General features: G+C 49.0%; 2 protein-coding genes and 2 long non-coding RNA genes across 11 annotated transcripts; 2 read left to right on the forward strand and 2 right to left on the reverse strand.

Annotated features, from left to right (window-relative positions):
* Positions 1-15,542: 15,542 nt before the first annotated feature.
* Positions 15,543-43,633, reverse strand: LOC141277435 (uncharacterized). 2 transcript variants are annotated; one of them, XR_012328861.1, is made up of 3 exons: positions 40,197-43,633; positions 18,440-18,539; positions 15,543-17,180 (listed from the first exon to the last, which is right to left on the reverse strand). It is a non-coding gene; the product is annotated as an uncharacterized lncRNA (long non-coding RNA). The 2 variants fall into 2 exon arrangements; XR_012328860.1 differs by lacking the exon at positions 40,197-43,633 and adding an exon at positions 19,183-24,438.
* A 3,190-nt stretch (positions 43,634-46,823) lies between these two features.
* TAC4 (tachykinin precursor 4) lies at positions 46,824-52,781 on the forward strand. The gene is made up of 4 exons (XM_033847655.1): positions 46,824-46,940; positions 49,645-49,738; positions 51,800-51,829; positions 52,714-52,781. The coding sequence occupies exons 1-4, from the start codon at positions 46,824-46,826 to the stop codon at positions 52,779-52,781; spliced, it is 309 nt and encodes a 102-aa protein (XP_033703546.1).
* Positions 52,782-57,015: 4,234 nt separating this feature from the next.
* Positions 57,016-90,314, reverse strand: KAT7 (lysine acetyltransferase 7). 7 transcript variants are annotated; one of them, XR_012328407.1, is made up of 17 exons: positions 90,150-90,314; positions 87,319-87,466; positions 84,895-85,071; positions 83,435-83,674; positions 77,801-77,883; positions 74,520-74,609; positions 73,002-73,100; positions 70,229-70,339; positions 68,431-68,622; positions 65,914-66,003; positions 65,766-65,822; positions 65,542-65,682; positions 64,350-64,443; positions 62,425-62,571; positions 61,155-61,261; positions 60,327-60,526; positions 57,016-57,228 (listed from the first exon to the last, which is right to left on the reverse strand). XR_012328407.1 is itself a non-coding variant. In XM_073797207.1 (16 exons), exons 1-16 carry the CDS (start codon positions 90,162-90,164, stop codon positions 60,425-60,427), a joined length of 1,893 nt encoding a protein of 630 aa, XP_073653308.1. In that variant the 5' UTR covers positions 90,165-90,314; the 3' UTR covers positions 58,618-60,424. The 7 variants fall into 7 exon arrangements, 5 of the variants coding, with proteins under 5 accessions (XP_073653308.1, XP_073653309.1, XP_004320923.1 ...); XR_012328408.1 differs by having other exon boundaries at positions 57,016-57,239; XM_073797207.1 differs by lacking the exon at positions 57,016-57,228 and having other exon boundaries at positions 58,618-60,526.
* A 158-nt stretch (positions 90,315-90,472) lies between these two features.
* On the forward strand, positions 90,473-103,194 carry LOC117309636 (uncharacterized). Its single transcript, XR_004523948.2, has 3 exons — positions 90,473-91,516; positions 91,691-91,785; positions 101,377-103,194. It is a non-coding gene; the product is annotated as an uncharacterized lncRNA (long non-coding RNA).
* The last annotated feature ends 8,243 nt before the right edge of the window (positions 103,195-111,437 follow it).

Below are 111,437 nucleotides of genomic sequence, written 5' to 3' on the forward strand. Positions count from 1 at the left end.
TTGCCCTCCTCACCCCTGCCCACCAGATACCCCTGTGCACAAGAGAAAGCACAAGAGAAAGGGGGTGGGTGTCTGAGAAACACATAGGGTTGTGGGGAGGCATTCGGTCCAGCCACATGTGGAGTATAGAGAGGGAGTGCAGCCCCAGGACATGGGCCCTGAGCGATAAACACAAAGTCGAATGAGCAGCTCTCTATGGAGGGCTCAGGACACAGCCCCCAGACCCTGGAAGTGGGAGCCCAGACCTCAGGGCATCACAGAATACCCCACAGTGAGCCCTGGACACGGAGCAAATGCCTAGTTGGCAAGGCCCCCAATGAACAGAGATGCATCTGCATCACGCAGCAGATGCAGACAAAAGGAAGAGGAAGCTGTCAGAGCCACAAAGGATCTCACACCTTACCTAGATCTCAGAGCTTTCCAAACCGCATTCCCTGGAATCCTCCCTAGGTGTGCTCATGAGATGGATGGGAGGGAAAGGAGACCTCACCCCCTACTCCAACCAGAAACTCTCCACTTTGTTTGATTTATATACTAGGCATCTGCCTGAGACTCTGCTTGGGGGAGAAATGTAGATTGCTACTAAAACAGATACAAATAACCCCACATTTTGAATTACCGACCTTGTAATTCTGCACACTGGAGAAACTCAGAGCCCACTTTCCCTTAGTCTAACAGCTGAGCTGACCCTCTCAGCTCTTCCGATGTATGCACTGCATGAATATATGAATTCCTGGACTCTCGGTCCAGTGCTCAAGAGCTACAGCGACTTTCCAGAAGAGGGCACAGCAGCCTGGGAGGTTGGCCCGCCCCGCGTAGAGTTCTTGTGGGGGAAGGGGAAGAGGCATCATCTGTTATTGGGAGACCTGTCTCTTAGGTGTGTCAGCCCTAGAACCAGAGAGGCCTGAGGCCAGCGGGGTTGGCGGGGTTGGCGGGGTGGGGGAGGAGCGGGGGACCCCCCTCCAGCGTCCGGACGCCCACTCATTAGCCGGCGCGCCCAGCCTCCGCTCCAGCCTCCCGCCCCTCTGCCCCTCGTGGTTGGCGACCACCCGGCAGCTGGCGGCAGGGAGGGGGTGCGGCCAAGAAAGGGTTAATCTGCAGAGCCTTTCATCAGCAGCTTGGCGGGCTCCCAAGGCCCACAGGCTGGGTACCTGGGCGCCTACCTCCGTCGGTGGGGCGGAGACGTGACCACAGGGCAGCCCTGCCGTCTGCATTCCTCCCGCGTGAGTGCGTGAGTGACAGCCGCCGCCGCGCCTGAGCCCCTCGCCGGTCCGCCCCACCCGCCCGCTGCGCGGGGCAGAGGTGGGGGCCGGCCCCCGGGGAGGGGAGGGCCTTGCCCCCCTCACCCCCCACACCCCTCCACACACAGCCCCCCACACCCGCACCCGCGCCTCCTCTTTTCTCTCCTCTCCTCTTGCTGTGACCCGTGCTCTGGGGGGAGTCCCAGGCCGGGAGGGAGACCAGGAAAACCCTGCTGGGGACACAGGGGAGAAGCAGTTTAGCCTCTGCCATGAGGTCAGGATCCAGGGATGGGGAGATGACCTGGGCTTCCTGGAGGAGCGGTCAGGACAGGACAGGCACAGCCAGACCTAGGCTGGGGTCCCTTGGAATTCTGCCTCTGTTCCCTTTATCCTCCGCATGCCCCAGCTCTCCACGTAAATTTCAACCCTCCCGTTACACAGAGGCGGCACAGGCCACAGCCTCAGTTCCTCCTCCCTGAGCTCAGGGCTCTTGCCTTTGATCTCCCCTGAGGCCTGTTGGTGGAAACAGGAAGTTGCCTTTGGCTTGAAGCAAACTCAGAAAGGGTGTAAACAGGCAAGCACCCCATCTTTCAGGCTTCCCCCAGGTGGAGACCAAGTATCAGGGCCCTTAGGAGCATCTTCGCTCTGACCAAGTGGTGGAAATGCACTCCCTCCACCACTAGCCCTGGGGGTTCTCCACAAAGGCCAATGGAATTAGAGAGAGGCTTCAGAGAGGTGCCTCGTCTTAGGGAAGAGCCTGTCCCCAAAGTGGAGCTCAGCCCCAGGCCCAGCACCACTCCATTCCACCAGACTAGTGTACAAGGCACCGCTCCTGGGAGAGGAACTCCCCACAGGGGACAGCTTGTCCACCCAAGCCCTCTGGGAAAGAGGCACTTGGGGCTGCCCAGAAAAAGGAACTGGGTAGCCTAGCCCTAAACTACACAGCTCCCCAAATGCCTCAGTAGTCCCAGAGTCATCAGACCTAGGAAACCAGCAGAGATCCTGAGAATTTTCCACCTCCCCCTTCAAATTGGCACTCCAAGCACAATTTGAAGTGCAAGCTCAGCTCTTGCTTCCAGCCTCTCTCTGTTTGAGCTCCAAGGGCCCTGCGCTTGTGAGCAGAGGAGAGGGAGGGAGGGGTTCAGGGGGGAAGAGGCATGTGGAGGAGAGGTGGGTCAGGGCAGGAGCAGGTGGGGACCAGCCCCAGGGCAGCCCTACTTCAGGACCACAGAAGCACCGCTCTGCCCACTGGTCTCCCTCCCCTCTCCAGGCCGCTCGGCCATCTCCTCTACATCTTGGCTTCTTCCGGTTCTGTCTCTGGGATGCCAGTTGCTGGTGTGAGAGCAGGTAGTAGTTTGGTCCGATATCTAGATTTTCAGAAGTCTTCTCTGCCTTTGGAATTCTGCCAGGGTGACCTCCTCTCGCTCTCTGTCCTCAGTTAATTATGTCATTAATGTCTGGGGAGTGGGGTTGAGGCCACTTTCAGGGGAGGAGCAACTGACTCCCCGACCTGGGGCAGAGGGCTTATTCCTGACCTGAACAGGCGATGGGGTGAGGGGGCAGATATCCGGGAGACCTTGCTTCGCTCTCCCCAAACTCAGCCCTGGGGCCAATGACTCCATCTCAGTTCTCCCATCTCTGAAATGGGATCGTAACTCCAGAAACCACACACAGGGGGCGTTCTGAAGGTTCCTCTGTTAATTAGAGATGGGTGTTGGGTGGTCGGTACCCTGGGAGAGCAGGCCAGCTTGGCTGCTGTGATCACACCCCAAGCCTGTGGTCCTCAGCATGAACGAGATGAATGACTAAGCTATGCACCGCCTGCCCCAGTACCCCCACCCCCGCAAGTCAGGGTATCCTTCCAACACCCCAGGCACTACCTTGAAAAGAAGGCCGAGGAACCCACAGATAACAATAAGGCGTCAGGCAAAGTCAGGTAAGGACGAAATAAAATCAAATGAGAGATCAGGCAGCAGGTCTCAGAAGGACTGGTTTCTTCTCCATCTCTCTGCCTGGTCTCTGGGGCTTGTGCTAAGGTAGGGTGATCAGCTGGGGCCCAGTCTGCCCAGGACTATTCTGGCTTTAGCTCTGAAAGGCCACATCCCTGGAGACCTCTTAGTCTGGGGAAACTGGGACAGTTGGTCACCCTTTCTCAGGGGGATTTGGAGGCTGGAGACATCACGGATGTCTGATTCCCTTCACTCCTCCTGATTTTCTTTAGGTATCCATGTAGCAATGAAAAAATGCAGGAGGCCCGAGAAGCTTCCACTGCTAGCCTCCCAAACTATATGACATCACGATGGAAAGCAGTCCTCCCCCACGCTGCCGGCTAGGACCCATTTCCCCAGTCATCTTTCTTCCAGGAGAATTCTCATCCAAGGACTGAGGTCCTGGGCCCCTGCCCCCCTTCGCCCACTCCAGGCAACAACAGAGCTCTGGTGCTTCTCCGGGCAACCAGGGAGAACCTTTGAGGAGACAAGCCCCAGGTTGCCATCTGGTGGTAATTCCCCAGGGAAGAGATTTGCCCAGGTGACCTCTAGGTCAGCCTCCTTTAAATAGCCCCAAATTGCCTTTGACACAGGCAACCTGGGGTCACTGCTGGGGGAGGAAGACCCAAGACTTTGAAGGCCATACCCCCCAATGGTACTACCTCAAAGCCACTTCTACGGGCGAGCCTTCCAGCTGCACGACAGCCGTCCACAGGCATTCCTGAGGGGTAGCTGCAGCAGCCGTCTCTGCGACGACGGGCAGGGAAGGGGTGAAGGAAGTGGGGGCAGGCCCTCCCTTATACACGCCCAGCTGTTTTCTTTTAGGAAACACCAGACCCCTGCCTCCCGCACCACACACACACACACACACACACACACACACACACACACACACACAATCTCTGTTGATCTCAAAGCATAACCATCACTGCACAAGATGAGAAACCAAGGTCCAAGGGAGACCTGGTGGAAAGCTTAGAGAATGCTGCTCCCCAGGCCCCACCCAGCTGTTCATCTACACGCACACACACAGAGCAGAGATACAGGGCATACAGGTGCCTGGGCCCTGTTTGGAGCATGGCATCCCCCATGGAAGCAGGTTAAGGGGTGGTGGGCAAGCAGCCTAGCCTGGGCCTCTCACTCAGAGCCAGGCCCCCCAGGCTGGCCAGGGAGCTGTCAAATCCCCCACTACAGAGACAAATGGAGCCGTCAGAGAAAATAGCTTCTAATGGGGAGCAGGAGCCAGGCTGGGCTGGGGGCGGGGGGAGGACTCTGCTGGCCAGATGTGAATTCTTCACTAATCACACCAAATTGGCCCAATTTGTTCACTGACACGTGGGGGGACCGGCCTCATCTTTCTCCCACCGAGCGGGCTCCCTCCCTCCCGCAGGAAAGTGCTTTTGCTGTAGGGCTGGGGCTGGCCAGCTGACAGCAGGCTGCGGGGGAAGGGGATGAGTCCAGATTTACACACACCCCTCCCTGTGGGAGCCCAGAAGTTGGCTTGGGCCTGCATCCCCTCCATCTCTGCCAGCCCACTAGGCCCTAGGTGCTGAGGGCCACAGAGTTTAGGGACCCTGGGGAAGGGGGTGAGGAAGAGAAGGGGGCTGAGGCATCTGCTCCCTTGGAAATGGGTACCATAGGCAGGAGTTAGGGAGTTAGAGATACTCTTGGGAAGAGTGGGGAGGGGTCTTGGGAAAGGCTAGGGGGTCACTTCAGGCAAGATGAAGTCACTGTTTGGAGGCAGTGGAGTTTACCAGGTCCCATCAGGGCCACAGACTCTGAGGCTACGGTGGTGGGCGTGGTGGGGGCAAAGGAGGGTCCTTCCCCCTCTCTCCAACTCTGAGGAAAACTGACCCCTTAAATGCTTCTACAAAAATCATGTACTGAAGGTAGGAGTAGCAGGAAGGCTGCCAGTGAGACTCTGAGAAGAACTTTCTCACCTTCCGCTTCACGTGCGCCTCTCTTTCTCCAATGCAGATCAAAAGGCAATAATGAGATGGGCATCTACTGGGGTTTGGGGGTTCCAGGAGGTAGGATAGGGGTGATGATGGGGGCTCAGCCAGGGCAGGAGCATAAATGGAGGCCCCAGCCTCTGAAATCTCTCTCTTCTCTGCCCTGGACCAGGAAAAGGAGACACGCACGTGGGTCTGGGTGCCCTAGCGCACCATCTGAGGTCCACCCTCCCCCTGCCCCCTGACCACACCGCCCACCCAAACAGCCACCCTGGGGTCTCGGAGTTTCAGCGGGCCTGGCCTAGGGAAGATGGAGTGAAGGGGAAAGCCTGTGTAGACCCGGACAGCAGGCTCAGGGCTGCTCGGGCAGGGGGTTCTGAGGTTCTGTGGTCTAGAAGGAATTGTGCCAAGTCTCCCCCTTAATTTCATGGAGTCCTTACTCTTGGGGAGGGGGATCTGGCTGGAAGAGGGCCAGAACAGGGCTAGTAACCTTGGGGCCTAAGGCAGGGGCCCCCCCCATGCCCAGCCCAAGAGTAATACTGCTGCCAGCACTTACTTCCTGCCTGAGGGCTGGGGAGAAGGTAAAGGGCATCCAGGTGCCCCAGCCCAGCTAGCTCTGGGGAAGAGGACACCTCCCGTCCCCAGGCCCCCTTCCTTCCTCTTGCTCCAGCCCACCTCTGGGCTAAGCCATTGCTCTCTCTGGGGATGGCCCTTAAGAACTTTCCCGGGGGCTTCCCTGGTGGCGCAGTGGTTGAGAGTCCACCTGCCGATGCAGGGGACACGGGTTCGTGCCCCGGTCCGGGAAGATCCCACATACCGCGGAGCGGTGAGCCATGGGCCCGTGAGCCATGGCCGCCGAGCCTGCACGTCCGGAGCCTGTGCTCCGCAACGGGAGAGGCCACAACAGTGAGAGGCCCACGTACCGCAAAAAAAAAAAAAAGAACTTTCCCGGGTCACCTTTCACCCCAAATCCCAACCTTCCCAAGGCCCAATCCTGTTGCAATCCGTGCTACTCCCTTAGGGGGAATTCCACCCGGGAAACCAGGGAGGGTGAGGCCAGCCCTGAGGGGGAGAGGTCACCTGGTGTGATAACCTGTGGGACCAGGTGTGGCCTGTTCCAGGAGGGAGGAGCAGGACAGAGTTGGAGCCAGGGCCTCAGGAGATGGACAAAGATGACGGAGGCAGGCAAACCCTGTAGGCGAAGTCAGGGGGCATCCTGGGGAGAAAGGGCAGAGGGAAGAAGGAGCAAAGGGCTGAACAGAGTCCACCCTGCTCCAATAGCAACTTAATTTTGTTTTTCAATAATTCCTACTCCTCCCTACCTTACCTGCCTCCCTAGATGTCCCTGACTAAGCAGAGTGCCCCCTCCTGGCAGGGTTATGGACCTGCCTTCCAGAGAGCACAGCCCAAACAGGCAAGGAGGAATGCAGGAAAGTCCCTTTGTTTCTCTTAGAAACACCCTCTACCTTCTGTTTTCTCACACAGCTCCTAGTTGATTTGTGGGCTTATCTCCCCTAAGAATAAGACCTCTTCCTCCCACCCAAAGAGTCACACTGACCCAAGTGTGAATTCTAGTTCTGCTACTTACTTGTTCTGTGAACATGACCTATTATTACATAACTTTGAGCTGTTACGTAACCTCTCAGAGCCTCAGGTTTCTCATCTGTGAAGTGGGAAACCTACCACAGAGGACGCTGTGAGGACTCTCTGAGGTCATGGAAGCCTTTGGCCTAGCGGCACACAGCACACAGCCGCTGGGTCAGTATCCTTGAATGGATGGATGGATGGACGGACTTGAAGAGCTGTTTATGTCTTTTGCCTGATTTCCTTACAGATTCTTGGGCACCATCTGGATTTCCAACTTAACCCCTCCAGGTCTCAGTGTCCTCAGCAGTAAAAAGGGTGATAATGAGACTCCCTGCCTGGTGGGGTTATTGTGAGGCTTGGATGAACGCGTCCAGGTGAAGATCTTCCAGGAGCGCCTAGTACTTAGTAAGAGTCCAGTCAGTGTTGATGTTGGTCCACTAAAGGCCACCTTGTCTCTCCCCCAGCACAGAGCAGGGCCTTCCCTCCAGCCCACACCATGCTATCTTCAAACAGCTAAGATGCCCCAGGACACTTCCTCTTCCTTTTTTTTTTTTTTTTTTTGGTATGGGGGCCTCTCACTGTTGTGGCCTCTCCCATTGCAAAGCACAGGCTCTAGACGCGCAGGCCCAGCGGCCATGGCTCACGGGCCCAGCCGCTCTGCGGCATGTGGGATCCTCCCTTACCGGGGCACGAACCCGTGTCCCCCGCATCGGCAGGCGGACTCTCAACCACTGCGCCACCAGGGAAGCCCTCTCTTCCCTTTATCTTATTGCCCGCCCCTCCCCAGGCCCAGTCCTCCCCACTTGGAGATCAGAAAATCCTTTCCTCAGTACACTTCTTCTCTCAGAAATACTCTCCCCAAGACTGTAGAAACTCCAGACAAGTTCCACTTCCTCAGAGCCCTCCCGGGCCCACCCAGGACCCAGTTTGGGCCACCTGCCCTCCCCTCCTTCCCTGTCTCCAGGACTGATCCTTCCCGTGTCCCTGCCATGCTCTCAACCAGGGACCTCCCTCTCCACCCTCCTCCCTGTTGCCCCTCCACCTGGCGGCTGGGCCTCCCTCTCCTGGGTGGCGGGTGGCGGTTGTGGGCAGACTGAGTCTGCAGCAGGTCTTGGGAGGAGCATGGGGTGCCAAGACCAGCCCGGGCCGGCGGCTCAGGCCTCCTCTTGCTGAAACCTGCCACCTCCCAGCCCCTGTGGACACACGCTCATCCCCTTTCGCGGCCGCCAGGAAGCGAGCTCCAAACACCTTTACCTAGAAACCAACACTCCCTACCTACCAGATCCTGTCCTAGGACAGCTCTGCCAGCTTGTCGCCTCGGGTGGGGCCTGTGGTCTTTGCCTGGGCTCTGGCCCTCTCTGGACAGTCTTTCCCCACTGTGACTGACCTGCACCCCTTCTAAAGTGGGCCCTAGCCCAAATGGCAGAGAGGAAATATGGTGGTTATTGGCAAACAGTACTTCTCAAAGTTCCCCATGGGGGACCTGTAAGAGCAGGATCCACAGGTGGGCGGGAAGGCCATTCAGAGCAACTCACTCATAAATACGTTCATTTCAGGCCTCTGGTTTACTTTTAATAGACGTGTACATAGGTATTACACACTTTACTCCATGTTATGTCCAAGTTTGCTTTAATATAAAAAGCATGCTCTTGGGAATTCTCTGCTGGTCCAATGGTTAGGACTCCACACTCTCACTGCTGGATTCAACCCCTGGTTGGGGAACTCAGATCCCATAAGCCGCGCGGCCAAAAATAAAAAATAGATAAAAAATAAAAAGCGTGCTCTAAAATAGATAGTTGAATTATTTTCTCTCCAAAAATCTTTAGGTCAAATAGACATATCAGAAAGATGTGCAATGTCTGGGGTATCGCCTGGCACAGCCCGTGTGGCGTGGGGCACATCAGTTTCTCGATGTGAGAAGCTAGGGCTGAGGGAACAGGGAGAAGGTCATCTGGATGGAGCGCGTGAACAGGCGGTCAGGGAATTTTGTGGGAAATTCTGGTACCTGTTCCTTGGGGCTGGCCAGAACATCGTTTCTTCCCTTCCCTTGCTAATCTGACCTTATCTGAGGCCAAGTTCTCCAGCCCTAAGTCCCAAACATGCCCCATTTATCTCAGATCTTTCTGCAGTGGGGTTTCCCTCAAGGCTCACCATCCCCAATTCCAGCCGAGCCAAACCTTTGCTCTGATCCAGAGAAGAGCCCTTGGCAGTTCCAATTCTGGGAAGCAGCAAAACACAGCCTTCCACCCCAGAGCACACCCCGACACCATCCCACACAGCAGCGGTCTTCATCTTCCATCGCTCCACGCCTCAGTTTCCTCATCTCCTCATCTGCAAATCGGCAGGGTTGAATTTTAGTCTCTGAAGATCTTCCTACAGCAAGAATCTTAACCTCCTTATAGAAACTGTAGGCTTCACTAGAAAATCAGTCTCTTTACTTCAAAACTAATATTCTTCCATTTATTCCACAAACACTTATTGAGCAACTACTATATACCCAGCTCCATGCAATGTACCAGGGCTGCAGGTAAAGCATGGTTCCTGCCCACACAACACTCAAATGTGGGGATTAGCGTGATGTTGGAAGACTGCCTTTCTTCATCACTTAACAAATCTTAAAGTACCAGAGGCTCTGGAGGCCTGGGGAGGTGCCCAGCCCTGCTCCTGCCCCTGTACTGAGTGAAGACCCCACGCAGGACACAGGAGAGCACTGTGAGTCATCACTCAGGCTTCAGTGGTTCATATCCAGTCTCCACACTCACTACTGAACCTCTCAATCCTCCGTTTCCCCATGTAACATGGACTTAATAATAGTACTTCCCCATAGACTCCTCTCCTGCTGTGCCCCTCACATCATCCAACCTCCTGCCACCTGTGCTCCCCTGAGCACTCTCTGCTCCCACACACTGGCCTTCTTGCTGTGCCACGTGCAAGCAAACACCCACCTCAGGGCCCTTAAACTTGCTGTTCCTCTTGCCTCCACTGCTGGGCCCTCAATATTCAAATGGCTGGCTCCCTCTGGGAGGCCCAGCCCACCACTCTCTGTCCCCTCATGCTGCTCCAGGTTTCTTCAGAGCACTTACCCAACATTATATGTCTGTTTTCCCACTTGTTTATTTTCTCTCTCCCTCACTAGAATGTAAGCTCCAAGAGGGCAGAGGGTTTTTTTTAATAATAATTTTTAAAATTATTTATTTGGCTGCACCAGGTCTTAGTTGTGGCACTCGGGATCTTTAGTTGCGGCATGAGAACTCTTAGTTGTGGCATGCGGGATCTAGTTCCCTGACCAGGGATTGAACCGGGGCCCCCTGCATTGGGAGTGTGGAGTCTTAACCACTGGACCACAAAGGAAAGTCCTGAGGGCAGGGTTTTTAATCTGACCTTTTTTTAAATTCACTGTATCCTCAGCTCCAGTATCTGGAATAATGCCTGGCAGATAGTAGTTGCTCAATAAATGTTTCCTTGAATGAATCTTGACTAAATGAATAGGGGAGTAAACAAGGCAAAGCCTGTAAAGTGCTGCGCAGTCTCTGGCACAGGGTGAGCCACAATAAATGGAAACTGTTAATATTAAACACACGCCAACCAGCCTGTCTGAAAGAGACTGAAATTTCATGAGGAGAAAAACAAAAGTTAGCCAAAATTATGCATATTACTTCATGCAATAAACACTTCTGTTGCCATTTCTGTCATCCATCCTGATTAGAAGATGGTTCACTCCACGTGCTCCAAAATCAGCCTGCTCAGCAATCGCTAATTCTTCATTTTCTTTAAGCACCTGTCATCCAACCTCTGAGGGAGCAATTTGGAAGAAATCAGTGAGATGTCACTTCTATGGTCACCTGGGCCTGGGGCGGGGAGAGTGACTGCCCCCAGTGCTGCTAAGTGATCATAAGAACTGAGACAGCAATGACCACGACCAAATGCAGCCATTTCTCTTCCTGGCAGGGGCCCTGAATAAAGAGAGGGCCATGGACGAAGCACCATGAGGGGACTCCTGCCTCTCATTGGGAGTCCCCCGCCCCCAACCTGCAGTCCTGTCAACCTAGGGCCTGGAAAGAAGGATGCTACACCCTCTCCCTACCTTCCCAACTGCTGAGAAGCCCCCAACCCCACATGAGGCCTTTCCTTGTCTCAGCCAGTGAGGACAGGAGATACGCCTGCTTCCAACGTCTGGTATGACCTGTGAGGCAAACGGGTCCCCCGCGGTCCTCACCCCCTCTTCCAATGGGCCCGTTGTGGACTCAAGCTGGAAGGTGACAATCCCTGACCAGTTTGAAGAGACAGGTCCTTGCCCTTCGCTCCACCAAAAGATCATCAAACACTCACTGGGTCAGGCTCCTCTACCACCATAACGCGGCAGGCGGGGTTAATCGTCCTATTTACTGCTGGGCAAACGGCCTCAGGCAGGTCAAGCGGCTTGGTTTGTCCAAGGCAAGGACGAAACCCGGGTCTCTGTGACTCAGGCTGAGCGTGCCGCCCTTCCATCGCCGCCACGGTGGCTGAAGCCTGGGCGCCAGGATAGGAGGTGTGGCCCTCTGGGCAGGCTTCTCGGAGGAGGAGGAGAAGAGGCTCAGGGCCGGGAAGGGGGCGGCCAGGGGCAGAGAGGCAGGAGGCCGGGGTCCGATTCGGCCTGGGCTGCGGGATGCCGGGATTTGAGGGCGGGGCAGGGTGAACCCAGCCCAGGAGGGGCCCCGAGCCAGCCCCTCGACCCGCCCGGCCCACAGCGCGTCCCCAGCCACCCCCAAACTGGCGGGACTGGAGGAGGACGTGGCAGACCCCGGGGGCCTAGTCGTAGGGGTGAGCTCCCTCCTGCAGCGCTCCTCAGAGGCTCCCCGGGACGAGGTGGGAGGTGCGGTCCAGCCTCGGGCCGGGTCTAAGGCAGACGTGCGCCCGCAGTAGAAATCAGGCAATGGAGCCAAAACCAAGGGGTCCGCCTGCGCCCGGCGGCCCGGACTGCCGGGATGGGGCAGTGTCGACGAGAGGTGGGAGGTGGGGGGCGAGGCCGGGTTGGAGGCCCGCAGGGCTGGGGCCCGGCTGCCTAATGGTTTTCCGAGGAGGCTCCTGGAGGATTAGAGGTCTGCTCTGAGCAGGGCGGGGCGGCGGGGAAAGGACGCGCCGGAGCCGCTGGGCCGCGGCGGGGCAGGGAGCCGGGTTTCGGAGTGGGATAGGCCAGGGCCCTGCATGTGCAGAGTCGGGCCAGGAGTTGGGGTGGCTTTTCGTGCTAACCCAGTGCCCTGTGGCTGCTGGCTCTAGGCACTGAGAAGGGATGAAGACCCAAATGAAGGTGCTGGGGGGAGGGGGTATCATGGGACTTGCCTTAAAGTTGCGATTGCCCGATACTTTACATAAGACACAGATGCCAACTGCAGAGCAATGCATGGGGCAGAGGCTGGGGGACTAAAATACCCCAATGTCCTGCTGGAGAGGACTTTTCCATGGGTTGAGTGGGTGAGCGGTTGGGGCGTGGGGGGGGATGTCTCCTCCCCAAGCCCCCATCGCCGCTAGCAGAATCCCCTCCCCCTCACTGAGCTTTCCCCCACTTTAAGCCTTCTCCCTTCATTAGCCCCCCTCCCCCTTACCAGTCTCCTCCCTCAGCCTCAGCCTCCCCTCACACGGCCCCTCTGCCTCGGCCCCTGCCAGTCCCTGCAGAGACCCAAACAAGGAGGCTGACACCTCCTCCAGCCAGGCCCAGGCCTGCCGGTTTCCCCCTCCCTCTCTGGAGCTGGCCCCAGGCAAGAGGAGCTTTCTCCTGAGAGGACCCCAATTCTTTCCAGGGAGTTGACCCAGAAGAGGGGCTGGGCCTTGAGTGCAGGCTGGATGACTTCAAAGGGCGGTGGGTGGGGTTGGCGCCTGGTCACAGGTGCCACTCAGGGTGGGCCAACCTGCCCAACCAGGTCAGGGCTTGCACCGCACCCCGCCCTCTGCCCAGAACATCACGACACAGACCTGACAGCAGCTCCACCCATCAGAGACTTCCCCAGGGCCTCCGGAGAAAGACCTGAGACACAGGATCCAGGATTCAAGGCACAGAGGGCTTGGCAGGTCATCCCAGCCGTCCTCCTCCCACCCCAGTGCCCTGAGCCTCCACACACCCATTCACCCATGTGCACACCCACAGAGCTCTCTGGCCACATAGGGACACAGACTGGATCCAGGGCCTCAAGAGGCTACACCTAGCTTTGTCTAAAAGTTCTTCCTGCTGTCTACCCTTGGCCTGGAATTCTTAGGAAATGAGCAGAGGGTAAGCCAGTCCCCAGTCCGGCACCAGCTCCTTTGGACTGTGGAGCCCTTGGACCTGAGAGGGGAGGCCTAGTCCCCCTTCTCTGCATGGAGGTCTCTGCCCCCCTAACCAGACCATATGTCAGATGAACATCTGCACGTTCCTGCACGCAGCACCAGGTGCTCAGGACCATGCTAGGTGCGAGGGCTTAAAAGAAGACTAAGGTTTTTTTCCTTCCCGTAGGAAGCTGATAGCCTCAGTTTGCTGATGTGTAAAATGGGAATAATAATAGTACTTACCACATAAGATTGTTGTGAGAATTAAATGAAACACCATGTAAAGTTCTCGACACAGAGCCTGGCATATAGTAGGTGCTCAATAAATGGCAGGTGTCATTGATATGAGTATTAATAGTATTCAGGGAGCTCACACATGGCGAACCACATATGCCATGGACCAGACTGGACCTTTGCAAACTGAGTGGGTCCTGGTCTTGTGCGAATCAGTGTTTGCCCCTGCACCTGCCGCTCCACCTGCAGCTCGCCCCAGAGTAACCCCCAGGACTCAGACTGACCCAGCCATCTACTAGAAGGGACTCCAAGCCCCCAGGCAGAGGCAGGAATGGTCGGTGGGGGCACATGGCTACATATGGTGAAGACTCACAGGGGGAGAGAGGGGCACCGGAGAAAGAGTGTCAGCCAGTCGAGTTCCAGAAAGGCCTCACTCCCAGGAGCAATGGGAATAGCCGAGGGAAGTGGCTCTGTTTATCCTGGACCAGAGACAGGATGGGGACAAAGGGGGCTAGGAGAGGAGGATGCTGGGGGAATGCAATAGGGAGTCGGGATGGTGAGATGAGAGCCGCAAACAGGGCAGTGGGGAGGGCACCTCACTCGGGCTCTTTCCAGACCCTATGCTGGCCAGGATAGGCTGGGTACCAATGAGCCATATCAGCTCATGTCACGTGCGGGGAGCCTGGCTTCTCAGCCGGTCCATGCCTCTGCAAGATGTATTCATCTCCGCGTGCATTTAATTCAGCAGTTTGGCAGGCAGGTGGGCATTACTGGGCACTGACTGCCAGGCCCTGAGCATAGGCAGTGACCGAGATAGTCAGGGTCCCTGAGGCTGGGGCACCTATGATCTGGAAGGAGCAGTGACCCCTCAGTCTGAGAAGCCCTCCTAGAGACAGGGAGGGTAAGGAGGCAGGGGCACTGGCTGGAGAAGGTAGTGTGGGAGGGCAGAGCAGGCCAATCTGAGGACCTCCTCCAACCAGGGGGAAGGAGAGGAGGGGTGGCCTCCCCAAGTGCAACGGGATCCGAAAGGCCAGAGCCTTGGGTAGAGTAGGGGAGGGGACTGGTGGTGGGAGGGATGCTGCTGGCACCCATTCCTGGCCTGAGTGGGAGGCGATGTCTCTGGATCTGCCAGCCCTGGACTCGGGCTACATCCGACCTCGACCTCGCTCAGCTAGGCAGCAAGAGCCGGATGGGCCACATTCCACAGAGGCCCAGGTTGCCATCCTACTGGGCTTGGATGTGCCCCCAGGGGCAGGCTGGTCTCAGGGCTGGAAAAACTGGTCTTCCTGCCCCCCCAATACACACCAGCCTGGAGTTTGAGGATTCAGGAGAGGGTGTCACGGGAACTGGAGGTTCCCTGCATTCCACACTTATGGGCCTGGGAGGGGAGCCGGGGAGGAGAGAAGGCAGGGGAAGCACATAAGAGGAAGCAAGACAGGAGCTTCTCCGGCCAGTGCGGAGCGTGGCTTGACTGGATGGTGGGAGCATCTTTAATAGACTCCGAAGCCAGATGAGATTAGGGTCAGATCCCTTTCCCTCTCCCAGTCTGACAGGGGAGGTGTCCTACTTCTAGGCAGGAAAGCTTGAAGATAGACATCAAAAAGAACTTTCCCCCTGGATGAATTAGATGGCAGTGAGGGAGGAGTCAAGTATTCTCTAAGGAAAAAAGGAGAGAATGGCTTTCAGCCTGGGATGAACCCAGGAAGTGCAGCCTTAGTATGTGCTGACTGGCCCTTCACCAGCTCCTCCTTCCCTACCATGGGTGTGTGTGTGTGTGTGTGTGTGTGTGTGGAGGGGGTGCTCTCCTACTATCCTCTTGGACCCCTGCTGCTTCCCAGGACCCTAGGCCATGTTAGACCTAAGAAAACCTCCAGCCCCTAGTGCTACCTCTATAGGAATATCCTTTGCAGCAAGAGAGATTTAGTGTAGAAACAAAGAAGGAAACTGGTGATTGAAGCTAAGTCCCAAAATTGGCCCAGGGGACATGTCAAGCCCAGCTCTCTTCTCAGAACATTCTCACTCGGTTACCTGGGTCCTTCCCCCGTCTCTGGACTGCGAGGGCCCCCCGCCCCATTCCTTCCCCGGGCCTGCTGTGGTGCTGGTGCAGAGTCGTCCCAGTAAGTGTGAGGTGGGCTCTAGGGCAGCAGTCCCCAACTTTTTTGGCACCAGGGACCGGTTTCGTGGGAGACAATTCTTCCACAGACCGGGGTGGTGGGGTGGGAGGAGAATGGTTTCGGGATGATTCAAGCGCATTACATTTATCGTGCACTTTATTTTTATTATTATTACATTGTAAGATATAATGAAATAATTATACGACTCACCATAATGCTGACAGGAGGTGGAGCTCAGGTGGTGATGGGAGAGATGGGAAGCAGCTGCAAATACAGATGCAGCTTCACTCACTAGCCCGCCACTCACCTCCTGCTGTGCGGCCTGGTTACCAACAGGCTGAGGACCGCTGGTTGGGGACCCCTGCTCTAAAGGACCATGGCTAAGCCCCCGAAGTTTCCACAGATCCACAAAACTTCTTCCCTAGAAATAAAACCCAGCCCTTCTTGGAGCGAAAAAGACCAAATTTCTGCTCAAGGTCATTTCCCAGCATTCAGGGAGACAGGCACTGAGCTTTTGTTTCTCAAAACGTAGACCACAGATCACCCACCTGCCTCAGAATCAGGGGAGCACTTGTTCGAAATGTTCCCACAGTCTCCCCATTGAAATTCACTGAATCCAGCATTTTATACTGCTTTCCCTATCAAAGTCCCCACCCCAAGCCCATCAGTGATTCTGAGAAGTTTAAGAATTTCTGCAAAGGACCAGCCCAATGAGCAGGTGCTAGAGGGTGGGGCTTGGGGGTCTCAGACTTGCAGGGCAGAAGCCTTCAAGCCTTCTGTAGCCCCAGGGAGAACAGTGTGACCGGAGGGGAAACTTCCCCCTGACAAGTGACCTGAGTAACAAAGACCTTTCCCCAATGTCTCTATCCTTTCACTTGACATTCACTTAATACTCTTTGTTGCGAGCCCACTAAGTGCCACGTGCCGTGGCTGGTCATTTTATTATTTTTTAGAATTTTTTAAAAATTTATTTATTTTTGGCTGCGTCGGTCTTCGTTGCTGCCCGCGGGCTTTCTCTAGTTGCGGCAAGCGGGGGCTGCTCTTCGTTGCAGTGCGTGGGCTTCTCATTGTGGTGGCTTCTCTTGTTGTGGAGCACAGGCTCTAGGCACAAAGGCTTCAGTAGTTGTGGCACATGGGCTCAGTAGTTGTGGCACATGGGCTTAGTTGCTCCGCGGCATGTGGGATCTTCCTGGACCAGGGATCAAACCCGTGTCCCTTGCATTGGCAGGCAGATTCTTAACCACTGTGCGTGGCTGGTCATTTTAGAAGAGGTCCTGCTCACCTGCCCTAGGGGCAAAGGAGGGGTGAGGGCTGGAGGATGTACACGATGACCTCTTAATGTCCCCTGGAGACCCAGCGGCATCCCTACCTGGCCTTCCCTCCCCAGCTCTCAGGATGGGCCAGGTTTCTCTCTGCTTCCTCACAGCGCCGCCCAGTCCAGATGAGAGGGAAATTTCCTAAAGGTGCCAGACCTCATGGAGGGGAAGGAGCCTCTAGCCTTGTAGTCTGATATCCCGCTGAGAGGTTCCTGAGGAAGCACTACTAAAGTGGAACTCACCGATGGCTTCATCATTCATTCACGCATTCATTTATGCACCAGGCCCTCCTCTGTTCAAGACTGGGGCTCAAACATGGATAAGACGTGCTCTGTACCATCAAGAGATGCTTGCATGAAATAGACACTATGATCCAGGGTGTTCAGACATCCGACCATTCACGCACTCGTGCACCGCACGTGCGCCAAGGGTCCTTGTCCTGAACCTCTCCGATCACCAGCATTGTTGCCTGCAGTAGAAGGGTGAAAAGAGCAAGGGCTTTGCAGTCAGAAGGTCTGCAGTTCAAATCCAGCCTTCTAGCTCCTGGTGAAAACCACCCAGGGCTTTGTCCCTTGCACCTGGGACTTCCCCTGGCTTGTTAGCATGCCAGGAACAGTGTCAATTAGGGGTAAGTGAGCTAACAGCTCAACAGTGGGTGAGTTTCTAATCATTCATTTCTCCTGTTGCAGCTTCTCCAGTCAAAGCACTTATCACATTGTATGGGTTTGGTCTCCTGGACACACACGCAATACATACATGAGACTGTGGATCTCAGCACCTGGGTGTGCAGTAAGGGTTTGCTGTGTGAATAAGTGCTCAGCGCAAAGATTAAGAGTGAAATCCGTAACAGCCTCCGGAAGGGGTTGGGTGTTGCCCTGAAGGCTCTGCCTTTGATTAGGTCTATTGGCTGGTTTTTGGCTGAGAACCCACAGCCTTGTGGATCAGGTTAACACATGAAGGGTTAATGCTGACTCCTCTGGCCTGCTGAGTCCCAAGAACCCAGGTATTCTGAGTTGCCAGGTGAGTGTGGAGACAGACATGCACATACAGGACGACTCCAGTCTTCCAGCTGGACCAAAGGGGCGGGGCGGGGGCCAGTGCCGGAAGCAGCTAAGGAGAGGGGGACACCTGGGTCTGCTCCCCCCACCACCTCCCCACTATGGAAGCGACAGTCCCCACATCTCCCAGGAGAACCTTCTGTAGTATCTGGGAAGTGCTTTGACATTTGTAGCCTTGGAAGAACTTCTGTGCACTTCCCAGACATTAAGACCCAGGAGGCGGAAAGGTGCCTCCTGGGCCCACAACTCCCAGCCCTCAGTGAATATGCCACTGCTGACTGTCCAGACCTTCCTTGGTCTTTCTCCTCTTTTCTGCAAGAAGCTTCCAACAAGGAGAGGACAGGAATGCTCCCTTGCTTCCCAGTGCGCTCACACCACTGTGTAGGAAGAGCAGAGCCTTCCCTAGACCACCCAGCCAGCTTAATGAATGGTGCCCTGAAAAGGAAGACCCTGCCCAGGAGATGTGAGGAGGGAACGGCTCAATCCACCCCCTGGGATTTGGGTCAGACTTGAGGAAGGTCTTCCTGAATGGACAGACCCTGCCCCCAGGATCAGATCACCAAGGGGGAGACGGGATGCCTTCCTCTAGGGATGGTGACGCACGTGCAGTTGTTCTGCGGAAGCACGCTCTCACCACCACGAAGGGACAAGCCTCCTCGTTCCGCGTTACCTGTGATGAGACTGCCCGGATGCCTCCTGGTAAGCAAGGTTCACCAAGTTAGATTTCATCCACGCGGTGGGCGCTCTGCAGCCTTGAACATGAGATCGCTCTGTGAATGCGGATGGGAACAATGGAAACACAAATCAAGGAACTGTTTGTTTTATTACTATTTGTTAGCAAAGTCCTGTTTGTGTTGAAAAAAAGTTTTTTGAATGCTTACGAAGGTCTGGTAGGAAGCACACCAGCGTTAACCACAGTTACCTGACGGGCGGATGGGAGTATGGAGTGCTTTGTATTCTACAGACTTCCATACTGTTTACAGAAATTCCGTACTCCAAGCACGTAGAAGTAGGACCACAGCAAAGGCTGGACTGGAAACCCACCCAAGGGCTCCGTCCGCTAGGCACGCCCTCCCCTCTCTCTCCTCTCTGCGGCACTAAGAGACCAGAGCAAACCAGAGGACCTGCTTCTCACACACAGGCACTGGAGGCTACCCCAGTTCTGCAGGCTCATTTTTGACTTCCCAAGGCTTTGTCAGAATTCCTCACCCTTCCGTGGGACCCAGGGCGAGCCACATGGCCTCCCTGTGCCTCAGTTTTCCCGTGTGTAAAATGGGAGTCGGCAGTACTAATAACTAGGATCAAAGAGATGATGTTTATGAAAATATTAATGTCAGCAGCTGCTTCTCTTTTCCGAATGAAGGCGGCCCCTTTTGGGGGGGGCAGGAGGAGGGTTGGGGTGAAGGTGAGTACCTGCCAGGTCCTTCAGGGGAGGGCCAACCACAGCTGTTGGGCAGCACCCAGAGGTCTGCGTGGGAACTGCGTGCCTCCCGCCTGCTGGCTCACTCCACAGACAGGAGGCCGGGGGAGCTGATGCGAGTCCAGCGGTCCAGCCCCACCCGCAGTGGGCAGCTCTCAGGTCCTCTGCAGGCCTCTGAGGGTAGGGCGGGCAGAGGAGGTACAGAGTGAGAAGAACATGGGTCATCCTCCTGCAGAGGAAGCTCTGCTGCTCAGAGGGGCATCTGGATTTGGGCTGGCATAGCGGGGACCCCAGGGCAGGATGGGAAGGAGGTGCTGGGAGGGATCCAGGTGCACTTGAGAGGTGGAGAGGAGGAGGGCAGGTGCCAAGGGCAAGGGTGGACAGCAGTGTCCAGGGAGGAGGCAGGCTGAGGGCTGGAGACAGGGTGTCTGTTCAAGGGGAGAATGCGACCATTTTGGCCGGCCGCCCGCCTCAGAACCCCTCCTGAAAGGGATGAGTTGTTGCTGGCAGCGGCAGTGTCTCCTGCGAAAATCCACCTGAAGCTGAGTTCCCAGCTGCCACCCTCCCCCATTCGCCCCCCAAGGTCGGCTTCCCTGGGTCCTAGCCCTTCTTGGGAAGTTCCTTCTGGAGCGTGACCTCAGATGTCCCCCTCCCTCCTGCCTGGGCTGGGGGGAGGGAAACCACTGCTTTAGTCACGCCAGATAATCACCTCTGGTCACTCACTGTCTGGCCTCTTCCTCCAAGTAACTCCCAAGTATCTCTTAGACATTATCTCACCATGCAGGCCTGGAGTGGGGGGGGGGGGGCAGTGGGTAGGGAGGGGAAGAGGAGGGGAGGCAGCATTTAAGGAGAAACTGAGGGCAGAAAGGACCCCCACGCCCTCTTGCCTGCTTCCCCACGTAGCCTGGGAAGGTGACACCGTGTCGTACTCTGAGGAGGGGTGGTGGGCAGACAGCAGAAAGAACCTCCAGGAGGGCTGTGAAAATGAGCACTTGAAAGGGGCCTTTGGAGAGTCACTGGAGCCCAGTGGGTGTCAGACTCTGTGAAAAGAGCTTTACAGGAATGTCATCCCTTCTCCCACTCTCATCCTTATCCTCCTTTTACAGATGGGGAAACTGAGGCAACCACTTGTCCAAGACCACTCAGTAACCAAGGGGGGATGCGAGGATTCCAGCCCAGGGGCTCTGACTCCAGAGGCAGCCTCCGGTGAAACAGTCCGGAGACAGGAGCACGCGTGGGGCGACCTCCGGTGACTGCTCTCGAGGGACGAGTAGAATGACCTTTAGGTGTCCCTTAGGGTGAGAGTACACCTCTCGTAATCACTGCTGAAGCTGCCAGGCCTCAGCTCACCACACTGTTGGCCTTTCTCTCCCCAGTGTTTTCATAGAACCTGATTTTTATGCCTGGGAGAGGAAGATGAGCCAGGAGAGGACGAGGGGTATTTCTTTTCCTGTGTTCAAAGGCCTGACCCTCAGGTCTCTTTTGGTGCTAACCCTTGTGCCTCTTTCCCTCTGTTGTCCACTGGCTGCCTGCCTTCCTAAATTGCTCAGTGCCACGCCAGCAGGGCGGCCCTCCGAGACCTGGAGCGGGGGGTTAATTCCCTAATTCTGCCCCGTTGCAGACTTGGATCGGCCAGGTTTATTATCATGCACCCCCATGACCTGGGAGTTCTTCCCGGAGTCTGACCCAAAGCCTTTTCTAACAGCATGGCGGAGGACCTACACGGGGTGAGAAAGGCAACCACAGCTCCTGCCTTCGATTGGAGGCGGGAGGAACTGTCGTAGGCTTTCTCGGACACAGGACGTCGGGGGGGACCCCAGAGGTCATATAGCCACACGGGCCCAGCTCAGCCAAGATGAGAAGGCAGGTGCCACGTGCCCAGCTAGGCCTGGACCTGCCGCTAGGCCTGGACCTGCCGGCCCCTCAGCTGTGTCCCTCATTAGAATAGCAAAAGGAAGGTAGTGAAGGACTGACTTATCTGATGGGAGCCCACTCAGGCCCCCTCCCCCGGAAAAGCCTCATTACCAGGGCCCCACCTGGGCTCTGCCTGCCTGTTTACTCTGTCCTAAGAACAACACACTCCACAGCACTTCAAGGCTGCTGGGAGGGAGGGAGGGAAGGAGCAGGAGCGGGTGGGCAGGCAGAGAACAGAGAGGGCCAAGGCAAGGGCAGGGCTCAGGGCCTGAGTGGCAGGTGAGCACCCTCTGGAAGCAGGAATGGATCACTGAGGCAGCACTGCTTCTGCCCTCAGGGAGCCCTCAGTTTACGGGAGACATAGGCCCTGCCTTGGGAGCCCCTGGTCTGATGGAAGAGGCAGCTCCTCTCTCAGACACACATGCGCAAACACACACACACACACACACACACACACACACACCCCAGGACATGTAGACTTGAATGTGGAAACTGACTCTCCTGCACACCAGGGCTGCAGACCTCCGGCCGCAAATTCAGGAAAGCAGCCCAGCTGTCCCCTCGCCGACTCTGTCATCCCAGCTTGAACCCACAGTAGGATCAAAGAGATGTGACCTGGCTGCCTAGATTCTCACCCAGGTCTGACCAACACGGCTATTCCCATCCCCTCAGAATCCCCCCCTGAGCCCCTCTACCCACCCTGGTCTGGTGGGAAGTCTTCCTACTGCAACGCCAGCTTTCTATCCTGAAATCCTGCCTCTGGGCAGCGCTTCTGGAAGGTAGAGGGCCTTCTCCCCTCCACCACCCCACAACGATCAGGATGTGCTCCCATGGGTCACACCTGGGAGGATGAGATGGGTGCTGGCAGGCGCCATCTCCTGCTTCGCAGGAGGGCCTCCAAGAGAAGTCCTCGCACCCTGGCACCTTCAGGGGTTTCTCTTCCCACCTGCCTTCTCCGCTGCCCCCAGCTTCATTAAGGAAGGTAGTTAACCTCAAACAACAAGCAAATTAAGGTCCTCAAGCCAATCAAACAGCCCAGAGGGTAAATTGAAGGTAAGCTGCCCAGGCCTCGGAATTATCCTGTTCGCGTTCGCAGCTCCCGGGCTCCCTTTTCTCCCAGGTTCGTAAAAGGCAAAGTTTGAAATGAGGGGCTCAGTTAGGACAGAGCATGGAATCTCTGGGATCTGGAGTAGTTACTTCTGGGAAAGAAAGGTCCCTAGCACCGATGGCCCACCTGCTTCCGTGCCTCGTTGGGAACAGCGACTTCCCACGGATGAGCCGGGTCACAGCGAGCATGGGATCCAAACAGCGCTGACGTCTCATGGCAGAGGGGCGCTGACAAAGCCATGGTGACAAAGAGGCCAATAAAGATGCAATGATGGTGCCCCCAGGAAGAGAGTATGGGCTACAACTGGGACTGAATTGAACCACGTAAAATATACTTGCACCCAGACAGCATGGAAGGTTCATCTGGGACAATGTCCCATTGGCGGTATGGAAGATCATTTTATACTAATGGTTCATAGTTTTCTCTATTTCTTTTTTTTTTTTTTTTTGGCCGAGCTGGCAGCTTGCGGGATCTTAGTTCCCCAACCAGGGATTGAACCTGAGGCCACAGCAGTGAAAGCACTGAGTCCTAACCACTGGACCTGTAGTTCTCTATTTTAATGTGTGTGAGAAAATCTAACCGGTAGGCTTCCCTGGTGGCACAGTGGTTAAGAATCTGCCTGCCGATGCAGGGGACACAGGTTTGAGCCCTGGTCCAGGAAGATGCCACGTGCCACAGAGCCACTAAGCCCGTGCACCACAACTACTGAGGCTGCACTCTAGAGCCTGCGAGCCACAACTACTGAGCCCGTGTGCCACAACTACTGAAGCCTGGGTGCCTAGAGCTGGTGCTCCGCAGCAAGAGAAGCCACCGCAGTGAGAAGCCCATGCACTGCAACGAAGAATAGCCCCCGCTCACTGCAACTAGAGAAAGCCTGCACGCAGCAACGAAGACCCAATGCAGCCAAAAATAAATATATTTTTTAAAAGTGAATGTTTAAAAAAGGAAGAGAAAAGAAAATCTAACTGGTGCACCAAGCCACGACTTCACAGCTGTCGTTGCTCAGAAGTGTTTATTTACTCATTCTATCTAACAAACATTTACATAGACCTTTCCATGAGCCAGGCACTCCTCCAGCGGCTTTACAAACACTAACTCATTTAATCCTCATGATAACCCCATGAGATAAGTACTATTGTTATCCTCATTTCACAGGTAAGGAAACAAACGCACAGAGAGATCAAGGGACTTGCCCAAATCACACAGCTAGGAAGGAAGTGGTGGAGAAGCTAAGTTTAGAAAGTGGGTTGATATCACATCAGTCAACTTCAAAGTCCTCACTGCTGAAATCAGGCCAGTGGCATTCCCTCAGCCGAAGTGTGGGAAGCACTGAATTCAAGGGACATGATTGGAATTTTATGTCCAATTACTTATCTGTTTAATTGTTTGTGAAGGTTAATTTAAAAGTAAAAGAATTTTTATTCATATCTCCACCCACTTCCCCGTGCTTTCCTCTGCCCAGTCCCAGCTGATGAGAAAAGACTCTGGGCAAGTGATTCATTCTCGCTGGGTCTCAAGCCGGAGTTCACTCCTACATCTGCGCCCCCGCCCCATCACAAACTCCATCCCCATTCCTGCCCCGACTTCCTCACGGCCCAAGGAACTGGATCCTGGCATTAGGTCACCAGCAGAAGCCATAGAATTCACATCCTTAGCTCTACTTATGAATTCGAATAATTACTGAATGTCTACTACGGGTCCGGCACTATACTCAGAGCTAGAAAAAGAACACATGGGAAGGAGGGAGAGGGAGGGAGGGAAGAAGAGAAGGACCGAGCTGCTCTTCTACTGATTCCCACTGAGGACAACCCCCTTTTCCTGCAGCTGAGGTCCTGTCCAGCCCCCCTCACCCCACTGCCCCCTGACCACCATCAAGAATGGTCAGGTGCCCCTCAGGGACACCTCTGCAGCTGGGGTCACCCAGGAGACCAGCCCCTTGCCCACAGCCCCATTCCTGGCTCCAGCTGGGGGTGGGTGGGGCGTGCTCCAGAGTGATGAGAGGGTACCAGCCAGGGAGCCACGAAGCTCCGGGGAGAATGCCCCAGCCTCTGGAGGAGTGAGTAGGGATTAGGGGACACACCAGGGTGGTGCGGGAGCCTCTGTGGACACTTTCATCTCTACATCTGGGCGGTGGCAGTGTCTCCACCAATCTGTTCACCAAGCCTCCTCTGCCTGCAGGCCTGTCCTCAGCCTCCCACCCCAGGGTAGGTTTCAATCACGTCCCCCGCCCAACGTTCACTTGCCCCCATTCCCCCCCCCACCCCCCATCCCCGCCCCCCACCTCTCCCTCTCCTACCCTTCCCTCCTTCTCAGCCCAGCTACCCATGTCCTCCTGCTGGAAGCCAGCCCCAACTCCCCCTCACCCAACACCTGAAGACCCTCCACAGCCTGGACAAGGAGGCAGCCCCTTCGTACCTCTTCCGCACCCTGGCAGCCATGTCCATTCACTAGGAAGGCTATTTCAGACTTTTCCATTTTGCCCCCTTTTCCCCATCTGAGTCAAGTATACATACCTTCTGCCCACCAGGCACCTAGCGGCCATAGCAAAGGTGGGCAGAGCACATGGGGGCCTGTGCCCATGGCAGGTCACGGGCTCAGGTCCTTGCTCAGGGCAGCATTTCTCATTCCTCAGAGAGGATGGTGGGTGTGGGACAGGGCAAGGGGGTGAGAAAGGGAGAAGGAAGGGGTCCGGCTAGGAGCCACCAGCACTAGTGCAAACACATGGTGCGTAATGGGCAGCGTGCCCCGCTCTCTGCCCAAAGCACCTTAGGCTCATGGACTCCATCCTCCTAACAAGCCTATGAGGTTGACACTATTACCATTTCCTTTTTACTAATTAAAACCCAGGCACAGAGAGGTTCAATAACTTGCCCAAAGTCACACAGCTAGGTTTCAGGGCAGGATTTGGACCCAGGCAGTCTGGGTCTCTGCTTTTATGGTGTAACTTTCCTGTTTAAAAGCCCTTCACCTACAAAATCAAGCTGAGGCTTCTCATCGAAGTAGTCAAAGCCCCTCCCAAGCTCCAAGCTCCCTCTGCAGCATTTCTTCCACCTACACCCTCCGTGGAGCTTGACAGACCGAATCCCACCTCTGCTGGCAACCTAGCTGTGTGACCTTGGGTGAGTCACGCGACCTTCTTGGGCCTCAGGTCCTCATCCCTAAAATGGGAGCTAATGATACGTCTTCTCCGGCAGAGTTAATGAGATCACCTGGGTAAAGTACCTATTAGGTGTCAGGCACCGGTAGCAGCTCAGTACAGAGCAGGAAGGGAGAAGGAGGAAGGAGAGCTCTGAGGTGGTGAGTTGAGGTGGCTGGAGCGCTGGGTGGGCCTGAAGAGAAGGGGTCTCTTGCCAGGGTCGGGGGGAAGGAGGCTGTCACCCGGAGAAAAATGTGCTCTGCAGTGGCCTGGCCAGTCACCAGCAGGGGGCCACACTGGCACTCGGCCTCCAGAGTAAGATGGCGCCCGATCCCGTCTCCCACTCACCCGTGGAGAGGCAGCCCACCCAGTCTGGGGCCAGACCCGGACCTCGTGCCTCCCACCAGCCCCAGCAAGCCCCAGAGCCAGGATGCAGCCCACAAGATGCTGGCCGGGGCCACCAGGCCCTGTCCCTGGAGGAGAGAGGGCAGCGACCATGCAGAACTTCCTCAGAAGGGGTCCTGAGTCCGGAGACTGCCGTGGCCCCAGCCCTGAGGGGCTGACGGCTGTGCTGGAATGGGAAGGGGTCTGCGCTCGGCCGAGGTGAGCCCATCCACTCTTCCCTGGCCCTGTCCCCTTGGTCGAAACCAGACACACAGGCTACCCACGAGGGACCCAAGGCCTTCCTGGCTCCGAGGACCAAACCGAATTATTTCCCGAATGCGATAAATAATAAGAGAGTGGGGAAGAGGGGGCCTGAGATCCCAGAACCTGGCACGCTTCCTGAACGAGAAGGGCTCTCCTCCTCCACTTCCTCACCCGCAGGTGGGGGCACGGCCCCACTCCTGCCTGAGTCTCAGGATTGCCAGGGGCTCAAAATGAGGTCGGGTGTGTGAATGTGCAAACTGTGAAGTGATCCCAAACTGAAGTCGTTCCTACTTGAGATGTGTTGCGTCAATCAATTGCAAATATAGCTACTGGAGCTACTGCTGTACAAGCCGGTTTGGGTCAGGCGAGCTTTGAACACCTGGCAAAGGGGCAGCCCGCGCTCAGCCCTACAGAACCTTGCTCTTCTACTAAGAAGGGAACGGGCTGATCTACCATCAGGATTTAATTCTAGATCTGCCTATCCTTGGTCACACACGCCTCCTCTTCCTGGAACCAGTCAGAGGGGGGCACACATTCCCTGCTTCCAGAGCTTCTCAGCTGATTGGCGAAGACCAGCCTCAGGTCTCAGGACCCGCTCCCACCATCTGGAGACAAGGCCCAGGGCATAGAGCAGGGCACAGGGAGGCAAAGCAGGTCCACGTGGGGGTTGGGACGGTTCGGGGGGGCGGGGAGTGGCCTGGAGTCTGCTTTCCACCCTCCCACTCACCTCTGGAGTTCTCTGAGCAGGCTACCTGGGAATGGGGGGGTGCCAGACACCCCCAGGGGCTCCTGTCCTCCTGAGCGCCCCAACAGGACCCCCACAGGGATGACCCAGGGGCCCTTTCCACTGGCATTCAGCCCCTTGCCTCCCTGGCTGGAGCCTCTGGACAGTGTCAGGGACGACGTGCCTGCCCCAAGATTTCCTGGGTCTGGGAGGGAGGGAGAGAGTGGGGCCAGGGGAGTGAGTGGCTGTTGAGAAGGTAGGGAACCCAGGCTGGCCGCACCACCCCCTGCTGAGGACACTGCTTCCTCTCCCAGGAGGGGCATGAAGGGGACCCTTTACAGCCCTCTGGGCTTCCAGGAGGGGGTGTCCCCAAAATATTAGTGGGAGACTGAGGCAGAAAGAGAAACGAAATAAGCAGGGCTCCAGGGTCCTGGAGAGGCCTCGATGCTCAAAATAAATGCCAGAGGCCTTGACCGTCCAGAGTTTCAGGTGAAGACTCGGCCGCCCCTGCATCCCAGGTGCCTTCAGGAAGCTGCCCAGGGCCTCCCGGCTCAATTCTGCCTGTCCCCTCCGTCCCTTCCCGTTCTGAGGTCCTCCCTCTACCCACCCTTCCCTCCTCCCTCCCTCCCTTCCCTCCTCCCTCCCTCCCTCCCTCCCTTCCTTCCTTCCTCCCTTCCCTCCTCCCTCCCTCCCTCCCTCCCTCCCTCCCTCCCTTCCTCCCTTTCTCCCTCCCTCCCTTCCTTCCTTTCTCCCTCCCTCCCTTCCTTCCTTCCTTCCTCCCTTCCTTCCCTCCTTCCTCCCTCCCTCCCTTCCTTCCTTCCTTCCTTCCTTCCCTCCTCCCTTCCTTCCTTCCTCTCTCCCTTCCTTCCTTCCTTCCTTCCCTCCTCCCTCCCTCCCTCCCTCCCTTCCTTCCTTCCTCCCTCCCTCCCTCCCTCCTTTCTTTCCTTTCATTTATTCAAAGAATTGCGCAGCTGTCTTCAGCCCTCGGTAAGTACTGTGGATCTTGTGGTTCTGGCCGGCTGGGAATTGTGTCCTTATTTTACTGTGTGGACCCAGCTCTCTGGGTATCCAGTGTGTCGCATCACTCCCATCAAACTGAGGGGTTCCCCGGGCCACGGCTGCTCCTCCGCCTTCAGATTGGGGCTCCACAGAACCAGTGCTGCAACGTCTCCCTCATCCAGCCACCCTGGGGATCCATCCCCCCTGCAGCGGAGGTGTGCTAGGACAAGTCCATCTGGGGAGAGCACACCCACCCCAGCCCGAATCTCCGGTTTCTAAAGGCAAAGAAGACCGTCCCTCACTCCTCCACGCTTCTCCCCTGCCAAGGACCTCAGACCGGGGCCCTGCCAAGCTGGCAGCTGGGGGAGAGGCTGAGACCCAGGCAGCAGGAGAGGCTTCACAGGTGAGGGGCTGAGGCCCGGAGAGGCAGGGGCCGGTGAGGCTCAGGCGGAGGCTGCCAGGGCAGAGGCTGGAGCCAGCGCCCGGGCCTGGGAGCCGCCTCCCTGACCAATGGGACCCAGACACTGGCGCTGGACGAGCACTTGTCATCGCACCCCCACCCTGGGCCTCAGGACGGTGAGGGGAGAAAGAGGCCAGGACGCACTTCTCCAGTCCTCCTCTGACCCAGGCCTCAGAGACAGGGCCGCCACGTCCTGCGTCCCGACCCCGGCTCTGAGGACCCCTTCCTGCCGGCAAAGGGAGAAAAAAGTGTCCCCAGTGTGCCTCTGGAATTGGGGAGTGGTCCTGACACTTGATCCCCAAAGGGTGGCTGAGCAGGGAAGGGAGAAGGAAGCGGACAGGGAGGGAGGACGGAGGAGGGAGGGAGGAGGTGATGCCGCTGACGCTAAAGATGAGGAGAAAGCCTGGGCGTCACGCCGTTCACACAGCAGCACACGCGTGCACACTCACGTGCACGCGGACCCACACCTGTCTGTTCCCCCCGCTCTTGCTCACGTTTATATATAAACCTGTGTACATAGATCCTCCCGCATCAGAGACCCAAGTCAATTCACACACACACACACACACACACACACACACACACACACGTCTCGCATACTCAGGACTCACGCCCGACACAACCCTCTCACTCATTCACATTTGAAATGACCTCACAGGATTGCAGGCACTCACGAACCACAGCCTCTCACACCCTTATCTATGGAGTCACGAACCCTCGCTCCCAGGCACACAGCGTGTGCACGCACACGCACAGTCACTCGTGCTCGTGTACACACTCTCACACACGCACCCGGAATCACACACTCCCTCACAGCCGTGCACACACACACACACACAGTCACGCATGCTTGGGCTGCCGATTCAGAGGGGCCGTCCCCCCAGCCTCTCGAGACCCTGATCACCTGAGCACCCACAGGCATGGCCTCTCCTGGGTCCTGTCCAGAAACGCCCCAAATCGGGGTCCCTGCTGAAGCCCCTTGACTCATGGGCTCACAGCCACCTGGTGGGCACCCATCTTTGCCCAGAACCTAGAACTGGCCAGAACTACCCAGGCCTGAGGGACGTGAGGCCCCAACCAGGGCCACTGTCCGGAACCTGGACTCCCACAGGGCCCCGAGCCCCCAGTCCAGCCGGCTTGCCTCCCCCTGAGGAGGGGTCCTGGATCGGGCACGTGGCACCCCTGTGCCTCAGTGTCCTCTTCTGTAGAAAGATGGGGTCACCTCATTCCACGCCCCTGTCAGGGGTCACGAGGCTTCCACGTGACCAGGAAAGGGCACTGTCAGCTGGAAAACAGGGAGTCCAACCTAGGGGTTAGTCACGTCTTTCTTAGTACCACCCCTCCTCATGGCATCCTTGAGAAACAGGCCCAGGGAGGCCCCGGGGCTAGTCCAGAACTGCAGCGTCAAGGGAGGGCTCTGTCAGCCCTGGGGGGTCTATCCACACCAAGACCACCCACTGCCCAAGCCTTGCCCCTCAAGGCCCGTCTCTCCAAGAGGACCTGGGTCTGTGGCACCAGGTGCCCTGGGGGTAACAGTGAGAGGAGTGTGAGCCTCTTCTCTGATGGGGATGAAGCCCTTACACCTGATGGGCAGATGCTGCTAGAGGTACCTGGGCCCCGGCAGGGGTCGAGGTGCAGCCCGAGCCCCAGTGCCTTGGAGGGGAGGGGATCTGTAGGGTTCTTAATCCCCTCTTCCCCATATTAGGCCATGGAGAGGCTCCTAGCAAGCCCCGCCCTCTCCCGGGAAAGAGAATGGACAGGGCACTGCCCGCCATAGGGCGGCAAAGGGGGCCCGCTGGGCGGGAGGTCAGCCTGGCCAGGAAAACCAGATGCGGGAAGGGCCTGAAAGAAGTCCAGGGAGGGGCAGGAGCCACGGGGGCTGTGCTGGGAGCTGAGGGCACGAACCAGGGAGGAGGCGGGCAGCCTGGAGCCGGCCCAGCTCACAGCCCTGCGGGCTTGCACTGGGGCAGTCTCCACCAGGGAGGGGGTGGGGCCCGAGCCCCATGTTCTGGGTGGGAGGGGCACGGATAAGGACGACGTTCAGTGTGGCGAGGGGATGCAGATCCCATGAGAAATAAGGGAGAAAGAAAAGGAGAGGGACGGAGACAGAGCTTGGTAGAGATGGAGAGAAGGTATGGCGATAAAGACCGAGAAGTCAAGTCTCCAGTCAGAGTGAGAGCACACAGGAGGGGACAGAGAAGGGGAGGCTGCGGGGCAGAGAGCGTGCGTCCATGGGAACTGCAGCCTGGGGCCCAGACTAGAGCTGTCCCTGATCTAGACAGAGGATCAGAGACACAGAGAGCCAGAGAACCAGGAAGAGAGGGAAAGAGAGAGATGGAGAAAGAGAGAGAAAGTAGAGAGATAGAGGCAAGACAGAGAGCCTGAGCCAGATCAACAGCAGGGAAGGGAGCGAGGGTGAGAGGCAGCGTGAGTCAGGCTCTAATTACGGCGAGGGCAGCCTGTTTGAAGTCTGTGGTGAGAAGCATCAAAGGGAGAGAAGGGGGAGGCCAGCAGGCGAGGGGAGACACAGGAGGGGCCACCCTCTGCCACGGCCCACCTGGACCTCCCAGGCTCCACCCTTCCCTGCCCCAGCCGCCAGCTCCCCTCCACCCAGCTTCTCGGGACTGGCCAGAGGTCTGGCCACCTGGTCACCGGCCTGGAGCTCAGGCTGCCACGAATCCCTGCTGCCTTCTCAGCATCGCCAGGGGCAGGGCAGGCTTCTGGCCTCAGGGACTGCCTGGCTTGGGCAGGGGCAGGCTTCCCTTCTAGTTCCTGCAGCTACCCCCTTTCCTGTCTCCCCAGAAATATGTCCTGGCATCTCCCAGCCCCCACTTTTGGGATCCTGAGGTGGGCTCCGAACTGCTCCAGCTTCCGCATCCCAGCACCGGTCCCCATGATGGGTCTTTCCTTGGATCCGGAGAGTTCCAGCTCTCAAGACTCCCAACTCCCACCCAGGCCATTGTGGCCTCTTTTGGCTGCAAGAGGATGTCCCAAGACGAATTCTTCTGGCCACCCCTTGTCTCAGGTCAGCAAATCAGCTGCGCTGGGACCACCATAGGTCACCTTCTGCAATGAATGTATTTTTCTGCCCTTCCTCTTCTGCCCTTTTCAGAGTTCTACAGCCCTCTAGGCCAGAAAGTCCTGCTGGTAGTCTCACCCAAATCCTTCATGCTGCCTCTTATTTCGAATAGAGGCCAGCAGGTCTCTGTACAAGAGCCCTAGAAACACTTAAAGGTCCTTGGCTATAGCCCATCTCCTTGGTCTCGAGCCTTCTCATTCTCTGGGGGCCTCACCTACATCCCTCTGGTGTGTCCTTCCAACTGCTGCTCCTTGAACCCGTTCTAACCAGCTGGACCAGACTGCAGGGAGGGGGTGGGGGCTCAGACATGAGAAATGGCATGTGGCAGAGAAGTCAGGTCGACCTGAATAGGAATCCTGATTTGATGACCTCCTTGACGGGTAATACCAGGCACATTCTTTAATCATGCTGGGCCTCAGTTTTCTCATCTGTAAAATGGGAGAAATACCCCCTGCCTTGAAAGGATACTGTGAGAATTAAACATGATGACATATGTAAAGTGCCTGGCGTCCAGAAGGTTCTCAATGCGTGAGGCTCCTATAATTGTCATGGAAGCCAGGCCATCCAGAGTCCCCAAGGGAAGATTTTCCCCAAGAGGAGGGCAACAGAGAATCCTCCTGAATCCAAGAATAGGCCTGATACCTGGGAAGGGACAGAGAAATGCTTCCACAGCCCACCCCCCCATCCCCCGCCAAGCACACCCCCTCCTGGCATTTAACCTCCATGTGTCTTGTTACAGCTTCCGTTTGCCTCCTCTCATTCGGGAAAGCAGGTCAGTGTCCACCTTCTGTTGTCAGGGCAGCACTGCCGCTATCAAGTTCATGTTAGCATCCCACCACCTGGCAGATGCCAGGCTAATCTCTGTGGTCCTGGGCTCCTCCAGTGCTGACTAAGCTTCAGAGAAACCTGAAGGAAGAGCCCTAGACCCTCAGGAAGTCCAGCCACTGTCCCTGACCCTAGAGAAGGAGTGAGTCCACCAGAGAGCTACAGGAGAATCACAGCACACTGACTGCACTCTGTAAGTGTCTGAGAGGAGATGCCGTCCTGCCCAGCATGGGAGGGAGAAAGATGATGGCAGGCTGTGAGGAAAGCAGGAACTGGACTCCCAGGATGAGCCGTACCTATGCGTATGACTGACACGTTATATGCAAAGTTCAGACCCTCAGACTTCATAGGGGAGAGCCAAAATCCACCCCTGAGTGTGATATAAATCAGGTTGCAACCAACCAGCATCTTCTAGATTTTTCCATAACATGGTTTCTCTCCATCAGTTCAGATGAATTGAGGGCTGACCAAAACCAAGATACTTGTGAAAAATTCATTCCCTGTGTATAGCCTGTCTTTCAAAGGCTCCTCCAGGCTCCCAAATCTCTACCACAAATCCACTCACACACCTATCTACCCACTTTCCCATCTCTACCCTTCCATCCATCCATCTATCCATCTGTCCATCCATCCATCTGTTTATCCATCCTTCCATGCATCCATCCACCTACTCTTCCATCCATCTATCCGTCCAACATCCTCCACACACCTAATAATCCATCCGTTCAACCATTCACTCATCTATCCATTTATCTAAATACCCACCCACCCATCCATCCTAACACCACCCGCTCACCCATCCACACATTCCACCTGCTCACTTATCCGTCCATCCATTCACCCGCCAGCCGACACGGGCATCCCCCACCCAACTCACCTGTGCACTCACCCTCTTCTATATATTCATCCACCCACTCAGCACTATATTTCCATCTTCATATGTTTACCATCTCTTATACGGAAGGCACGGAGCCAGACCCCTAACCTCCACGCCCTTTCCCAGTCATTGGGAAAAGCCCAGCTTCCTTCTTGGCATGCTTGGCGGCTTCCCTTCAATGGAAGGAATGGGGTTGGTGCCTCGTTGCCTCCACTGAAGACCAAATAAAAGGAGACAGGAGGGGACTAAACCTCAGAATGATATTTTGGTAGAGCATCCATAAATACCTGCAAAAGCACAGGACGGGTGCAAGGACTGTCCATGCCATGGGGCCCTGATTGCTTCAGGATGGGGTGTGACTCGAGGCGGGGCCAGGTCCTCTCACCCAGCTCCCACTGGCTTATCTCCATTCCATAGTTTCCTGAAACAGCAGACTCTTCGAGGGTGGCAGGGACAGGGTACTGAGGAGGCAGAGGCCCAGCCGTGGGGATTAGGAGGGGTCCAAAGGGTCTCCCTTGACACTTACAGAGCAAGACCCTGGGCTCCGTCCTGGCTCTGTGGCTCACCAGTTGTGTGATTTTGAGTAAATCCTTTAACTTCTCAGAGCCTTGATCTAAACACCTCTGAAATAGGAAACATAGAAATACCTGCCCCACCTGTTGAGAAAATCCACGGGAGTAAACGTGAAAGAACTTTGAAAATCACTTCTGGTTTTGCACAATACAAGGAAAAGGCTAGACTTAAAGCCGCAACGTCAGGAGGCACGACTAAAGGACGAGTCACTCTCCCGACGGAGAAGCCACAGAAACACGAGACCAACGTCATTCCCAGGTCTCCTGCATGGAGCTCCTTTGACCCCACACCGAAACGGACAGCTTTGCCAGCTGGGGTGGGCCGAGCCCTCACCAGACGGGCGCCCACTGCCTTCTCTCTCTTGCTTTCAGTGCTCACTGGCCGGATCACGCCTTCCCCCAGGAATGCGAGGGGAAGGAATGGGAGGTCGGAGCTGCAGTCAACTGTGGGGGAGGGGTGCAAGGGCCAGGAATGAGAGGTTCAAAGACAGAGGGGTGCCGACACACATGTAGGCCTGCCGAGCGCGTGCTGAGTGACAGAGAAGGAGAAACCCAGGGGAGACACGGCCCCGCCAGCAGTGTGTGTACCTCAGGACCCATTTCTCACGGGGGCACCCAGGTGTGGGGGCAGGGGACACACACACACACACCCTCCGGGGCTGGAGAGGCTGCGGTGAGGGCACTGCCCCTGGGCTCAGAGGCGTCGGTGCCAGCCGGGTGGGCTGGCATGAGGTGGGGAGAGGGCGGCGCGGGCAGCTAATCCCCCCAGCGTCTCCCAGACGCCCACAGAGACCAGGGTGAGCTCTTTGTCTGAATGAAGAGACGACAGAGGGGCGGCGGGCAGGCGGGCAGGCTCCTCTCTCTCTCCCCTGCCTCACGCCCGGGGGCAGGTAGAAGCCTGCCGTCTGTGGGGATGGTCGGAGGGAGTGGGGGTGAGAGGATTAGGAGAGAGACAGGCGCTTACGACTTGTAGGGTTCCCTCCCTCCAGCCCAGAGGGCCTGTGGCTTTGGGGTAGGGGTCCCCAGAAGGGCAGAGGGGCATGACCCTCAGTGGGAGCAGGACTCATTTGCAGTGGGAAGCTGGTGGGTGACTGACTGGTAGCCCCGCTGCACATTCACATACCCAGTCACACCCAGAATAACAATACACACACACACACACACACACACACACACAGAGCCTGAGTCCTAAACCCTGCATCCACACATGCGTTTACTCCCAGACTCACACACGGAGACCCACATCCAGGGGGATAATTACACGGCCCCACAGGATCAGAGCTGGACAGTTTAAAACAGCCCTAGTCCCTCATCTACCACCGTACTCCTAGGCTGCCCCACAGAAACGTCATGACGGGGTCACATGCCGCCCTAGTCACCTACAGTGGAGCAATGCCATAGCCACCGGTGGGTCATCTCACACCTGTGTGCCACCAGAGCCCAGCCGTGCAGCCACCCACACCACACGGGTCCCAGCCCACCGGCCCCAGCACACAGTGAGAGCCCACCACCCCGAAACCCGCGGCAGTGGGGCAAACACCACCGCACGCCCAGCACCACTCGGCACCAGGAGGCTGCCTCTCTGTGCACCTCTCTTTCCCTCCTGCACAGTATCCCTGCCCCCTCCTCATCTTCTCTAAACACTGACGCCCAAACATGTCAGTCTCCTTAGAGAGAATGGAAAGGCCACCACCTTCCTGTCCCTGGAACTCTGCCCCCTGCCCACCTCCCTGATTAAGAACAGGCCCCCAGACTCCCAAGCCCAGCTAAGCCCCGTGCCACAGACACGCTAGGCCTCGGCTGGGCCTGGGCTCACCGGGGCAGGCAGCAGGTCTTCTCCCAGGCCTGCCCTCCAATGCCTGTAGGAGCCTTCAAACCTACAGACACATCCTGAGCGTGGCATTCAGAACTGAGTGGTCCTGACTGGCGTTGACACTCCCCCGACCCCAGCCCTAAAGATGGGCACGGCCACATTTGCCCTTTCTCCCCCCTGACCCCACTCCCTGCCCGAAGCCCGTCTGCCCTGCAGCCCAGGAGCCCAGCGTTGGCAAGCTGAGTCCGGCTGTGGCCAGTGCCTCCAACGATGAAAGACCTCTGGCTCCTCCAGAAACCAGGGCTAAATATACCCCTTGCCAGCTTTCTTGTGCCTAACTGGAACCAGCTGGGCAAGACCCACCCTTCCGCCTGCAGGACAGGCCATCGGCCATCAGACCAGGGACAGGCAGATCGAGAGGCTGCTGCCCGGAGCTGCGCCGGATAGAGTGTTGGGATCCAAGGAGTGGAGCCTGGAAGGAGATGAAGAAGAAAGCCCTGTCTCTCGGCACCCCGGCCCCAAACCACCATCGGAAAAGATCAGGATGCTCCCTGAGCCTGGCACACGAAAAATGGGTTCCTTCCAAGCCTTAGTTTTTCTATTTGTAAAATAGGGATAAAATAGCACGGACCTTGTAGTATCGTTGTACACAGTAAATGAATTAATACAGGTAAGGTGCTGGGTCGGTACCTGGCACAGTAAGCACTTAATAAATGGTTATAAACACTCTGGGCACCCCTCTGGGGCGACACTGTCCTGAAGGTGCTCTGGCCGCACCTTCTTGGACACACACAGATGCAGGCCCAGGGCTAACTGCCTCAAATCAGCAGCGCTACAGGGAGGGGGCAGAGGGGTGGGCCCAGGGGGGCAGATCAGTGAGGGGCCCAGGGAGGGGTCAGACGAGCCAAGGACACGCCCCCACCGGGCCCTGCCCCAGGCCTGGCCACGTCCCCGTTCCCCTCCCCCTGCCAGGACTCCGCCCCGGGCTGTGGTCTGTGCTGTGGCTGCAGCTCCCACGCTGAGGCCCAGTTTAGCGGCTCCAGCCCTCGGCCCCAGGACAGCCCACTCTCCGGCCCAGTCCAGAGGCCTGAAATAGGAAGGAAGAGGGGGCTAAAAATAGCCCTAATTACAGAGGGGCCCAAGGGGGTGGGGGGCGGCGGCTCCTCTCTGGCTCCTGGGCACTGCCACAGCCGGCCCAGGATCCTGCTCCGGCCCTGGGGAAGGGACCCCACCCTGGGCCTCCTGTCGCAGCCCACAGCAGGCCTCCCAGTGGGACGGGGGGTGAGGGGTGGGGCGGGGGGTATGGGCCAGTCGGGGAGTTTAGCCCCAGTTAGGGCCAACGTGGGCCCTTCCCCTGCCTCCAGGGCTGTGACAGACCACCCGCTCTGCTCCCCATACATGAGGATCACTCAGCAGCTGCCATTGCCCTCACTCAGCCTACCTTTCCCTAGTCCTGGCCCCTGCCTCTTCCAGGAAGTCCCCCTTGAATACCTTCACCTGGCTCTGGCTCTATACCGGTAGGGGCTCCCAGAAAGCTACACCTCTGTGTCCCCCTTTCAATAGGCTTCTGGGGCAGGGTTGTGTTTCCCACTATCCTGGGGGCTCCCCAGAAGGCAGAGAGGGGCTGCCTCTTCTACATTTCAGCCTTATTAGAAAAGACAGAGCATGAATATACGTAGAGAGACCAAAAGGAAAAGGAGAGCCTGGTTAGTGTGAAGAGGCCTCAACTCTGAGAAGACCCAGAGGCTAAGATAATAGCAGGCGCTTCCCTGGGTAAGGATCATTCTGTGTCAGGTTTGAAAGAAACAAACCAAGAGACACCAAAGGGACAGTCACGGGCCTTAGCACGGGAGAAAGTGCCCAAGGGCCTCACCTGCTCTGGGGACCCTCGCACCATCCATTTCCACCCACTCCTGCCAGCCCAAGAACCCCGTTTTGGGAACCTGCAAAGCTGGGGTTCAAGTTCCCTCCCCCTACACATTTGATGTCCCCACCCTGGGCGACTGACTTCATTCCTTTGGGTTTCACTCTCTTCGTGTGCACAGTGAACACTACGCAGGACCTCACGGGTTTGAGGTAGGAATGCTGTGATGTGTGCGAACACCCTTCGCGAGGTAGATGTTACCCTGAGGCATTAGAGCCTCTCCAGCTCCGGGCCCCCACCCTGGCCCTGCCCATATTTGGCTGCATCTGTTTTCCTCCATGTTTAAAGTCCCAGGAAGGTGCTGGGCAGGGTGTGGATGTTGTGAAGGGTTAAGGGTGTCTAATCGCCCTGGGCTGGGGGGAGGGGGGAGCGGTACGCTCATCTAGGATGGGACACATGGTGCACTGGTGCCATCTGGTGGCTACAAATAGCAATGCTAGTTACTGGGTTGAGAGAAGAGAGGGAGGAGGGACGGGAGGGCAGAAAAGTGGGTGTAAAAGGAAAGGAGGGAGACAGAGACAGGCAACAGGGAGAGAGAGTAGAGGAGGGACTGAGATGGAAGGAGAGAAGATGGGGCCAGGGGCCCACAGCAAGAGGGGGAATGCCAAGGACTGTGCCTCTCAGATGTTGCCGCGGGCTCCGGCAGCCCAGAATGGCAGCCCAAGAAGATTTGCAGTCTCTCAGAGGCTCCCAGGGGCCACAGGGCCCCAGCTCCACCCCCAGCACCTGAGTCTGATCCATGAGACCTGAAAGTCAGGAGGCTGAGAAACAGCAGGTCAAACGAGTTGTTACTCCACAGGGACCCCCAGTTCTAAGGCCCAGCCTCGTGAGCCTTCAGCTGTTGGCCCCCAGACACCAGGGATGGGGTGAAAGGTCCCTTGCTCCGTGGCCAACTTGGTCCCTGGAAAAGGTTGGGCACAGCTCCCCCAAGGACGCATGTGTAAGCAAACACGCTTCTGTACATGTGGCCCACATGCAAGAGCCCAGCACACATCCTCCAGGCCCCGTGGACACCCATGACACGCACCTGTGTTATGCAGATGGCTTGGCCCTGGTGGGGTGCTTGTGGGCCCCCACCTCACCCTCTTCCTTGCTTCCTCTCAGGGGTGGGAGGCAGAGGGCAAACTTGTTTACCACTTCTGCTCCGGGCAGTGGTGATGAGCTCAGACTGGCCCAATGCCCTCCAAGCGCAGGGCCAGGCCTGAGTCATGGGGGTCAGATGACTGCGGAGGCTAAACGGGTCCGATCCTGCAGCCCCCAGGAGCTGCTGGAAGCCCCACCCCCGACGGTGGGCTGCCCTTCCAAAGCAATCAGGCACTCCCAGGCAAACAGGATGGGTGGATACTGAGGTTCAGGCCCCAACCGGCCCCTCCGCTGACCAGAGGACAACAGGGCAGATGGCCCCTTCCATCTCTGCCCAGCCAGGCCCAATCCTCTGAGCACCCATCCAGGAACAGTGCCTGCCCTCTGGGGCATCCTGGTTCAGGCCAACGCCCTCCCAGAAGGCCAAGCACTCCCAAACACATCTCAGAAATAAATGGAATGTTGCAAAAATGGTCGTGTTGGAGAATATGTTACTTCTTCCTGGACCTCAGTCTGCTCCACTGTGAAATGAGAGGAGAGGGATCAATGTCGCCCAGGGGCATTTCCCAACGGACCTCAGCCTTGGCCTGCAGTACCTGTTCCTGGGCCTCCAGCTAATGACAGACCTCTGTCCCCCAACAGACCTGCAGGCCTTGGGATTATCTGCCAATAGGAGCGACCCACAGCCTGACCCCCCTGGACAGCAGAGTAACCAAGGTCAGCTCCAGGCACTCAGCACTCACCTTCATGATGTATTTTTGTCTTGTAAAATCCGTTCTAGTACTGTGGGATATTTGAGTTCCATTGAAAATAAATTCCTAATGGTTTTAAATACCTCCCTATTGTTTGGAGTTCCACCAAAACTACAATTTCCATGGAATCCCTCCTAAAGGTCCCAGCTCACAGGAGGTGCGCTCCACTATTGACCCAGAACATTTCCCCAGGGGCGCACGTGGCCTTGCTCTGCTGCCTGGGTTTGGATGTGTTTGGCCTCATCTCCCCAAGGACCACTGGTGTCCTTGGTCAAGACTGGAGCCCTTCACTCTCAGCACCCCTCACCTTCCAGCTCCCCACCCTACACCACACAGGTGTGGCACAGACTTGGACACACAGGCAGGTTCCATCCAGTTCATGTCTCTCGACTCACTGGGTAGCCCTAGAAAGGCCAGTGCCCCACTGTGGGCATCGCTGTCCCCATCTGTACAAAGAACGAATTGGAAAAGATGACCCCAGAGGCCTCTCTGAACCCTGAACTCTAGGGTTTATAACTCACCAATAAAGGCCTCTGTTTTTATTGCAAACTGAATGAGACCTGGGAAAAGAATAAGTTTGAGGGTTCCCTCCCCCTGCCCCCCAGCCCCAAGTTGGCACTGACTCTTTCCCATTGCTCCTTTGGCACTGCCCACTTCCTCCCGGTGACCCTCTGTCTTCACTGATCTCCACACTCCACCCACTGCCACCCTGCCCCTGGCGGCCTCCTGCTTCAAGCCCTGACAGTGCCCCGGCCCTCCCCCATCCGCTCCTCTGATCTCCAACCCTGACAGCCCCTAGCCCCAGCTTGGCATGGTATCTTTCAGTCTGCTGTCTGCCAAGCCTGGGCATCGCCCGCTCTCCATGCCTGGGCACCAGGACTTGGCTTTTGCCTCCCCAAACCTTCAGGCCTCAACACTATCCTCACCCCCCCACCCCCTGGGCACCAGAGACTTGCTGGCTCCTGCCAAAGTCAGCATGGTCATCCCCCTGCCTCGGGGCCAACCTACGCCTCCAGCAGTACTGCCTGGCCTGGCCACTGTCACCCCTTTGGATCCTCAGACAAATCTCTCCCAGAGTGATGACTCCACTTACTCTTGGGTAAGAGACGAGGACAGCTTCACTGTATCGTCAGCAGCAACATCAAAGGCTCCTCGCGTGTCCCGGAGGCGGCAGGGCTGAGACCACAGTGGGAAGTACCCAGGTGGCCCACTGGCTGTTGATGGGCTTCAGGGCCCTCTTGGCAGGGCTCTTAACAGAAAAACCAAAAGCAGACCCTGAGCCTATGGGCCCAAAACACTGGTGGGAGCTCGCCTACCTCAGGCCAGGCCAGGCTCTGCCCCCAGCTCTTTCACTGCAGGACTTGCTCTGTATTTCATACTGTTGACCCTTCCCTCTTTCTTATAACCCCTCTCCCCATATTTTTCTATTTCTCTTCTAATCTTCCTTTTTCAAAATGTGTTAATTATATCAGGAACATAAAAACATATACATAATACTACAGCAAACCTGAACGCTCATTACCTAGTTTTTTTGTTTGTTTGGCCGTGTGGCTTGTGGGATCTTAGTTCCCTGACCAGGGATTAAACCCGGCCCTCGGCAGTGAGAGCGCAGAGTCCTAACCACTGGACGGCCAGGGAATTCCCTCACTACCTAGTTTAAGAGAGGAATCATTACAGAGAAAATTGAAGCCACCTGTGTTCTCTCCCCAACCTCCTCCCCATGTATATTTTCACTACATGTGTATATATCCATTTATAATACGGATATATGTTTTTCATGTTTTTCAATTCTACATAGATGGACTCATACTCTAGGAATCCTGCTGCAACTTGCTTTTATTAGCTCAACATTCTATGACTTTTATCCACGTTGATAGACACACTCTAATTCATTCGTTTTCACTGCTGTGTAGTATTCCACTGCCACAATGGACTTATCCATTTTCCTGTTAACGGACATTTATATTATTTCTCATCTTGTTTTAGATTGTAAAGGTATATTCTTATCGTAAAATATTCAAATCATATAGGGTACTGAATAGATGACGGACACCTCCCTTTGCTTACTTGTCCATCTCAAAAGTTAGCACCACAACCACCTATGTGTATTCTGCCAGTCCTTCTTCTAGGCGTTAACATACACATGTTTGAGGTGAGGAGGATTTGGGAACCCATGAAGGGAAAAAAACAGAATCCCACATAACATCTTTGTTCTAAAACCTTCAGTGACTCACCAGTGTCTGCCGGATAAAAGCCACACTCCCTAGCCTGGCATTCAAGGCCTCATCTCTTTGTTCTCCAGTCCCCAGGCAGCCTGTACAGAGTCTCACTGAACTCAGCAATCCTCTGAGAGCCCAGGTGCTCCAGACCATGGTCAGGGAGAGCAGGACAGGAGTCAATGCTGAGTCTCGTGCCCCACCCCCACCAGCCAAGTTACCCCACCCGTGGGTACCACCTCCACCTCTGAGTGGCCGGCTCTGGCGTCCTCCCTGACTTGAGAAACAAACTATTCTTCAGACAGTGGGGTCTGGAGGCACAAAGGACAGTGCATTATAACTATATTTTCAATTAGTCGTGCACTTTTCTGCCACACTCGCTAACCAAGATCCAGGAAGAAAAGGCTGATTGGAATCATGAGCTTCACCTCTCCCACTAATGGGGTCAGACTCTGGCGGCCTTTATTGCACAGAAGCTCTGGGAGACACAGGCACACAGGCGAGACTTCACCGCCATGCATGAGGCAAGGGCCGGGCAGAACCCACATCCCCTTAACAAGGGGGGGGCTCCACAGGCCTCCCTCAGCACCCAGGCCTGAAGCTTCTGAACCCTAACTTTAAGGTTGGGTTCACTGAACCTTGTCTGAGAGACCTGGCTGCAGGGAGCTCCTAGTCTGATGGGAGAGACCCAGTTCCTGTCCTTAGGAAACTCTTCACCTGATAACAAAATATCAGGGAATGCCAAAAATGACTTTTCTTAATCTGGCTTTCCTGTAAAATAGGGATGAGTGTTATTGTTTAATTATATTATTAATAGCAATAATAATTGCTACCATTTACTAAGACCTACAATGTGCCTGATGCCGCATGAAGTTCTTTTATGCATTATCTCATTTAAACGTCTCAACAACCTTTTTAAGAAAATATATTATTATCCCTATCTCATGGTGAAAATCAGAAAGGTTAGGTGCCTGAGGTCACACACTGGTAAGTGGTGGGGTCAGAATTCGAACCCAGAGTCTTATCCTTAGACACTACACTTTGCTTCTACTCTTGACTTAAATCCTTCTTATGGACAAACAAGCCCCCACCATGCACGTTTGTCTTTCCTTATAGAATCTAACTGCGAAAAGGAGGTAGGTAGGTGGGGGCCAGGGCCCTGGGAAGAAAGGTGATGGAGAAGGAAGGGAGATGGCGTGAGAACCTCCTAGGGCCATAGGCCTGGGCCAAGATGCACCTTTGGTGGGGGGAAAGGGGCCTGATGAAAAGGGCAAGGACAGGGACTGTTTGGAATCACCCTCAGGACCCTGAGAATTTCTGAAACTGGGCTACCTATATCTTCAGGCCCTCCCAGAGATACTTGGGATATTATTAAGAGGCTAGAAGTGCTGAAAGCAAGGCAGTCTTGGGCCAAATTGTCTGCCATACCTACACAACCTGTGGGCACAGAGGATTATGGCTCTGTTTGCTCCATCTGCAATCCGTGTGTAGAGACCCACTTTTCCAACCCAAAGTGTTCTGTCTAGGACAAGTGTCTGAAGCGTACCCACACTGTAAATGTGGGTAAAGGGGGTCCAGGATTCTTCTTCTCTCCCCAGATACCCCCATCACGGCACTTTCCACACTGCTAAAAGTGTTATAATGCTTGTCTGTTTCTTTCACCTGTGTTCTGGGGCAACTCCCGTGTTGTAAGGTCTCAGCAAATCCAGAATCAATGAATGAATGCATGAGTGTAACCTCAGAGATTCGCAGTAGAATTAAGTCATTGCGAGCGAAAGGGTCCTAGCACAGGGTGCAAAGACTATTGCCCCAGTTACACACTCCGAGCTCCTTTTACCCATCACCCTGCCCCCTCCGTTGGAAGGACCGCACTGCCCACCCGAAGGAGGCTCACCTCCTCTGGGGGCCCAGCCTCCCCTTTACCTCCCGTCCTCTATCCAAGGGGCAGGCCGTGAGACCGGACCCAGCTCTTGCCCCTCCCGGGTCAGCCAACTCCGAGTTCTAGGAAGGGGCGCGCAGAGGCGGGGAAGGGGGGGTAGATCGGGCTTCAGAAGGAGCCTCCACACGGGGGCGCTGGAAGGGCGCGGGGAAGACGGACGCAGGGTTCCTGCGGCGTCACCTGGGGCAGAGAAACCCAGAAGGCCAGCGCCCCCGGCTCCCCTTCCCACCCCGGCCCGCTCCGCCCTTCCCCGGCTCGCGTTTGCGTTCTCAGTCGTGGGGAAAGACTGATCAGGCTCCCGACTCTGCTACTTCACAGCTGGACGCCTAGTCCGAGGCACCCAGCCTCCCCGAGCCGGCCGGTAAAGTGGGGCCAGTCATCCCACCTCCTTTGGACGCAGCCGGCGCTCAGGAAACGTCAGCTTCCCGCCCTCATCCCGCCCTCGGCTTGTGTTTCCCTCTTCCCCGCTCTCCTCCCTCCTGCACCCTTTCTCCTCTCGGCTCCGCATTCTTAGCCAAACCGCAGCCTTTAGCAATCGTGCGCGCCCACCCGGCGCCCGGGCAGCCTCGCCGCGGCCGCGACTCACCCTGCGGCCCGCCCGCCGCCCGCGCCCCAGCCCCGCGCGCCGTCCGCTCCCGCAGCCTTGTCACCGCTCGGCTGCGGCGTCCCGACCCCCCGCCGGGCCTCGAGGACCGGGCGAGGCAGGATCCGCCGGCCAGGGCAGAGCCCGGGTGGCCGAGGGCACAGGGCGGGGCGGCGGGCTCGGCAGCCTGGCCCGCGAGCGCCGGCCCGACCTCAGCCCAAGGGCAAAGCTGCAAATAGCCGCGGTTTCCAGCCCGTGCCCGGCCTCCCTCCCGGCCTTCCGGGCCTTTGGGATTTTCTCTCCCTTCTTCCCGCCGCCCTCTCCTCTGCCCCGGGGCCCCGCCCCCTCCCCGCTGTGCACCCCCCACACTTGTCCCGCGCAGCTGGGGCCAGGAGACCAGCGCCGAGGTCCAGGGTTCCAGAGGTCGAAAAATCACAAAACATAAGTTGGGATTAATTGAGCACATACTATGTGCCAGGCACTCTGCTGAGCTCTTTAAGGGTGGGCATTTATGAAACCTTTACCACCACCAGATAAGGGGTGGCTCCAACTTTCAGATGGAGAAACTGAGGCTCAGAGAGGGTCCTTGGCTCCTAAGGTCACCTGGTTTGGATCTGCAGAATGGGAAGGCATCACCCCTATCCAGAGGGCCATGCTGTTACTCTGCCTCCACCCACGTGCTGCTTGCCCTTGTGGGAAGGTGGGAAGCAGCTGACTGGGGACCCGGGATGCTAGTCCGCCACAAATTCTCAGTGTAACCTAGAGCAAGCCCAACCTGCTGGCTTGTGAAACCCAGTGCCAGTTTCCACATCTGTAAAGTGAAGGGGCTGTTCATCCCTGTAAGGCAGAACTTGTTAACAACAGTGGAAAAACAAAGTGGATTGTGAGCTATTAAGTGCCCTGCCCTTGGGAAAGTTCAGCCAGGGGCTGTGTAGATTCAGACCCACAGACTAGAGTTGGCTGTGTCAAAAAGGGCTGAGCTGGGGAACCTGCATTTTAGCAAATGCAGGGATTCTGAAACCATCAGGTCGGGATTCACCAAAGAGATTCCTGGAAGGGGGTGGACGTGGTGTGCATGAAGCTGTCCTCCCCCAAACCTCCACACTTGTCCTTATTCATCTCTGCCTTCACTGGCCTGGACTCAAGAGTAATTGCACGTTTCTTAAGGACCCACTGTGTGCCAAGCACACATATATCACAGCCCCGCTCTCAGAGCATTCGTGACATAATACGGCAGCCTAGCAGGGCTGTCCTCAGCCCAGCTGGCCCCTCTGGGAGAAATGGAACCAGGCACCTTCTTGCAGGGGGTGAAGCCTCTTGCCAGGCTGTGTGGCGCAGTGAGCAGAGTGAGGGCAGGTTTCCACCTTCACTCCCCCGTCGGCAGCCTCCTCTGTGCAGGACACAACCTGCACAGCCTCTGACCACAGCCTGTGCAGAGCTGCAAGAGATATGAGTAGGAGATATTGGGAAAGCCTAGGAAAGGAGCCAACTAATTCTTGCTGGAGTCCGAAAAGAGACAGAGAAACTCTACTGGGGGTGATCGTTAAGGAGACCTTTAAGGATGAGTGGGAGTTCACCAGGTAGAAAAGGAAGTCTAGGCAGAGGCAACAGCTGAGGCCAAAGCAGAGAATCAGGGAAACTTGTCCTGTCTGGGAGCAGGTGGTGAAGCTGTCTGGGGGCAGGAAATGGGCAGACTAGGAAGGGGGGTGGCGGCGCGGCCTTCTCCTGTCCCCACCTCTGTGCCAGCACAGAGCAAACTGAACACAGCTTATCTGCCAACCAGAGGTCTCCTTTCCTAGAGACTGTGAGATGCTGTAGGACAGGGACAGGGACAGTGTCTTATTCATCTTCTGTGGCCCAGTGCCTCACCCAGTGTCAATAATAGTAATAGGAATGATAGTTAATGAGTATTAAATATTTACCATCATGTACTGTGCCAAGTGCCCCACATGCATTATCCCATTTCATCCTCAACTTTGGAAATAAGTGCTGTTAATAATCTCATTTTACTGATGAGGATTCCAAGGTTTAGAAAGGTTAAGTAACATGACTAAGGTCACATAGCTATTTAGTGGGGGAGCTAGGAATGGAATTCAGGGCTCTCTGACCACAGGACCCTTGTTCTACACTAACAGATGGACAGATGGATGGATGGGAGACAGGGAGGAACTAAGTGGAGAAGCGCCCTGAACGCCATGCCAGGGAGCTTGAACTTTACGCCACGGGCAGTGGGGAGACACTGGAAGGCTGTAAGCAGGGAGAGATAGGTCAGGTTAGGGATTTGAAAAGATCCCAGCAGTGGGAAGATATTTTAGAGCTGATGACACTTGAGCAGGAGGTCATTTTTCTGGCAAATCCCAATTCCTGCCTGTGAGGACCCTTATTTCTTTACGTATTGTCTTACCTCTTAGGGCAAGACGTGTGCAACCATGTTCACATGAGGACTACTGATGGCGGGGAATGCCGAGGAAGGGGTGCAGTGACTGGAAGGGGAGACTAGTGGTAGAATACTAAGTTCTGGGGAGAGGCCTCTCTTACAGGGTAAGGGAGAAGCCAGGCAGTTCCCCCTTCCCATTTCCAAGATGGCGCTGCCTGCTCGGGGCTTCCAGTCAGGAAGCCGGAAGCACCAGGCCCCACACACTGCTCCATTGTGCACCTGCCTCCCAAGGGGAATGCAGCCAGCGGTGAGGCGGTGTTGCAACAGAGATCAACTGCTGGGGGGCGACAGTGGAGGAGACCTGGTCCCTTCTCTGGGCAGCTCGCGGTATCATTGGCTTTTCCAGCTGGTGGGGGCGGGGGGCAGTCACAGGAAATGGCCCCGGGGGTCAGATAAGCTGAAGGAAGAAGCCGAGTAGCTGGGAGGACAGAACAGGTGGAGTTTCCCCCACCTGCCGAGAGCAGCCAGAGAGAGAGGACGGAGCCTGCTAGTGGCGGTCTGTGGACTGAGAGGGGCTCCCCGAGGGTCCCAGGGCAGAGCTCACCATGCTGCTCTGCCTCCCCCCGCCTCTCCTGACGGGGCTGTCTGCTTGCACTGTGGCAGGTGACAAGGAACTGCCACTTGACGCTGAAGCTGGGTCCTGGGGCACCGTGACCCCGGAGGTAGGTGCCTTTGGGGAGAAGCAGGGGATGATACATGGTGGAGGGGGCAGAAGATCCCCTTTATGGCTGCCAGGAGAGCAGGTTGTATGCTGCAAGGTAGGGTGTCTGCCTCCCCTCCCTGGGCAGGTTCAAGGTCATGGCCCCTGGCCTGGCAGACCTCCAAAGAGTTGCATGCATATGGAAGCAACAGTGTGTGTGTGTGTGTGTGTGTGTGTGTGTGCGCGCGCGCGCGCGTGCATGCACTCACACTTCATTTAACAAACACTTATTTAACATATACTATGTTCCTGGCACTGTCCTAAATGCTTCATAAATATTAACCCCTGTAATCCTCATATCAGCCGGTGGGGAAGGTACCATTACTATCGCCATTTCACAGATAAGGAAACTGAGGCACAGAAAAGTCAAGCAGTTTGTCCAAGGTTATGCAGCTTCAAAAGCACAACTGTACAGGGACTTCCCTGGTGGCGCAGTGGTTAAGAATCTGCCTGCTAATGCAGGGGACACGGGTTCGAACCCTGGTCCGGGAAGATCCCACATGCCGTGGAGCCACTAAGCCCATGCGCCGCAACTACTGAGTCTGCGTTCTAGAGCCCATGAGCCACAACTTCTGAGCCTGTGTGCCACAACTACTGAAGCCCGCACGCCTAGATCCCGTGCTCCACAACAAGAGAAGCCACCACAATGAGAAGCCCACGCACCACAACAAAGTATAGCCCCCGCTCACCGCAACTAGAGAAAGCCACACCCAGCAACAAAGACCCAATGCAGCCCAAAATAAATAAATTAATTAATTATTTTAAAAAAGGCACAACTGTGCACCTTGCCCAAGGTCTGATTCTGTGTATTTGTGCCTCAGAGGACATTGTCCAGCATTTCCTTTCAAGGGGGTCAACTTGGGGCGGGATCACTGTTTTGTCTCACATGCAGAAACTCTTATTTCCTGGCAAGTACTGGTTTGACTGCCAGTCTCTCCTACTAAACTGACCTGAGTTCTGTCACTGGGAATAAATCTCAAAGTTAGAGACACAGCATCTGTGCCCCACCCTGTCTGGTCAGGGAGACAAAGATCCTGACCTTGGGGAGTTCCAATCAGACAGGGGAGCAAGGCCAGTGGATCAGAGACAAACAGGCCCGGTGCTCAGGGAAGGCCTCCAGGAGGGCAGATGGGACTGGCCGGGGCCTGGCTCCTCCAAGTCCTGGGATGGTGAACACACTGGGGCCACAGGACGAGCCATCGAATAACAGCCATTCCTGGTGGGTTTCCTTCATGGCAGGTTTCCTTCCTGGTTTGTCTGAATGTGGAAGTGTGTGCCATTGAGAAGACAGCAGGCTGGAGAGACCCAGGTTCAAGTCTCACCTTCTCCACTGACTCTGTGCGAACTGGGGAAGGTCACATCAGTTTCCTCACTTGTAAAATGGGGGCAGCGGGGAGAGGATGATCCCCAAGGTTTTTTTTTTTCCAGCTTTGACATTTTCCAGCTTTGACATGGAAACTGGGAATGGAAGAGCAAGTCCCTGACCCAACCCCAGCTGCCAGCCTCCTGGCAGGTGGCTTGTGTTACTCTAGGGCTCTGTTCACCTGTCTCAGCCTTCCTGGAAAAGGAGACCCCATCCTCTTCCCTATTCCCAGACTATCAGAGAAAGGACCTTTCATTCAGCATCCTGTATCCCACACATGCTGAGCTCCTGTGTGTACCAGTCACTGTGCCAGGTACTGGGGATATAGAGATGTGAAGACGGTCTAATGAACGTCACACACTGTCATTCTCTCCACTAGCGAGCATCTCTCCCTCTCAGCAGAGCTAAGCAGGGCCTCCATCAGAGGCTGCAGTTAAGGCCAGAGAAGGAGAGGACTTCGGCCAAGGTCACAAAGGTTAACGGAGGAATGAGAACTTAAATCTATAGTCCTTGGTCCAGAACTTTCACCCCATCAGCTCAAGGATGAAAATGTCTTTGCCCAGGGGAGTGGCCTCCACCCCAGGCCACATGCCATTATCCTCACGGGAGGCCCAGGTTCTAGGGCAGGATAAATCCAGGACAATGGTGGTAGTGCCGGGGGAAGAGAGGAAAACAGGAGTTAGAGAGGGGGTTGGAGGGGAAGCAGTCTCATCTCGCCAACTGGGTGCCCACCCCAAGTTCATCAGCTGCCCCCTCCTTGTCTATATTGGAGATATTTCCCAAGATGGAGCAGAACCTGTGCTCTGGAGTCAGACTTCCTGAGTGGCTCTACTGGCTCTACCACTTCCTGTGTGACCTTGAACAAGTCACTTAACCTCCCAAAGTCTCAGTTTCCCTACCTGTAAAACAGGGATAAATCAGTTCCTACTTCATATGGTTGTTGTGAAAAGTAAATGAGATTATGACTGGAGTGTTTGAGCTTTAAGCCAGATGACATGGGTTTGAGTTCTGGCTTCATCTCACATCCTTGCTGGTAATTGCTCTGTGCTTCAGTGTTTCCATCTGTAAAATGGTGACAGTAATAGTACTTACTTGATGTGGTTTTGGTGAGGATTAAGTGAATTAATATATGCAAGTGCTTAGGAACATGGTAAAATGTTAGCTATTAATTATTATTATTATTTACAGTATTGTGTAAAATGTGCAGAAGAGCTCAGTGGCAGCACAGAGCCCGTGTTATTGAGATTGTTATTGCTCAGGCTGTCTCCTTGCCCCAGCTCTAAGGAACTCTCTGCTTCTTCAGGAAGATGTTGTGCCCAGCATTCAGCTCCAGCTCTGGGAAGTGAAGAGGAGCAAAGCGAGCCAGTTTTTTGGACTGATGGGGAAGCAGGTGGGAGGTGAGTGACAGAAGTGGGCGGGTGCCCAGCGAGGAGGGCTTCTGGGTGGGTTCTGTTACACCAAGCAGAGACCCTAGCTTACAGCAGCTCTTACTCCAGTCCAGTAGGAGGCGCTCATGTGATGAGATGGGATAGAGTGTCCGTGTCAATTACCATCCAAACCAGGATACTTCAGAGAGTGGTAATTACGCCAGGCAACAGGTGCAAACCAGGGCTGTCTCCAGCATCCGGGGAGTGCAGTCACCCTAAGGGTGGGGACAAATGCATTGCATCCTGCTGGCGCCCTTCCTTCAATACAATGGATGACTGGAGAGAGGTGGTGGTGCTCAAGATCAGCCTGTAGATGTGAGTAAAGGCATGAGCTAAGCTTTCTAGTTGATTCTGTTTGGCTCAAATAAAATTATTAAAATGAACCTATGTTCCCTGAGGGCACGCTTGACGCGTGATTCATGTCCTGGGGGGACAAGGAGAAAACAGTCTGAACAGAGAGCCGTTTTCTTTTTCTTATTGCCAATATTGTATATTTTTTAAAGTAGTGTTGGTGAGGATATGAAAGAACTGGTACTTTGGGCTTCCCTGGTGGCACAGTGGTTAAGAATCCACCTGCCAATGCAGGAGACACGGGTTCGAGCCCTGGCCCGGGAAGATCCCACATGCCACGGAGCAGCTAAGCCCGTGCACCACAACTACTGAGCCTGTGCTCTAGAGCCCGTGTGCCACAACTACTGAAGCCCGCGCGCCTAGAACCCGTGCTCTGCAACAAGAGAAGCCACCGCAATGAGAAGCCTGCACACTGCAACGAAGAGTAGCCCCCGCTCGCCGCAAGTACAGAAAGCCTGCGCACAGCAACAAAGACCCTACGCAGCCAAAAATAAATAAATAAATAAGTTTATATTAAAAAAAAAAATATATATATATATATAGGGCACATCCATACCCTTTATGGCCATTAAAATGGATGAGGCAGATCTGTGGAAAGATAAAGATCTCCAAGATACTGGTTAAGTGGAAAAAGCAAGTTATATAACAATATGTAAGATAGGAGTTTACCTGTTTAAAAGAAACACTACATACTTACACAGATATATATATGAAAACATAGGGAGAGTTCCAGAAGGATAAATATCAAACTGTCTACAGTGTTTACGCCTAGGATAGGAAGTGGAGGTGAGGGAGAGAGTTAAGAGGGACTTTTACGACACTATCCTCTACATTACCATTTTATAGTGGGCATTTATTCAGAGACTGCTTTTTTATTCTTTTCTTTTTTTGTTGGGGGGGCATGCCACATGGCATGGGATCGACCAGGGATCGAACCCGTGCCCGCTGCAGTGGAAGCACAAGAGTCTTAACTACTGGACCACCAGGGAAGTCCCCAGAGACTGCTTTTGTAATTTAAAAAATGCGTATAAAAATAGAGAAAACCTTCCCAGTACCTCCACCAAAAAAAAAAAGAGGAAATCAACTTGTGAGCAAACACTTTTGGCCTCAGTTTCCTCCTCTACAAAATGAGTTTTGGACTGGGCCGTTTCAGAGCTCTCTTCCAAATCCAGCAACCCATGAGGAAGCAGGGGAAGGGATCATATGAGAAATATTTACTGAGGAATTCCCTGGCGGTCCAGTGGTTAGGACTCCGTGCTTCCACTGCAGGGGGCACAGGTTTGATCCCTGGTCAGGGAACTAAGATCCCGCGTGCTGCGTGGCACGGCCAAAAAAAAAAAAAAAAACAACACTGTGCTCACATGTGATTAAATCTCACAATATCCCCTTTACCACCAGCGGGGAAGCTAAAGCTCAGATAGGCTAAATACCTTCCCAAGGATGCCCAGCTGGTGCCAGAAGCAATGACTCCAAAGTATGCGCACTTCCTACTACCCCACGCTGCCTCCTACCCAGAGTGTACCTTGTGCGGCCCAGCCACACCAGGACAACAGGGAGTGACTGGAGTTCCATTGAAGACCCACCAAAGGTGCGGGATCCCCAAGAGCCATGAGCCCTTTCACCTCACTGGGCCCCCAGGGAAGCGGTGCAGCCCTCATTCCTTCTCTCTCTTTCCCCCAGGAATACCTCCCATCCAGCCAGAGAGAAGAGGTAAGTGTTGTCCAGACCTTCCCCCAGCATGCTCCCTGGGGAGAACCGAGTTGTCCAGGGGGGCGGGAGAGATGCTCTGGCCAGGGTGCACCAGGCTGGCACTGTGGAGGACCAGGGCAGCATGGTTTGGCCGCATGCTAGGCTCCCTGGTTGTTTCCTTAGAGAGGCGGTCTGTGCATACCTGGGGAGTAGCTGCAGGGATATGGAAAATACGGGGATGAACCTAGTTCTGCCAAAGGTCCAAAATTACCTTGGGTCTTACTAAAGCCTGGAGTTGGAGAAACTGATCAATCCAGAAGGACCTTAAAAGTGAAAAGCTGTCCTTTTGGTGAAAAGGGAAAAACAATATCAAAAGAAAACAAACCAACCTTTACCCACCACCCTTCAGTGCTCTCAGGAGCAAACCTAACGCCCTAGACTCACCACATCCTCCCGGGCGCCCTCATTGACAGGACTCCTAGCTCCTCTCTTTCCCTGCCTGCTTGCCTGCCTTACCCAGAGCTTGTCTCCATAGCCTGGGCACGGTGCCCTCCTTGGCACACTGCCTTGTACTGTTCTGCTGGGTCACATGGCTGGTGTCCCCAGAGCAGGAACTACCCCACAGACAGGTAGAGGTCTGCCATCTCCTCTGTCCCCACAGTTTCTATTAGAGGTGCCCACGAGGTGTTTGTGGAAGGAAGGGGAGAAGGGAGGGAGAATGGAGGAGAAAGAGGACGGAATCAGTGAATGCATCAGTGAATGAATGAACCTCAGCTCCTAGATTGATTGAGAAATGACTCCATTCATGAGGCCCCAGCTCTGGCCCTGTCTTTCTTGGTTCCCAAGACAGCCTTCCTCTACTGCACTCTCTCTTTTTCTTCTCTATCTCCTCTCTTCACCACCAGCGTATCAACGAGGACCAGTAGTCCAGGGCCACCTGGGCAGGGGAGGACCATCTACAGAAGGTAGATGAGAGCTTCTACTGGATTGCAAGGGCATAACGAGAAAGTGACCACTTTGCTGCCAGTCTCCACAGTGGGGGCCAGGCAGCTGGCCAGACAGAAAGGCTCCCCACAAGCTATTAGGCAGAGGACCCACGGAAGAGAGCAGTCGAGGTGCAGGGAGATCGTGATCCCTTTGATGATCCAGGCCTGTAACAGCCGTAGCCCTGAAGCTGCACCCTCTCCACCCCCAACACACCCAGGCACACTCTGCTCCCCCCTCCCAGGGCCAGCTGAAGCTACAGAGTAGTGTGTGGTTTTTCAGACCCTGAACATCCCCCTTATTCCCTTACTAATCGTTGTTAGAAAGTCTTAAGGTATTTCCTATCTTCAATGATTATAAATAAAGGCAAATGGCCCTGGGAGGGGTAACACCCTAAGTAGTTATCAGCTAACGCCCTCTGGCAGGGGCCACAACCCCAAAGGGGTTCAAGGGGACGCTCAATAAATGAACAGGCATGAAAGTAGATAAGTGAATCGAGCTGGGGAAGGAGCCATAGCTCAAGCCAGTCAGCTCAAGAGGAAGGGCAGGGGGTGTCACAGCTGATCAAAGACGCCAAGCTCAAGTCTGCTTTCCTAAACCTGACCTCTCCCCCCAGAGCCGCAGACCTGTGGACTGCTCTCTAGCTTCCCTGATACCTGCTCCTTCCAACATAGGCTCTTGGGAATAAAGATGGGAAAGTCCTCTATATTCCCCCAAGAGTTTTTCCTAAGTGTCTGAGCCTTTCCACTTGAAGGGCCATGGAAGTCAACCCAATGCCAATGTGGAAATGAATGTCCCTCCATGCAGAGTGTCGGCAGGAGCCTTAGAAATCATTTTTCAGGGATGGAAATAATTTGCCCAAAGTCACACACTGAACTGATAACAGAGCCAGGACTAAACACTGTGTGTCCCGCTCCCTAGGCCAGGGCACTTCCCGTGGCCCCAGGAGGGCCTTTGGAATTTTGAGTGGTGGATTACCACTCCCTTTCTTTAGAGGATTAGTGAGGGTTGGCTCGTCCATGCTCTGGAGGCGTTTATGGTTGAAAAATGGAAGCTGTGCCAGATGAACCTGTAATTTGCCTTAGATATCTGCAGCTGGAGAAACGCGAGTTAGGGACGTGGAGGGCCTTGGGTGGATGACTAGGGAAGGGCTCCGAGGGTGGAGGAGGCAGACCAGTCTCCCCTCACCGCCGGCCACGTGCAGCACTCTTCCCAGGCCCAGAGGATGAGGACCACTGGTCAGAGTGAGAGCCCCTGCCACGTGCTTCCCAGAGGACGAAAAACCCCTTTCTCCCTACCTGGACGTGACAGCCAACCAGCCAGCCTCCGTGTCTCCTGGGCTCATTGCCAGCATGTCCCTACCACCAGGCCCTCACTGAACTCACTGGGGCTCCTCCCAGGACTCTCGGTCTCAAGCAGCAGTCGTGCATAAGTGCACTGTTGTCACCACTGTGAGCTAGTGACCCTGCCCGCACCCCCCCCCCCACTGCACAGCAGGATGAGTCTCCCCCCCTCCTCTATCTCCCAGAACACAGCAGGGGCTCAATAAACCAATGAACAGTGGATGGCTTCTTCTCCGGTGCAGGGCAGAGGGCAGGGATGGCCTGGGCTCTGCACCCTGCCCAGTGGCCTGGCATGTCAGCAGTTGGGAGACCTTTTTGCAGGGTTGTAAAGGGAAATACTAAACAGTTGTGCTCCCCACCCGAGGTGGGAAAACAGGCTTGGGACACAGGTAAAGGTGACAAGCCCCTGCCTGAAAGCAGACATCCCCTCCTTACTCACCATCATAACCTCAAGGGGCAGAAGTGGGTCCCAGGTCCTTCATCAATTCTTGTGTATGAGGCGGCCTGTCAACTGACTGCTCTGCTTTGGGGACACAGGCATCTAGTCATGCTCCCACCACTGGGAAGAGCTCTAGAGAAAGGAAACAGGTCCCACCTCAGGAAGCCGCCACCCCCCCCCCCTTCTGACGGGGAGACCATCGTCCTGCCCCAGTGGCTCATAGGCAGGCGGGACGCAAAGGACCCTAGGATGCTTAGAAAGAGCTAGAATGAAATCCTAGGGGCCAAACCTAGGTGAACAAAGGACTGAGCTGGGAGGCGTGTGGGCTTGGCGGTAAAGGGCGATTCATTAATTCACTGGGCTGCGTAACATTCAGCTTCTGTGTCCCTCTTTCCAAAAAGAAAATGGGTTAGGGGCTTGGGGGGGTGCCTGATTCTTTGGGGGTGGGGTCGTTAGGCTGTTTAAAAGGAGGGGAAGAAGGCATTGGTGGAGAGGCCAGGCCCTTCATCTGGGTACCAGGGAAGGTTTTAGTGACAGCAGAGGCCCTGAGAGGCCAGACGGTGTCTGCACAACCAGTTAAGATTCTTCTGTTTGACCTGTAGTGAAACGGTCTCCATCTCAAGACTGACTGTTCATCATGAGGCATCTCTCTTCCTCATTCTCACACCTTACCCGTGTCCAGGGAGAAATGTGGGAGTAGGGGGCGGTGCAAGCCGCCTCCTGACTGCAGGCCTCCCAGGGTCCAGCACCCCCCTCCCAAAAAAAAGTCCAGCTCACACTCCAAAGGAAAATTAGCTCTTACTGGAAGGAGCGGCACACACATCCAGAGATGGGAGAAACTGTTGGTGGCCATCTCTGGAGGTGATCTACCGCACTTTTTTTGTGAGATAAGGGTATAGGTTCCTAAAAACTTTGGAACTGATTAAACATAAGGTGAGTGGTTTCCAGAAACAAATACCCAATTGAGAAAGACTGACTTCTTGGAATGGACATGACTTATCAAGGATAAAGGTGTTTACATCTCACATAGAACATCTGGGAGGAGCAATGGAGCCAAAGTTGTGCAACAGCACAGGTTATTTTCTCCACTCTTGGGCACAAATAAACAAACTCCCAAACCCCAGAATGGTAGCAGCATGACCTGCATCTACACGTATTGCACAAGACGGAAGAGACAAACTGATATTCCAGCAAGGGGCACTTTTCACCACTGGGCAGCCTTTTTTTTTTCTTCTTAGTGACATTCATTGGCATTTTGTTGAAGATACCACAAAGGATGTGGGCAATTAAACTGCCCCCATCAGCAGGAGACAGTCGGGAAGAGACTGTCATACAAATTTATAGCAGAAAGTGCTGGAGCAAACCCAGAGGAGGTCCAATTCTACAATTCCATGATATCAACGAATAGCAAAAAGTAGTTTCTAGAATTCCTAGCATACATCATATATATTTCGCAAAAGAGTTTTCACCTTATTCTCTGAACATGCAAAACCCCACTGTGTATATATGCGCACCTGTGAGGATCCTAACGTTGAGCCCGTGAGCCAGGCCTTCTCCCTGTCATCACTGTACCTCACTTAACGGGACCTGTCATCTTACACAAAGAACTAGTCATGCGCTGGGAGTGAAGGCAGGTAGGTGGGGTTCCTGCCTTTTCACTGGAGCTTTCTCAAACCAGGGTTTCTTATTTACTAACCCCAGTTCAGAAATGGACTTCAAAGGCTCAATTTCCTCAACTGTAGACAAATGTGTGCATATTTGCATTTATGTACATTTTTTTAAAAAGACTCGATGCTTTGATTAGATTCTCAAAAGGTCAGAAGGCAAGTAAAAAGGGTAAGGATCGCCGAGAGCTACACTGCTTGACCCTAGCACCTTTCATACAAACTACACTTCTTCAATGTTTGGCATATCAATTGCTCTTCAAAGGAGGAAAAGGCAGCCATGTTTATGACTAGTTACTAATATACATTCAAAAAGCTGCTTTTCATTGGTTTCATATTCCAGAAGGAATGTGTGCTGTAAGCAAGCTGTGGTATTTTTCTATACTGGCTTCCCATGAACTCCATTAGAGGCCATTCCTAACCCCAGCGAGGCAACCTGCCCAGAACTACAGGGTCAAACCAAAGCTGAGGACGTGTCAAAAGCATCATCTTCCCTACAGAGGGCACACCATATTCTTAAAAGTTACTTAATATGACTCACTGTTCCCCCTGTGAGAAATGGGAAAGCAGGCACAGAGGCATCAGATGACTCACAATAGCGTTGTCAGAAGCACGGGATTTGGAATCAGAGGAGCAAGGCTCTCATTCTGTTTCTATAACCCAGCAGCAAGACCTCTGAGCCTCAAATTTTCTCATGTGGAAAAGGGCTACAATACTCACCTTACAGCGGTGGTGTTGTAAGGACTGAAGGAAACCATGTAAGTAAATGGGCAGACAGTGCTTGCTAAACAGTTTATTCCTAAATCGGAAGCAGAGCCAGAATGAAGCACATCTTTGTTTCCTGGTTTAGGTCTCTGGCCTCCAAATGCTGCCTATAGGAGCAACTAAAATCACTTCTTTCATCTTAAAGTTTTCACCAGTGTTGTCATCCTTCTGGCAGTGGAAGCCACTAGAAGCATGGGGGTCTACAGTTGAAGCAAGGAAATCTAACTAGAAGGGAGATGATAAATCATTAAGGAATCAAAAAAGCCAAGAAAGCAAATGATATAGGTTCTCAAGCTGGACAGACCAAAATATTTGTCTTTGACGCTTCCTGCGTCACCCTGTGCTCTAGGTTTCCTTCTGCAAAACCGGTGTGAATTTCCATTGCGCTAACAAGGCAGTGTGAAGGTACCCAGCACGGTGCTGAGCAGAGAGGAAGCAACCAGCTCGTGCTAGGGCTCTCTTCCTCCCTCCAGAAATAGCAAGTAGGTGCTTCCACTTAGAGAGTTTCAGGAGCTAGATCCAGGAATGACTCCAGACTTTTGCTCTTCTAATGAAGGAGCCTAAGCAGCTGAGCTTCTTTTGTGCAGGTAAAAAGGAGTCAGCGGGGACAGGCTGACTCAAAGTAGCCAAGGAAGTGAACTGTCTGTTCCCATACCTGCAAGGATTTAAACCAGAGAAATCTTCCTTTGATTTCTAGGTGAGGAAAAGGGGGTGGCAATCAGTGGAGGCTTGGGACCGCACTGTGCACAAAACTTCAAGTGCCTTGACCTCTCAGCATCCATTCTCGTGGTCCACATTAACTACCTAAATTTTTTCAAAATGTGAGAGAGAGAAGAATTTCCCTTTGATGTGAATACCTAGAACAGGGAGATCTGGGCACACATCTTTCTAAGATGTGTAAGAAGGGTCTTTTTATAAGCTTGAGCTTCTCTCCATCCCATCTCCCACCCCCAGTCAAGTGACACACTGGACTCTAACCTTACCAAGGAGGACCCTTAGTTTGTCTGCCAGGAGAAGTTCTCACCATGCTGGCCACAGTGGGCAAAACCACCCCAGCAAATACAATTTCCACCCTCCTCCTCTCCACCATATAGCGAAGTGCCCGGCCACCCTTTTCCTGCTCTAGGTAAATGCTACAGGAAAATGCAGCTACTTTCAGAAATCATCTCAACCTGAGAGAGACAATGATTAGAGGTGGCACTGCTCACTACTGGCAAATAAGCCTGGAGACAAGAAGGGACCCACCTTTTCCCACCTCCCACAGCTATCGATTGTACCCCACATATCCTAACTTCCTGCTGGGTTTTCTGTCCTTGAACTTAATGAACTTAATGGAAGAATGGATAATACAGACTACTTATTGCTATGCATACCTATTACCTGGAACCAGAGTGTGGCAGGGAGTTTACCCCATCAACTAAACAAGCTCAGAGTAAGCACTCCCTCCATAGATACCCTGCATCACAGAGGAAGAAACAACCTTCCCCAGCCACAAACCACATCCCTCAACAGTCAGTTTACTGCTAGGAAAATAAATCCCAAGTGCATTACCTATTAGCGGCAGGTCAGTGGCACCATTTTCTACTCAAATGAGATCTCCTAGGTGAAACAGACTTGAGCAGAGAACATGCTTTATTGAGGAGTAGATATAGAACAGCACATTCTACCACATGTGGGGAAGGATTAGCTTCTGTAAAAGGCCTTTACCCCTTAAGAAAACCCCCAGTGAAGTTGCTTTTGGATAAATTTTAACAGTGACACTGAAACTGGCAGGGAGCTGCCACTGAACATGCTTAAAATTAGCTCCCCCCAACCCACAGTGAATATAAGTAGTGTACAAAGATGACAAGAGAAAGGCACAAATGACCAGAGTTGGGATTGTGGTGAGGGTTCCACATGAAGACAGCGGTGTTGTAGAGACCAAGTTGGAAAGGGTGACATGTCATACATCAAAAGCTGCCCCAAGATAGCAGGTTATAACGGGCTAGAGAGAAATTAGAGGGAGCATCTCTTCCTTCACTTAAACACCACCAAAAATAGGAGACCAGAGAATGGGGGGATGGTGGTAAATCCCAAAAAGGAAATGGAGGAGGAGTTCTTGGAAGGGCATAAGCACTTCAGTCTTAGAGGGAGGGTGAGGCACTGTTGAAAAGGGAAGCAAACCTTGGCAGGGGTGGCCATTCTGCCTTGCTGAGTCATGGGCTGAGACACGGAAGTCATTTTCAATCACTTCTCCAAGGATGTTCAGACAAAAGCAGTGTAACTTATGTGGAAGTATAGGTATGCTATATCAGACTGGTACTGGTGAAAAGGTTTCTGCAGTATAATTAACCAGTTAACATGCAGCATGAAAGGGAGAACTGGAAAGTATTTTGGCACCTGCAAACGTAAAGACGGGCAGGGAGTAAAGAGAAGAAAACATTTACCACTGGGCACTTTCTGGTGAGGCAAAAAGTAGTATTCCATTCCCTTCCACCAAGACGTTGCCCACTGCCCACAGGTGAACTCAAGTCCAAATACAGAATCACCACTTCTCCATTCTTTTCTCCATCTCACTCAGATAATGTGCTGTAACCAAGACTAATCCCTGCGAGTCTTCAAAAGTATATGGCTCGGGGCTTCCCTGGTGGCGCAGTGGTTGAGAGTCCGCCCGCCGATGCAGGGGATGCGGGTTCGTGCCCCGGTGCGGGAACATCCCACATGCCGCGGAACGGCTGGGCCCGTGAGCCATGGCCGCTGAGCCTGCATGTCTGGAGCCTGTGCTCCGCAACGGGAGAGGCCACAACAGTGAGAGGCCCGCGTACCGCAAAAAAAAAAAAAAAAAAAAAAAAAAGTATTTGGCTCTGGTCAGCCTGATACTGATCAAAAACAGGTCTTTCAGTTAAAATGGAGGAAAAAACTTAAAGTGAGATGAAATCCAAAGGGAAGGGACCCCTCCCAGCACACACACACACTCAGAAGTGTTACCTCTTCCCTGCCCCTCCAAGAACACAGGTAAGGAGTAACTGGGAATGTCCTGGTGGCAGTAACCGTAGTTGGTGGTCTGGTGACTGGGCGGCAAGAAGAAGCACTATTACAAAGTTTAGAAGACACGACACAACCTCATGGGGCCAGAGGAGAGAACCAGTGACTGGACAGGTACAGTACCAAAACAGAACACCTTGGGTCAGTGCTACGAGGGATCTGCACTCAAGTCTAATACAGATCCCATCCAGGCAACCTCACTGAGGCCGAAACAACAGTTCCTCAGAACCAGCGTCTGCAGTGTACACGAAGGTCGGAGCCAGGACAGTCCTGAGGGGGATGGCCTTCCCAAAGGATACTGTACTTGCCAATCACAAGAGCAACAGAAATGACAGACAGATCCCTAGGGTACGGATTCCTACTGCTGGGGTTCGCTGGCTCGGAGTAACCGGTCACTTTAAGTGCCCTTGGGAGGGGTCCATTTTAAACAGCTTGGATCCATGGTTTTATTGGAGTTGGATCTTTTGGCCTCTTTGGCTATCCACTCATCAATCAGGTCCTGAGGGAGAACAATGGGAAAAATTATTATATACATTCAACTAAAACATGTTTGTAAGTGGATTCCAAAATGATTATTAGCAAAGAAGAAATGGCCAAAGACTTAATAATATACTAAGGTGTGAGACAAGTATATAAAAAAAAAATTATCTTTTGATTTACCTAGTGCTCTCCTACCTAATCCATTTCTTCTTACTATGCTTTCGGTAAGACCTGAAAATCATTATTCATCTTCCATCAGTAAACGTTATAAGTCAACTTAAAAAAATTTTAAATTGGCATGAGTTGAGATGGCATTTGTTAAAGGAATTTAAAACCACTTCCACAGGCCCTGGAGTTTATGAAGATTCTCCTCCACAGATGGGCACTCTTCATCTGATCTAAGAAAATCATCAAAGGATAGAAGTGCGACTGTGCGACATAAAGCTGCTTAACTGGAGCTGCTTACACGTCTGTCATCAAATCTGAGACAGGAGCTTAAGATAAGCCTAACGATGAGACCAAGTAAAGGATGCGTAGAGCCAGACTCCTTTAAGGGAAGGTTACCTGTAAGGTGTGAAGGCCCCACTTTGCTCTGCTAGGCCTCAAGGGACATTAAGCAATGAGCAAGAGGCTGAGAGTAACTTTACCTGTCTCTTCAAAACTAGGTGTTTTCCTTTCCAATATTTGAGCATCTGAAGGGCTTGCAGAGTGCTGACAATGTCCACAGGATTCACAGCTGTCTCCTGGCTAATTTCTGAAACAGAAGAGCTACTGAGAACTTGGCCAAAACGTAGACACCACCCCCGCCCTGCCCCACCAAGGCCCCCTTTGCCTTGGAGGAAATCTAGACGCAGACTCCAAATGTTTGGAATCTTCACTACTTGACCCAAGCTGTTCAGAAGAAATTTACGAAGCATTCATTTGACCAGTTAAAATAACTACAGAAGACGGATATTACAGCAGGAAACCACTTGGCCCCTATAGAAATCAAGGTCAAAGACAGACCAAACTAAATTCTCCCATCCTCACAAATATTCAGGGATGTTAGAAGTTCCTGTGTGTGCCAAAAGACTTGAAGTTTTTCTTCTTTCTTGACTTTTGTGGAGAATTGAAGTGTCAGCAACCTGAGATTTGAGACGCAATAACGAATGTCTGAATAAAATCTATCTATAAAACACATTTTCAGACTTCCCTGGTAGCGCAGTGGTTAGGAATCAGCCTGCCAAGGCAGGGGACACGGGTTCGAGCCCTGGTCCGGGAAGATCCCACATGCGGCGGAGCAACTAAGCCCGTGTGCCACAACTACTGAGCCTGCACTCTGGGGCCCGCGAGCCACAACTACTGAAGCCCGCGCTGTGCTCCGCAACGGGAGAAGCCACTGCAATTAGAGGCTGTGCACCACAACGAAGGGTAAGCCCCCGCTCACCTCAACTAGAGGGAGCCTGCATGCAGCAACGAAGACCCAACGCAGCCAAAAATAAGTAAATAAAGTTCAAAACTCAAAAGAAAAAATTTTAAAAACAAAAAAACCCACCACATTTTCTCTGTAAGAAACCAAATCATATAACCAGTCCCAAGAAACCAAATCATATAACCAGTCCCAAGAAACCAAATCATATAACCAGTCCCAAGAAACCAAATCATATAACCAGTCCCAAGAAACCAAATCATATAACCAGTCCCAAGAAACCAAATCATATAACAAGTCCCAAGGGCCAAACACTCTGGAATCCTTAGGCACCTTTAGTGAGTGGTCCACATTAGTGGGCCTTCTGCTCTCATATTCAGATGAAACACAGAATGGGGTTATTTTCTTTGCAGGTTACAAAGCATGAACAGGGCCAAACAGAAAAGTCAGAATATTCAGTGGAACTAACATCTTGAGTAACAACCATTTTCTAAGAGTCAAAAACCAACCTTTGATAGAAATCTCTTTGCCTTGGAAATTATGCAGGTAACGAAGAAGCACTTCTTTCCAGTAACTGCGGTAGCTTATGAGCCCCAGATCTGAGAGTGGACGCTCTGGGGAGCCAACTTTTTCTTCCACTTTGGAAAGCAAATAACCTGCCAGGGAACAATACAGACACTGTATCTCACCCTAGTAAGAACAATGTACTAACATGGAAAAAGATTTAAGGAGCAGAGTCTGCTTTGCAATATCAATTATAAAATAGGTGTTACCTATTCAAAGATATACAATCCCCTCACACCCTTAGTGGATTGTGCCATTTCCTGATTCATCTCTTACCAGATGGCTTAAAAAAAAAAAAAGGGGGGGGCCTTCCCTGGTGGCGCAGTGGTTGAGAGTCCACCTGCCGATGCAGGGGACATGAGTTTGTGCCCCGGTCCGGGAAGATCCCACATGTCGTGGAGCGGCTGGGCCCGTGAGCCATGGCCGCTGAGCCTGCGCGTCCAGAGCCTTGCTCCGCAACGGGAGAGGCCAAAACAGTGAGAGGACCACGTACCACAAAAAAAAAAAAAAAAAAAAAAGGATCACAAAGCTGTTTCTAAGAATTCTAATTTGACTAAAATATGTCATGTTACAGTGAATATCGAATAAAACACGGTTGAATCTCATTATTTACAGTAGTTATATTCTACAAAGTCACAGTGAACACTGAATTAGCGAATATTGAACCACTGCTCTTAGGGGAGATACAGGGTTAGGTTCCTGTGGGCTGCTGGTCACATTTTTGTCAACCAATCAATACATAACCTCGCTTTATGTGCTTCTGTTTAAAAACACCTATTTAATACATATCATTGATTCATTAACAGTGAACTAACAGCCAACAGCACAATAATGTATGCCTGAATAAAACCTATCTATAAAACGCACTTTCTCTGTAAGGCACATCACAGCCTTCCTAGACAGTACTTCAGCACTACGCTTAGGGACCATTTAAAACCAGTCCAGTAGTTGGGACTCCACGCTTTCACTGCCAAGGGCCCAGGTTCAATCCCTTGTCGGGGAACTAACATCCCACAAGCTGTGTGGCGCGGCCAAAAAAAAAAAAAAAGAAAAGAAAATCAATAACAAAAAGCACAAAAATATGGGGACTTCCCTGGTGGTCCAGTGGTTAAGACTCCGCGCTCCCAATGCAGGGGGCCCAGGTTTGATTCCTGGTCAGGGAACTAGATCCCGCATGCATGCCGCAACTAAAGGTCCCGCACGCCAAAACGAAGATCTCGCACGAGGCAATGAAGATCCTGCACAACTAAGACCTGGCGCAGCCACATAAATAAAGATTTTTAAAAAGGCACAAAAATATGAATGACATGGCACTAATAGACCATGAAAAGGACACTGGCTTAAACACAGAGAGCCGAAACAAGGCACCTTGTTTAACTTCATCTGGGAATGCATGGTGACTTTTTTTTTTTTGCTGCCATGGGCATGTTGGTTGATTTGGGGCTTATGAATAAATTTTAACGAGTAGGCAAATTCCCAAATACAGAATCCATGATTAATAAGACGACTGCCTCTAGACAAAAGCTTACAAAACTAAAATTCCTAACACCCAAGAACAAATTTGAAGCCTTATGCATGTATGTGCTGTCGGTAAGTCTCAAACTGGGGTAATCCTAAAGAGCTTACTTTACTATCCTCTATATCTCCCACCATTAGGTACCAACTCAGGGTCCTGTATTCATTTGAGTGTTCAATGTGTATCAGGCCAACTGACAATGTTCAGGTTTCTTCCACTTACTCATTCACTTAATACCAGTGTAATTCCACTACATGCCGGGAACTGTATAGACAGATCACAGGACAAAAGGACAAACAACAATATTCACATGGTCCCTGCTTGTGGAACTTATGACTTTCCTGTTTCACTTACTGAAATCAATGAGCATCTTGCCATAGCCCTGTCTCATGTACTGAGGCATGGTAAGGATACAGGATACATTGTAGTTGAGGAATGAATTCTTTTCCTAAAATCAAGAGCAAACAGATGAGTGGGTCATGAGAATTTGGAACCAAAGGTATCAGCAGTCCCACAGATACAAAACAAGGTTGCTTGCAAAATATATGCTAACTAGTCCTGAGGAGTGGCTGTCAGGCTCACAGCTGGTACATCCACACCCTTTATTATGATCCCAGGGTTTCCCTAGCTCTAAGATTTCCAGTCTCATCTTAAGGGGGCTGACTCTGGGTTCCTTACAGGCACAGAGCAAGGCAAGAAGGTTTAGAACGCTGAGTCAGTCTAGAGCAGCCCTCTTTAAAAGCAGTATTTCAAAAGAGTGTTGCCTACTGGAGAAGGGAGGGAATCCAAACAGTAAGTCCCCATTCTGGAAGGGGGTCAAAACACAATTAAATCACATACTGCATGATTCCATTTATGTGAAATGTCCAGAACAGGCAAACTGATAGAGACAGTGGGGCTGGGAGGGAATGAGTGGAAATGAGGAGTGACTACTTATGGGTATGGGGTTTCTTACTGGGGTAACAAAAACTGATTGTGGTGACTGCCAGGTGGTTGCACAACTCTGTGAACATGCTAAAAACCACTACACCATACGCTTTAAATGAGTGAATTGTATGGTAGGGGAATTATATTTCAATAAAGTTGTTATATTAAAAAGTCATAAGCAAAATCTGGCCTTGAGTCTTTAAAGGCACAGTGGCGTTATCAACTGAAGGAGCCCAGCTAGAAAACCAGGCAAAAGGAACATATTCCTGGTTTTAAGCTAATACCACAGAGAAGAGCAAAGCCAGGAGAGCTGGTTGGCTTGACTACAAGATGTGGGCTTGTGGGTTAGTAGGCAGGGCCCTGGCCATTAATTAATGGGCAGCTTCAATCCACAAGTCCAGAAATGAATAAATCAGAAGCTTTTAATAAAGAATTGCACATTTTCATTAAATAATCTTTGATACGTGGATTTCTACCCCACCCCCGCCACCCTTTAAGAAAAGGGCTGCCATCATTGCCCAGGGAGCTGCCTCTTTCCATCAGTGATCTGCGTCACCATATGCCAACATCAATCACCCTGCTCTGGTCATCAGCTTCTTAATCTCCAGATCCTGCTGACCTTGGAAAAATATCCAATCAGGTGACAACCAGTGTTGTCTGCTTCTGTCATAACATAGAACAGGAAGGGTTCCACATCATAATATAATGTCTTGTGGTCCAGAAAAAGCTTGGCCAACAGGCACAGGTTTTGGCAGTAGATCTGGAAGTAGAGAAACAACGTTTATGTGTGGGCCAGTGATTCTTATACTTATCAGATAAAGGCCTAAAATTTAAAGATCGTACCATTATTGTTAATGAAGCAGAAATTGTGTATTTTGGCCAACAGAAGAGTTCTATCTTCTTTACAAGGTGAGATGGAGATAAAACAAATTTCTGAAACCTGTGAATGTACAACACTTTCACCCCTTTTTCTGATGTCAGCACTTTTTACCTTGTTTTTCTTGCCATCCACTTCAAACACAGAGATTGAACCTTTGCGATATATCTCATCTCCGGGTGGGTGTTTCCACACACACTTAGCCTGCAAGAGAATGGAATTCACATCAGAGAAACAAACCTTCCCAGTAAGAATGCTGCTCAAAAGGGAAAAGGAATCACAGGTCAAATTTAGTTAGCTGAGATGGACAGGTGGACAAACCTGAGAACATACAGCAAAACAGATTTTCTTTTTAGTGAAACGAATAAAGGCTTCTAAAGCCACTGCGATATATTTACGGTATTTTTACAGCAGTTTGGAACAGGTTTTCTGGATTATATTCTGGCACTGTTCCAACCCAGGAGATTAAAATCATCTACCACGTAAAAGCAAGATAAATTTAAAAAAATACCCCAGCTTATTATAAAATGCCTTGTGCCAACAGGAAATTCTTAAGCAGCTTAATTCCAGCAGCTGAGAGTTGCTAGGTAAAGGTACTCTCACCTTTACCAGAAACTTCTCATTACCACCTAAACCATTATGGTCTTCTTTTTTTCAGATTAGAAAACAGACCCAGTGATAAAAACCATGCCCCCCTCTCCAAGTGTTCCGTTTGTTATACTGTAATGAAATAGGAGCATGTCCTTCTGTGGCTTAAAAAAAAAAAAAAAAAGGCAAGGAAGCCTGGTTGAGCAGCAGGAAGCAGGGGGAGCGGAGGAGGGAGGAAGACAGGACAACGGACACTGACTTGGCCACAAGGGGGCACAAGGTACTACTTTCCTCACCCTCAATTGCTAATAGATTTAATGCAGCCGGGAAGCCACTGCTGTAAATGGGTGAATTTTTAAAAGGTTTTATGTAAAATACTTTTAAAAATATCATTTAAAAGGCATATGTATATGGAATATTTTTTTATTAAATTTTATTGTGACTCTTTCGGTCAACTCAAGAATCATGCCCCAACTTGTCACATGTAAGGCCACATATGCAGTAACTGGTCTTGTTTCAAGAAAGCTCCACCTGTAGTTTGTTCCTATCTCCACCTCTCTATTCATGTTGGCTTTTCCCAACAATAAGCAAATGAACACCAATTATCTTCAGAAACAGAAGCCAAACTGTTGGCCAAATGGCCAAAGAAAGCCCATTTCTGTGATTGTGCCTAAAGCAATAGGGATCTTCAGACGTGTGAACTAAAATAGGTTTTTATTTCATGAAATTCAATTTTTGTAACTCATATAATACAGTAGAGAACCTCAAATATTCAGAATGTTTACTTGATCCTCAGATTTATCTAGGCCCTCTGTTTGCTCCCCCTACTACTATTTCTTGCCTTTTAGCTACTTCATTGGTTAGTGCCACTAAATAAACAGAAACAAAAAGAAAAAGGGCACAAATAGTAAGCAGTTCATATCAGTAAAAATACCAGTCTTTCACATAGCAAACCCTAAATGAGGTTATCTCCATGGTCTTCAATCATGGAGTCCAGTCCTCACTCATCACCCACCTGCCCTCCCTCCCCGTCCCCCCTCCCCACATCCTTCCCCACCCAGTCTAGTGGGAGCCTAGTGGGCTGGAGTCTAGAGGGCTTAATCAGCAGTGGCAGTTCTGGGCCACTACGTACTCCAGAGTTGGGAACACCAAAAAGCAGTTATCACCAAACTGGGGAGGAGAGTCTTATGACAGAAATCATAGGAAGTCTGGGTTATAGATTCTCAGCATGTGGAAATCCTGGGAAATAAAGACGGAAGGGGAAGGGAAAAGAGACACCCTAAAAGGCCTTAGAGCCACAATTACGTTGTGACCATGGAAATAAGAAAAAAGATAGGTTTCCCCACCTGACAGACTAATCTCCACCCCTGACCCTTCCACATCCCTGCTCCATGGCAGAAATTCCCTTTAAGACAAGCCTTTTCATTCCATAACTAAGGAAAGAAAAATGGCTTAAAACTGCAAAATACCTAGTGAGCACATTTGTCAACAATAAAATCAGATTCAAGTGTTTATTCCTATTTTCACAGGAATAAGACCGTTCAGAAACCAGAAAACACTAAGCAACTCAAGGGAGGGGCTGACCTAAGGACCCATTCTGTTAATTTCATAATTTGTCTTTCTTAAGCAAGTGTTCATTTAACACACATTTATGGGGCATTAACTGCCCATGCTAGCTGCTGGGGATACAAAAGGTGAGTCACGTCCCATTTCTGTCTAATGAAGGTCTATCTAATGAAGTCCATTTATTTTCATCTAGTTGAGACATAGAAAAACTGTGGGCAGAGGTAATTCACATCCCAAGGGAGAAACAGACAAGAGCAGGCAGCAAGAAAAAAGACAGGGAGATGAGTATGACAGGATGTGGTTAAGGGCCACCCAGGCTTGCCACAGGCTGTATATCCCGACTCTGAAATGTGGCTTTCAATTTCCTGTGCCTTCGTCCCATTTCTGTGGACCACTTAGAGGTGCTTAGATAGATGTCTAAATCTAGAGATCCCACAGCTTATCACCACCATGGTCATGGACCCCCAAACAACTTACCATGTGTCGGCGGAGTATTGTTTGGCTCTTCATGTATTTTAAACAGAATTCACACATGTAAAGACGTCCCAGTCGTGCATATTCCTCAGGATAGGGAGAATGGTACCACGTATCAAGCTCATAGCGACCAAAAGCAATTGTTTTAATCATGTTGCTCCCCTCTGTGATTTGGCCTTGCAGCCTTAACTTCTCCTGTTGTAGACAAGAAATTAAGTCAAAGGAGGATTAGAATTGATCATTTCTGTTGTTGTTAAGCTGTGTGCACGCCACCATGCTAGGCTATGAGAAAAAAAAAATCAGATTTGGCTTCTATCTCACGAGAAACTTGCACTGAAGAGAACTACAGGAGCATAGATAACCAGAACTAGGAAGCTTACAGAAAATGTAACTATCTGCACAGCCCAGAGCACAGACCTCAATAGTGGCTTTTCTCTGCTCCCTGCCACACTCTGGGCCTCATCTCCTGAACAAGTCCTTGGTAAAATTTTATTTTTACCAGCCAGAACCAAACTGAATGATAAAAGGCAAATCTATCACAAATACTCCCTGCACCTTTACGAAACATTCTAAAACTAAACAAAAGATTCTCTAGAATGTGCTTTACATATCTGCAGCTTTTATAAAGCTGCGAGGATCTTCATGACATACAGCCATGGCAGCCATCCTCTCAGCTTAGGTCCTTTAAAAAATATTTTTGAAAGAGGGATGATGCTTTAATTCTGGAACCTAAAGCTAGAAAGTAGAAGATATTTTTGGATGCCTGTGCCCACTCAGCGGCTATGAGTTGGCTACAGAAATAATTTTGAATAACCAGGTAAAGAGTTGTGAAAAGCTGACCTAGGAAATGCTCTGTTCCAGGGTAGGAGAGAGGAAACCAACAGCAGCAACCCAGCCTAGCCAAGGGCAGCTATCAAACCCTGCCTCCCACAAAACTTTCAACAAGTCTATTCGAGAATTTTTAAATAAAGTATTCAATATAATTTTTTCAAAGAGGAAGATGAAATTCACTTTACAAGCTAAATTTCCTTGAAGACATTCAATTCATTAAATCCGAGGTAAACTCAAGCACAATTCTTGTTTTTGGCAGCACCGTGCATCATGCGGGATCTTAGTTCCCAGACCAGGGATCAAACCCATGCCCCCTCCAGTGGAAGCACAGAGTCTTAACCACTGGACCACCAGGCAAGATCCCTCATTCACAATTTTCTTAAAGCAAAACTGTTGAAAATTCTGCCTAGGGAATCAAAACTAAATGGTAACTATAAATAAAAATCAGAAGAGGAAAATCTTAATACATGAAACTAGGCTGTGTCAAAGAATAATTTTCAAATATCTGACAACAACTGTGTCCATTATTCCTCTTCACCGTTCTCTTTATTCTTTTATAGCTGTAATGAAGGGCTGAGGCAACCCTGCAAAGAGGAGTTCCTGTTTAGGTTAAGAGGACAACAGAGAGGGGTTATCTCCCAGTCTAGAGGTTCTTGGAATTGCAAATGACCCACCTGACACAAAGGGATACCTGTTGTTTTACCCAGCTAACCACCACCACAAAACAGGTCCTTCCAGGAGTTGAGGTGGGGAGGAAAAACTTTAAGGGACGAGGGAAGGGAGGAGGGGTAATTAATTTTAAATATGAATGGGAAGGAAGAAAGTCTCAAATAAGGATGGCTGGGGGAAGGGGAAAGAGTCAACCAGCAAGGTATATTTAATCCCCATCAAATTGACTGCTAATCATTTTTCTTGGCAGTTCCAAGTGCCCCTCACAAGTGGTCCTCAGCTTGGAGGTTTTACTACTCACCAGATCCTCTGAAGCCCGGGCTTGTGCTCTTCGGAAAAGGTCCAAGTCATACTCGCTAGTCAGGTTTTCCAAAAGAGGTTCCCGAGTGTTCCCATAGGTCTGCCTGTGTTCCTAGGAAAATAACCAGAGCGTGATACTCTCTGCTTCTAAGAACTTAATCTATTGCATTTCAATGGATGCCAACCAGAGGGCCAAGAACAACCATAAGCTATTTATTTAGTGCCTACTATTTGCTAGGCATTATACTAGGCACTAGGGATTGAGTACAAAATAAACTATTTATCAGACAGATTAATTCCAGAAGACACCCACTACCCACCCTAGTGAACCTGGAAAGGAAATGCTCTTATAATCTCTCCAAAAGTGAGTTTCATTCTTTGGAACTCTATGCTTCCATTTCTTTCTCTGAAAATGTGCGTGACAATACAAAGAAATAAAATACAACAAACCCAAAGGCACTACCAATTCCTAGAATCCTAAAATCTGGAAGGAACCTTGGTGGATACTCCCCATTTAAAAACAAAACCAAATAAAAACTAGAATCTCTAAGCTTTCGAGTCTAAGATTTTAGACTGAATAAAATCTGCAGGTAGGAAGGGGCAGTTGGACTAAGCAGTCTTTTGTAAACTCTTTCACTTGAACTGCTGCAGCACCCACCACTACACGATCCACCAAAGGTACCATAATGCTCCTACTTTAGAACTCCAGCCCAAGTGCACTGGAAAAAAGGCTGGCCTCTGAGAAATGTTTTACTCAATATTAAGCAAGAACAAGGGACAGAACAGACATAGAAAATTAGAATCATAGAAATAATCCAGTTTTAAATAAGTAACAAATCTTACCATGGCAGTCACTACACAAATATCCTTTCACAAGAAAGAAATTCCACAGGGGAAACTTCGCTTTTAACCTTTGATTCTAGCCCTTCCCACTCCGTCCTAGACTCCACCTCCTACCCAGAGAACAGAAGATAATGGTTGTTAAGAGGAGCAGATGGCTCATCCCAGGAAGAACTCAGTAGATTTCGCTCATATATTATCATATGAAGAAACCACTCACCAGCATCTATTAAAATTTCTTCCGCTTAATCTGAAATTAAAATTTCTTCCGCTTAATCTGGGCCCATCTGATGGATATCTTTTTTAATTTGGGCTGTTATCTAATACTTGGGTTTTAAGTATAAGTTATTTCTTCTAGTTTCATGAATTTTTTTAAAAAACCTTTAAAAAATCCTATCCAGCATTTTTACCAGGAAGGTTCAGTCCAAATAACCTAGCCCAAACTAGTGGAAAGCAAATGTAAGGTAAATTTCAGGAGGTTTTACTTCAGACACTCTCTCTACCTGTATGATTCTGGGAAAATTACCTCTCTAAATCTCAGTTTCCCATCTATAAAACAGGTGAAATACCATCCATCTTTGTAACAAAGATTATGGGAGCAACATAACCACAGTGACTACCTAGCACAATAGCACTCAATAAATGGTATTATCGTATTATTACACCTCTACCCAACTTGTAGATAAAAACACTGAACAAGACAGAGGGGAAGCATACAACTTCCCCCCCACAGCCCATTTCTAGAGCCTTCCCTCTCTCTACAAACCCAGCACAGTCTGGAGCAGGTGTTTAGCTACAAACTCACCCCACAGCCTCCACACATCTCAAATTGGACCATCTCCATTTACTCGTAAGGGTATCATTTTTAAGACAGTGATGACTACCACACTGTCTTAAAAATGATACCCTTATGAGTAAATGGAGATGGTAGTAAATGGTAGTAAATTTGCTACAAAAGCAAATACATAGTTGGGCATATTTCTGTCTTAATGAAGCCATGCTAAGTATTCACAAACCATACTTTTAATAATCTATTCTAATGACTAAGTAAACAAAGAGTCCAACTCCATGAAAAAATAAAAATACCATCAGAAGAAGATGTCAAAACATTAACAGTGGTTTATATCTGGGAGGGTGATTTTTTTATAATTTTTCTTTTCTATAGTTGGTATTTTCAAAGTAAACGCTATGAAGATATTTATAATAAATCTTTACTTAAAAATTAATATTTTGTGCAAAAAAATTTTGGAAGAATTTTTAATAAAACGGGGAAATCAGCTTAAGATAGGTAAATGAAAACACAGAATTAAAAGCTGTACTTATAATAATATCCAAACTATGTAAATAAGGCATTGTAAAAAGCTAGAAAGTTTTATCTCAAAATGCTAGCTTATTTTTAGGTTATTTTTAGGTAGTAGGATTAGTGTTTATTTCTGAATACTTTCCTTAATTTTTCTATATTTTTTATTACAAACGTGCACTACTTTTAAAACTAGAAAAATAAATTAAAACACTACAAAAACACCTATTATACAATGTATCACCCAATTAATACCTTTTATCATGTAGGTAGTCTATTCTTCCATTACAGGAAATGCACTACTGCTTAGCTTGAATACTCTTCCTTACACAGACATCTCCAACATCATGGTATTTGTTCGAGCGGGTAAATTTAACCCTTTAAACCTAAAGTGAGGATTACAAACTAAAGGATTCAATTTTTTTTCATCTAAATTCTAACAGTATTTTGTTTTTCGAGGACTCCCAGTTCCATTCTTATTGGGGAATTATACATAGTGAACTCTAACTGCCAGAGTCCTGTTACTTACGGAGCATACCAAATGGCAAATGTGAAAAGCAGAATCTTAGTAACCAAAAGGAATCAAATGTGATAGCAAGAGTTCATGGTAATTAAATATTTAACATTTTCTCACCATATATTTCTCTTTCTGTTCTTTGCTCAGCCCAGAATTTCTTTTCTTCCTGAGTTCAGCAACCTTTTCCTTATATCGCAACTGCCTCTCTGTTGGTGCCTAAAAAGAAGGAGAAAATTGAGAAGTTAGCTAGAAAACTCATTATGTAATTAAGTTTCTAAATGAAAGTAACATACACCAAAGAAGGGGTGGGGGGCGGGGGTGGGACGCCAGATGCATTACGGGCACCCTGTGAATAATGCGGTAATTTTAAAACTCTAAATGGGGTTCCCTCATCACCTAGAACACTACCCTGTCAGTTAATACGAGCTCAGGAAATGTATAATACTTTAATATTGATCCAAACAGAATATAAACTAAGGATGGAAGCAACGGGAATAAAAGATCATTTCAATTCAATAGGCATTTACTGAATGCTTACAGTTTTCCAAGTACTGATACGAAAATGAATAAAAATTTAAAAACTGATTTAGAACCCAAGATAGACAATGAAGACAAGTGTAGAGTGCTTTTACCTGCCAAGCACTGGGAACAGGTACTTTACATGCATAATTTAGCTGACTACACTGCCAGGTAGGTATTATTCAAGGAAATAAAGTTTAGGGAGGTTAGCTGACCTGCCCAAGACCACACAGCTAGAGTAACAGAATCGCCGTATTCAAATCCAGATCTGTTTGGCTCCAAAGTCAAACTTCTCCCTCATCACCGTGCCTCCTCTGCTATCCACTTATAATCTAACCACAGAAACAGACATCCATATGATGAGCTATGTGTATATAATACGTGCCAAAGGCTAAACTTACAATCTGAGAACATTGCAAATAGGAATACATGAGGAAGAAATTCATTAATGGTAGAAGATTTGGGAAGAATTCCTACAACAGCTAAGAGTTGCACAAGGCCTTGAAGGAGAAACACAATCTATTCTTGGTATAAGTATAGAGTTCTAGGGAGAAAAACAGCAAGAGAAAGACCAAAGGCATTCAGGGGGAACAAGGAATTAAATGTAATCAATGGGCATGAATGTTCAGAGAGGCAGAAAGATTAGAGCGAAGCACCATCTTGGAATCCAACAGAAAAGAGAAGCAGAAGAAAACTGACATAAACAACAAGCGTCAAATGCTAAGGAAGTTACTGGTGACATTGGAAACATACCACCAGAGCAGAGGGGCCTGAAAGTAAATTATAATGGGTTAGAAAATGGATGCAAATAAGGAAATAGAGCAGCAAGTATAATCTTTCAAATAATCAAGATCACCTATTATTACTAATATTATTATTACCATTATTATTATTATTCTAGGTAGCACGATCCCTTCTTTTATGAGGGAGAAGTTTTTTTCTTGAAAATTCACTATTTGGAAAAAGTACGATTCTAAGTTTATGACCAAAGACCAGTTAGCCAGACACAGCATAGAAAACGAGGCATGGATATACCTAAAGACCATGACAGGGCAGAGGAGATCCAAGACTTGGCTCTCCAACTGTAAATGGCCAGAGCTTTAACAAGGCCCGTACCTGGTGCCTGGTTGCATGCCTGTTGTTGTCATCTTGCCTGTGGGACAGCATCCTTTCTTCTATCTGCTTATCCCGGCTCTGTGCTCTCACCTGCAACCATCAACAACGTCAATCAATCCACCTGCCTCTAAGACTATGTTTACTTAAAGTGCAAGAATACAATAGTAATCCCTTGAAGTTACACTGTACTTTTACTTTCAAAGGGTCTTCACATTTAGTATCACAATCTCTATAAGAAATAGATAAGGCAAGCTTCACATTCTGTTTTCTCAGCCATTATCCGAGAATCAGAGAAGTGAAATAATTACAGCCAGGTGGTGGTAAAGCTAAGATTTTAAGTAAGTCAGATGACTCTGAGCCTCTGTACTCGTTCCATTGTGCAACAGTATGTGTGAGGAAGTGCAAGAACAGAGTAAAGAAGTACAAAGAAAAGGTTAGATACTTGGGATCAAGTCTATAGAGAAATTTAACTCTGTAGTTACGACCTTAGACAAATCACATTGGCTCTCCAAGTCTCAAATTCATCTTCTGGGCAGTGAGGACTCATATCCAACTCCCTATTCTACATCAACACTAAAACTCAGCACGGTCAAAACAGAGTGACTGACACTCTCCCACAAATCTGCTCCACCCCAAATCTTCCCTGTAGCAATAAATAGCAACACTTTCTAAACAACTGATCAGGTCAAAAACTTGAACGTCATGCTTGATTGTTCTCTTTCTCTCCCACCTCACAATGAATTCATCAGCAACTCTATCAGGCTGCCCCCCTCCAAAACATATCCTGAGTCCAACCAATTCTGACCATCTCCACTGACAATGACACTAAACCAAGCCACCATCTACTGCCTAAGCCTCAGACACAGCCTATCTACCCTGTGTCAACTCTTGCCCCCTCCAGTCCACTCTCCACATACCAGCAAGCTGTGATTTTTAAACAGTGTTTATGATATTACACCACGCCTCTGTTAAAGCCCTTCGAATGCCTCCCACGGCCGTCAGAACACAGGCATACTCCTTTTGCCAAGGCCTACAGGTCCCTCATGATATGGATCCTGCTTCTTCACTTCCCATCACGTTCCAGCCACACTGGCCTACTTTCCACCCTTCAAATGCAACCGTTTATCCCTGTCTCACGGCCTTTGTGTTTGCCCATACTTCTCCTCAGGAGCTAGACACAACTAACTGCCTCTTTGCCGTCACCCATGGCTCAGATAAAATGTCTTTCTCCACAGCCCAAGCAAAAGCACTGCCAAACCCTGTCACCCCCAAAACAGTCACTCTGTTTAACCTTTTCATTTCTCACAGCATTACCACTACACGAAATTCTTAATTGCTTACTAATTTTATATGTTGATTTTGCCTTCCCCCATGAAAATGTAAACTCATTGAATTCAGTCTTTTGACTGAATATAAAATGGTAATATCACTGATTGCAATCATTTACTGGAAAACTCAGAGTAATTCTGTACATGCAAGTACTTTAAAAACTCTGGGTTTTTAGTAAATGTGAGGAATTAGCCTCATCTTTCCATTTGGGATTCTAAATGTAATAAAAATATGTATCTTTCAGAAATTCTCCTGATCCGCACAAGCACATGGTCCAGTAGTAAAGATGGGTTATGCTGAGCCTGATTCCCCTTGTGAAAAAGAGCACAAAAGAGGAAAGTACAGGAAATGCGTTCCTTTTTTCAGAATTTTCTTCCCCACACTGAAAATTTTCTTCTTCTTTTCTTTTCTTTTTTTTTTTTTTTTTCCGCGGTACGCGGGCCTCTCACTATTGTGGCCTCTCCCGTTGCGGAGCACAGGCTCCGGACGCGCAGGCTCAGCGGCCATGGCTCATGGGCCCAGCCGCTCCGCAGCACGTGGGATCCTCCCGGACTGGAGCACGAACCCGTGTCCCCTGCATCGGCAGGCGGACTCTCAACCACGGCGCCACCAGGGAAGCCCTCTTTTTCTTTTTTAAAAATAAATTGCTTAAGGCAACATGTTCATACTGCTATTAGCCAACAATTTAAAAAGTTATACCTTAAGAAGACTTTTATGTAAAACCATCCATAGTATCAGATCGTTATATTTAAAGACAAGTGGTAACAGACAACTCTCAAAAACCAGAGTTCACAGTTATTTTCAGAGAAAGAAGCACCTAATGACTTGTCAGCTTCTGATGCAGATGTTGGAAGAGCTGTTCCTGTTTTGATCTGGTCTCACACTAATGGGAAGATAATGGGAAGACCTACCACTTCTACAGAGAACAGAAGAAACTGCCTGGCTTGTATTAGAGATCTGGGATGAAGGAAGATAAGAGTAAGTATCCACAACCTCAAAATCCACATAAGCATTGAAAGTATACTACTTTGCTGAAAGACTAAACAACACAGAACGAAACTTTCCCTCCTGTGGTCTACTTGTAAATAAGAGAACATATTTCTGAATCAGGGAGAATTAATGTTAGCTGGGGAATCTCATTTTTCTCAGGAGGAAACTGGCCCAAACAGGAATAAACCTGTTATCCTGGCCTTCTTAGCAAAATAACAACTATAAAAATGACAATTAATACTTTGGTCTAACCAACTTGGGTAACCTGTCCAAATACTACCTGAGCAATGCATTTAATTAGTAACATTTTCAACTCCTGCTTGCCCATAATTAGTTTCTTGGTTCCTCCTTGGTAGCAACAACCCATGGAGAAACATACAAAATAGGATCTTAAGCTCTACTCCTAAATCCATTATTCCAAACCCCAAAGGTTATTTAGAACTATACTTTTCAAGAATGTAAGACAAGAATTAGCCAAGAGTAGGTGTGATTGAGAGTAACAAAAAGAAAGGTATTTCACAGAAACAGACAAAGAAAGAGGAAAAGAATTTTGAAAAACTTTTAAAAAGCAAAATGTCCTCATAGATTTATAAGAAGAGAAACTAATGCATAAATATTGAGATCACATATTTATGCAAATTATTCCTTAGTGGAAAAGGTCCCTAGCAATCTTTGAAGATAATTTTCAACAGAAAATATCAAAGCACTTGGAGGATGATGTTCCAAATAGTCCATAGATAATCTCATTGTTAATTTCTCTCAAAACACTCACTACGTAGAATAATTCATTTGTCTGGTTTTTTTTCTTAACACAGTTGTTTTTTATAATGTTTCCTCCTCTAGAATGTAAGAACATGGACCTTGCCCATTTTGTTCACACTGTATCCCCATTGTTTAGCAAAGTACCTAGCAAATGGTAAGCACTCAATAAGTATATGTTGAATAAATGACAATACAGTTACCTTGCATTCATCAGCTGAGAGATTATGATAGAGAGGGCATCCTGATATAGAGAAATGTCTCTCGTGTTTTCCTGTAAGGTGTCCTGTTAAAGGAGGAAAAAACTTAATCTCAAGATGAAAGATTTAAGCTTGTAAAGTCATATTTTTCTCTACCTTTTTTTACAGTATCATTTTATCACATACATGTCTGATTACAGATTAAATCCATCAAAGGTAAGTGCTGTTAGGGTCATAACTTGCACCCACAATAATTTTTTTTCTTCCACAGGTTGGATCTAGCAATCTTTGAACACACTTGCATATATTCAGTATAAATTATAGTTCCTTCTTTTCTGATAATTCTTTCTCAAATTCCAAAATGTCATTAAGCCCATAAACTTATTTAAAAGGCACAAAGTTGGGCTTCCCTGGTGGCACAGTGGTTAAGAATCCGCCTGCCAATGCAGAGGACGCGGGTTCGAGCCCTGGTCCGGGAAGATCCCACATGCCGCAAAGCAACTGAGCCCATGTGCCACAACTACTGAGTGTGTGCTCTACAGCCCGCGAGCCACAACTACTGAAGCCTGCGCACCTAGAGCCTGTGCTCCGCAACAAGAGAAGCCACTGCAATGAGAAGCTCGCATACCACAAGGAAGAGTAGCCCCTGCTCACCGCAACTAGAGAAAGCCTGCGCACAGCAACGAAGACCCAGTGCAGCCAAAAATAAATAAACAAATTTAAATAAGTAAATAAAAATAAAAGGCACGAAGTTACAAGCAAGAATATTTTCTTTTGGTGGAATTTAACTTTCCTATGCTAAACTGATCAAGTCATATGTATAGTAAGTACTTTCCTTTCTGTTATGCAATGTTATACAATCTGAATTGAACTTTTTTTTTTTTTTTGGCTGTGTTGGGTCTTCGTTGCTGCGCGTGGGCTTTCTCTACTTGCGGTGAGCAGGAGCTACTCTTCATTGCGGTGCACGGGCTTCTCACTGCGGTGGCTTCTCTTACTGTGGAAAATGGGCTCTAGGCACGCGGGCTTCAGTAGTTGTGGCATGTGGGCTCAGTAGCTGTGGCTCTCAGGCTCTAGAGCGCAGGCTCAGTAGTTGTGGCACACAGGCTTAGATGCTCTGCAGCATGTGGGATACTCCTGGACCAGGGCTCGAACCTGTGTCCCCTGCATTGGCAGGTGGATTCTTAACCACTGTGCCATCAGGGAAGTCCTTTTTTTTAAAAAAATTTATTTATTTATTTTTGGCTGCGTTGGGTCTTCATTGCTGCGCATAGGCTTTCTACAGTTGTGGCAAGTGAGGGCTACTCTTCGTTGCGGTGCACAGGCTTCTCACTGCGGGTGGCTTCTCTTGTTGTGGAGCACAGGCTCTAGGTGCACGGGCTTCAACAGTTGTGGCACACAGGCTCAGTAGTTGTGACTCGCGGGCTCTAGAGCGCAGGCTCAGTAGATGTGGTGCATGGGCTTAGCTGCTCCACGGCATGTAAGATCTTCCTGGACCAGGGCTCGAACCTGTGTCCCCTGCATTGGCAGGCAGATTCTTAACCGCTTCGCCACCCCGGAAGCCCCTGAACTTCTTTCAAAAATCAAAAGAAACTTATGAAAAATGGAGAAGGAAGTGGCCTTTTCTATCATATAAGGAAACATACCTTGATAAGTTTGGACCAGATTAAATATATTCATTCTTTTGGAGGGGTGGCTGGTTTTGTTTAAAGATTTAGCCTTCTTCTATAATCAAACTTTTATATTATTCATTCATTCATTTATTTATAAAATACATAATCAAACTTTTCATCAGGAAGTTTGCACAAGGCCCTCTTAAGAAGGGAAGATGAAGATATTAGGAAAAACAATACAGAAAGCTCATTTTATCTAAAAGGGTATCTCTTCATTTTTCTATTTCTCATGTGGTTTGTGAAAATACACAGAGAATTGATTATTTCATTTTTATATGTCCCTTCAATCAAAAGGTTTATCAAACACCTAAGATTGAGAGGGATGGTGAGCCAAGGCTAATGAGATAAAAAGATAAGTGAGCTAAGCTAAATTGCAAATCTACAAAAACCTTTATCTTTCTTGGGGTAAAGGAGACATTTAAAAGGGATTTAAAAATTATACAAGATTTACAGAGTAAGCTTTAAAGGGTAAAAACAGGGAATTCCCTGGTGGCCCAGTGGTCGGGGCTCCGTGCTCTCACTGCCAAGGGCCTGGGTTTGATCCCTGGTCGGGGAACTAAGATCCCACAAGCCTTGCAGCGCAGCCAAAAAATAAATAAATAAAGGGTAAAAACAGTCCAAGTACTGGGGGAGAGGGGAATTAATATATGATATGCAGGCTGCCATGTCTCCAGGACTATATTATTTAAAACGTAATATTAGAGATCCACACATTTATCTTAGACACAAAATACTACCCTCACTGATCAAACACTATGTACATAATGTAAAGTATCATCGCTATGGCAAGCTTTTTAGATACTATGCATCTGTAACTGCTGAATAAATTATTCAAGTTTGTTTTATTTTATAATATGTAAACTACAACCAATATGTCTATATTAAAAGTTTAAAAATGATAGCTGTTCTATTGACCTAGCAATTCCACTGCTATGAATTTATCCAGCAGATTTTCTAGAGACACCAAAATACATACATACAAGGCTATCAATTACAGTACTGTTCAAAATAGCTTTAAGAAAAAAAAAGTTAAAAAATGAGAAACAATATAAATGTCAATCAATACAGGACAATTTAAATAATTTCTGAACTTTCAATATAATGGAATTCTCTATATCCTTTAAACAGATGGACCTCTGAGTGCCAATAAATATCTAAGATGTCAAACCACTGTATATTTTCCTTTTTCTAAATAACAAAAAAAGAAATACATGTACATATATACACGTGTGCTATATACGTATAGAAACTTATCAGCATTCATAAAAAACTACCAATAGTAGTATTATATCTAGGGCATGGTTCTGGGGATATGAGTGAAGGAGAACTTTTACTTAGCACTCAAGACCTCCTGTAGGGTTTTAATTTTTCAAAAGCACATCCTACTTTCATACCAAAATTACCAAGAAAAAAAAATTAACGACACTGTTTTGCCTAAGATGAAGAGTGGAACAGGATCCAGAATAATATTGGAAGCTCTGGTTCATACTTTTCAATCTTCGCCAATACATTAAAACCAAAAGTCAAGTCAACTTTCCCGTGATGCAGCAGATTTATACTTACTCTCTGGTCTCTACCACATTAAGGGTGCTGAGTCCAGGACATAAATAACACAGAATTAGTCCCCCACTCTAACCTCATTCTGGTCTGTCTCCTCCTCCCCATTCTGGTCTATCTGCTTCAGGCATATTGGCCCCTAAAGTATTCCTCAAAGGGACTTCCCTGGAGGTCCAGTGGTTAAGACTCTGTGCTCCCAGTGCAGAGGGCACGGGTTGATCCCTAGTCAGGGAACTAAGACCCTGCATGCTGCACGGCGCAGCACCCCCAACCCTCCCAAAAAAATACTCCTCAAAGTGGTTAAGCATTCTCCTGCCCCAGACCCTGTGCACTTGCTGTTCCCTCTACCATAATGCTTATCCCCCAGATACTCAAATGGTTCACTCTCTCACTTATCTCAGGTTTCTGCTCAAATATCAGCATATCAGAGTGGCTTTCCCAACTCACACACGCTTGTATGTGCAGTATCCTACTCTTCAAAGCATACATCTCCAGTTGATGTATTACACATCTGTTTTGCCTTCCCCAGTTAGACTATAAGCTACATGAGGGTAGGGAATTTGACATGTTCACAACTCCACCCCCAGAATTTAAAACAGTCAATAAGTATTGAATGACTGATTACACATAGTACATAAAATAAAAGTAACAATCTAAGGATGCGTGGATACCAACAAGCAGAGCTGAGGAAAATTCCTTCTCCTGCTGTGTGGCAATGAGATCCTCTTACTGTCTGAAAGCATATTAGCTATCTCTTGTACTAGTGTTTATATACTGTCTATTCTTAGTTTTTCATTATTTATCTCAAGGAAATTGATTTAGGCCTGAAACAACTACCTTGAGTAACAACTGGTGTAGTGTTCAGGGGAACTTTTGCTTTACTTATCCATTTTGATGGCCTGAAATTACCTAAGAAACTGCTGCTAAGACCAGGAAAGGATCCAAATAAATAAAATACTAGGGAAAATGTACTGGTGGTCTGCAAAGCAGCAACTTACTCTGTTCTACTTTTTTTCTGAACCTGGTGGCCACATTCAATGGCTAACTTTTATTTATTTATTTATTTTTGGCTGTGTTGGGTCTTTGTTGTGGTGTGTGTGCTTCTCATTGCGGCAGCTTCTCTTGCTGTGGAGCACGGGCTGTAGGCATGCGAGCTTCAGTAGCTGTGGCACATGGGCTCTGCAGTTGTGGCTCGCAGGCTCTAGAGTGCAGGCTCAGTAGCTGTGGAGCACAGGCTTAGGTGCCCTGTGGCATGTAGGATCTTCCCAAACCAGGGCTCAAACCCGTGTCCCCTGAATTGGCAGGCGGATTCTTAACCACTGCGCCACGAGGGAAGTCCCCAAAGGCTAAATTTGTAGATGGAAAGAGAGGCCCCTTATCTTCCAATCAGCACCTTTCAACTCTAGACAAAAGCTTAGCCCAACATTTGCACCTAATCTCAGTTAAGGAGCACAAATAAGGTTTTTAAACCATTACTAGAATCCCTCAGTAAGGGGGAAAAATAAGTCATAAGAAAATAATGAAATATTCATCTATCTGTGAAGAAATGCTTATCTAGTTTATACTTACTAAAGCACACAAAGCCACAAGACCTAAAACTACAGAAGTCACAAAAGGCCAGGGTCTCATCTGTACTCCTTACCTTCAGAACCTCTTGACCAAAAAAATCTGTTTTTCTCATTTCCTTAATAGCTATGGCCATACAACCATTATTCATCACTAACTTACAGTCTATTAGTCCTCAGTAAGCTTGAACGAAGCACCGCACAATGAGATATTTAGAGATAACTGGTTTTCTGTTTTGTTTTTGCTGGAAAAATGAGAGAATTTTTCACTGGGAAAAGCTCTCAATAAACTGAATGGCCCATCACAGTTAATTTCCTTGTAACCAAATCTGTTACTATGGATAAGAGGCCAAGAAGCAGAGATGCTTTTTTTTTTGGCTGCGTTGGGTCTTCATTGCTTCTCGCGGGCTTTCTCTAGATGCAGAGAGCAGGGGCTACTCTTCCTTGTGGTGTGTGGGCTTCTCATTGCGATGGCTTGTCTTGTTGCAGAGCATGGGCTCTATGCATGCAGGCTTTGGCAGTTGCGGCTTGCGGGCTCTAGAGTGTAGGCTCAGTAGTTGTGGCGCACGGGCTTAGGTGCTCCGTGGCACGTGGGATCTTACCGGACCAGGGCTGCAACCCATGTCCCCTGCAATGGCGGGAGGATTCTTAACCACTGCGCCACCAGGGAAGTCCCAAAGATGCTTTTGTTCAAGCGGGCAATTCAGAGTTATTCTGAGGAGTGATCACTGAAGAGCCTAAGAAGCTAAGTCACAATGGAACACTGAACATTTCTGGGTGATCCTAATTCCAGAGGGAGAGAGAACCACATATCACAGGGTGTCATGAGGCTTGGGCACACTTACCTAGGGAGTTACAGCCTGGTGTAGGACACTTCATATTGAAATTGTAGCTTTCATGGAAGCGGCGGCGCTTGGGGCGATGAGAGAGATCACTGCCTGAGTCCTTCAAGGACATGTCCTTGGCAATGCTCTCATCGTGAGAAACGTTGGGGCTGGAGATGTCTATATCAGACTCGGAAGAAGGGGCATTTCCAGTTGGCGTTCGAGGTGGAGACTCATCGTGATCAGCGGTATTTTTAGTTTCTAAAGTAAAAGCAATTGGTAGAACTCATGAATGGGGTTTATTTTATTTAGAGGGTTATTATATTCAGAAGAGCTTATGGGCTTTCCAAGACCCTCTTTCTACGATTTAACCAGTAACTTTTAGCCACTTATCTGCCATAAAACTAAATAGAAAATGAAGAGAAACTAATAACATCATTCCTCTTTTGCAACTTTAAATCCTCACTAAAATTCCATTTGGAGTTTACCTAATGCATTTTACTTATCTGTGTTTCTCCCAAGCCCCAAATCATGGGTAATCAAAACTGGATGGGAATAAATCTTTAAAAAACATTACCACCCCACTCTCCTTCCAGGAGATACACAGGATGGAAGATAAACGAAAATGGTTCTTTCTGGATGACACTGAACAGACTTGGTGTGAGACTGTGAATGGACCTGACTAACTCTAAATTAGGGGTTGCAAACCAAATGCCTACCGGGGCTGAGCAAGGCCAAATCGAGAGCTGACTGTCCCTCTCAAGGGGACAACTACTACTCAGTTCCAGCTAATTATTACTGTGGTGAATGGCCACCTAATGTTCCCAGAGCTTTCCATTTTTTAAAAGAAACTAGTAACTCAGGTTTTTACATGAAATCTTTGTTTTTTCAAATACTGGCAACAAAACTTTTTTTAAAAAGTAAATACGGTTCCATCAAACCAGCTGACCAGACTTCCCTGGTGGTCTAGTGGTTAAGACTCTGAGCTTCCACTGCAGGGGCCGCCGGTTCCATCCCTGGTTGGGGAAGTTACACATGCCGTGGGGTGTTGGCAGGCTAAAAGCCTAAAGCCTTTCATCTAAGGCCTCTGATTTGGGCTGCTGAATCACAACCTCAATACCTCACCATTCCCCATTACTGATGGGTCACTCCTCTTCAGAAATTCAGAGATAAATGGACTGACAAGCAGGCTGTAAGAAAATGTGCTTTAAGCCTTCTTCATCTGTGGGTAAGAGGTACCCAGTCCCTTTTGCCTACTGCAGGTCCAATCAAATATATTCCAGCTACTCTGGACCTCAAGAGTACTAGAGTACCAAACTTGACCTCAGCAAGACACAAAAAAGGAATCAGACACACCAGCATTCACCTAGCTGAATTTTGTATTGGGCATCTATCTATCTGCAGTGGCTCCAAGCCTCCCTTAAGAGGAAACTGACTAGACCCTCTCTGTAATGGGTCCAAATCATACCACACCCACTCACCTCTATCTGAAAAGTCAACCACTTGCTCAGTTTCTGAGCCAGATGAACGAGTCTGCCGAAGAGGGTATTTTTTCGGAGTCACTGGGGTAGGCTGCTGCTGACTACGGGTCACTCTCCTGGTAGAATAAGCAGGCTCCTCAGTGCCAAAAGACTGCAAATTTCGAACAGGACTGGAATCTGATCCCGATTTTTAAAAACAATAAAACAATTAAAGAAAAAAGAAGGAAATCTGTTTTATTTCCCAGTGGTGTGACTTATTAGCACATAGGCCCTCCTCTTCATATTTCACAAAATCCAACAAATCCTCAAAACACCCATTTTATTGAACTAAATATAAGCAAAATAGATCAGGTATAGAGATGCAATACAGCAAGGAATTAATAGTTTAGGCTCTGGAATCAAGACTGAACGTGATTCAATTCCACTTCATCATACTAACTAGCTGTGGCATCTTGGGCAAGTTAATCTCTCCAAGCCTGTTTCCTGATCTATAAAAAATGGGGCAAAACTAGTAGCATATTCCTCATACATTTTGTGTGAGAATACGTGGAATAATTCATGTAAGGCACCTAACATGATCCCTAGGTAGCTAAATCTAGTGCTTTATAAATATTAGCTACGTCCTCTCTTTCTTCCTTTATCTAACCCACCAGAAAACAGATGCTCTACTACTAAAGGTATATCAATATACGAATATTTCCTTTCCTTAAGGATCTCTTTTTTTTCTTCCTGATTACCCTATCTGATACCCTAAAGCAAAATAGTATTAGATTCGTAAAGGGCAAGGCAAGATTACAACTTTTAAAATTCTTTTGGATAGAGAAGTCTATTCTGAAGCACCCAGTAGCCTTTTCTCATCTCTACTCTGATGACACTCAAAAAAGGAATAAAAGAAATTCAGAGCTAAAATTAAAGCATATTTTAATCAACAAAAAATCCTAACATGTATATCTTACAGATTCTGCAAAGAAGAAAACTGAAATTCTCCAACTCTTGTGTAAAAGTTAGCACACAGCTAGGTTTTCAGTTTGCATACCTCCAGGGGGCTCCATTCACAATGTACTGATAGTCTACATTTGCTTTAGAGAGGGTCATCTTACATGGACCACACTGTGAACGGTGCCCCATGGAGTTGTGTGACTCAGTGGTCATAAAGTATAACTAGAAAGAGACCCGGAGCTCGTGTAATTCCTAGCTATTTTGAATATTTACAACTTTCAGGTGTCCAGGGCATGATCAATTATACTTTCTAAGAACACTTATGCCCATTCCTTTGCATATACTGTACTCTCTACCTATAATAACACTTTCCCATCTTTCAACTTGTAAATTCCTACTAGATCCCGTAAGATTTCCATATCTGGGCTTCCACGGTACTCTATGCAAACCTCTCTCAGAGCCGGTTCCACAATGCATTACCATACCAGTTTACATCCCGAACTAAACTGTGAGCTCCTTGAGGGCAGGAAGTATGATTTTTCTATCATGGTATTCCAGTACATAGCATAGTACCTGAATTATAGTAGCCATTTATCAATATTCCCATTATGCCAAAAGATAAAACTTAAAAGTTGAGAAATCAAGAGACAACATCTATACTTCAGCTCAAATATTAGATTCAAAAATAAAGTAAGGAACAGTTGCTGAGAATGTTCCCACTTTCTTGCTTGAAAGAAGAGATGTTCTTCTCTCATTTTGCAACATGTTTATACAAAGCACTAACCAAATCAACACTGTTTAAGCGCTCTAAGTATATTATATTTTCCCTCTTAACTTATTATCGCCTGTTGATCATCAGCTTTTTGTATTCATTATAACTTTCTTTCTTCCCCAGGGAATCCCAGAGCAGAGCCAAGAGGGTTTAGGGGTACCCTCCAAATCTAAGCCAAGATAGCTAATTGCACTAGAGAACCTTCTGACACCAAGATTCTCTGTTCTTTACTACCAAAGCAAAATTCTGGGTATTTACAATTGATAGTTAGGTCAACTACTTATATTTATTACCCGTACCTGACTATATTACAGAATTAAACGTGGCTTTAAAAGTATTGGGCCTCCTATAATAACAAGTTCAAGAGACTATTTTAAGTCCCTAGGCCTAAACCATTCTAACGAAAGTGAAAAGATAGCATTCTCATTTTACTGATAGGGAAACAGTAATCTATAAAAAATTAAATGACTCAGGACATACATGTGTCACACACCTATTAAACCAGACATAGTTCCTTTGGGTCTACAAATTGGACAGTACCCCCAACAGAACCATTTTTAAAAACCTGATACTTCGCAGTCATTTACTCTGCATTTTACCAGATTCTGTCATCAACATCAAGACATGGGACCAGTTTCCACAGTAACTAGCACCATAATGTGATGTCCAGTCAGCTGTGAGGTGTGGTCAGGAAGAAGGAAGCCGCCTTTTACCTTGGGAACTCTGGCTTAGTCGGGCTGAGGAGCGGGTGACTCGGGCAGATCGCCGGGATGTGCCGTCACTCTCTGAACTGTCTGTGTGCTCGAGATCTGTAGAAAAATCGGAATCTTCGGTTCCATCTGAACTACTGCCTGCATTCCTCTGTAACACCATAGATCCAAACATTAGCACAGAAACATTTACTCTGTGGGTCTGAATTAACACTGGGAAAAAAACGAACTGTGATACTGAAAACACCAAGTTCAAACCTAAGAAAGGATTCCACAGACAACTTTCCTTTATTTAGAGCATTTAAATGAAACAACCTACAAATAATGCACCCTTATTAAATAAACACAGAAAGAGAATTCTTACTGTATTATCGTTAATTCTGAAACAAGTCCATCTGGAGGTCAGTACCACAAACTGGAAAGTATTCTACTCAAAACAGATCGGTTGACATAACCATGTACTTACAGAAAGTCCAGAGTAATGAGAAAAATGTTAGTACTAGACCCCATTGAAATTCAGAGTAGCTTTTGTACAAAGTCTCCATCAACAGCTATTACATTTTTAAAAACTACACACTAATTCAAAATGTCATGGTCCACAACTCTGATCCCAAAAGAACTTAAGGAGAAAAAGAGTAACATTCTTCTTTCTTATCTACTTTTGAAGTTTCTCCACATGAATGGCAGAAGTGCTTTAAGAAAGCGGGGAAGGGAGCGGCTTGCACATGAAGACTCATAGGTATGCAAAAACAAAAGGTTTTTAAAAATCATCTTTTAGGGCTTCCCTGGTGGCGCAGTGGTTGAGAGTCTGCCTGCCGATGCAAGGGACACAGGTTCGTGCCCCGGTCTGGGAAGATCCCACATGCCGCGAAGCGGCTGGGCCCGTGAGCCATGGCCGCTGAGGCTGCGCGTCTGGAGCCTGTGCTCCGCAACGGGAGAGGCCACAACAGTGAGAGGCCCGCGCACCGCAAAAAAAAAAAAAAAAAAAAAAAATCATCTTTTAAATAATTATTTGTCAATTGTTAGCCTCCTGAGGCATGATTAACCATAAAGATAACTTTTATCAACTGAGCATTAACACTATACCTTTTACTAAACCAGAAAGAGAAATGTATTTGCTAAAAGAATAAAAAACAAAAAAAACCAAAGTTTCAAATTACAAGTCCCCAATTCTTTATGCAAAACCCTCAGGACCAGCTGTATTTAGAATTCATAACTTTTTAGAATTTTGGAAAGGGAATAATTTGCATATATGCTGCAAATAACACCATTTCTGCAGCAAAATATGTAAACAATCACACTAAATGAGACACACGAAAACTCAGGACAGTTTAGGACAGGTTTTGTCACCAAATAAGTTACTAGAAAATCTACATTTTCAAGAGCTCTTTGTATATGGGAATTGAAGAAAGGGGACTGTGGGCCTATTCCAAGGCACCAGTACTATTCCTGCATTTGGTAAGCCTTAACATAAATACCACCTGTCAATGTACGTCATTTTAGGAGACATTAAAAAGTGTAAATATTTGAAAGCCTCTGTGAAGAGAAACATTTCTTCAGAAGTGAACAATACCACCCAATTTTCCAAATATTTCAAGTCTAATCTGCCCAGATAATGAGTGGAGGCCCCAGAGAGGGTCACAGAAAATTGACAGGATAAAAGGGGGAATCTTAAAGGTCATCTAGTCCAATTACCCAGATATTTGAATCCCTGATCATCTCTGACCATCCCTTCCTGGCTTGACTGTAGAACTCAGTTCTTCTCTCTGGCTTTCACCAATCTACTTCTCATCTTATTCCAGAACAGACTTAATTGCTCTCCCACTTCTCTGACATTAAGCTTTGTACATTACTGCCAAGTAGAGAATTTACTAGATCCTTCTACAGTTATTTATATGTCTGTTTTCCCCATCAGACTCTGATTTCCTTAAGCCAGGGTTCACGTCTAATTAATTTCTGAATCCCCAGCAACCAGCACGTAGCAAGTAGTCAATAAGCATTTGTTGAACTGAATTAGATTTGTTCTGTAGTCCTGGCTCTGCCATTGCCTAATTGAGTAGCTTGGGGCACTCCAATAAGCCTCTGTTTAGCTGAGAAAAGAAGGGATGGGAGTGTCCTTAGGTGATTTCATAAGTCCCATCTAATTCTACAAAGTTTCTGATTTTACGAACTGCATTTTCTAGGCGCTGTCCAACTAAGGAAACAATAATAATTACAGCGTAGGAGCAACAGGCCAGAGTGAGATCCCTTGGGAGTGGGCGCTGGTTCTCCACCACCCAGTCCTCTGCTTTGTTGTGTCCCCCGCGGGGAAAGGAAGGATGCTCCAAAACCCCGCCTCTCCTCCTATGAGCATCTCCAGACGGAAGAGAGGGGGATTCGTGCCACCCAATCGCGGCCCCGCTAAACCGCGCCCCCACAGGACAGACTGCCAAGCCCAGCCAATCAAGAGAAAAGGGATCGTTCTCTACCGCCAGTAGGAGAGCGGTGGGGCCGGGCCCAGACACCGCCCCCACACGCGGGGAGGTGACCGTTGAGCCCAAATGGGCGGTGTCACCAGCCAATCAATATGCTTCTAGACGTTTCAGCGACCAGTTAACGAGAAGAACGCCTCCGAGCCAGGCAAGCAGAGGGCGGGAATAGTTGCAAGCATAGGCCGAGGCCAGGGTCGGGCCCACATTTTTCTGTTGGGTATGGACAGAAGAGAGGGTTGCTGAGCTAGGTTCGGGGGAGCGGGAAGTTGGAATCCAACCACTGTGAGGCGTGGCCAACTGCGTCACGTTGCTCAAAAGACTGTCCTTAGAAACCCGCCATCCCTCCTGTCCCGTTCCTCTCACCTTCCTTCGCGGCATTGCCGGCGGCTGCGGCCCGACGGTTCCGATTCGGGCAGCGGCGGCAGCAGCAGTAGGAACGGTGGCTCCGGCGGGCTCCGTGGCGGCCTCTGTAGCAGTCCCAATCCTGCGTACGATCCCAAGTGCCTCCTGCTTCACAGCGTCTACAGCCTTCTGCGCAGGCGCCGCGGGCTGAGGCGCTTTTTCCTCTACTTCCGGCTGGGGTTCGCGTCACCTGACGTTGCGGGTCAGAGAGGATGCTGGGAGGTTCGCTCCTCCGGTGAGGCTACTGAGCGCCATTTTGGACTTGGTCAGGAAGTGACACCGATGGTGGAAACCGGGGTGAGCCGTGTTTAGTTAGGGGAATGGCACCCTTTGTAGGCGTGGGTAGCCATTCCTGTTTGGGGCAGAAGCCCGACAGTTGAAGTTAACGGTTCTCATCTTTACCTTGGGCAACGTTTCCCTTCCCGGTCGTTTTAATTTCCGAAGTCGGAGAAGGAAAGCCCCAGAATCCATCAGGTTGCTGAGGTTTAACCCCTTCGTCGCCGAATTGGCTAAAGGACGTTTTCGTTTATGACATAAACTCAAAGTTGGGAAGGGATATTTTGCAGAAGAAACTATATTTTAACAGCCATCCTGTGTCTCAAAGTGGTGAGAATGGGGGCTTGTGAAAGGAACGAAAGGGTAGCGTCTGTCATCGGGAAGTTTCTTGTCTGGTAGAGGAGACATTGTCCTTGCCCTTAGCGAACAGCAAGTAAGTTAATCCGATCACTCGCGAAAGGAGACAGAACCATTCTCCAGAAGCTGTAGCTCCAAAGAATTACCAATTTAGTTCTGTGGTGAGCACATTCTGTATGGGTTTGAGAGCCTTGGGTGGCCCGCAGGGTGAGAGTGTGCGCCATAGCAGAGCCGGAGAAGCATTGAACCCGTTAGCCCAAGTGACCTCTCGAATGCAGTTGCTTGAGCCAGGAGTTGGGGGAAGGGGGAAGAGGAAGGAATATTTTTAGTAAAGCTGGAGCTCAGAAAGGCGTTGATTTTTAAATAATAGTGAGAGCGCCTTGAAAGGAGAAGTTTTGGAAGATGTAAGGCTAGAAGAGTCATAAGAAAAGGCTGGGAAGTGGACAGCAGGCATTGAGGATTTAGCCTCGCTGGAAGAAAAGCCTTGAGAAGACCAAGGCTTGGCCCAGAGCTCATGGGTGGAGTCCAGCCCAGCTCAGTCATTAAGTTAGGATCCTGGACCCCAGTTTCACCTGAGGGTAGCTAAGATGGAGATTCCCCCCTGGAGCTGAGCTAAGGAACAAAGCCGCAGAAGGTAAACAACTGATTAATGTGCTGAACAGAGGACGCTGAAGAATTGAAGTTCCAGACCCTTGGTTAGTACTCTCCTTGGACATATCCTGGGCTGGTGTTAACACAGGAAGCTTTTAGTATTTAGTGTTTAGCTTTTAATGTTTACTATAAATACCTTTGAATAATTTACTTAGGTTGAATTGTACGTAAGAGCTTGTTTGGAAAGGGCTCATGTTTCTTCTTTTGTATCCCCTCAGGACTTAAGCATTTAATTTCACACTATTACTGTTATTTTGCACTTACTGGAGTGTTCCTGAGGTTACTCTTGGATGTTGTGGCTCCCCGACTATTGGTAAGGAGCTCTAATGTTAAGAGCATATCTGACTTTTTTTAATACCATCCTTAATATTACCCAGAGCTGGGCTTCCCTGGTGGCACAGTGGTTAAGAATCCACCTGCCAGTTCAGGGGACACAGGTTCAGGCCCTGTTCTGGGAAGATCCCACATGCCGCTGAGCAACTAAGCCCATGTGCCACAACTACTGAGCCTGTGCTCTAGAGCCCGCAAGCCACAAGTACTGAGCCCACACGCCATAACTACTGAAACCCGTGCGCCTAGAGCCTGTGCTCCACAGCAAGGGAAGACACCGCAGTGAGAAGCCTGCACACCGCAGCGAAGAGTAGCCGCGGCTTCCTGCAACTAGAGAAAAGCCCGCGCGCAGCAACGAAGACCCAACGCATCCAAAAATAATAAATAAATAAATAGTACCCAGACCACGCTCTATGTACAGTAAATTCTTGCTAGTCAATCAGAATATGTTTACTGTTTCACAGTCTCTGAATGTATAGCACTCAAAGATGGTGAAGTATCCCTCCCTAGAAATTAGTGTTTTAGAATAAAATCCTGACTTAGCCATTCAAAATACAAACACCAGCATTACAGATGTTCAACATTAGTTAATCCCTTACACCGAATTTTCAAACACTGCAGGTAGCATTAAAAGAGTTTACAGTTTCCTTTAGACATGGTTCTTGTCCTGGGAGGGTGTACCCTCTGGCAGAAAGATGAAAAAACTAACACCAAGAAGGTAGAAATGTGATTGTAAGAAAGGTGTGTACTAAAGATGAAAGTCAAACAGCTAGGTGTGTGTGTGTATATATATATATATATACATATATATATATATATATATTTTTTTGGCTGCATTGGGTCTTCGTTGCGGTACGTGGGCTTCTCATTGCGGTGGCTTCTCGTTGCAGAGCACAGCCTCTAGGTGCATAGGCTTCAGTAGTTGCAGCACGTGGGCTCAGTAGTTCAGTAGTTGTGGCGCACGGGCTCAGTTGCTCCCTGGCATGTGGGATCTTCCTGGACCAGGGATCAAACCTGTGTCCCCTGCATTGGCAGGCCGATTCTTAACCACTGCGCCACCAGGGAAGTCCCTTTTTTTTTTTAGCTAGGTATATTTAGAATGGGGAAGGGGAAATCCTAAAAGCTTTCTGCTCTCTTCCTTTCTTTTTTTGAACCAAACATAATCTTTACTTTGAGTTTTATTTTCATCCTGATACAGTTATTGCTCAAAGCAGGAACTGATGTTCGTTTCAAAGCCTTTTACCAGTTGCCCCCTGCCCACACTCGTACGCCAGACTTCACATGGGTAGCTCCACTGCTCTTCCTGCTTTTAGGCTTTCACACAGGCTTTTCTTCCTGCCTTGATGCATCTCACAACCTTCTTTAATATTTGCTTTCTTCAGAAGGTCTTTCCTGATTTATTCTTCCTAAGGTATTAGGGCATAGTGATTTATGTTATTTTGCACTTACTGCTTTATGTGTACTTTTCCTTATACAGTTTGGTAGATGTTCTGTTTCCCTCTCTCCTTCCCTAAAAAGTAAGAGGAACATAACTCCTCTTTGTTTTACTCATCAGGTCTTCTAGCATCCAGTACAGGGTTTGATGTCAGATCTGGATTTGAATTTTAGCTCTGTCGCTTTCTGTCTGCATTGCTCTTGGACAAGTTATAAAATTTACCTGTGCCTGAGTTTTCTCATCTGTGAAGTGGAGATGAGAATAGCCACTTCACAGGGTTGTTACAAGGATTAAAGGAAATGACTGTTATAGAGAGCTTAGCACAGTTCCTGACAGAGTAAGTGCTCTTACTCTGGCAATAAATGGCTGTTGTTACTGATATTTATTATTCCAGTTACCCTAGTTATGGCAGTAACATCTTAATGTTTGTGAATATAGCTTTATATGGTCTCGATGTTTGATTACCCAGGCATTATATGTCAGGCATTGAGTCAAAGCAAGATGGATAAAACATCGTGTTTCCCCAGGCCAGTAAGCTTGTTGTTCCAAAACACTATAAGGGTATTAATGGAAAAATAGAAAGATGAGCAAGGTTCAGAAGTGCTACAGAGGAGGAAGTGGACGGTTTTATCAGGAGAGTTTAGGAAAGGATGCATAGAGGAGGTGAAACGAGTAGAACTTCATAGGACGAATAAGTTTGCCAGCGGACAAGGAGAGTAAGGGCTTCCTATGCAGAGGGAACAGCATGTGCAAAAAGCACAGAGGTGTGGAGCAGTACGGTGTGTGTGTGACTAAGGGCATGACTGGATTTGGAGTGGTTGACATAAGAAGAGGCATGAATGGTTTTAGGAACCAGTTCATGCAGAGCCTTGAATGCCCTGCTGAGGAGCCTGGGCTGGAGGTGAGGGGGAATCTCTGAAGGACTTTAATCAGAGGAGTCCCACGATTAGACTTGAACTTTAGAGATCTTTTTCTGAAAGCTGTGAGGGGGACTGATCAGAGTGGCAGGGAGACCAGTCAGAATGCTTCCATAATAATACCCTTACCCAGAGCTGAGGAGGAACCAAACAGGGCAGGGGTAGCGGGGGTAATCTTTTGTGTATGTTCTTATGAAGTTTCTTTCTCATACCTGTATCTTGTCTCCTCAGTTACATTTGAAGCTCCCTAAAAGATCCTTCAATTTCCTTTCAAATGCTCCCCTTGCCAGTAAAATGGTGGGTACCATATTTCAAATACAAAGTGTAGTTGTCCATTGTTTGCTTCAAAGGCCTGGGAGTTCCTGGAGGTTGGGAGCCTTGCCTGGCTGGCCACATCGTCTCCAGCTTCTCCCTTGCTGGCATCTAAAAGGGCTCGGTAAATGGTGTGGCCTCTGCCAGGTGTTGGCTCAGTTAGGAAAGACTTGCACAGAACCAGCCACCCTCTCACCTCTAAGCCTCTTTTTGACCAGGAGGGGTTAGGGATAGCAGTTTCCTCTGTGTGCAGATAACTGTCCTGTAAGGTGGGAGAGCATGCCTTGACCTTTTAAAGACAATGCTAGTGTAGCCAGGCCAATCTCGCAACTTCTGAGTAAAAGTATTGGCCTAGTCTCTGTCCCTCTGCAAGAATCTCAGAATTTGCTGATGTGACCATAATTCATATTAAAATCTTTTCACTCACAGCTGCCTTAAAAATAGAGTCAGCAGAAATAAATAAATAAGTAAATACTTTTTTTTAATTGAAAAAAATAGAATCAGTGAGGTCATTAGTGGTCCCTCCTTTCTTACTCTTGCTGGAGATGGCCTGAAACTTCTCTTACCTTCTTGGTTAATTTGGTTCTTGGATCACCTTATCCACCACCCACCCCAGCCCTGCCCTGGGGGAAGGTATTGGACAGATCCCAGCAGGCTCGGTCACTGTTGCCCACCTCTGTAGCTGGGGTTATAAATAACGGCCAAAACTAAATAGTCAAATAACTGCATTTTGAAAATTGCTAAAAGTAAAAAAAAAAAATCACTCTGATCCTGATTCAGTAGCAGTTCTTCTCCCACTCCTGCCCTTCATCTCCCCCTTTCTTCCACTTATCTACCTCCCTTTCCCCATCCAAGCTCCCTAGGGAAGCCAATCTGAGCACAAAGCCCTCATACAATGAAGACATCCTTTTCCTTATTTGACAGGGCCAGAGCCTCCAGGGCTGTAGTTATAGTTACACAATGTTGTTATGGCAGCAGAGGCCTCAGGGCAACATATGTTCCTGGGTGGTAATTGGGTTTGCTTTAACAGACTGTCTCTCCCTGGGTTCTCCATGCCCAAATTCACTTATCAAGAAAACCAGGGAATTGCTGTTATGGACGGGCCTTCTTTTTTTATTTTTAATTCTAGCAAAACCAAATTCTTTATTCCCCAGGATAGAATGTACTCTGTGATCATGGGTTGAGACTTTTTAGACTGCAGACATTTTCATTTATTCATTCAACTTATTGAACATCTGATAAGTGCTAGGCATTGGGTAGGAGCTGAGTGCACACTGTGAATAAACACACATGGTCTTTTCCTCCTCCAGCTGACGATTTAGGACAAGTGTGTATAGGAGGGGGCTGGGGGAGTATGACGTTCACCGGCACCAACCCCCTCCACCTGTTCAAAAGTTACTAACACAGTATAATAACACTAAATAAATGTCTGAAAAAATAAAAGACATCCTTAATCTCACTGGTGCCATAGAGCTATTTTTATTTTTTGCATATTGCCTTCCAATTTTTCTCCACATGTGTACATTTTATTACATGTACACGTTTTGTATAAATGCACTCATTGTTTACATGAAATTTCATATTTTTTACACATTCTCAATATTTCCCGTGTTTATCTGTAGTCCTCATAATTGTAATTGCCGTGTGCCATTGCAATGTGGCTCTGTGACATAATGTGCCCTCACTCCCCTATTTGGGATTATTGAGTGTCTTTTAAGTCAAATAATGCTGCAGTGAGAGTCTGCATGCATCTGTAGCTCTCCTGTTTTTATTTCTGCCTCTTATACGTTGCTTTATTTCTTTCCCCAAAGACTTGCCCAAATTTAAAGTGTCACCATCACTGTGGGAGGATACCAATTTTAAGATGTTCCCAGAACTGAGTGTTACCACTTAATAAAATCTTGCAAGTTTAGTAAAAAAATGAAAACTGCACCTCAAATGTGCTTTTCGTTTTATTTCTAGTTAGGATAGACTTCAGTCTTCCATGTGTTTCTGTTTCCTGTTTCCTCTTCCATGAAATCCTATGTATTACTCATTTCTCTACTGAGGTCTTGATGATTTTCTTTTAAGTTTGTGTGAAAGATGCTTTGTCTGAGCCACATTCAGCTATGGAATCAGTGTTACTAAGAAAGCAGAAGATTTGCTTCATAATAATTTCTCTAGTTGTTTCTCCTCACTCTTTCTCTCTGGCTTCCCTATTACCTCTAGTGGTAAACTCTTTGTCAATTATGCATGCTATTAAGAAGGAGAATGATATTATGAACAGAATGTGTAGATGACATGGATGAAAGCAGTGGGGAGGCAGGTTATGTCTTACCTCAGCAAGAACTGAGGGGCCGCTTTAAAAGCTGTAGTCACGGGGCTTCCCTGGTGGCGCAGTGGTTGAGAGCCCGCCTGCCGATGCAGGGGACACGGGTTCGTGCCCCGGTCCGGGAGGATCCCACATGCCGCGGAGCGGCTGGGCCCATGAGCCATGGCCGCTGGGCCTGCGCGTCCGGAGCCTGTGCTCCGCAACGGGAGAGGCCACAGCAGTGAGAGACCCGCGTACCGCAAAAAAAAATAAAAAAAAGCTGTAGTCACTCTTGCCCACTGTAGAAACTTTGAAGATGGTCGTGTTGACACTATTTTCCTGATGACCTAGGAGAAACTGAGTACTAGGAAAAAAATTCGCAAACCAGTCAACTTCAGGAGGATGAAAAATGACCCTGCCTTCTGCCGTTTGTAAACTGAGGGTCATTTCATTTGTTGGGAGATGCTTTCCCAGGAACTGGGGCCAGGAATGGTTCTCTCTGAGTCACTTACACATGCTCAGTCAATCTCCCTTGTGACTAATTGTACCCAAATGTGAATCAACTGCCAGGGTGAGGGATGCGAGCTACAACTAGGAAAATAATTTCTCTATTTAAGGTAAATCAGCACATAACATGGTCCAAACTCACAACCCTGCTCTTCTTAGTCTTGCTGTAACCAACTGCGATTACTGACCCAACCCAATCTCAGAAGTTAAGGATGATTTTCTTACTAGTCTGGAAATTACTTGAGGATGAGTGGGCATCTGGTCATTTTTTTTACCTGCCTAGCCTTGCCAGTAGATGTCACTACACCAGACCACATTCTCCAAAGATAGGCCCAGAAGGAAAGAGAGGGCTTCAGAAAGGCCAAGTCCAACCATCATGACCCTATTCTCCCATGGCTTCCATTAATAACTCCAAACTATCAGGAATATGTATATACATGGTTCCAGACAGTACTAAGGCCTGAACTCAGAAGGCCAGGACCTCAGGTTCTGGGCAGAGTCAGAGTTCTTATCCAGAGGCCTTCCCCAGATTGGGTGGGGCGCACAGCTGCTGTAGGAAGGGTGGCAGGGTGAGAAGACCATTTAAATGGGGGGGGTACACATGATAGACTTATCAAGGAACAAGAGCCATAGGCTTGGGGCTGTTCCAAATGTCACTGTGGGGCTGATACCTCAGGCAAAGCACTCCACCCACCCTCCACCCCTGCCCCTCTGTCCATACTGACAGTGTCCATCCCTTGCCTGAGGGCTGCCAGGCTGGGGCCGGTTCATCAGCTTTGGGCCTCCCCAGGGCCAGCCAGACATAGCCACACCATGCCAGGAAACTGGGAAAGTTCCTAACAGTTCAGACTATCATTACTGTTCCCCTTCAAGACAAGTATAAGCAACATTAATAATCTGGGGAAAAAAGCTCTTCTGTAAAGACTTTGGTTCCATGATCTTCTGTAGGATAAAGACTGAAATTCTTACCTGGCTGCAATGACCGCATGATCTGCCCTTTGGTTAATTCTCCAGCCCGTCCCACACAACCTCATTCTCTGGGCTTTAACCTTATTGGCCTTCCTGCAGTTCTCAGGAGTCCCCTGGTTCCTTCCACCTCAGGATCTTTGCACATACTCTTTACTCTGTCTGGAATGTTCTTTCCTCATTCTCTTCTTCACCTCTTTCCACTAATCCTTCAGCTCTAAGGTCAAATGTCATTTCCTCAGGAAACTATTTCCCGAAGCTTCCAGACTAGACCAAAGCCCTTATTTCTATACTGTTACAGCACCCGGCGTTTTTCTTCATAACATTTGTCTCAGTTTATAATTATATATCTATTTATGTGACTCTTTGGATTCTTTGCTTCTGTCCTCCCAACACATACCCAGGCTAGGTTTCATGAGAGCAGTGTCCATTTTACTTACCATTGCGTTCTCAGCACCCAGCACAGTCCATAGTGCTTAAGAGGTACTCAGTAACTATTGGATGTATGAAAGAATGGCAATAGTAATGATAAATGAAGGAAGTTAGACAACATAAGATTACTCTCGTACACACATTCATATAGCATTTGTATATGAAATATCGTGTCTAATTCTGGTCACTCAACTCCTAAGAAGACATATCAGAGTCCAAAGAAAGTTATCTAAATTGGTCAAGGGGAAAATGGAGGTTACCATATGAGGCAAAATTTTAAAGATTGTGGAAAGATGGAAGCTGAGACTATGATCCGTGCATATGAAAATATAAAGGGGATAGATGCAGATTTATTTACCAAATCCGAAAAGTCAGTGCGAAGGAAAATCTTTCAAAAACTAGACTGTGGACTCGCCAGAGAAGAGACTGTGTGTTATTTATCTCTATATTCCCAGCACCTAGCACGATGCCTGGCACATAGTAGGAGCTCAAGAAATGTATGTTGAACTATTTTGTTGTTGAAGCTTAAAAGAGGTAGACTTGGGTCTGGGGATAAAGTAGAATACGATTTTCACTTGGGAAATCCCAGAGGCAGAAAAGTATGAATAGGGTCAGGAAGGGTTCCTTTACATGTATGGACAATAGCTATACAATAGACTATTTCAGGGACATTAGGGCTATTCAAGGCCCATCCCTTGACCTTTTGAGATCATCCTTATGAAGGGCAATTACCATACACTCTCACAAAATGCATCTTCTCTCCACCAACAGGAACAAAACTCTAAACTATAAAAAGCATTGATCTCACCCTGCCTCTCACATTGTTATCTCCAGTGCCCTCCAGACTCTTGGGCACATGCCCTCTTGGTTCCCTGGGCATATTCTACTCAGGTTTTCACCAAAGAAGGGAAAATCCCAGAAGGTGGTGCCCTTCAATCAGAAGTAAAAATGGCTGCATCTCTCAGGGCAACCAGAGCCTGGGGCTGGTATTCCTGAGCCCACAGCAGGGAGGCCAATAGCCCTGGTTCCAAGAATCCCTGCAACCAGCCTCCCTGGCATTTAGCCTTCAATCCCTGGCACTTACCCGCGCCCCCCACCACACCCCGGCCCCTTAAGCAGGAACATTTCAAATAATTTTTCTTAGAGCCATGGAGGGTTCAAAAGAATTCTCGTACATTAAAAAAATAAATCCTCCAAAAACAGCTATTGAGCTGCTCATCCTCACTTATTTCTTCCCTCTCCCAGCAGTGTGTGGCTTAAAGTAAAGGTTGAGGATTTGGTTGTTTGTTCATTTCCCAGCCAGCTCTGCTGGTCTCATCCTACCTGGTACCAGAGCGGTAAGGGCTGTATCATCTCTCAAAGATGGGCCCGAAGGCACAGGCATCAGGAAAATACTTAGACTCTTGTCAATGGTGTGCTGATGCATCATGGAAACTAGTCCCAGGGGCTTCCCCTGTCTGACATTCCCCCCCACCCCCTTCCAGCAGCCTATAAATCACTAAGGATTAAATACTGTCTGGAGGACCCTTCTCTCCCACCCTTATTCTGGGGCTCCCTGCCAGGCAGAAGGCTGCAAACTAAGCAGGGAGAAAAAAAGAGAATGGGCAGCAGGCAGGGGTGCCCATCATTTATCAACCAAATGCAGCGGTCAGTGGCTCTTTCCAGCAGCTCTCTGGCAGGCTGGGCAGGCAGTACAGCCAGTGTTTTGTGTCAAAATGGAGAGCACAGTCCGGCAAGAGTTCCCCTTATTTGGCTGTCCTACCCCGGACATAGGGAGTCAAGGGGTGAGCCCCTTTCTTTTTTTTGGTTTTGGTGGGTTCAGAATTAAACCACACTTTTGGTCCTGGATAGAGTCTGACTTCCTTCCCACCCTTTTCTGCCAAGTCTTCCCTAGGGCCTCCTCTTGTAGCTCCTCTTTTGACCCCAAGAAGAGCTTTCTCACTTTACTTGGCACCTTACAGAAGTTTAAGAGTCCAAGTTCCAGAGCTCTGGCTGTCTTTCTTAAAGGGCAGCACCACTGTTCTACCTCCTTTGATCGTCTCTGGTTTCTCCTAAATGGAAATCCCCCAGCTTCCCCATCTCTCTCCTTCCCCAAGGTAGGAAGCTTGGAGAAAGGAAGTGCATTTAGTCCATGCTTTTTTCAAGGAGGAGTTCCAAAAAATATTCAACTCCCTCACCAAGAACAGCTGGAACCTGCCAGACTCACCTCCATAATTTCTGAGCACTGCTTCTCTGCGCTATAAACAAAGTCAGAGTTCTAGAGAGTTTAGGGCTAGGGGAGGGGACAGGGAGGCAGGGAAGTGGGTTATAGGATCTGGTCTGTATTCCTAACTCTGACCTTCAACTTCTGGATAAGGGTGGACCTCTAGGTCTGCATCCCTCTGACCTAGTCCATTGAACCCCCCAGTAGTGGTTATACACAGTCTTTGAAAGCAGATGAACCTGTCTTCTCTAGCTAGATAACCTCCAATACATTTCCTAACCTTTCTGAGCCTCAGTTTTCTCACCTGTGAATTGGGGATAGTTACACCAACTGGATAGGATATAATAACTAGGACTGAGGGTTAAATGATATTATGTGTGCAAATTACTTAGCCTATAGGAAGCTCCCAGAAAGCAGAAGTATTCTTTTATGCTGTGTAGTTGGGGCATATGGTCTATAGCATCCTAATTATATGACCTTCTTTCCGGGGCCCTGATGTTGTGTCTCCACAGGTGGCACAAGCTTCTTGGGAATTCTGAGGAATGCAGACCCACCACAGATTCAGAGATCCCAGGAAGAATTTTTGGGGAAGAATTCAAAATTGGGTGTATATGGCCAAAAAGTTAACAGGGTTGAGATCTAGACCCTGACTTGACATTTTGGGCAAACACCCAGTAGGTCAGAGAATTGGATGGAGCTTCTGGGTGGGACTTCCAAGGAAGGTGCCAACTTGTATGATACTATCAGAGTGGCATGGAAGAAGTAAGACCAAGCTGCTTCCTACCCCAGCAGAATACACGCTACTTTGTAGATTACCAGGCCTTTGCCCAAGTTGAATAGAAGCAGGGGTCACAGAGGCCACTGGTGGAATGTACTGGAACATTCCAGGCCCTTCTGCTGCATAACAATGCAACTCCTCGAGGCTTTGAGCCATCAGGGTCTTCCAGGAAGAATTGGATACAAGGTCCTCACCCTCCACCATGCATAGCAAGAAATCACCTGCTCTGAAAGGAGCATTATTCTAAGTGCCTCCAACTTACTAAGTGGGAGGAGTGTTAATCCAGCCCTTTGGGACTTTTTCACTAAATAGAGAGACTTGGCTGCCAAGGCCATTTTGTTGAGCCAGAACCTTCTTGTGGAATAGATGTGCTGGGTACAGGATATCCACAGGAAAAGCCAGGAATAGGCGCCTGATCAATCAGGGCTGAAGAGTTGGATGGGATGTAACCAGGCTTCATTTTTTTCAGTCAGAAACAGATTTACAATGAAGCTAATGAAACTTAAGAGTCAGATCCCCTCACTTACACAGAACGCTTCCAAGTCCTCCCTAAGTCTATAATTATTTTACTATTTAACTTAAAGAGGAACCCCCAAATTATATAAGTATTAGACCTCACAGAACCTGGAGCCTTCCCTACTTTTAGTCTGCAGGGCTTTTATTTATTTATTTTTATAGTGTTGCTTTATTTATTATTTATATATTTGGCTGCTCTGGGTCTTAGTTGTGGCACGTGGGATCTTTTAGTTGTGGCATGCGGGATCTAGTTCCCTGACCAGGCGTCAAACCCGGGCCCCGAGCATTGGGCGCGTGGAGTCTTAACCACTGGACCACCAGGGAAGTTCCTGCAGGGCTTTTAGCCTCAGCCTTCAGGAGTGATCAGAAACATTAGTTGGAAAAACAACCAACATTGCCTCAACATCGCCGGACGCAGTGGCTTGCACTAGTAGCGGACAAGAAATAACAGAGCAAATGGGTCCCTTTGCTCAAAACTGGGGAGAAAGGACAAACATATATAAAATGACTGAAGAGGAATTATGAAGCTACCCATAAGGTAGCACAAAATAATGGGCTAAAAACCGAATACTTAAGTCCTGGGGGCATCATTAGTGCCTCACAGGGTCAGCTGAGTAATGCTAGAAGGACCTGAGGTCTGATTGGAAGTTGAAGCTGGTGACGAAGATGGTGGAATTGCAGGGAGGGAGGGGGAATATCATATCCAAGTTTCAGAAGATAAAACTGAGGATGCATCTGTGGTGATATTTTACAGTTGTCTATTACAAAAGCCCTTTAGATAATATTCTTGGCTCTGAAAACAAATTCTGAGCCTATGCCCTAGGACTGAAGGAAATTAAACTAGAGACCAACTTTCACATCACTTGTCCCTTCTGTTATATTTATAATATATTTGGACTGGATTTCATGGTACTTGATTCCTGATTTGGTGCATGGTGTGAGGGGAAGGGAAAAGGATTAGGTGTGGAATTAGATGAAGAATGTTTAGGGTATTGTAGCTTATTTGCTCCAGAGGTCATTGTATTTTTTTTTTTTTTTTTTTTTTTTTTTAAGTACGCGGGCCTCTCACTGTTGTGGCCTCTCCCGTTGAGGAACACAGGCTCTGAATGCGCAGGCTCAGCGGCCATGGCTCACGGGCCCAGCCACTCCGCGGCATGTGGAATCTTCCCGGACCGGGGCACGAACCCGTGTCCCCTGCATCGGCAGGTGGACTCTCAACCACTGCACCACCAGGGAAGCCCGGGTCATTGTATTTTTGAGGCTGACCTGGAGAAGGTAAATGGGGACAATAGCAGAGGAGAGAGGTCTAAAGGGGGTGAAACGAATAGGCCTTTTGGTTTATATACAGTCTCCTGAGAATGTATGCAACCAGCATCTCCTCTCCAGAGACTTTACTCTCTGAGGGGCCTGGGAGTGTGTAGGGGATGCAGACTCTTCCCACCGAGGTACTGCTCTAGAAACCAGATGGTCCCTCAAGGTACCCATAATCACATGACACAGCAGAACTAGTTTATTTTAATTCATTTTTTGTGAAGCACCATCTGCATGCTGGTCACAGTGCTAGGTGTAGTAATTAGCCTGAGGACAAAGACACGCCTGTTCTCCTCAGGAAACTTACATATTTTAGTGAGGAGGACCCTTTTAAAAATGAAGAATGCTAACCTGGGTATTTCATAGGTCAAAGAACCAAATCTTATGTCTTTCACAGTGAACTTTTATGGATATCATGGGGGTAGGTATATCTTTTTCATTAGATGTTCCCTTAAAAGATTAGCAGGGTCTGACATACATCATAAATCTCTCATCCATAAACATATCTAAATCCTTTTTTTTTAAACAGCTTGATTGAGGCATAAATTATATACCATAAAATTCACATTATACATGTATAATTCTATGATTTTTATTAAATTTATAGAGTTGTGCAACCATCACCACATTCCAGTTTTAGATCATTTCCATCACCCCAAAAAGTTCCATTGTGCCTGTTTGCAGGTCATCCCTGCTTCTGCTCCTAGCCCTAGGTTCCATTGTGCCCATTTGCAGGTCATCCCTGCTTCTGCTCCTAGCCCTAGGTTCCATTGTGCCCATTTGCAGGTCATCCCTGCTTCTGCTCCTAGCCCTAGGCAGCCACTGATCTGCTTTCTGTCTATAAATTTGCCTTTTCTGGATAGTTCATATAAATGGGATCATACGATATGTAGTCTTTTGCATCTAGCTTCTTTTACTTAGCATAATGTTTTTTAAGGTCCATCCACATTGTAGCATATATCAGTAGTTTATTCCTTTTTATTGCTGAATAGTATGCCATATAAATCTTTTGGAAGTTATTTATTTATGTTTTGAGGCAACACTGACCAGGATGCAGGAGCCCTGGTCTCCTGTCCTGCCTCTGATTTGCCAAGTGGCCTCTGGCAATTCATTCCCTTGTCTCGGCGCCCACTTCTCCATTTGTAAGATGAAGGGACTGGATCATATACAGTCTCTAATGTCTCTTCCAGTTCTTCCAAAAAGATCTACTTTGTATTTTTCATGGAGCGCCACTAGGTCCTGTATTCCAAAATTTTGGTGTCTCTGATCCCACATTTACCCTTTACCTATTTTAAAACATCCAACAAATCCTTTATTGTTAAAGATGAGGAAGTTTCAGTTTTAAAAGGCTGCAGCTTAACAGGAAAATTTGATTCCCACCGAGAGGAAAAGAAGAGTTAAGGAGTGAACATCACCCAGTCTGAAAGAAGGAGAATGAACAAGTGAGATAACTAAGCAGAGGATAGAAAGTAGTGGGATGCAACAAGGGACAAAGTGTGTCAGAGTACCGAAGGTCAAAATCCAGGCCACGGTTACCTCGGGAGTAATGGGGCAGGGATGCAGGGAGAGGGAGGCCACCAGAGTGGGAGAGAGGTTGAGGGCTAGGCCCCCCTCCCTACTCTGTTCCCATAACCTCATTCGTTCCCTCAATACTCCTTCCCATTCCCTCTCAGGCTGCTCTGCTCCTTTAGCTCTGACCCCATTTCCTCAGGATCTCATTCCCTGAGGAACTGGGCCTGACATTTCAGACAGAGGCTGAGGGAAGGAGGTAGGTCAGAAAGAGACACTGTGTGTCTGTGTCATTTTATTTTTCATTTTTATCATTTTGGAACCCAGGGGCCAAAGACGTAAGTACTCAGACATTTACCAGGAAGTTCAGAGATAGTCCCCCAGGTACCAAGGAATGTCAAGACTTCTCTAGTCCCTGCTGAACAAGTGCTACTGAGTATCAGATTCTGAAGGGTAGAAATGGTGATTCAGAATTTCCATTCTTGTTGGTTATTATGGCGTAAATGCACAGGGTGAGGGCCAAGGTGCCCTGGAAGTAGGGCCGGACAGCGCCTTTGGAACTGGAAAGCTGCTCTTGGCTATGACAACCCCAGCCTTCTCTTAATTCAGTAGCCAGCAGGATAAGGCCTCCCTGTGGATCCTCTGATCTTCCAGAATTCTCCACAGCCTTTCATCCTTGGTAGTCCCTCAGACTTCTGCAGCTTTGAAGACCCCAGGCCTTATAGGGACTGTTTGTGGAGGGGCTGTATCTCTGACTCACACTTGTAGGAAAAATAACTCCAATTCCTTGAGTCTTCATTTATTTGTGACACCTGTGGACATCCCAAGATCAGGCTGGAATCAAGGGACTAAGCATTTGCTGTTGGAACCCTCTAAGGCAAGTAATTCTCCCATAGATGAAAAACAATTTATCGATACACTTGGTGTAGGTAATCCTCCACTTTTGATGTTTTTGAGTGCCTGCCTCTGACCTCCCTGAAAGCAGGACCCAGCTCATGTCTCAATCAGAACAGCATCTAGACCACTTCTGCTTACAGGCTTCAAGGCCTGCTGGGCTGTGAACTCCAGAATAGGAAGTATGTATCTGAACATTATTGTCATTCCTTAGTGCCTAGCTCTATGTCTGGCACGTTGTGGTCATTTAAATTTGTGACAAGTGAATTAATTAGTGACAATTATGTTGATAAAGATGATAGGGGGACAGTGACAAAGGTTTTCTTGCAAGCTAGAAGATGCTTTGTAAGGCAAGACATCTCCCCTTAGCAGCATGCAGCCTTCTCAAAGCCATGGCCTTTTTAATTGGAGGAAACAGACAGGGGTTAATCTTCAGATGAGGACTTTATCCTCCCATCATGCCCATGCCAGGAGAAGCTATCAGTGATAGAGAAGGGAATAAGAGACAGCTGGTTGGGCATGATACCTGGGTAAGGAGAGGACAGGGATCTCCTCTACATGCCTGCCTTTGCATTCCTCCGGCTAGGTCAACTTAGTGTCTTTTGCCAGCTTATCAAGAAGGACCACGACTCTCTGGATTCAGAAGATCCAATTCTTCAGCTGTGCCACCTCCACCAACTCTTCTTCCACTGTCCAGGCTCTCTACTCCTGGTACTTCGGCTTTAGAATAAAATTTAAACTCCATATCCTTGAGACTACCCACATTACCCTTCTCTCCAAGGGAAGAATGCCTCTATCCAATAATATGCCATTTTATCTTTTTTAAAAAATTAATTTATATTTGGCTGCATTGGGTCTTCGTTGCTGCACGTGGACTTTTTCTATTTGCGGAGAGCAGGGGCTACTTTTTATTGCAGTGTGCGGGCTTTTCATTGCGGTGGCTTCTCTTGTGGAGCACGGGTTCTAGGCGCGTTGGCATCAATAGTTGCAGCACACAGGCTCAGTAGTCGTGGCTCGTGGGCGCTAGAGCACAGGCTCAGTAGTTGTGGTGCACGGGCTTAGTTGCTCCGTGGCATGTGCGATCTTGCCGGACCGGGGCTTGAACCCATGTCCCGTGAGTTGGCAGGCGGACTGTTTTTTTTTTTAACTTATTATTTATTTATTTATTTATTTATTTTTGGCTGAGTTGGGTCTTTGTTGCTGCCTGCGGGCTTTCTCTAGTTGTGGTGAGTGGGGGCTACTCTTTGTTGCAGTGCGTGGGCTTCTCATTGTAGTGGCTTCTCTTGTTGCGGAGCACGGGCTCTAGGCGTGTGGGCTTCAGTAGTTGTGGCTCAGGGGCTCAGTAGTTGTGGCACACAGGCTTAGTTGCTCCGCGGCATGTGGGATCTTCCTGGACCAGGGCTCGAACCCATGTCCCCTGCATTGGCAGGCGGATTCTTAACCACTGCACCACCAGGGAAGCCCTGCAGGCAGATTCTTAATCACTGTGCCACCAGGGAAGTCCCGCCATTTTATCTTCAGAACAGCTCTGTGAGGTTGATGAAGCACAGTTGATTCTGCCATAGAGAAAGGAAGCCATTTGTCCAAAGTATTTCAAGATTCCTCACTCCAGGGCTTTTACCTCTAACACACACTGTATGGCCCAACCAATAAAAATCACATATCATCTTCTAAGACTGCCTGAGAATTTACATGTTGGGTCCTAAAATGCACAAAGTTGTCAGGTAAGAACAGATTTCAAGAGACTAGCTGGCTCACACTTTGGCTCTCAGGCAGGTTGGTGGTCTAGAAGTTGAGTGTTTGTTGGGAAAACACTTGAATCTGAAGTCAAAAGACCTAGGATGTTAGTCCTGGGTCTGCCTTTTACTAAGTGGAAAATCTTGGGCAAGTCATCTAGCCTCTGTGACTTAGCCTTCTGTAAAATAAGGACAATGATATCTGCATTTTCTACATAATATCTGCATTTTCTACCTATTGTACATGTAATATTCTACCTATTTTTTTGAATTTTATTTATTTTTTTATACAGCAGGTTCTTATTAGTCATCAATTTTATACACATCAGTGTATACATGTCAATCCCAATTGCCCAATTCATCACAGCACCACCCTCACACCCCCGCGGCTTTCCCCCCTTGGTGTCCATACGTTTGTTCTCTACATCTGTGTCTCAATTTCTGCCCTGCAAACCAGTTCATCTGTACCATTTTTCTAGGTTCCACATATATGCGTCAATATATGATATTTGTTTTTCTCTTTCTGACTTACTTCACTTTGTATGACAGTCTCTAGATCCATCCATGTCTCAACAAATGACCCAGTTTCATTCCTTTTTATGGCTGAGTAATATTCCATTGTATATATGTACCACATCTTCTTTATCCATTCGTCTGTCGATGGGCATTTAGGTTGCTTCCATGACCTGGCTATTGTAAATAGTGCTGCAATGAACATTGGGGTGCATGTGTCTTTTTGAATTGTGGTTTTCTTTGGGTATATGCCCAGTAGTGGGATTGGTGGATCATATGGTAATTCTATTTTTAGTTTTTTAAGGAACCTCCATACTGTTCTCCATAGTGGCTGTATCAGTTTATATTCCCACCAACAGTGCAAGAGGGTTCCCTTTCTCCACACGCTCTCCAGCATTTGTTGTTTGTAGATCTTCTGATGAAGCCCATTCTAACTGGTGCGAGGTGATACCTCATTGTAGTTTTGATTTTCATTTCTCTAATAATTAGTGATGTTGAGCAGCTTTTCATGTGCTTCTTGGCCATCTGTATTCTTCTTTGGAGAAATGTCTATTTAGGTCTCCTTCCCATTTTTGGATTGGATTGTTTATTTTCTTAATATTGAGCTGCATGAGCTGTTTATATATTTTGGAGATTGATCCTGTGTCTGTTGATTCGTTTGCAAATATTTTCTCCCATTCTGAGGATTGTCTTTTCGTCTTGTTTATGGTTTCCTTTGCTGTGCAAAAGCTTTGAAGTCTCATTAGGTCCCATTTGTTTATTTTTGTTTTTATATCCATTACTCTAGGAGGTGGATCAAAAAAGATCTTGCTGTGACTTAGGTCACAGAGTGTTCTTCCTATGTTTTCCTCTAAGAGTTTTATAGTGTCTGGTCTTACATTTAGGTCTCTAATCCATTTTGAGTTTATTTTTGTGTATGGTGTTAGGGAGTGTTCTAATTTCATTCTTTTACATGTAGCTGTCCAGTTTTCCCAGCACCACTTATTGAAGAGACTGTCTTTTCTCCATTGTATATCGTTGCCTCCTTTGTTATAGATTAGTTGACCATGGGTGCGTGGGTTTACCTCTGGTCTTTCTATTCTGTTCCATTGATCTATGTTTCTGTTTTTGTGCCAGTACCACATTGTCTTGATTACTGTAGCTTTGTAGTATAGTCTGAAGTCAGGGAGTCTGATTCCTCCAGCTCCGTTTTTTTCCCTCAAGACAGCTTTGGCTATTCAGGGTCTTTTGTGTCTCCATACAAATTTTAAGATTTTTTGTTCTAGTTTCGTAAAAAATGCCATTGTTAATTTGATAGGGATTGCATTGAATCTGTAGATTGCTTTGGGTAGTATAGTCATTTTCACAATATTGATTCTTCCAATCCAAGAACATGGTATATCTTTCCATCTGTTGGTATCATCTTTAATTTCTTTCATCAGTGTCTTATAGTTTTCTGCATACAGGTCTTTTGTCTCCCTAGGTAGGTTTATTCCTAGGTATTTTATTCTTTTTGTTGCAGTGGTAAATGGGAGTGTTTCCTTAATTTCTCTTTCAGATTTTTCATCATTAGTGTATAGGAATGCAAGAGATTTCTGTGCATTAATTTTGTATCCTGCAACTTTACCAAATTCATTGATTAGCTCTAGTAGTTTTCTAGTGGCATCTTTAGGATTCTCTATGTATAGTATCATGTCATCTGCAAACAGTGACAGTTTTACTTCTTCCTTTCCAATTTGTATTCCTTTTATTTCTTTTTCTTCTCTGACTGCCGTGGCTAGGACTTCCAAAAGTATGTTGAATAATAGCAGTGAGAGTGGGCATCCTTGTCTTGTTCCTGATCTTAGAGGAAATGCTTTCAGTTTTTCACTATTGAGAATGATGTTTGCTGTGGGTTTGTCGTATATGGCCTTTATGATATTGAGGTAGTTCCCCTCTATGCCCACTTTCTGGAGAGTTTTTATCATAAATGGGTGTTGAATTTTGTCAAAAGCTTTTTCTGCATCTGTTGAGATGATCATATGGTTTTTCTTCTTCAATTTGTTAATATGGGTTATCACATTGATTGATTTGCGTATATTGAAGAATCCTTGAATCCCTGGGATAAATCCCACTTGATCAAGGTGTATGATCCTTTTAATGTGTTGTTGGATTCTGTTTGCTAGTATTTTGTTGAGGATTTTTGCATTTATATTCATCAGTGATATTGGTCTGTAATTTTCTTTTTTTGTAGTATCTTTGTCTGGTAATATTCTACCTATTACATGCCTATTGTGAAAATTAAATGAGATGATGTAGGTGAAAGCTGTGAAGTACTAGACGAGAGTTAATTTTAACATCTCAGCCAAATGCATCTTTGGAGACTCTTTATGTAAAATGTACATAGTAATCCTTCTATGTTCATAAGAAAGTTTTAAAAGAATAGAGATTAGTATTTCATCTCTGGAGTCAGGCTGCCTGAGTAACCTTGGGCAATAAGTAATCTTGCTTCAGTCTGAAGACTCAATGAAGAGGAGATAATACCCATCTCATAGGTATCATGATGAGAATCAAATGAGATAATGTACGCAGGATGCTTAATATATACCTGGCATGGAGAAAGGAACTCACTGAATGTTATCAGCTACTATTACTGATTTTATTAATGAAGATGTGAGGCAGGGTGGTGCAATAAGATCTGATAGAGATCTGTGCTAGGAATCAAAAAGATTTACCTTTTGGGGCCTTAGTTTCTCTACTTGCACCATAATAAGAATCCATGGTTTTCTTTTTCCAGATTGTCATGGGGATTTAAAAAAAAAAAAGTATATGAAGACTTTGAACTAATTGGAATTGAGGAATGTTATAAATTGCAAGATATTTTTTAAAAACTGAGTTAAGTTTATAAAGACTGAATTTTCATCAGTTCATCAACTTTTGTTCATTCCTACCTGCCTTTGGTAAAGTTGTCCTCTTCATGGAAAAGGAGTACAGCATCTCCCTGTCAGTAAAAAAGATTTCAAATGTCAGACCTTGAAGTAAATTTTTCAAATCTGCAAGGATATACTCTTTGCAAAGAAAACCTTTCTTTAGGACGTTCCATTGCCTCAATTTGTTCTCTGTACATAGGCTGATTTTAATATTCATCCAGTTCATGAATTTCCACTTTGGGTATTTTCTGCTTTCAATATTTAATCCCAAGAATGACCTCTCCTTGCCTTGCAGCACGCTCCCAGATTACCTCCTTTTCTCTGATTAGTTAGTATGGCTTCAGGGAATACCTTCATTTTAACGTTAAGCCGGGCAAAAACAGAAATAGAAAGATAAATCTGTAGCAAGATCAAAAATAGATATCATG

The sequence above is a fragment of the Tursiops truncatus genome, chromosome 20 (assembly GCF_011762595.2).
Source record: "Tursiops truncatus isolate mTurTru1 chromosome 20, mTurTru1.mat.Y, whole genome shotgun sequence".
NCBI lineage: Eukaryota > Metazoa > Chordata > Mammalia > Artiodactyla > Delphinidae > Tursiops > Tursiops truncatus.

Coding starts and splice junctions, on each gene's coding strand:
- TAC4 (XM_033847655.1), top strand. CDS start 46,824: ATGCTGCTCTGCCTCCCCCCGCCTCTCCTGACGGGGCTGTCTGCTTGC. Junction 46,941..49,644: donor GGGGCACCGTGACCCCGGAG/GTAGGTGCCTTT, acceptor CTGCTTCTTCAG/GAAGATGTTGTGCCCAGCAT. Junction 51,830..52,713: donor CATCCAGCCAGAGAGAAGAG/GTAAGTGTTGTC, acceptor CTTCACCACCAG/CGTATCAACGAGGACCAGTA.
- KAT7 (XM_073797207.1), bottom strand. Junction 62,572..64,349: donor CAAGATGCTCATTGATTTCA/GTAAGTGAAACA, acceptor GTTCCCTGGCAG/GTTATTTGCTTTCCAAAGTG. Junction 61,262..62,424: donor CAAAGAGATTTCTATCAAAG/GTTGGTTTTTGA, acceptor CTTCTGTTTCAG/AAATTAGCCAGGAGACAGCT.